Source organism: Zootoca vivipara, chromosome 1 (assembly GCF_963506605.1).
Source record: "Zootoca vivipara chromosome 1, rZooViv1.1, whole genome shotgun sequence".
NCBI classification, from domain to species: Eukaryota; Metazoa; Chordata; class Lepidosauria; order Squamata; family Lacertidae; genus Zootoca; species Zootoca vivipara.
Window position 1 is genome coordinate 44,625,469 of NC_083276.1, and position 129,719 is coordinate 44,755,187.

General features: G+C 42.5%; 2 protein-coding genes across 9 annotated transcripts; one reads left to right on the plus strand and one right to left on the minus strand.

The window, feature by feature from the left end:
* The first annotated feature begins 1,394 nt into the window (after window positions 1–1,394).
* NUMB (NUMB endocytic adaptor protein) lies at window positions 1,395–56,860 on the plus strand. Of its 7 annotated transcripts, none has more exons than XM_035112758.2 (11): window positions 1,395–1,523; window positions 32,375–32,517; window positions 34,012–34,086; window positions 38,864–38,896; window positions 42,926–43,000; window positions 45,951–46,091; window positions 46,613–46,814; window positions 49,010–49,309; window positions 50,206–50,355; window positions 51,332–51,487; window positions 55,104–56,860. In XM_035112758.2, exons 2-11 carry the CDS (start codon window positions 32,392–32,394, stop codon window positions 55,814–55,816), a joined length of 1,971 nt encoding a protein of 656 aa, XP_034968649.1. In that variant the 5' UTR covers window positions 1,395–1,523; window positions 32,375–32,391; the 3' UTR covers window positions 55,817–56,860. The 7 variants fall into 7 exon arrangements, with proteins under 7 accessions (XP_034968649.1, XP_034968669.1, XP_034968658.1 ...); XM_035112778.2 differs by having other exon boundaries at window positions 1,451–1,565; XM_035112767.2 differs by lacking the exon at window positions 1,395–1,523 and adding an exon at window positions 1,530–1,708.
* A 5,323-nt stretch (window positions 56,861–62,183) lies between these two features.
* On the minus strand, window positions 62,184–116,500 carry PAPLN (papilin, proteoglycan like sulfated glycoprotein). 2 transcript variants are annotated; one of them, XM_035112829.2, is made up of 28 exons: window positions 116,089–116,500; window positions 106,356–106,418; window positions 100,356–100,471; window positions 97,731–97,791; window positions 96,159–96,261; window positions 94,453–94,583; window positions 91,415–91,538; window positions 90,897–90,977; window positions 89,983–90,155; window positions 89,192–89,315; window positions 88,454–88,580; window positions 87,222–87,287; window positions 84,559–84,766; window positions 83,153–83,329; window positions 81,525–81,681; window positions 80,033–80,119; window positions 78,482–78,755; window positions 78,265–78,382; window positions 75,773–75,902; window positions 73,346–73,997; window positions 71,838–71,975; window positions 70,928–71,052; window positions 69,382–69,523; window positions 68,069–68,206; window positions 66,556–66,683; window positions 64,696–64,804; window positions 64,234–64,409; window positions 62,184–62,541 (listed from the first exon to the last, which is right to left on the minus strand). In XM_035112829.2, exons 2-28 carry the CDS (start codon window positions 106,413–106,415, stop codon window positions 62,393–62,395), a joined length of 4,074 nt encoding a protein of 1,357 aa, XP_034968720.1. In that variant the 5' UTR covers window positions 106,416–106,418; window positions 116,089–116,500; the 3' UTR covers window positions 62,184–62,392. The 2 variants fall into 2 exon arrangements, with proteins under 2 accessions (XP_034968720.1, XP_034968729.1); XM_035112838.2 differs by lacking the exon at window positions 87,222–87,287.
* Window positions 116,501–129,719: the final 13,219 nt, after the last annotated feature.

A 129,719-nucleotide genomic window follows, 5' to 3' on the forward strand; every position in this document is an offset into this window, starting at 1 on the left:
ACTTCAGCTAGTTGTCAGAAAGGCTTTAAAAAAAATAGAATGCTGTTCTCCTCAAAGCAGAAGAGATGATGATTATTTGTCAAATTTCTATGCTGCCCTTCATCCGAGGATCACAGGGTGCTTTACAATATAAAACACCCTGTGGAATGCCCTCCCACTAGAGGTCAAAGAGAACAATTACCAGACCTTTAGAAGGCATCTCAAGGCAGCCCTGTTTAGGGAAGCTTTTAATGTTTGATGGATTTCTGTATTTTAGAATTTCTGTTTTTTTGGAAGCCGCCCAGAGTGGCTGGGGGAACCCGGCCAGATGGGCGGGGTATAAATAATAAATTATTATTATTATTATTATTAAGGTCCAGAGTTTGGCATGCCACATATGTTGGGCTGATGACATGTTGGGACAGCCCCATGGTTCTCATGACCATCATGAAGTCCCAAGCCACACCAGAATCAGTCACTTCAACATGGATTTCCCCCGAAACCAACACTCTAGGAGTCCTCAACTGTGCCCCCGAGGCCAACTCTGCCAGCTCAGACAAGGAGACTGCTTGGCAGCAAGGCAATAAATTAGCAGAATCTCTAATCTGTCCTGATTGCTCAATGTCAGGAACACACACTCTAGATCGCCGCAACTGGACAGAGAGATGGAATCTCTATAGACTACAACAATTCTCCCTCTCCAACCCTCAATTCTGCTCTGCCTTGAGGACCCAGGTGGGCACAGCTGGGTGAGACCAATTCCACCCTGCTCACCCACCCAGGTCTCAGTAATGGGCGAGGCAGCTTCCTCATCCATAATCAGATCATGCCCAGCCCTACCATGTACCACTGTAATTGCCCCCCTCCTCCCAGGGACATCCTCCCTCTATCAAGAAAAATAACGAAAATCCACACAAATTAAAATCAGTTAAAAACATTGGCCCTGTCTCCTAGTTCTGAGAAAATATGGGAACCCAATATGGGATCTGGCATATTTTAAATATATAGTATAGTGCTTCTTAGAAGAGTGCGGATTGCCCCGGGAATATTAGCAACTCTTAGAGGAGAGCGACAAACCTGTTAACTGAATGACCCCAACCAGCAATGTTTCTGTCAACGAAGGGTTAATTCCAGGTCAGGTGTGTCCTGCCCCGCTCTTTTGAACTGTCTCCCTCCCTACTGTGCAACCAAACCAAGCAGGGCTAGGGACTTTGCATCGGGTACTTTATCAGGAAGGCGGAGACTGAATGATCGCATCTCTTCTGACCTATCGCAGCTGCCGCTTCTTGCGGTTTGGACCGACAAAAAAAAAGGAAAGAAGCTTCGGTGTGAATCAAATACAAAGGCGGAGCGAGGGCTTGACGGACTCAAATCCCCACCAATATCTACGAGCGACTCCGGCCGAAGCAGCCAATGCGCCCGCGAGGCTTGAAGTAGGGAAGGAGAGAGGGTAGCGAAGGAGGTGGGAGTTGTTGTCAGGGAGTAGGAGGCAGCTCTGCTTGGCGGCTGAGGAGGAGCTGAAGGGAGGCGGCCGCGGGTAGCAGGTGAGAGCGAGCAAGGCAGCGAAGGAGCGGCGGCCGGGCCCGGTAGGTGCTTGGCCGAGGGAAGGGGCTTCCGTGGACGAGGGGAGGTTCCTTCCTCCCTGCTCGGCGGGAAGAGCAGCGGGGCGACCTGTGGCGGAAGGCCCGAGCTCCCGGGTGCGGGGCTGCTCGACTCCGAAGCCGTGTGGGTGAGCCTCGAAAGGGGAAGGGAAGGAGGAAGGAAGGAGGTGCGGGGCTGCTGCGCTCAAGAGGAGTCGGCGGGGAATCCGGGGATGGGGAGAAGCAGGCTCGCTGAGTACGTGTGAATGAGCGCAGCAGCGTGCACGGGAAGGTGCGAGTGCGGGGTCTGCTCGGAGGGGAGCGAAAGGGGAGGTCGGGCGAGGTTGGGGTGCCGGAGGGAGGTAGGGCGCTCGAGGTGCCCGGGAAAGGAAGGGGCCGGGTGGGCGTCTCTCGGCTTCTTACATATATATGCAGGGTATATATCTATATATAATGGTCGGCTGGGCTGGAGGCTGAACCTGGGCGAGGATCTGCGGCGAGTGGCCCAGGAATGCGGGCGGATGAGGAGCCCTGCGGAAGGAAGGGAGGAAGGAAGGAGGGAGGAGAGAGGGAGAGGCGGATAGTGCAGGAAGCGGTGAGGAGGGAGGGAGAAGCAGAAGCGCCGTTCACGCATCCCCGGGAGCGGAGGGACCTCGGCGGGCGAAGCTACCCTGCCGCCCCTTCCCGGCTTCCGGGGTGCCTGCCTGGGACTGGCCTCCCTTCCAGGCCCCGCTTGGTCTGGGGAGTTAGGGATTCGTGAAGGAATGTGGCCAACCGGCTTCCTCTCCTCGGAGTATATCTGCCCTATATTTCATTCTGTCTTCATTCTTGTAAATGAACCCTTTTTGCAGAATCCTCCTGGCTTTGCAACCCCTGGAAAAGGGGGCGGCGGCGGGAAAGAGCTGATAAGCTAATTGAGCGAAGCGCCGTCCCACCTATTCTTACTTGGCTTTGTGCGAAGCAGAATTGATGTGTGATAGGATTAACATCAACGAGGTTAAACTTTGAAAGATTGGGTGTTGGCACTGGCAATATGATTACTTTGGTCTTTAAAGGATAGCTTCATTTCCTTTTTATAGCTTTCTGTCAGGATGTTGGGTGCAAAGTTAAGTGTATATCTTTTTTAGAAGGGGATTAATATTAATACAAAATGCAACAATTACTGAATTATGAAATACTAGATTTGTGTGTCATGTTTCCAAATAACAAAATACTTAAGATTTTTTATCCTTTCTATGAGTACTTATTGTGAAATGATGTTTATATTTGGCTTGTAATGGCTTGCAGCAGCTCATCTAGAACTCCTTCATCCACAAGATTTTTGTAACCTGCTCATTAATTTTTCATAAAGTTCTAAAAGTTTCTGGTAGAATTTATTCTGTTTAATGTGTTGGTTGTTGTGTCTTCCAAGACTCTTATAAAAGCACTTATAAGGATTTGTTACTTGGTTGTAATCAGCTATTTGTCTTAATAATAATTTTACTATTTATACCCCGCCCATCTGGCTGGGTTTCCCCAGCCACTCTTAAACATTTTGTGGTCCTCAAATTGTGTGTGTGGTGTCTTTAGCAAAGATGATGTTTAGGAATACAGTTTAACCATAATGGCATTTGTATCTGGTTATTCTCTGCTGCAAAAGTGTGCATGTTACGCATATTTCACTTCTCCAATCCTTGGACTTGTTCTGTAGTTAAAATCATGATAGGTCTCTTAAGGCCAACTGCTATTTAATGTTTGACATACCGGTAGTAAAAGAGTGCTGATCTGTACAGTTTTTCCGATGGATTGTTGCAATGTTTTTCCATTCTTTCCTTCTTGGCCATTCTTTATGGAAATACTAAATCAGTGACATCAGTCATGTGAGCAAAATAAAACCATAAATTGTCTGTTCCTCCTCAGTTCAGTCCTTGTCCTTTATCATATTAACTTCTTTAATCTACAGAGAGAGGGGAAAGTTGCTGTTACACAAGTTCTGTACAAAGAGTGGAAAAGCCAAGATGCATATTGAATACTTTGTCACTGAAGCCTCCTTGGCTCAGACATTTGCACTCTTTTAATAGAAAACACATAGAGACAAGGAGAATAATTTCCACAGTGAAGTGATGCATCTTCCAAAGTTTTATTTGCCTAATCAGATTAAGTTCTTAATTCAGTAGTGTGTATACAGTAATATATATTACCCTGTGTTGCCTGGAGCATCATTTGTGCAAACACTCTAGGTACTTTATTGCAACAATGTAATACCGGTTTAATTAAAATCAAGCTGTAGTCTAGCAAGGGTTTTGTTTTTGTTTTTTTGCATCCTTTTTAAAGACTTACTGTGTTCAACTTTGCAATAAGCTCACAAAAGTTACTACCCCACATAAATATTATCTAGCCTGTCAACTTGCCCACACATGGTTTTAAGATAAAAAGAGCCAAGCTTATTGGCTCTCTTCATCACGGAGTGAACAAAGAGACTGTATCAAGCCTTGGTTAGTCCATGAAGGGGATGGATGATGTAAGGGGAATATTTTGTAATCTCTAAATTTAGGAGATTTTTATGTTGTAGAAATATTGGTGGGAAGATATGACTTACTGGTATTATCTTGCACTCTGTTTAAAGCAGCACATTTGGGAACTGGTACATCAAACAATCCACTTGAAGTGCTCTGTCTAAAGTCTTGCTTGCAGAAGTTACAATATTAAATAACTTTACTACTCTGTTTTAGGAGAATGAATCTTATCAGATAACGTCTTTTAATCTTGAGCCATTTTTGAAGATTTTATAGGCGCTAGAGTACTCTGAAATAGGGTATTGTCAATACCCAGATCAATAAAACAGATATCAGCAATGCAAACATTTATTGGCTAATATATTTTATTGGAGAAATAAAATATTGGACAAAATATTACATTGGGAGAACAATTTCAAGACTCTAAATGAAAATATATCGCAAGCTTAGTCTGTCGATGACCTCTCTTGTTCCACACACTTGCAATGCTTAAAAAAGGGCCTTATATAGGAACAAGTGCTGTAACTTGCTGCACTATGGTAGTCTAAGTAGATTGCACGCTGTGCCCAAATTCCCTTATTGTCTGCTGTCTAAACATAGTGATGAATATAGGTAAACTGTCTTTCGGGACTTCAAATATTCTGTACTCTGTCGCTCTCTTCTGGCATTAACTGGCTTGAAGAGACAACATACCGGTGAATACCAGTTTCTGGAAACTCCAAGACAACAGAATGCTTTTGTTCTTAGGTCCTGTTTGCAGACTTCTCATTGGCATCTGGTTGGCACTGTGAGAACAGAACGCTGGACTAGATGGGCCTTTGTCCCAATCCAGAAGTCTCTTATGTTCTTTACTGTGAAGGTTCTTGTTTAGTTGCCTCTTCCCTCCCCTGACCATGCAGCTCTCCTAGTCTCTCTTATGATGAGGATAAAGTTCTTCACCATTTATTGCAACCCTTTCCGAAGGGTTCTTAGGCACAAACTGCTATACAGTAGTTCATGCATCAAATTAAAACATAATTAAAATTAGCTATGATTAAAGGAGAAAGTAGAGTGCTCACACAACTTAAAAATTCTCATTCTGCTGCTGGTAAACAAGTTGGAGTCCACCTTGTTGTGACTTCTTAATCTAGGCTTGTTTCTTTCCAAACGAACCATGCACAGGAAGCAAATAACAATCCTTGGTTATCACTTAAGGCCACTCTGGTTTGTTTCCCAGAAGTGCAGTAGCAGTGAGAGCAGAACGAGGACATTTCAGCAGTATGCACCTAGCACATTAACATTACACCACAGTTTGTTTTTAACTATGGTTTAATGTGATGCGCAAAGCAGACCAGAAAGCATTCTATTGTGGCCAAGATCACCCTCCTAAATACAGTAGATGCCATGTATGCTAGATCCTGCACTGTCAGGCATCAATGTGCTAAATTTGAGCCTTCTGCTTCCTTATAGTAGACATACAGAGTGAAATATTTGGGGGGAAGATCTATCACATATTTCTCAAAAAATGCATTGTTTAGAACGGGTCGGCAAGGTTTACCTCACATGGGCTGGTTCACTCCAGTGGAGATCCCTCCGTGGGCCAGATTGCGCCCGCGACTTCCGGCATCTGCGTCGACACGATTTCTGGCGTCCGCATCTGTGCAGACACAATTTTTGGTGTCTGCGTCTGTGCAATCACAATTTTCGGCATCTGCACGTGCGCAGACGTGATTTTCGGCACCACGGAAGCAAGTCCCCATGCCACGCTGCGCCAGTTTAGCACAGCGTGTGGGCAGCTCAGTTGGAGTGCAGCTCATGGGCCAGTTAAACAACCTCTGTGGGCTGCTTGTGGCCCATGGGCCTTAGGTTGCCTACCCCTGGTTTAGAAGATTTGCCACAATTGATTTTGTCGAATTGAGCAGTTTCAAACTTTTTTCAGGTGACTATCCCTAGGAACCATACCTGTATCTATTACGAACAGCTTTCTAGACTTGCTAAAGCTATATATTATGCAGACACTGTTCATGAATTTTATTTTGTATGACTATGTTACCGTGTTTCTCATATTATAAGACATGTCTTATATTTATTTTTTCCTCAAAAAAACACATTATGGCTTATTTTCAAGGGATGTCTTATTTTTTTCCTCCTCCTCCTGCCGCGGCCGGCATTGCTGCTGCGCCTATCACTATGTCTTATTTTCGGGGTATGGCTTATATTCCTTGAATGCTTAAAAATCCTGCTATGGCTTATTTTATGGGTATGTCTTAAAATATGAGAAACAGGGTAGTTTCATTATGGCTTATGGTTATGGTCAAACAAGATGTATTCCTACCATATTAACAGTTGAGAGTGCCCAAATTATTTTCTTAACATTTGAACAATGTTAAGTATATGCTACTGAGTTGTTTTGTTTTTGAGAAAAGTACAATACATTTCCAAGTACAGATGTGAATTTCTATGAACATTTAAACCACATTAAGTTTGCATTTTTTATTTGGTCTTTATAAAATATTTCAGCTAAACTACTTTTGTGTACTGAAAAGTGTGGGATAGTTAAGCAAAAAAAAAGTATTTACTTTTTTTGCTTTTAAGACAAATGCTAAATCAAATCCCAATTAATTAAAGGTACTGGAAAAGTTTCTGAAAACTCTGCACTGCCACTATCAATTGACTTTACGTAGTCTACCACTAGCTTCCCGCTTCTTCAGTGTCAGAAACCAAGAATGCACCTACAGGCAAAATATAAATCAAAGTTAAATGTACCTGACGCGTTATTTTCTTGGGTTAAACTTAAGATCTTCTACACTCCAAAAGCAAGGCTGCATTTCTATACACACTTACTTGGTAGTAAAGTCCCGTTTGTATGAATATATTATGTGTGTTATGGTCAAATGGTAGAATATATTTCTGAACAAATATGCACAGAATCAGGCTATAAGCCTCACCACATTTCAAGATTAACCAATTTCAGATATCAATCTATGTTTAGTAGCAGAACCGCCATAAAAGGCAGATAATTCATTTAAAAAATGCAAGATATTAAATATACAGATGTCTATCAATAAAGCTTCTCATCAGAGAACTCTGTAAAGGCAATAGTTCTAAGCTTTTCAAAACTAGCAAAACAAAGTACCCAGAACTATTCCTTCTGGGAATGTGGCAGTTTGCAGACGCAGAATTATAAAAAGTCAGTACAACTCAGAAGCATACCAGGTTTGCATGAGGGGGTAAATGTTGATTTAGTGATTTACCACAGAACTGTCTCAGCTCTTTCCAAGAAAAAAAGAGAGATGTAAGCCAGCAAAGGTTTCTCAGGAATTTTATAATTGGCAAACTAGATGGTTTTAAAATTCTAAATAAGAGTTTAAAGTTTTAAAACATAAGTACTGTGTAATGACTTACTATCCTCCATCCATAATTGTAATTTTCTATAATAGAGAACTATAGAAAATAACATTTCCAGCTTTTATAAATCAATATATATCACAAAAATTGTAATTATATTATTCTTGCATGAGAAGCAAAATATAATTTCAGAAGACAGCATTCAAAATCTTGAAACCTATTTGCTAAAACTTCAATATGTACTCAGCTTTACTCAAACAGGACAGTTAGAAGTAACACTATATTGGTAAGTGTACCTTTCAAGAAGGTTGACAATTCCCTGGACCTGCCTCAGTCGGGTTTTTAAAAATATTCATTGCAATTTCAACAGATCAAATATGAAACACTATTCACACAGAAAGAATCTGGGTGAACCATAAGACAACTAGGTATCTAGAAAGTATTAGTAATAGATACTGTATATCTATAGATTCCCTACTGGTCTAACACCACAGTTGGCAATTAATCATAGAATCATAGAGTTGGAAGAGACCACAAGGGCCATCCAGTCCAACCCCATGCCAAGCAGGAAACACCATCAAAGCATTCTTGACATATGCCTGTCAAGCCTCTGCTTAAAGACCTCCAAAGAAGGAGACTCCACCACACTCCTTGGCAGCAAATTCCACTGCCGAACAGCTCTTACTGTCAGGAAGTTCTTCCTAATGTTTAGGTGGAATCTTCTTTCTTGTAGTTTGAATCCATTGCTCCGTGTCCGCTTCTCTGGAGCAGCAGAAAACAACCTTTCTCCTCTATATGACATCCTTTTATATATTTCAACATGGTTATCATATCACCCCTTAACCTTCTCTTCTCCAGGCTAAACATACCCAGCTCCCTAAGTCGTTCCTCATAAGGCATCGTTTCCAGGCCTTTGACCATTTTGGTTGCCCTCTTCTGGACACGTTCCAGCTTGTCAGTATCCTTCTTGAACTGTGGTGCCCAGAACTGGACACAGTACTCCAGGTGAGGTCTGACCAGAGCAGAATACAGTGGTACTATTACTTCCCTTGATCTAGATGCTAAACTCCTATTGATGCAGCCCAGAAGTTACCGTATGTTGAAGAAAACAATGCCTCGTTAAGTGGCTTTCTCATTAAGTGGCTTTCTCAGTTACAACTGTTGAAGATTTGATGTTTAAAAAGAAAACAAAGGTTATCCCAAATATATGCCTTATTATGTACTTTGAATTTACACAAGGGTAATAGTTTTGAGAAGAAAAGGATCACCTTGCGGCTAGAGGATTTTTTGAGCAAGAATGGCATAAAATTGGCCGTCAGGGGCCAGCAAGACCTACATTTGTAAACATAAGCGAATACTATTACAAATTGCTTTTCCAGTGGTATCTGACACCTCACAGTTTGAGCAATACATATATCTGGCATGAAGATAAAGTTTTGGATGCATGACTCCTCAAATGCAGATATAGGTGGTAACCATTTTGCACTATTGATGCATGATTGCCAATGCTTGGGTTCTTTTGGACCCGGAAGAAGGTGGAACAGGGTGGTGGTGGAATGGAATGGGCTTATGTATGTTCCGCTGATGCACACGGGGGTCAGGAAAGGAACCCCTGTGCAAAATGGTCACTGCCTGTATGGTAGTCTTGTCTTTTAATAATGAAATATGGGGGATAAGTTTCAGTCAAACTAGTAATGCATTATGTTATAGTTTTGGATCCTTTAACAAATCTGTTGGGCTGCTTAGATGACCAAATTAAACATAAAATATCATAATTCACTTCCTGGGCCACTGTTGAAAAAAATAAGAGTTACTGCAGTTATATAGGTGGACACATTTTGCAAGAACATAAAAAGACTTGAAGATTATGGAACCTATACAAAATCTCTATTGTCTTGGCCCCAGAATGAAGCCTAGTTCATGCAGACAGAAGAACTTCCTAATTTGGGGGCAGATAATGAGGTATGTACATTGGAAGTGATGCCAGTGATTCATGCAAGGAAGCAAGTTAACCTGCAATGTTCCTGACATGGTTAACCATGGTATAGCAGTTGTTCAACACGCCAGGTAGATTAGGAAATCTGAAACTTTGGCTTGGATAAAATGAATTGTGGTGCTATGAGCTGATGACTACTTCAAGTACCATTTTAAAATGCAAGTAGGGCAATGTAATTTGAGTTCTAGAGAGATCTGTACTGAGCAGTAGAATTTGATGCCCTGTCTCTCTGCTGTCATACTGGAATGCTACAGTAGTCTTGATGCAGTAGCAGTGTTGAGGAGAAATGTGTTTTGGAACAATAGCTTGTGAAAAGAATGTACTAGTTAACGAATATAGTGCTGGTCCACAGAAAGTAAACTGAGATCATGAACTGTATTAAATATTTCATGATATGGGAACATTAGGGCAATTTAACCAAACAGATTTTTAAAATATAGGAATATGTAGATTACAGGGAGTTCAATGATGAGACCTATTGATTGCTTTAATCTTTTATCAAACCACAATTAGAAGTTACTGTAGTTTACTAATCAGGATCGTAAAGCATCATAGAATTGTCAAGTTTGAAGGGACCACAAGGGTCATCTAGTCTAACCACGAATCTTCTGTCCAATGTGGGGCTCAAACCTACAAACTTGCGATTAAGAGTTTCATGCTCTGCTGACTGAGCTATCCCAGCTGACCATTAAACCACTATTCCCTTTTGGGGCATTACAGCTAACTATATTTTAATTAAACCAGTATGTACTTATGGGGTGTGTGTGCGTGTGTGTGTGTGCGTGTGCGTGCAAGGAGTGAGGAATATTGCTCATTCCCAGCTACAATGCTGTTGTATAGCAAGCTGGTATTTGAGCATCTAAATTGTGCCTGTGTACTGTATACCAAATCTTTTGATCATGCCGCTTAGAAATACGGTAATTGACATAAAATTTGGCATCCTGATAATTTATGCGTAGCTGTTTAAGTTTATAAGATTTTCCTGCCTTTTAACTGTGTTTGGTTGCTGCATTAGCCACACAAATACATGGTTTTGGGGAAAGAGATAAGCACATGTTGCTGTAGATGAGGTGAATAGAAGATAGCCCAGGTGGGGGAGAGCTCTTGCAGAAAGGTAGGTAGAGTTGTTTACTTTATCTTTTGTCAGGGAAGTTTTTGATTTTCAAACTGTTCAGTCCCACAACACTTGTGCTTCTTTTCTTGGTAGTTCTATACATGCTTTTTGGGGGGCATGTATTACATTTTTTTAAAAAGTAGGAAACTACAGTTTCATCAATGTAGGGCATTATACTTGTTAAGTTCTGTTTTATATATGTGTGTGTGTATGTGTGAGAGAGAGACGGGAGAAGTTTTCTTTATTATAAGCCCCCCTGTGATCCTCAGATGAAGGGTGGTATATTCAATAAACAAATAAATGTGCTGTAAAAATACTACAGGATACTAAAAATCCAGGAATCTAAATGGCTAGTTTGGTATACTTTGTCTGATACTCTTCCTGGTAGAGATGGATCATAACATCATGCTGATAGCAGTTAACCAGAAATAGCTGGAACTTTTGCCCTTTGGACCTTTGGACTTTCACATTGTTCGTTCATTCTTTGACTAATCCTTAGCTTCCAAAGTTCACGCAAGTGGAGTGGGTGGAGTGGGGGAAGAGGAAAAAGGAATGGTGACATTCAAAACAGTGCAATAGTAAATTACTGCAGTTGCATGCTACTGATAGCCAGTGAATATAGTGTGTTTAAGAGAGAAATGTACAGATTAAATGAATATTGTGATTTTGGCTATCACAGATTCATTCCTTGGTTGAATTAAAAGGAAAATTGCTATCCTTTGAAATGCCTTGTGAAAAGGATAATTTCTTGACTTTCTTCTCCCTGGTTTAAGAACGATTTCCTGATTTATTTGAATACTATGCTGTACACCAGTCTTTCCCAACCTGGTGCTCTCCAGATGTTCTGGACTACAATTCCCATTATCCCTGAACAGTGGCCATGCTGTCTGGAGTTGATGGTTGCTGAGAGTCCCAACAGCATCTGGAAGGCTGCTGTATACTTTCTCTCCTTGCAGCAGTGCAGGCACACATCCAAAGTCTAAACAAGAGGCATATGCAGCAATATCCTGATGTCTGTAGCAACTAGGAGCAAATTTGGGAACTTCAGGGGTCTGAAGGCACGAAGTTACAGCCCTCAGTATCCTGCAGATGAGCCTAGCCTTTGCATACTACAACATAAGTTGAGATGTGTTTATAGATAATTTTAGAGAAAGCAAAAGTCTGTTGGTGAAGGTTACCTCCCACCCTTTACGTTCACTGTGGCACTAAGTTTAAAAGACCCCATTCCTTTTTAAACCAGTAGTTGCTGTGCTGTGCGCTGGATTATGGAGAAAGCTAGAGAGTTCCAGAAAAACGTCTACTTCTGCTTCATTGACTATGCAAAAGCCTTTGACTGTGTCGACCACAGCAAACTATGGCAAGCTCTTAAAGAAATGGGAGTGCCTGATCACCTCATCTGTCTCCTGAGAAATCTCTATGTGGGACAAGAAGCTACAGTTAGAACTGGATATGGAACAACTGATTGGTTCAAAATTGGGAAAGGAGTACGACAAGGTTGTATATTGTCTCCCTGCTTATTTGACTTATATGCAGAATTCATCATGCAAAAGGCTGGACTAGATGAATCCCAAGCCGGAATTAAGATTGCCGGAAGAAATATCAACAACCTCAGATATGCAGATGACACAACCTTGATGGCAGAAAGCGAGGAGGAATTAAAGAACCTTTTAATGAGGGTGAAAGAGGAGAGCGCAAAATATGGTCTGAATCTCAACATCAAAAAAACCAAGATCAGGGCCACTGGTCCCATCACCTCCTGGCAAATAGAAGGGGAAGAAATGGAGGCAGTGAGAGGTTTTACTTTCTTGTGCTCCTTAATCACTGCAGATGGTGACAGCAGTCACGAAATTAAAAGATGCCTGCTTCTTGGGAGAAAAGCAATGACAAACCTAGACAGCATCTTAAAAAGGAGAGACATCACCTTGCCGACAAAGGTATGTATAGTTAAAGCTATGGTTTTCCCAGTAGTGATGTATGGAAGTGAGAGCTGGACCATAAAGAAGGCTGATCGCCGAAGAATTGATGCTTTTGAATTATGGTGCTGGAGGAGACTCTTGAGAGTCCCATGGACTGCAAGAAGATCAAACCTATCCATTCTTAAGGAAATCAGCCCTGAGTGCTCCCTGGAAGGACAGATCGTGAAGCTGAGGCTCCAATACTTTGGCCACCTCATGAGAAGAGAACACTCCCTGGAAAAGACCCTGATGTTGGGAAAAATTGAGGGCACTAGGAGAAGGGGACGACAGAGGACAAGATGGTTGGACAGTGTTCTCGAAGCTACGAACATGAGTTTGACCAAACTACGGGAGGCAGTGGAAGACAGGAGTGCCTGGCGTGCTATGGTCCATGGGGTCACGAAGAGTCGGACACGACTAAACGACTAAACAACAACAAAATGGTTTTCCCAGTTGTGATGTATGGAAGTGAGAGCTGGACCATAAAGAAGGCTGATCGCCAAAGAATTGATGCTTTTGAATTATGGTGCTGGAGGAGACTCTTGAGAGTCCCATGGACTGCAAGAAGATCAAACCTATCCATTCTGAAGGAAACCAGCCCCGAGTGCTCACTGGAAGGACAGATCGTGAAGCTGAGGCTCCAATACTTTGGCCACCTCATGAGAAGAGAACACTCCCTGGAAAAGACCCTGATGTTGGGAAAAATTGAGGGCACTAGGAGAAGGGGACGACAGAGGACGAGATGGTTGGACAGTGTTCTCGAAGCTACGAACATGAGTTTGATCAAACTGCGGGAGGCAGTGCAAGACAGGAGTGCCTGGCGTGCTCTGGTCCATGGGGTCACGAAGAGTCGGACACGACTAAACAACAACAACAACAAGTTGCTGTGCAAAGAATATGAATAATGATGGCTTGAAAACGTCGCCCATGTTGAACCTGCTTATATCTATTTCATTGTTTCCTTTAGAGGAGGTGATATGTTTAAGAGCGAACATGTAGCATTTGAAACTTCATAATGTAGAGAAAATGTGAGTAACGGGGGATATGATAGGGCAGGCTTCCTCAACCTCAGCCTTCCAGATGTTTTGAGACTACAATTCCCACCATCCCTGACCACTGGCACTGCTAGCTAGGGATCATGGGAGTTGTAGGCCAAAAGATCTAGAGGGCCGAGGTTGAGGAAGCCTGTGATAGAGGGATTAAAAATTGTGGGTGGTGTAGAGAAAGTGAATAGGGAGAAGTTTTTCTCCCTATCATAATACTAGAACTTTGGGGCATCCAATGAAGCTGAATGTTGAAAGATTCAGGACAGACAATAGAAAATACTTCACATAATGTATAGTTAAACGATGGAATTTTCTCCCACAAAAAGGCAATGATAGCGATGAACTTGGATGGTTTTAAAAGAGGGTTAAACAAATTCTTGGCGGATCAAGCTATCAATGGTGATTCGCCACAATAGCTATCTCAGTATGCCTCTGAATAGTAGTTGCTGGGAATCGCAGGTGGGGAGACACTGTTCAGCTTGTGTCCTATTTGAGAGCTTCCCATAGGCATCTGGTTAGCCACTGAGAACAGATCAGGTTGGCCTGATCCAGAAGAACTCTTCTTACATTCTTACTCTTGAACAGTGTGTGTTTGTTCAGAATTTTTGTCTATTTATACTGATGGACTGTATTAAGTGGGTATACATTTTTTTCAAACTTAGACTGTCACTTTGGCAAAGGTGTGACATGCATTTGGATTCAGCTAGACACTTCAGCAGTTGTAGAGGCTAAATTGTAGACAATGATGCTGAAAAAACTTGCATTCTTACCAAATGGAAATGTGCAGTTCACAAAACCAATAAACTTTCTGAGGGCTTTCTTCTCTCTCATTTGAAGTAAATCCCATGTGTCTAATATAAATCCACAACATGTTCGTCTATTCCAAGCTGGGTTATGATTCCATAATGTTCAACTCTGCAAGGCAATCTGATGAAAAAAATTGAACCCTAACTATCAAAAGCTTCTATTGTGCATAGGAGCTTATTGTATGTCTATGTAAAAGCATTTAAACCTCCTCTCAGTTATATGTCATGTGCAGCTTTTCTGTGTTTTACTGCTAAACTGCAATGGCTGCCTGAGCAACCCCCTTGCAAAGGTGTGTTTATGCCAAGTTGGAAAACTAGCTTCTTTAGTTCCAGTATTTGCACTTGATTCTAGTTGTTGCAGGAATATATTCAATACTTTCATTGCAGTGCATTTCTTCAGTAAAGCCATGTCAACCACCAGGAGACTTCCTGGCAGGTGGGGGGCAGCTGGGTACAAGACAAGCTCTGCATGGGTCTGCTTTCTGATACTTACAGTTTGCTTGCTTAGTTTTCTGGGATGCAACATTTACCTGCCTTAAATAATGCTTTCAGTTGCATCGTGAGCAATGTTCATTTCACAACTACTGTACTATACTGCAACTTGTGATGACTCCAAGTCTCCAAAACCACACAGGAACAGAATTTGCGCATAGCCACCAAACTGCAAGAAAACTTCTGACCAAATCAGCTGTGTTTACTGAAGAACTTTATGCAATCAAGTCTTAAATTGCACATTTCCTGGAGTCGGGGTGGTGGTGGGAATTGTTGTTTTAGTAGGAGGGTTGGTGAACCTTTTCAACATCAGGACTGAATTCTTTTGTGGGGAATTTTCGGGAAGCCACCATGACAGTGGTGGTTATGGCAAGAAGCAAAAGTCAGCCAATCAGTGGATGTGCTCTTAACCTTTGTACAGTAGACTACATTCTAGCCACGCTAGCAGGTGTTTTCCACCAACCCACACAAGCATTGCTCACTTTAGGCAAGCCGGAGGCATTATTATAGTTCAAAGACACATCACTGACAGGAGAAAAACACTTGAGGACAGAGTGGAGCCAGAGGTGTTTGGAAGGTGGCCTGGGCAGGGGCATGGCTTACAGAGAGGCCTGGATAGCCACATTTGGCCCGTAGACCCGCAGTTCTCTAACCCTAGTTTACACCTTGGATTAATTTGAGTTCAGGTCATAGCTGTTGCTTTGGTGTCCATGTACACCTTCAGTTGAAAAACAGTGTCCCTAGGAATATACCTGGTGCCTTTTTTTACTTTGAGTAATTGTAGCAAATCTCAACACATCAATATATAAAGGCTTGGAACTTAACTTTCAAGCAGTTTGTAGACCTAAAACAATTTACTTGTAAACTGAGCTCTGCTGCAGTGTACATTTCCCTAATGGGTATTGGTGTCTAGTGGACAGGATTTTCTTGTCATCCTCCTAGATCAGCTTTTCAAACATAACCAGAGCAACAAAGACCAAAAAGACCATTAGATCTTAACAGCCCTGAACTTGATAAAAAGTATTTGAAGCTTAAATTGTTTTGTGCTTGTCAGTTAATTAATTCAATTACTTAGAAAGCATTTCCCCAGAACTTTAACTGAGGTGCTGGCAGGCTGTGCAGTGATTAGCATATAACATAACTAGAAAAATAAATTGCTGTCTTCGAAACTTTTAAGCATTCTGTTTGTCATGTAAGTTTTTATGGCTAAGCAATGTGCTAAGCATACTTGCACTCATTCTTAGAGGTTTTTGGTATGGATAGGGAAGATCAGGTGCCTGTAAGCTTTGCCTTGTTTCATGGAAATTGGCAAGCAATAGAAGAAACTAATAAGGATGTGCATGAACCACAAAATTTGGTTTAAACTTCAATATGACACTTTCACTATTGGGAAATGAAAAAACAGTGATACAGTACTTCTTCACTTTTCTGCAGAAACTTGCAGGCATAGTAAGTCCTCTATACTGGATTTAGTCTGGGGTCTTTTTTGCTGGACACCTTTAAAGATTAACTTTTATTTAGGGATAGAATTGGAAAGAATTTGGTGGCAAAGGTCACTCCTAAGGGGATGAATCCTGCCAAACTTCAGAAGTGATAGCTTCAGTGGTTTTCCTTCAAGACTGCCATTACAGTTTAGAGTATCTAAAAATGGAATCACTTACTCTCCTCTAGTACTTTGTGGGTAATAGGTCTGAAAACTGCCAACATGAAAGAGATGTTCCTGGGTAAGAAATCTGCCAAACTGCAGACAAATATGTCATGAGGCTTTTCCACTAGGCATCTTTTTAAAGTTGATTTTTCAATGGGAAGAACTAAAATAGATTTGCTTAAACTCTGATTTAAGGAGCCATTTGACACCTAGCTTATATATGAGTTTTTAACACTGATTACATATCTGGCAAAGGCTGTTACACATAAATGTCTGTTTCATGCATAATGTTAAAAAGTAACAGTTGGCTTTAACCATGGTTTACTGAGCTGGCTCACGTATGTTGATCCAAATTGTGGTTTGTTTGCCTCATTTTCGTGTAACTTCTGTGAATACCCTTCAAATGAAAATGCTGGGAGACACACACACACACAGCTCAACAACTCTGATCAATGCTGCTCAAAAAAGCTCAACAACTTTGGTCAATACAATGGGTAGATCACTGCCAGTTTAGTTTTAGTGGGAATAGATCAGTCTCTTGGAAGTTGGACACCCATGCTCTAAACTAATTAAGTTTGTTACTTATATAAGGTGGACAGGATAATTTTGAATGCTAAACTATTGCTTGCTGGGAAAATCTGGTTTGGTGAATTGGAAAGACTTGCACTGTGTGGGGTAATTTAATTGCTGGACTAGAGATACAGTCATACCTCTGGTTACGTTTGCTCCGGGTTGCGTATTTTCAGCTTATGTACATGGTGGACCCGGAAGTGTTTACTTCCGGGTTCCACCACATGCGCATGCGCAGAAGTGTTCTGCACGCTTCGCGCATGTGTGGAAGCATCACTCCGGATACATACTTTTCAGGGTGAGAACGGCACCCCAGAATGGATCAAGTACGTATCCAGAGGTACCACCATATTTGTGAAGGATGAGACAACTTTGTTTCTGGAAATGCAGAAGATCAGGACAGCAGTTCTCCTGAATGTAAAAATTATGCTAGTATCATGCTTTCTTGACAAAAGAACAGGTCAGTAATACAGTAGTGTTTCAGTGTCAAGACTGATGTGAATAAAAACGAGATCCCTTTCCTAATCATATTTCATATACTATATCTGGTCACCAATGTGCTTGAACCTCAGAAGATGATACCCAGAGAAAAGTCTCTGATGAGCCCAGTGACTAGGCAAATTGGTATGGGTGAAGGTGGTCACAGTTGAGCCAACCATTACTTGAAAATGTCTTCTGTTTGAGGGGAATTATCCTAATTACAAAATCTCACACTTTTAAGACATTAATCCTATTCTATTTTGCACTTTTTACCCTGTAGCTTATCATGAGTGAATGAGTCATTCTCCATTTGAAATTTAATTGCTTCTTGAGATATTTTTACAAATGAGTTAAAATAGCCATGTTGACATGTGAGTAGGATTATTCTTGAAGTCAGGCAAGCTCATATTTTTGTATTACCTGCTAAATTAGCTGGTAAATGTCAATACTGAAAATAACTGATACGGTTTTTGGAGAGCCTGATTGGATCTGATTTTCAGTTGGAGTTATAGCTATGTAACTCTCAGAGCAAGCACGCTCCTGATAACATTGACCTGTTTCATTAATTATTGTATTTTATCATGATGGAGAGGTGTCCTGATAGAGAATAGGCAGTGAAATAATGGAGACAAAAGAGGGGGGGTACGTCTGCTGCAGAAGACACAAGCTGTCTATTAAAGCATAGTGGAACCTCTGTGACAAAACACCCAGTGAAGCAGAAAACTGACCCACTTAACTGTTGGCATAGAACTTTGAATTTGTTAAGTGCTGGCATGATTCTATGATACTTGAGGTTTGGAAATAAGTCTTAATAGTTTTAAGTTCTAAGTGATCTTTGAAAACTGTGCTTGCAGCAGGACACTTAAAAAGTAGTTTATACAGTATGACATGTGAAAATTTGAGGTTAGGTATTTAAATTTTAAAAATTAAGATTCAATCTATTTGGATGTAGCTGGGCTAATTTTGCCCTCTACCTCGGTTTGTAATTTATACATCAGATTGTGTGCATGCATGACTACCACAGCCCTATCTATGCCTATCCTTTGGAATCCTTTGAAAGTGGGGGCAGATTCAAAGTGGGTGAAGACATTTCTTTACTACTTGCTACCTTGAGTGGAAAGGGGGGGGGAGGAAGGAGGAGCCACTGTTACACACTCATACATCCTTATCTTGGGGTGCTGCTATAGCACCTAGTTCCTTGAAAGCAACAAAGACTGATTTTCTGGGAGCAGATTAGAGTCTTTAGCAAAGCTCAGCTGTCTGATTGAGAAAAGGAAATGCTCTAAGCAAGACAGGCTACCCAAGAGATAGTTACCTAAAGGAAACTTGCCTTGGCTATATTCTCTGACCAGCAGGCAGCATTGGAGTTCTGGTGTTGAGTGGCATGGAACCTGCTTCATGGCAGGCTTGAATCTATGAAGTGGCCCCAATTTCCTAGAAGCCTAGGAGGAGAAAAGGGAACTGAGTATGAGACTTGCTGAATTTCTCAGTCATTATTACAGAGGTGATTATAGCTGACAGCCTCATTTCACTGCAGGCTATTTGTGGGAAGAATATATTTTCCCTTTCCAATCTGTGAAGCAAATTTTACATGTAATTGTTAGTTGTGCTCAGGGTTCTGTGGTAGTTAATGAGTGATCAGAAGAGTTAAATGCCATTTTGGCGAAGTCTCTCAGTGGTCAGGAAATGACAACATAGAATTCATTTGTTTTAAAATCTTAAATATTTATCTAGAGTAGGGCTTTCAAAATTTCTTGGCAAGGTCTTATTCCAGATATTCAGGCTTTGTGCGAGTTTCTTTTCATCTCCAAAACCCAATAGCTTTCATTCTACCTTGAACTTTAGTAAGGAAAATCTTTTCTCGAGTTTCTGCATTCAGAGGCATTGTACCAATACAAAGAAACATATCACATAGCATGCAAGCCTTTGATGGCAGATCAGGGGTACCCAAACTAAGGCCCGGGGGCCGGATGCGGCCCAATCGCCTTCTCAATCCGGCCTGCAGACAATCTGGGAATCAGCATGTTTTTACATGAGCAGAATGTGTGCTTTTATTTAAAATACATCTCTGGGTTATTTGTGGGGGCTGTCTGGTGTTTTTACATGAGTAGAATGTGTCCTTTTGTTTAAAATGCATCTCTGGGTTATTTGTGGGGATTTGATCATATTTTTTTCCAAAATATAGTCCGGCCCCCCCACAAGGTCTGAGGGACAGTGGACCGGCCCCCTGCTAAAAAAGTTTGCTGACCCCTGGCATACAGTGTAACATAATTGTATATACTCGCTTTGTAATGCAACTTTTAGCAACATTTTATTGGTGTAATCACTTGGACCCTATATTTCCATAAGTACCTATAGATCTTATTTATGCACCAAACAAAATCAAATTTGTTTTCCAGGCTTTTAAGAATTGCAAAGTAAGCTTCCCCCCTCAAAAAAACTTGTATAGTAAAATCAAACTACCCTATTTAAATTGTCTGCTACTTGATCACGTTATAAATTTTTTTGTTTTGTACTACTCTGCCCAGGGAATATAAAATTACGTTGAAGATGCAGGATATAAAATTATGTAAATATGACTTCCTGCACCACTAATTTCCTTGGTGTAATTTATTGCACAGGTAGCCAACATAGCACCCATTTACCCCAGCATAGTTAATGGTCTGTGATGATGGGAGCTTTAGTCCAACATTTAGAGGGGGCCACCTGTTCTCTGATCCTGGTGTATTTGGTAATGTTAGGCATAAAGACAGCATAAGGTTTATGAATGAATCATATATAAATGTATAAACTTCTAGGGAGCAGTCCAAACCCAAGATCCACTGTGCTTAGCAGAGTTTGAAATAGGCAGATATCTGGCTCAGGTGGTGCTCAGCTGTTTGAAGCCCTGATTATGGCTGATCCAGAGAGATGGCAACATAAGCCCTCCATCCGGGCTCAACTGGCTGAGCCAAAGTTAGCTGAGCCCAAGGTTGAGGTGGGGTAAGTCCCCCCACTGTAAAGGAATCTTCTGGGCTGGGGACAGGGCAGGGGGAGGCTTACCTCACTCCAAATGCTATTCAGCTCAGTCACATGACTTAGCAATCCAGCAGAAGCGGGTGGTGTATGTCAAACTGTATTCTAAAAGCTTGTTTCCCCTCTGCCAGGTTTAGGCTGACTAATCTAGCAGAATGGAGTTTGGAATTAGGGTAAATTACACTGGCATAATGCTGGCTCCTTGTAGTTTGGATTAAAACACTTTAACTTGGGCATCTGGGAAAGTGTAATAGCAAGTTGGCAGTAGCTATCATTGCCAAGAGGACTTGTATAGCAAAAGCTATCAATAATAAAATGTACCAAATGGATACTTCTTGCTGGATTTAATAGTTTTATCAAGTGATGGGTGAACTTGTCTCAGTCAGGCTCAAAACTGGGCTCGAAAATTGAACAGTTTTGGAAAATAGCTTGTTTTTCAATCTCTGCCTGGTGCTCATTTCAGATTATCACACACATACCCCCGGTGATATCACTGGAAAATGATCAGGTCCAGTCACTTGTCCGCAAGAGTCCAAATGTTGGGGTGTTGGAAAATGTAGTTACTGACATGGGTCAGTAGTGTGGCAAAAGTCTACTTTTCTCCATTCCTTGCAGCTCGCTAGCAGCATGCCAGACATTTGGGGAATGAGCTGGAGAGTAGTCTTGCTTCACTGCTGGAGCAACAAAAATGTAAGAGGGAGCTTAGAACTAGTGGAGGGTAGTTGAGTTGGAGGCAGGGACAAAGGGAGGACTTAGGTTCCTCTCCAGCTTAGAATTTAGACCAGAATGATTGCTTTGTACAGCTTTTTTGGGCTTATATACCAAACACTGTTTGGATAAGTCTGATAAATCATAAGTCTCACCGTAAAGTGCAGTTGCTTGGGCTAACCATTTGTCAGTTAACCATGTTGGAAGAGAATACTGCAGTGAGTTAATTTGGTGGATATAGTAAAGCAGCCCATTTTAAATCAAGATTTAAGTCCTGCATTCCATGTGTCCCCTTACAATCTACTTTCTCATTATACCATCTGTGAGTAAAACACTTTTAGTGTTGAGTAGTATATTTTACTACATTTCTGTAAAGTGTTTCATTTCGCTGACCCCATGCTAATACTAGTTTAACTTCTGAGGGCATACTTGTTTCATTGCCATTCTTTTCTGAAATGTTTGCCTTTGAGCAGAGACTTTATGACCTTTCTGATCTCTTCATTGAAATAGATATAGTGTCAATACTATGTTGTCAGGGGCAGTTCCTGAATACTTTTATAATGCCTTATCTGTTATTGAGCAGTATGTGGCTGCTAATATTCAGTAGAAATACATATTAACTACTTATTTCACCACCATTATTCATAGTTTTGACAGACATTGCAGTACAAATAATTTTTAAAGTGGGTGGTTTACCAATATCCCAGGAGATACATGGGAGGGAGATATTCCTAATATATACTGAGACAGATAATTTAGAGCTTTAAAGGTCAACGTAATATCTTGAATGGCATCTGGAAGCCAGTAACATTGCAGTTGCTGCAGGTACTGTTATGTGACCCTGCTATCCTGTATCAGGCAGGAGGCAAGTTATTGCATTTTGCCCAAGCTTAAATTTTCCAAATGCTTTAAGGCAGGGGTTGACAACCTTTTTCACTTGTGGGCCAGTCCACTGTCCTTCACACCATGTGGTGGGCAGGACTATATTTTGAAAATATATGAACGAATTCCTATGCCCCACAAATAACCTAGAGATGCATTCTACTCATGTAAAAACACCAGGCAGGCCCCACAAACAACCCAGAGATGCATTTTACGGTAAATAAAAGGACACATTCTACTCATGTGAAAACACGCTGATTCCTGGACTGTCCGTGGGCCAGATTGAGATGGCGATTGGGCCGCATCCAGCCCACGGGCCTTAGGTTGCCTCCCCTGCTTTAAGGCAATCAGATGTATGTTGTGTAAAGATTCCTCCTGTAGCAGACTGAATGCAGATAGTAAAATACTATATCTCTCATTCATTTAACTAATATCAGAGGCAGAGCCAAAATCTCTCCTGGACTGCAAACATAATTGACAAATGACAGCAGATTAATCTAATACAGCTCACTGTCCCCTGCAATCTGAGGACTAAAATGCATTTTATCTGTATTCAGCTTTAGCCAAAGTACAGCTATCAGACCTGAGATAAGAACTAAAACTGACACTCCTAGATTTGATAAAAATGGAATGATGATGATAACCCCATAACAGACCTAATGCCATTGAGCAATTTCATAGAGATGTTCAATGGGGCAAGGTAGATTTTTCAAAAAATATATAAATAATTTTTTGTATATATTTCCAAACACCACACATCTCTTCTTATCTTACACAATATTTTGGCTATAAGCCAAGGACTTCCATCAACCTGCAGATTAATCAGCAAAACTGAGTATTCCTAGTATCCCAGGTTGCTGGGGAGAGGTTTAATACAGTCAGGTTTTTCCTCCTGTTAATATTTCAGATGTATATTGGTCAGGTTACCTGAATGTAATCCAGTGCAGCACATGTGGGGTCAGTTGTGCCTGTAAAATTGGGAAGCAGATCAGGGTTTGCTTGGCAGATGTGAAGTTCTGTGCCATCTCCAAGGAAAGGAGTCCTGGCATGTGTATCAAAACTCCGCCAAAATGATCATTCCGACTGACTTAAATGCCATGCCTAAGCTCTAGTCTGTTGTCTTTGTCCATGAAGTTTTCTTGGCAGGGATACTGGAGTGGCTTGCCAGTTCCTTCTCCAGGTGGATCACGTTTAGTCAAAACTCTCCACTATGACCTGTCCATCTTGGGTGGCCCTGCATGGCATAGCTCATAGCTTCTCTGAGTTATTCAAGCCCCTTCGCCACGACAAGGCATTGATCCATGAAGGGGTAGACAGGAGTGCCTGGCGTGCCATGGTCCATGGGGTCACGAAGAGTCGGACACGACTAAACGACTAAACAACAACAACAACAAGCTCTAGTCAAATGCCAGGCACAAGACCATTTGTCAGCACAGTCCAGAAGTCTGATAGGCATTGAGTGGTAAAAGGTAAAGGACCCCTGGACAGTTCAATCAAACCTGACCATGGGATGTGGCGCTAACCTCATTTCAGGCCGAGGGAGCCGGCGTTCCTCGTCATGTGGTGGAGTGCTGGTGGCACATCTCTGCCCCCCAACGTTAGGTATAAAGATTCAAAGTTGACTGTATTCTGCAGTGGCTGCCTATACATAAAGAATATCAACTCTGGTGCTGCACCAAGTACATAGATATGAGGTAGGCAACCTCCTAGCATATGAGGTTACGAAGTTCTGCTGCTTTGTGCATTACTGATCTTGCATGAAGAAGCTAGAAAAGGATTAGTTCCAACCTTTTGGCTGAAAGGATGATTGAAGTGTTTCTTAGTACACATGTCTGAGATCAGTGCTTTTTTTCTGAGTACTCAAGGGTACACAGTACTGGCACACACGAACCCAAGCAATGTTAACTGTGTGGCATTTACTGTAGAAACTTCAAGGTGAGTAACGGCACCTTTCCCCCCTTTTCTTTTTTTAAAAGCACAGTTTGAGATGCTTTTTACTGAGTTTGCTGACTTGCTCCCGCTGGCGCTCATCGGGAGTTATGGCTGACCCGTACCATCCCTCCGACCTTCATGGGGAATTTTGGCGGCCGCTAGGGGAGTAAAGCAGTCCCCTTACCCTCCCAGGATGACGGGAGGGGCCGCTGGCCCGTGGATGCCCCCTAACCCACCCCGACTCTTTGAGGGGTGGGGGGGCCTGGGCCGAGCACCCATGGGGGCCGGAACTCCTGGAGGCCACCCTATACGAGTGCGATCTCCATGATGAAAGAGAATAATTGGATTTAAATTCATGGACATGCTTCAAAAGAAGGGGGAGAAGATACTGCCAGGACTTTATCAGCGTCTGAGCGAGAAGAGAATCGAGGGAGTATTTCATCAAGAAGAAAGAATGATTGGGACGGAACGAAAAGGGAAGTGAACTTTTTATTTTTATACTTTAAGATGTACTTACCACCTTCCCGGACAGACTGTCTGATTATTTGGGACAAATGAGAAATGGAAACGAACTGTGTGGCATCGGAATTCATATAAATAGAGGATTGTTATCTGGTATGATTTTAGAAGTTGCTTTGTTAAACTGTTAGAGTAAAAAAACTCCCCAGTCAGTATGCTTATTGGAGTGGCCTGGAAGCTGCCGGTGAGTTGGATTTACGAGCTGTGGCGTATTTGGAATTTGAGAGATAATAGCAGCCTAATTGGAGCCTCGGAAAGCAGAGGGCAGCTAAAAGGCGAGGAAAGCCATAAGTCAGCTATAAGAGATTGTGCATAATGTGAACGGGCTGTTCCTCGCCAAAAAGCTGTACTCTTGCGATCGACGGACAGTTTAGAAGAAGATGGAATACGATCTGAGGCATTCAAGATGGCGCTGGCTTGTGTCGGACTGTTGACGCGGCAAGATAGGCACTCCAGATCAAGAGAGATTTATGGGGAGGTTGGACTGGATAAAAAACCCACACAGGAAAAATGGATATGTGTTAAATCTTGTTTGATGCCTATCTCAGAAGCTGCGACAAAAGACAAAGAGAGAAGAAAACATCTAGAGGGACTGTTGGAAAAAATCGGGACTATTGTGGATTAAAGCAAGATTTTGATATCAGAATTAGGATGGCAGTGCGAACAGTTATGATTTGGCATAATATTTGGCTTAATTGATATGTATGTGTATAATTGGATATAATTGAAATAATTGAATTGTGTTTTAATTGGAAAATTTAATAAAAAGTACTTTTTAAAAAAATAAAAAAGAGATGCTTTTTACTCCTAATGCTCATGTGCCACTCACTTTTCCAATTGTGACCCTCTTGGTTCCCTTCTCATGCATATTGTTGGCTAATTCCTGGTTCTGTTAAACTCCCTGAAGTGATTTCTGTACTCGAGCGGTAATCCTCACCCTTAAGGGCTTTAAGTCCCCTTGCTACAAGAGAGATCTAAGAATAGAATGTTGGGCTTCACTTTTTAGGCTGTTTTACAGTAATGTGTTTTTATCCAATCCTATCTTAAGGTTCCTGCTAGCTGAGAAACCAAGAGTTCAGTTGTTCTGGAACCGAACTTCATGGCATAGATACTAGCTGAGCATTTTCTAGGATCCTGACTTCTGAATTCAAAGTTCTTAAATAACACTTAAAGTCCCTGCAAGGAAGCTGGAGGGGGCAGCCAGATGGAGATGTCAGACACCAACCTGGCATCCAGAGATCTCTGCATGGTCAGAGTTGGACACATGCCAGTCGCAAAATGCGCCTGGCACCTGACTAATTTCGAACATTGATTTGAGGCAAGTAGCAATTGTTCCAAGAATCTAAGTTGTCAAGTCCTCTGATCAAGCTACACCCATAGGTGGACTGGTTGCTAACGATTACCAGTCCACAATAGGACTTTGTACTTACTTGCCAAGCTGCCTGCAGCAGATAAAAACATGCATTCAAAGGGCAGGTAAAACTTTACACCAACCACACACACCGCTCCAGTTCCATTTCTCCTGGATAAATATGATTGACCTTTGTACCTTGAATATATAAAGATAAAACTTCTGCAAGGGCTGAACACTTGGTCTATTGGAATGATTTGATTTTACCACTTCTGTTTTTAAAACTGATGCATCTCTCACCTACAACTTTTTTCTTTTTCTTTTACTTATAAAAAATCATTGCACTGTGAGAAGCAGTATTCTAAAGTTCCAGTTCCAATTTTACTCACTTGGTAAAGTTTGAAACTCATGTGGTGGTAGTGAAATGCATTTTAAGATCTTTTTTTGTGGCAGAGGCTTTCATAGTAAAGTCATGGTTTAAGGGTCAGCATACACTTTAGAACACCCAGATATAATTTTTGAGTTTGTATCTGTTTTTAAAGGTTAATGTAAACACATGGCAGACTAAAGAAATCAAAGCCACAATTCATGCTAAAAATAGTTAGCTAAGCTGAAATAGACCTTAAACCTGCAGTTTTGTATATGTTGCACCCATTTCATTTGGAACAGATGCTCTTGCTATATGCCTGGGCAGACTGTGTACTGCGAACGCTCTTTTGTGCAGGGCTATTTTTCATGCCATCTGAACATGGACCTGTGGTGTGTTTGCCATCTAACAAATCACAAGCGGTAGTCAACTTTTGTTCTTGGCTTACTGCTTGTGGCTTGATAGTGGGCTATAGCGAGCAGAATGCACAGCTCCATACTTCATATTCATTAGGTGAGCCGAGCATTCTTCTTGTGCTTTTTGCTCTCCAGAAGCAAGTTCATGATGGCAGATTTATGTAATACTATTTTTCATTTCATTATTTGTTGTTGTTGTTTATGTTTATGTGCAACTCTTCGTGACCCCATGGACCAGAGCATGCCAGGCACTCCTGTCTTCTTTCATTTCATAATGAAGTGAAATGAACTCTAAGGATTAATACTTCTGCCCAGCTCCTTTCCGTTTACCTTCTTTGGCTGATTGGAGGGGTTTGTGAGGGCAGAGTTTGAGTGGAACAGGTAGGAGAAGCTTCAAGTGTGTAGAGCTGATGGAAAGTGTAGTGGGAGTGGCTTGGTAGAGGGTGCAGGACTTGTAGTATTCTGACTCCCTGGAGGCAGCAGTTACCCCTGTCCAAACCCTTCTGTTGACTTTGGCTGTGCAACAAGCCTGCAACTTACACACATTTAACTTCTGCATGTTTAGCTTTACACACTCAGAAATTTATTTATTTTAGAAAGGGGGCAGTTGTCTGGGGAACAAAGTCTTTGGCAATCCCGTCAGCTGTTGAACCTATTGTACATGGGTAGGCAACCTAAGGCCCAGGCGCCTGATCCAGCCCAATCGCCTTCTAAATCCGGCCCACGGGCGGTCCTGGAATCAGCGTGTTTTTACATGAGTAGAATATGTGCTTTTATTTAAAATGCATCTCTGGGTTATTTGTGGGGAATAGGAATTTGTTCATCCCCCCCCCAAAAAAAACCCATAGTCCAGCCCCCCACAAGGTCTGAGGGTCAGTGGACCGGCCCCCTGCTGAAAAGGTTTGCTGACCCCTGCTATTGTGCTTTGGCTATACACAATTTTGGCTTTAGCACGCTCCCCAGAACGTAACCCTTGCGCAAGTTGCGGGCACAATCCTTTTAAAATGTTTCTGAGCAAAAATTGCATGGTATGTTGATAACCTAAAGCAGAGGGAATGTCTAGTAACTACGTAGTGGTAAAAGCAATTGAGTTCTTACATGTATTGTTCCTGTTAAGTTCTTAACAGCATGCAGCTGTTTGGCTTTGGCAAGCGATAGAACTCAGGGTGTGGTTCTAAAATACACAGTGTTTAAGTTATTGGCACTACTACCGGTACAGCTTTTTCTTCTTTAGAATTCCAAACTGAGCATGCCTTTATGTTTAAGTCTCTAAAACTTCAAAAATGTGTGCCATCAAACGGCAGCAATCAGTATTGACTCTTGGATCATCTCAACCTGTAATGATAAGGAAGAATAGGGTTGTATTGTTACTACAGTTTTTTTTAAAAGAACTTTTATGCTATTATGTTTCTTACAGAAGATGCATAAAATGCTAAATAAAAGTGTGTGCCATAGAAGAGCTTTCTGTAAAACCTGGCAGACTGAAGGGTAACAGATTTTTGTCATATATAGCTTGGGCCAAAAATGAATAGCTTTTTTTTAAAAAGCTACTTGATGTAGAGATGTGAAAGTTTTGCTGCAACTTGTGGCTGGAAAGGAGATCAAGTTAGGCTTGTATATGTAAGCCTGAAAAAAACGAAGACAAAAAGCAATTAAAAGTTTTGTTTTCCTTTGTAAAATCTGGAGCTTGTAGCAAACCATCTGTTGCCCTGGAATAACCCCTTAATTCATTTAAATCATTTTTGTGTGCACATTCAAGAAGTGTCTCTGAGGCTGAAATAACTATAAAGGGGTTGGGGTAGAGAGGCTGGTAAAATAATGGAATTGGACTCCTCTCTGTGTGCCTGCTCTGAAGTTGTGAAGGATACAGCTGTAAGTGTCCCTAGTCTACTTTTCTCTAGGTTTAGTTGTCCGTTCTTTCCTCCTGCCTGCTGAGAGTCACTGAGTCCAAGTTAAAAGTTTGACCTTTTTTGTAACTATTAAATCATATGTCCTAGGCTAGTCTGCTGTTTTACTACTTGCCTAATTATTTGGACAATGAATGGCAATAAGTTTTGAAAGTAGTTTGGTAGCACTAGTATTATTTGGGAGGAAGACCAGTGTTCTGCTAGTGAAGGGGATGTGGTGTGCAAATAAAGGAAAAGTTGTAGAATACTTAAGAGTAGTTATGATTAAAAGTAAATCAAAGTTGGTTGAAATCCATAATCTTTGGTTTCTGTTGCAGTACATAATGTTTTCTAGTTCTGGAGTTCAGGGAATAGTTTCAACATAATTTGAAGAAGCAGCTCTGGAGTTACATGAGATGTGTCTTAAATTGTTGCATTTTGCTGGATGGATAATCAGATACAGTATGCATTTTTTTTAAGTGAGAGAGGAATAAGGTGAAGAGGTTGATGGTATTCCAGAGGTGGGAGTATTCTACTATGTAGCTGTTCACAAACTTAGCATCAGTACTGTAGTCCTAAGTAACTGGAAAATTTCAGCTTCCTATAGTGAGAGAACTTGGGAAAATATATGTGCTGCTTCTATGTTTCCTTTGTTTGTGATCTTGCTCTGATAGTTTCAGTTCTTACATTTCTAGTTGTGGCTGAAAATTTAACTTGGTCAAGCTCTCAAATCCTATTCTACAAATTGTGGTGGTAATAGATCAGCTGTTCTTGTGTTATGGAAGGATAGTTCACTGGACTTCAAACTCCAATAGTTCGCATCATTCATAGCCTTGACACCTCTATCTGAAAAGCCAGGTTGCAGAGATAGCTGAAATTCATTTTTATCAAATCCATTTGCTATAATCCTCTCGTTACCTGCCAATTCACTTTTTTTTAAAGCTTTAAAGCTTATTGATGAGCTCTACGTGTTCCTGCTGTTGAAGGCTGTGGCCGGTGGATATCAAAACTTCTCAGTTTAAATGTTAAATGTTGCACAGTTGTACTGTGTTGGTAATAACCTCAGATATTCTTACAAGGTATTGCTTCTAACAATGTCCTCGTTCTAACAGTGTCCTTTGTGCTGACACTGCCTCATTTATAGTTCTGTCCATGCAACACACATGAGTGGCAAGGGCATGTTGAATCCCACAGTTAAGAAGCTTCCTTTACCTTGTGATTCACTAACAGAGTAATCTTAACTGGCTGTGGGTGCAGAGTTAATTTTCCTCTTGGACTGGTGCAGCAGAGTGGCCCACATTGGGCAGCTCTAAGGAAGATGGACTGGTTTCAGATCCAGTGGATCCCTAGCTGGCTCTGCTCATCCTCAAAATGCCAATGGAAGTTTCACAACAGCCTGCAATTTCTGTCAAATCCCAGCCCCTACCAGCTAATGAAATTGTTCTTCCCATCCTCAGTAATAGTATCTTCTGGCCACCAGGCATTTCATGCTGACTGCAGAAGTCATAATATATGCACTGTCTTCTGAAGCTGGGTGACATACTGATTCAGGCCTGATGTACACATATCACTAAACCATGATTTGTTCAGCCACAGTGTTGCTTGTTTGGCTACTCCACCCCAGATGTTCAGCAAGATAAAAATCATGAAGAAAGAACAGCTGGACAACAAACTAAGCTTGGAAGAAACAAGCAGTGCCTTGTCTGATCGTCTGTAAGATGACTTGTGATTTGAACATGCCACAGTTGAAACAAACCATGGTTTAGCATTCTATACAGATGCAGCCATTGTGGGTGGAGAGAAACCATTTAGTATATGCTAGGCAGTCCTGTATCTTCGCTATGGAAGTTATCTGGGGTGTAGCCATTCATTTTGGATAACAAGGCATGACACAACATGTGCCTACTGATGAATTAGAAGCCAGTGGAAAAATCTGCCCATTCATCTTCCTTCTCTGAAGGCTTCAGTCTGAGCAGTTCGGCAGCCACGTTAATAGCTTTCATTGAAACAGTCTGGTCTCTGAGCAACAAGCAGTCTTTCGGCAGCTTTGACCAGGTGCCATGCTTCATAGTTTGTTCACCTTGGAATATACTTGAACTCAACAGATGAATTCATTGTGCCTTGACATGTTTAACATATTCCACTAAAATGTTAGGCTTTTGGGGGGGGGGGTTTCTGTTTATTAATTTGTTTACCAGCATGTTGTTAAAACAGAAAAGTTCAAACATATGTGCTGTTAAGATACTCTTCATAACCAGCACTTGTAATAGCTTAGCTTCCAGTCAATACATGATGCAACTGTTATAGTAACTGAGAGGGTACCCTATCATTTACTGTACAATTAATGATCATTTGTTGCCAATCATATTTTAGCCTTATTGGTTTGGATTGCAATGGCTGCAGAGCTATGGTACTGAAAGCACTTCCAGGGGCCGACCTTCATCTTTTATTAATAAGATAGGTTTTCATTTCTGGGGTTCAGACACTACCAAAGTTGCTTCCTGTGCTGTAAGCTTCCTGTCATCAGATCATGAAAGGCACCCCAGGTAATAACTAGGAATTCATACGTGGGTGGAAGTGTTTGCTTTGGCAGGCTGCCTTAGTAATACCAGCATAACCAGGATGCTGGCAGACTGCTTTCAATACTTGACATTGCTGGGATACTGAAGAGTAAATTACTGGCTTTCTAGAAGGTAAATGTACCATCTGAAAAAGTCAGTGCCAGGTTGTTTTGAAATTCATATTAGGTTTATGTTCACCTTAGTCCTTCAGTAATGTTGCATAACCCAAAAGGGTTATCAATTGCATCCATAAATCGTTTGTTCTAAAGAATTCACATGGGCTGAATGGCTAGGTAGTAATAGCCTATTTTATATTAAAATGCATTTATAGCTAAGTACTGAGGTAAACATTAATTTCCATAGATTGCAAAATATAAATTTCATTTGCTATAATGTTTGTTGCTTAATTCATTAAGGAGTCTAGCAGGTCAACTATGAAGCTATTTACAATGGTGACCTCTGTCAAGTTTCATATTTTGGTATTATGTTGGTCCATGCTTTCTTTTGAGGGAAATAGTGACTTTGAACGTACAGAACTGTATGGATCCCAAGCATTATAGTGATTTCCTGCTCCATAAGGTATTCTGAACATGTGTGGGTGATCTCCACAGAGGCATAATAGATCTTGTGTTGTATAGGCAAAGACTTAAGTATGAGGCTTGAATTGCATTTTAGAAATAATTCGCAATACAGTATTGGAGGCTTTAGGAAATGTAAGCCTTTCTCATGAACAGGAATGGCAGAAAACCTGTGTGCTTATGGAAGGGGCATCATCTTGTGTCAGGAGATGAAAATGGAAGTGGAAGAAGGATCAGTAATAACTTGAATATGTGAAACAATAGACAATTTGTTCCGAGCCACTTAAGCTGGCCCCTGAAGCACATGCCACAATGCTTTCCTTTGCTCCCCCCCCCAAGGTATCATCTTAACTACTGCACTGACATGAAAGGAGCACATTTCCATGGGTTCATCCAATTATATACAAGGTCAGCATCCTGGACTGCTGATTCTATGGAAAAGAGACATGCAATTGGCCTCTGTGCATGTGCTTGTGAGCCTTCCAAGGTTACATAAGCACCATGGGATGCACCAAGGGATGAACCCATGAAAAAGCCTTCCCCATGTTAGTGTAATATTAAAGGACTGCCTGAGCAAGCCTTTTACCACGTTGGAGAAATATGGTAGATTGGTTCATTATTTATATTGAGATCAGAGTTCAGTTTTCATTTAAACCAATTTTCATTTGTAGGGCACAAGAACTGAGCAATGAATAAATTACGACAGAGCTTCAGAAGAAAGAAAGATGTCTATGTCCCTGAAGCAAGTAGGCCACATCAGTGGCAGACAGATGAAGAAGGGGTTCGGACTGGCAAATGCAGCTTTCCTGTTAAGGTAAATATATTTACTCTTTTAAGAACTGCATCAAACTTCTAAATCCTGTTTGTGTTTGGATCATGCTAACAATAGTTACGTGAAAGAATGTTTGTATTCGTACAAATCCTGTTTCTTGTCTATGCACACATTTTCTTTATAGCTCTTCCTGTATGTAAAATATTGCTTCCTACAAGTTTTACTTGTTTAAATTAGCATACATTTGCACATGTATAAAGCTATAGTCCAAAGAATAAGCATATTTTGTTATTAGATTATACAATATGCATCTTAAATGCATTTGTTTTATAGGGAAGGAGGAATGTCTCTTTAAAGGTTAAATGGAGAACCTTTTAATCAAAAGGGTATTTGTTGATTGATCAAAGTAGTTAAACATTACATCATGCAGCCATATTTTTTTTTTAAAAAAACTTCCTAATGTCTTCCATGCTAGTCAGTTTTTTTTTTAAGTTCATTATAGAAAGTTGCTGGCTAAGGCAAGGGTGTGATTTACACTTTTGGAACAGTGTTGAAAATTACTGTTTCCTGTTTCTCACAGCAAGTCTCACCCTTTAGTGGATAACTATTTTTTTCATACTGCTTAGTAGTGTTAAGCACTCCTTAGCAAATAGGAATGGCTGTTTTAATGGTTCTCATAGATCTGTATTGTGTGTCCTTGAGTTGCTTCAGTGGAGGAGGTAGCAGATTAATGGAGTGAAAGAAAATAACTGTGCTTTTTGAATCTGTTTAAGTGGATATGAAATAAGGGAACTATTGCAAGCGATCTTAAGACAGGCTGGAGTATGAAAATAGTAGGCAACTCTGATGCTAAGAGGTCTATGTCTTGATATGATGCTTGTACTGATGCATATTCTACACTGGTGCAACAGAAATCTTACCAGCAGCTCATGCTCATGGCTTTTATATATTTTGTCCCAAACTACCACTTTCCACCTTATGTTGGTGTTCACAACCAACTGTATCAGAGCCATGTTTAAATAAATGACTTGTCAGTAGTTGGCATTCTATTAGTTTTATCTATGATATAGTACATCATAACAAGTAGAATTAGACTGATCACCCAGAGAAGATTCTTCAGTATTATAAATTCTAGGATTAATGGAAACCACAAAATCATTTGTTGTAAGGAAAGACTACCTTACCCATGACTCAAGACAGCACTTGGAAGGTTTACTATTTATGGACTTGGGTGGAAAGGTGATAAAATAGAAAGATTTCATTGGTCCGAGGACAGTGGCTGTGCCCAGTGATATAAGGATCTTTTAAATCCTTCTCAAAATCCTAGCTGCAATAAGGCCTGTTTAAAAATCACATGGCTGTGTTCTGAGTCATAGTTTTGTCCATAGACTTATATTTTGTCTGAATTATGTTGAGTATATATAGTATGTGTGAAAATACTGGACTACTTAATACACGAAGATAAATACAACTACAAAGTGCTGGTTTAGTCCAATTATTCTAATCGGTGCTTTTCCCCTCCACTCTCCCTTTCAGTATCTGGGACATGTGGAAGTAGATGAATCAAGAGGAATGCATATATGTGAAGATGCTGTGAAGAGACTGAAAGCTGTATGTATACTTATTAAAATATTACTTTAAGTATGCAATTTTTTCCATTTACAGAGGTTTTTTGTAGGGGAATTTAAATAGCTGCCTTAAAGCAGAGCTTATGATTACAGAGGCATACCAGTACAAATTTGAAGAAGAGCTAAAACCGTTGCTCTGTCCTGTTTAAAGTAGCTATTCTGTGTTCTTAAAACAGTTCTGAAAGACTTTGGATTATTGCTGTTGTTTTTTAAGGAGACCTCTCTCGGAAGTGGGCTCTTTGTGCTTCAAACAAATGCCGCTATCTGTATCTTAAGCTGGTTAGCTTTTTGGATAGTTATTCTCTGTGCTATATGGACTATGACTGCCATAGCATGCATGTGCTTAGAGGCCTTCACTTTACTGCTGCACTTAGGTGTCCAGATGGTTAACTGATACTAGCTGTATAGATTGTTTACTCCTCCTGATAACTGCTTCCACTCATGACTGAAGATGGCGGAGAACTGGAAAAACCTCTTTTGAATATTGGTAGTGATCAGATTCCTCACTAAGAAGAAAAACGTGCCATATAAGATTTTCCAAATTAGAAACTTCGGCATAGGGGCCTATTTATACTCCAGCCAAGCCATGCCCACCTGCCCTACACCTGATGCATACACCATCAGAAGTGGAGCAGGTAATGGGGGGAGGGGAGTTGGGTGAAAGGGACTTTCCAGGCACCCCCAAACACTATGCTTTCTAAGCCCTGATTAATAGCTGATTGCCATGGCTTAGAAAGCCTTTTGCATGCTTTGCAAAGGCAAAAAGGACCACCTGGTATCCAATCACTTGTGACATCAAGTGATTGACAGGAGATTGGTTCCGCCTACCTGAACCTGGCCTGGCTAAATTCTGTTCTGCATCCCTGTTTTAAACGGAGTAGCTGACTTTTGACACCCACTGATAACATTTTTTGTTTGTTTTTGTGTTCTTCATTGACTGCATCAATAAATTTTAAGCCTACTACAAAATACTAAAAGGGTTTTTAAAAGGTCCTCTTGCATGCGAACATAGTGACTTCAGACTCAAACCTGTTGTTTCCTTCTCTCAGTCACAGACAAGAGGATGAAAAAATGGGCTTTGAGCTTTTGAACAAACTCCAGTGATCTGATTGGATGGCACCCTAAATTTCTCATTGTTCTTTGCCTTGAATAATTTGGAAGCTATGAATACTGTACTCCACAGTGCATTTCAGGGCAGGAAGAAGTCTCAGACTTGTTAGTATAAATGATGCTCTCCATATTTTTTTTTGGGGGGGCAAGCACATTGTCAAATTAGTTAGATGAGTGTTTGGTGCAGCTAAATACAAAGTGATCAATGAAACTATCCCCCCCCCCCGGCCCAGTTTTCTAAGCCCAAAGAGACAGATGTTTAAAGTTGTGCATATAACACGTTTGGCACATTGCACACTACATTTCTGGAATCAAAGAACATAACTTCAGTCTTTGAATTCCCTGTTCATGGCCATAACTTAAACAAAATGGTTGTGTACTATATCCAATGAAGATCACTCTGAAATAACAGTCACTTGAAACAACCTATTGCATACAGATGGCACACAGAAATCACAAGACCATGGGCCAGGCACCCCCAAACTTCAGCCTTCCAGATGTTTTGGACTACAATCCCCATCATCCTTGACCACTGGTCCTGTTAGCTAGGAATCATGGGAGTTGTAGGCCAAAACATCTGGAGGGCCGCAGTTTGGGGATGCCTGGCCCATGGCATTCAACACAAGAGACTTCTATTTCTACTGAAATCTTAAGCTCATACAGCTTTCACTTATACTATTGCTATGCAGAATAACTGATTCTGTCAGACCATTTGTCAATAAAGCCAATTGATATTGACATATAGTGCTGCTTTTCTAAAATATTGATGTATTTCACTCCTCTCAAGCCACTTCCACTGATTACTGAGGAGCATTCTCATATTGAGACTTCAAATGACAACCAAACATCCAACTGTAGACATCATTCTTAAATTGCTGCTTTTTGTTTCTGTTCATAAATGTGGATTTTCTTTGTTAGCTTATACCCAGGATTTTGTTTTGTAGACTGAACTTCCATTTTCACAGGGCAACCGTGTCTCTTCCAATACAGTAGAACAATTTCCTCTCAGAACAAGTCATAAGTCATTCAAGGGCAGTTGAATCTTGATGTATCTATTTGGGTGTAGCAATCTGATGTTGTCAAAACAGACTGACTTGTGTGTGGTATACTCTTAAATGGCTAAACCCGGTTTCTCCTTTTCTGTGCTCTTCAATGGCTGCGGTAAATTGTCTTCACTGGAGCTGCTGCATGCCTCAGATTTGGATAATTATACCAAAAAGATTATGTGAGGCAGTGCTCCCCCAAAGATATAAAACGTTACTTTTTCTTTCTTTTTTTAGGACACACTGCCTTTTACTTTCTGTTATGGAGAAACACATATCCAAGCTCACTGCAGGAGGGGTGGGAATAATTGAGTTTATATACTTTGGTTGTCACAGCTGCTCGAACATGGCATAGTTTCATTAGTCCTATTCCTAACTCTACTTAGAATAGTATGACTTGACAGAATTAAATACCGATGTACAATTTTTACCACAGTGCTTTTAAAATGTAGTTTTCCTCTTGACAAACAGCATTTTACCTGCCCATCAGTAAACTGTGTTGGAAGCTGCCTGTGTCTTGTCTCCATCCTCTCTCATTTGGTTAAAATTGTCTTCAGTGTTAGTGTCTTTAACAAGTCTGTTTTGTTTTTGTTTTTTGCAAATATGATACATTTGTTAATGTATTTTCTTGTTTTAGCAGGTAAACGAAACTTAATAGTGTTTGAAAATACTAGTGTATCTGAATATTAACTTCCATAGTTACCCTATAATCCATTTTGCATGCTCTCTTATCATTAATACTTTTTCTAGAACATCTAAATTTTTCCAAGTTAACACCTTTTGAAAATTAAACCTAATTACAATTTCTTAAGGAAGGTAGCTTACGGACCTCCTGAACTCTGGCATATCTTCTGAAGGCTTATATTGATATTTAATGCTTAACTTGGCAGTGGTGGCATATATATGTATATGTGTGTGTGTGTGAGAGAGAGAGAGAGAGATAGAGAGAGAGAAAGAGAGAGAGAGAGAGAGAGAGAGAGAGAGAGAGAGAGAGAGAGAGAGAGAGAGAATGAGATTGATTATACATTTTCAAACTGGCAACTTAAAAAAAGGAATTCCATAACAAATCTTAAAGTATGTACTCCTATAGCATTTTTTTAACCTAGTGCAGTTGTTCCATTTTTCTTATCGAGATTTTTTTGTAATAAGCTATCTTGAAGACAGTTTTAATCATTTAAGGCAACAATATTAAGTTAGGTATTTCACCACCCAGTGCCATGTGTTGAAATAGCGGACAGATGGCAGAGAAGGGGCATAATGTCTGTAAAGCCTGCTGTTACTTCTAGACCCTTAAGTATCAGAGATGACCATAGATGTGGCCTTTTATCTCTCATACATACGAAGAAACTGCTGCCACCATGTAGGAAGACATTCATTATTAGCAGTTCACCATGCAGATTGACTAACTTTCTCCAAACCACCATAAACGTTTTGTACTGGAGGCCTGTGAAGCTTTGGGAAAAAGCACTTTATCCATGTAGCAAGCCAAAGCCCATAAATGGCTTGCTTCATGATAGCCATCACAGGAGTAATTTAAAACACTATTGATCCCACCCCTTAATTTTCAGTGAAGATTGTCAGGAAATATATATCTGGGCTTTAGTTTGTGTCTGAAATGGGTAAATAATTTTAAAATTGCCTGTAAAATATATATTAAAGTTGCTGCATTTGATTGCCATCCAAATGTGTAATGCTCCCACTTTGTTGATTGTGCTTGTCAAATCTACCACATTTTCTATATGTATACAGCAAGATGTGTATGAAGTGTTCCTGTTCAGTATATACATTCTTTATTTGGAAAGCTTCATAAGCTGCGTAATCACAAAACTCTAAGCACTATATACATAAAATAACAGTGAAGCAAGAACCCTTAGGTGATGCAGATAGTTTACTTGTAAGTTTCTGAATAGTGTGTGTGTGAGTGAGAGAGAGAGAGAGAGGGGGGGGGTAAGAAGCTAAAATCTAATATGGAGCCTCTTCAGTGAAAGAATCCGCATTCTTAAACAAAAGAAACCGCGGCATAAATATCCCCTACACTTTCTACTAAATCTGCTTTACAAAATACTATTGGAAAATCATGATGGAGGGTATATGAGCTTAAACACCTTTTCTAAGCAGGCTTTTGATAAGGACTGGAAATATGTTCCCCAAATTATTTTCCTTTTGCTGTCATGCTATTTGAGCTCTGTTAATTAACTCAAGCTTTTCAAAATTTATCTAATGTGCTAATTTCAAGTCATCACATTCCAATTTGGAACATCTCCATGTCTGCTGCCAAGTTTGGCTTGTAACCTACTAAAAGCTAAAGGGACAAACAAAAGGAAGTCTTAAAACATTTTGCATGAAATTGGGTCTGATTTTTCCTTTCCTTTCCACCAATTTCAGAGCTATATATGGCCTGTCCTAATAAAAGCCCATGTAATGCTTTCTGTGTGCATTTTCATGGGCCTTTCCACATCTGCCTGTCACATCCTCTATGGATAACCCTAAACATTCCCTACTTTCCTTCCAATCCCCAGTTTTTGTATGTATATGTTGGTTTAAAACCCTGGGACACTTTAGCTACCTACAGTAATAGCATTCGACTTGTCCCCCCTGTTCCTCCAGGAAAGGAAGTTCTTCAAAGGCTTCTTTGGAAAAGTAAGTTTAATGCCTCGTTGTGTTTGTGCTGTAAGGAGTTACATCCCCAGTATAGCATTGCCTTGTGTCAGAAGCCCTGTTCTAATGTCTGAACAGGAAATAGCAATGGGTGTTGAGTGCATAGGGCTGCACATGCTGGCAACAGACTAGCCCAAACACCCCTTTCACTGCCTGTTCAGAGAAGGTCTCTAAAGGGAGCTTCTACCTGTCTTAATCTGAATGTGAATGGAAGCTTTGAACAATCACACAACCTGGTTAATGTACTCATTCACGCTTCTATTTGCATTTAAGCAAACATGGGTAGGAGTCCCCTTTAAGGGAGGGGGCAGTATTCATTGATATGTTGGGAGGTGGGGCCAGCATGCATGCAAGGCAGGATTAAAAACTCCTACATTGACTAATAATGAAACATATGTTGTAGATATCTTTCCACATTTACTATTCTATTTTTGTGATATACAAATAACATTAGAAAACTTGGTATACTTATTTGTATAACATTATTATTGTCTATAAAACACAACAACAACAACAACAACAACAACAGGGTTTTGGGAGGATGGGGGGACAGAATGAGCTGAAACTATGAGAGAGAGAGAGTTTTAAGCTTAATTTTAAAAAATTAAATGTGCATTTATTTTGCTAGAAAATTGCTGTAATTAAAAAATGGCATTTACAATTGAACTAAAAACAAAGAACTCAAAAACATTTTCTTTACAAAATTCCGCTGAGTGTAAATCTCTGGAACATGCTGGCATTGTCTCCTGTCTCTGGTTGAAAGAGAGTGGACAAAAGCAGGCAGAGGATCGTAAAAGGCTGTACCACGCCCATTCAGAGCTGTGTTTCTCTGTACATTAACTGTCTGTGTTGCCATACTTATTTGTGTGTCATCTTCTATAAGATTATGCTGGGACACGATTCTTTCAATCTGCATTGAGAAATTGGTGAGAAAGTTGCAATTGCTGCCAGACTTTTTTGCAGCATGCCAGAAGTTCACACACTTCCTTGCTTGCTTAATTTTAAAGGTCCTAACAGACCTATGGGAAAGGGTTATTCCCCTCCCCCAACTTATTCCCTTCTATATTCACCTCCCCTCCCAGAATGTGGAATAAGGTGGAGGGATTGTACGTGGACAAGGACCTGGGAGACCAGGAATAAATTTCCCATGAAACTCACAAAGACCTTGGACCAGTCACTATCTCAACCTAACCTGCCTCACAGGGTTGTTGTTAGGATAACATTGGGAAATGGAGAGAGTTATTAAAGATTAACACATTTATTATGACATAAATCTTTTTGGGCTAGAGTCCATATCACTAGAAACCTCACTCTTGGTAATCCCTTAAGCATACACAATAATACTGTTATATTCTTGAAACCAGTTTCTCTTGTCATAGCTGCCTAGGTAGTAAACTTTAGACAACACACACTTCTTGACCAACTAAAACAGATCTTTAGAGGCTTGCTAGAGTCATTAACTGGTCTCATCACTTCTAATCACTACCTAGAATCCTAACATGCGGATAGAAAACCACAGGCTTCGAGACCTAAGCCAATCCTATAATCCTATAACAATACATTTTCCGTAGTCTTGAAAGTGCTACTGGGCTATTTATTTTTTCATTTTCTGCTGTGAGCGCTGACTAGTTGGCTACCTCCTTTGAAAATATAGCACAGCATTTAATGAGTTCATGGCAGTGTTGAATCTCAAAGTGAGAATCCCTAGCTCAGTATCTTAGTCATTGTATCAATCTAGGCTGTCTAATTGTCCAGTCTATGTTCTTTGCATGTCTCAAGTGAAGAAAGAAGTAGTGGCTTCGGTAGGCCACTACTAAACCATCAAAGAAAAATTCATAATACTATTATGTACTTTTGGAAAAAAACTCATTTTTAAAACTACGAATCAATAGCTACATCTTACTTCAAGTATTAAACATAGGCTTCTGTTAAGGCATCTAGGTGAGACAGGTACATATCTAGTATGACACTTCCAATTGTCTTAATGCCAACACTACCACCCCTGCCCTGAAACTAAGCGTATCCTTCTGTGAACTCAGGAATTGTAGGTGTGTAATGAATCTGAATAGCTGGCCCATTCCTGTACATCCCAGCAAACACTTTGTACTGAAATACCAAATAAACAGTATTTAAAATCATAAATATTGCTTAGATTATAATACCATACATGGAGAACACGACCAACTAAACTGCATTACATCAAAATATGGTTGCAATCATCTTAGCACTTGTTATTTAGTGAAACATTAAACAATCTAAGCTATATGTTATAGGATAAAAGGTTAAATCTCCCAGTGTCATAGAGTGGAGTTAGTCTCTAGGATTCTTCCAAACAATTAATAGGGTAGCTGTGAGGAACTTTATTAGCCCTAGGCCGGTATCAGTAGTGAGATCTTCTCTGTTGGGGAAATGGAAAAAGGAATAGTGATATGTATGCTGCCTTCTAAAATGTTAGAGGGGTTTTGCAACGCACTCCTAGATAGTGGGATTGCCGCATCTTCATGCAATAGCCCTGGGACATTTGGGAATGGGAATTGTAACAGGAATTTTGTTGGGGCTTGAAGTATTTGCCATCTTGCTTAGCCAATAAAAGATCCCATAAGTCACTCACATATTTATAGGCTAACTGTTAGAGCTGAGCCTACTCAGGGTGTCTTGCAAAGCATAAAAACACAATTGTTGGCATCCATCCATCTGGAGAGACGATGGAGTGCACCTCTATGAGTGAAGTCAAACTGCTGTGTTAGCAGCACCCAAGTGACCTCCCTGTGGCACAAGCCTGGGCAGTATGAAGGTCCTGGAGTGCCCAGACAACAAGACCCCCCTCTCAGCCTTGCTGATGTAGTCCAAAGGAAAGCAGAGCAACACATTGGGCACCAGCTTCGCTGCAGGAGTTGCCAGAGGGAGGAATACAAAGCGCTATCAAACTGTCCTGGGGTTTACTCTTTAGCCTTATCTTCTCCTGAAGATATCCTGCAGGCAGTGGAGGTTTAGGACCAGTGTTTCCCTTCTGCTAGATGGGCTACCTTTCCAGGTTGATAAGCCTCACCTGCCCCTCAACTCCCTCTATACTATGTGCAGAAACGGCCTTCTTAACAGTTGGACCACTCTTAGTTTTGTCTGCTCAATCCTCCAAAGCTTTCTTCACATGCAGGGGAAGTCCCTAACACATGAAGTGTTTGAAGACCCTTCAGCTACCCCCACCCTCCAGTTTAGCTGACCAGTCAAAGCCAGTACACATTATGGGTAATTTGAAAATTGCATAGAATAATAGAATTGTAGTGTTGGAAGGGATCCTGAGGGTTATAGTGTCCAACCTCCCGCAATGCAGGAATCTTTTTTTCTGAATTGTTTTTTATTAATTTTCCAAATTATTACAAATCAAACCAAATTAAATTAAATTGGAATGTTTTTGCCCAATATGGAAGAGCCCATGGAACAGATTTAGGGGGTATATGGGGGAAACACACATACAAAAGTTCCATTTCGCAAGGAGAAATGGAACTACTTTCCTAATCCTATGTCGACTACGATCCTGTAAAGTACTTCCACATTTGATGGTAGTGCTACCGCACGTGACACGGGACAGAACATTGGGGTGATGGGAAGACAGACTTAGAATGCTTGTTGCTAAAACTGGCAACAAAAAAAGCTACTTGTGGTGTAACTCCTTAAGCGTCAGTGTTCACTGACAATTTATTTGGTGTTTAAACAGGTAAAGAATTTAAGCTTGAATTCTTTGCCTTTATTTGAATGTATTAACATACTTGACTCATCCTGTTCTATTCTTTCCCCCCTTCCTTTTGCATTGTGTTCTTGAAAGGCTGGCTTCAGCTTGATTCTCTGGAGGTTTTGTTGTTTGGTCTGAATATCTGGCTTTGGGCACTCCTACTGAAGTTGGATATCATCTGCACACTGACTTTTGTGCTTCTTGGAAAGAGGAAGTCTGCATTCAGCCTTATTGACAGCACAGCAGTGATACTGTTTTTCTTTCTTTTTCTTCCCTGCAAGAGCGGAAAGAAGGCAGTTAAAGCCGTCCTGTGGGTTTCAGCGGATGGACTCAGAGTTGTTGATGAGAAAACAAAGGTTAGACACTGCTGGGTTTGGAATCACCATAAACAGTACAGATAATCACTGTAGTTCTCACTGCTTCTTCTATTGCAGGGTGTTAATAACTTCATACATGCCTACCGTAGTTCAACGAATGAAATATGCTAATTACATATGGCTCAAATTTAATTTGGCTTTTTCTGCCTTTGTGAACTTAGGTCCTTTGAATTCTTGTTTTGCTTTGTTTGCTTGAAAAGTGTTTTTGTTATAGCAATAAATAGGGAGAAGGCAACAGTTTCACCCTGTTCTTTCTGTCTCTGCAAAAAAGCTGAAAGAGATTAAACTGCATACGGATATGTGATTGATCTGAATTCATTCTTGCTGCATCCTAAGATTTTGAAAATCTGTGTGAGGATTGTTGTTTTTGTTTGCTTTTACGTTTGTTACAATGTGTATTTTTGTGTTTTTATATTGTAAACTGCCCTGTGATCCTTGGATGAAGGACAATATTAAAAAATAAGTTAAATAAAATAAAATATTGCAGTGAGAAATGAATAAAATATGTGAGGAAGGTATTATTTGAAGGCTCTAGAAGCCAGTGCAATTCAGATTAATTCCCAATCAAGGTTTTCAATCTTTAAAATATCTCTAAGGCATTACTGAAGGGAGAGCATTAAAATTAATGATTTGTATATCACTTTATATGCTAATTCCTATCCTGAAGGTGCATATTTTAAAATCTGCATATGGCTTTTTAGTTGAATACCCAAATGTGTCCAATCCTATTTTTAGTTTTAAATGATGTTTGTGTGATATTTGTGCCCTCCTATTTCGAAAGCACGTCAAAATGCAAGTAGATAAATAGGAACCGCTACAGCGGGAAGGTAAACGGCGTTTCCATGTGCTGCTCTGGTTTGCCAGAAGCAGCTTTGTCATGCTGGCTACATGACCTGGAAGCTATACGCCGTCTCCCTCGGCCAATAATGCGAGATGAGCGCGCAACCCCAGAGTCGGTCACGACTGGACCTAATGGTCAGGGGTCCCTTTACCTTTACCTTTATTTTATTGCAGGAGGTATCTGAAGAAGTGTGCATGCACACGAAAGCTCATACCAAAATATAAACTTAGTTGGTCTTTAAGGTGCTACTGAAGGAATTTTCTTATTTTGCTTCGACTCAGACCAACACGGCTACCTACCTGTGACTTATTGCAGGAGGGTTACAGTTATTCTTTTAAAATTTTAACATTGGCAGCCCCACTTGTCCCTTCCCCCAGTAAGCACACAGAGATCAGTGGGAGTTTCGCCAGTGACATCAGTAGGCTTGGGGTCACCTATGTTCTTTGCTCCCTGCTCCTCCCTTTTAAAAAAGTACCGTAGTAGTATATGGAGGTACCGTATCTGCAGAGGGGAATAATGCCAACTAAGGACAGGTTTGCTTCCGCTGCAGCTGCCATTTAATGTCAAATATAAGGAGGTTCTGTGATGGATCATACCCTGCACTGGCACTGTTTGGGATGCTACAGATGCTACAACTCTGTCTCTCTGCTGCCTCGATCCTCTGTGTCAGTGTGGAAGGCAGCTGCCTCCTAGGGACAGCTGTGGAAATGATGCACATTGAAGCGTAAGGAAACTGTTCCAGCAATGGTTATATTTATACATGTGACTAATACCCCACTGTGCAAGTCCAGAGCCCCATGCAGGTTCAGAGTCGATTTGATGTGTTGCATAGTGAAAAAGAATAAGATGCAGGTTGGCAAGCTAATGATTCAAATGTTGGGTGTGAGCCTGCTGTAGAGATGCCTCCATTCTCAGCTTCCCACTTACAATATAGAGCTGTTGTAAGGGCTACAGATTGTGCAGATTTGGTAAACATTAATTTGCCACTTTCAGATGAAGAATCTGTGTGTGTATTTTTTAATTTTTACAAAAAAGAGTGCAGAGAGGAAGCGACTGTTGGCTGCCTTCCCAGAATTCTGCTTGAAGACCCCCCCCTTCCCTTATTAACTTTCAGTATCTGAGACAGCCTGAGGGGCAGAGGGTTAAAAGCAGCAGAGCAGAGGTAAGGCAAGGGAAGCGGTGGGTTGCACTCCCACCCCCACTAAATTTAATGACAAAATAACCCGCCCCAGCACCCCCAGATTGGCAGCGGCATCTTTAGCAAACATGTGCATATCTGATTTTTGACCTGAAAATGTCTGTGAAATGCTTTGAATACACGCAAGTCCTTATACGAAAGTCAAGTGTTACTGTTAATATGTCTCTTACTATTGTAGTTTTGTCTAAGTCAGGAATCTGAAGCCTTTGGTCCTCCAGATTTTGTTAGACTCCAGCTGCCATCAGCTTGAGCTAGCAGGGCCATTTGGCAGGAGTGGTAAGGGCTGCACTACAGCAGCATGTGGAGGGCCAAAGTTCCCCCACACCTGATTTAGGTCCTGTGCTTCCAATGGTTCACTTGCCCTCTGTTTCCATAAACTAAACTCTCTCCAGAGCTGCTGGTGTTATATATTTAACTACGGTATTTTAAAATGTAGCTGAACTTTACCATGGATGCTTGAGAGCCAGGTGCTGCTTAATAAACAACTTAGCTTAAAGATGCCAATATTAAAGCTGTTATTTTAAACTCTGCTACTACACTATATAATGCTTGATATTTCAGCTCATGGAAAATTGATTGTAATATTGCCCCTTGGTGGTTGGATGAATTAGTACAGGTCTCCAAAGATTGAATCTCCAATCAGTGCAGTAATTTTGAGGATACACTTGCACAGACCTTTGAAGAGAAGCCAAAGTATTATTTTTTTTAAGTCGCCCCTTTAAATATGTGGAAATATATAAAGCAAATATATCAGGCAGACTGAAAGGTACAACTTTGGTATTAACCTGATAGAGGGAAGGAGGAAATCTAGAAATGTACTGTGTGGTATATTCCATGCTCCTGTAATGATTTGAATTTCTTATATCATCTTTCTTGGTTTTTTACTTTAGGACCTTATAGTTGATCAGACAATAGAGAAGGTTTCTTTCTGTGCTCCGGACAGGAATTTTGATAGGGCATTTTCTTACATCTGTCGAGATGGCACAACACGACGCTGGATATGTCACTGCTTTATGGCTGTAAAGGACACGGTAAGCTTCTTTTAGGATCACAAAAAAGCAAGAGGCCATTTCCAAATTATGTTACTTGTCTAGAGAAATTTAGCTTTCTTGTGGCAATCTTGTCATTTAAGAGCAGTGCATTCAACAGGCTCAGATATTTGAAACTGCAATGTTAAAACGCTGTAGCTAGTGTAAATCATGTATGTTTCTTAATACAAACAGGGAACCTAATGTGCTTACAGAGCATGAATTGCTATTTTTAAAAATCATATCTGCATTATGGATTTTATAGCACCAATATTTCAGTATATGAACTGACGGAGCAGCATTAACACCTGGCAGCTAAAATATATATTTAAAGTCTTAGTCCATGTGCATGTCTCATGTCTCTAATAACCTGTGCTTTAACTGGATGTAATAGATCTGAATTCTGCTGACCAGAATTTGTACAGAGAAGAGAAGCTTGCATGGAGTGCCAGCTATCATTTGGCAATGTTTGGAAGAAATGCGTAGTTCCATTTTGGTTTCTAAATGACGCAATGTCTTTTCAGGGAGAGAGGTTGAGTCATGCAGTTGGCTGTGCATTTGCAGCCTGCTTGGAGCGAAAGCAAAAGAGAGAGAAGGAGTGTGGGGTGACTGCCACCTTTGATGCCAGCAGAACCACATTCACAAGAGAGGGGTCTTTCAGGGTTACTACAGCAACTGAACAAGCAGAAAGAGAGGAAGGCATGAGGCAGATACAAGACACAAAAGGTAATGGGGTACAAGTCTGGCTATTTGGAAGCACTGCTGACTCAAACTACCATTTTACCTGGCCTGTCATTTTAAATACCAGTGAGATTATGAACCCTACTGCAAAATAACTTCATTATGCCTCTTGATAAGGTTTTAGACCTAAAATATCCTCAGCAGGCCCCTGAGAGCTTTGGATTTTGCAGAAACAGAGATATAGTGTGTGGTGTATTCTGTGCATTAGATTGAGGAGGAGGGATTAGTGTAACTCCTTAATTTCCCGTGTTTCTGAGCTTGATTTGTATAGGCATGGAGAACCTTTGACCCTCTAGAAAGGGCTGTGCTACAACTTCCATCATCCCTTGCCATTGGCCATTCTTGCTGGGACAGGTAGGAGTTGTAGTTCAGCAATCTCTGGAGGGCCAAAGTTTTGCCACTCCTAGTCTAATACTTTGGTTTCTTAAATACTAAAGGAGCGCCTGCAGATTTCATGGCCTGCAACACTTCAGAGCCAGTAATCTTGGAAAAAGTAATAATGGTTTCCCTAGTTGGTTAAGAATAGAAGCTGCCTTAACACATAGACTCGCAAACAATGGTTGCATCTTTATGACAAGATAGAGCAGATAATCTTTTAGTACACTTATAATTTCACTCTTGACTTCATAGACATGTATTTGCCCCCCACATATTAGGTCCCCCCCCAGCCCTTTAAATAATGACTGAGAATGTTAGTTTCCTTCAGAGGCATGTGGGGCAAAGGCACCAATACAGTTGGGAAGTGTGTAAATTAAGAAGTGGAAGAAGGCGACAGGTCTTGGAGCTATTATCGAACAAATCATTTAAATGAGCTTCTCTGTCCCATATCTTGGCTTACTGTTGCTTATTTCACCACATTTAATTCAAATATGCCTGGGAAATGCTTAATGTAGAACACAATATTCTGATAAGATGTTTGCATACTTTAGTTTCATTATCTGGAACGACACTCTGAAGACCAGATTCTACTAACTAGTCCTGCTAGTGGAAGCCTGCACAGGGACTTCCACTACTGCAATGGGGCTTTCCCATTCTCTCCTCTCCTTGCCCACCCACCCCAAATTGGCTTGTGGGGGAGGGGACTGGGGGAAATTGCAATACAGTGCGCAAGGGAAGATTATTCCATTGGGAAAGCAAGAATGCTTAAACTGATGGAATTTTTGAAACAGCGAAGCATTGAATTGCTCTCTATATATTTCTGTCAAATCTCTGGCAGACCGATGTGCAGCATATTCATGGCTCTTTGCTATGCAAAAGCATTCATGGATGGCTTATTCTTTTGTGTGGTGCCTATGAAATGTTCAAACAGATAAAGACTTAAATCCAGCTCTAGAGGGCCATTTGTAGTGAATTCAGACATAAACAATAGCAAACAACCAAAGCCACAGCAGAGTATCTCAGAGGGCTTAAAATCTTGATTAAAAGAAGCAGCTTTACCTGCCTCCCTAAACGCAAGCCATGAAACCAGTGCAGATCTCTCGAGAGGTGGGGGCAGCCACAGAAATGCCCCTGTCATGTGTTATGGATACCTGAAGGGACACTGAGAAGGGCCTCTGCGAAAGATATACGTTCTCAGGCAAGATTATATAGGAGGAGGAGAAGGAGGAGGCATTTCAGGTAATCTGGCCACAAGTCATTTGAGTCTTTATAGGTAAAAATTAGGACTTAGAATTGTATTTAGAAAGGAATAGGTATCCAGTGCATTTGCTACAAAAGGGGAGTAACATGAGTCCTACTTCCCTATACCCCCATAAGATGCCTAGCTGCAGCATTCTGAACCAAATGACATTTCTAAACAGTCTTCAAAGGCAGCCCCATTTAGGGTGTGTCAAGATGAGAGGCGATTTGCTACATCCTGATCTTGAAACAATAGAGCAGTAGCAGTGAAGACGGAAAATGGAATTCATAACAAGTCACTATGATCATTGAAGTGTTTGCTAAACTAACCTGGATAGATTAAGAGGCTAGTTAATTGCACTGAGCACTGTTTGCATTAGTCATGATAAAAATGCAAAAACCAATTACTGTAGAAAAATAGCATTTTGCATCTACCTATCTATCTGTCCAGGAAGTTACCATATTGTTTTAAATTAATTAAATCTCTGAAGAACCCAATGATAAAAAGGTCTCTTTAGCCAATATCCCTGTGTTAACTTTTTCCTGCTATTTTTTTCTCGCAGTTGAAACTGATGTGAAAGCGGCGGTGTCGAGTGTTGTACCTGGCAATACAGCCCCATCACCAAGTTCCCCAACCTCTCCTAGTGCTGAGGTTGCATCCTCTGCTGACAAAGAGTCAAATAACCCCCATGCTATCCCACGAAGACACGCTCCCATAGAGCAACTAGCCAGACAAGGCTCGTTCCGAGGTTTCCCTGCTCTTAGCCAGAAGATGTCCCCATTTAAACGACAGCTCTCTTTGCGAATAAATGAGCTCCCTTCAACGGTGCAGAGGAAGAGCGACTTCCCCATGAAAAACTCAGGTAGGGCAAAATTTATCCCCATGTCCTCAGTACACTTGGATGCAGTTTGAGCTCACTTGATCACCACATTTGAGAGAGATCTCTATAAAGAGATGTTATGATCCTCTACCCCTCGTACCTGCACTGTTTCTTTCTTGAAATGTCAGGGATTTTGTTGTTGGCTCTGCACCAAACTGTACTTACATTGTGACCTTAACTTCTATTAACTTTCCTCTAGAATATTTCTGTGTTTCTCCATTTTTTTTAAATGGATTTTGCCGACTGGCAATTATTCCTCGGTTGTCGAACGTTTCGGAAGTTGGAACGGTCTTCTGGAATGGATTACGTTTGACAACCAAGATTCCACTGTATTATACATAGCCCAATAATATTTACTATTGTTAAATAACTTTACAGTTTGAACTACATGGAACACATTCAGAGGTAGAAATGTATGGTTTGAATGTCTGGGTCATGAGCATCTTGGTTTAAGTTGGCATATTTTAATTCATGTGCTTGCGCAGAGGAATGAATTAAACACTTAGTTCTTGGGGGGGGGAATTAAGTACAGTGGTGCCTCGACTTACGAATGCTTTGACTTCTGAAGGTTTCGACTTACGAAGTCCGCAAACCCGGAAGTATTTCCGTCGTGCGTGTGTTCTGCGCATGCGCAGAAGCGGTGCATGCGGTTTGCGCATGCGCAAAATGGACCCTTCAACTTGCTAAGGATTCGACATCCAAAGAGCACCGCGGAACGGATCACCTTCGTAAGTCGAGGTACCACTGTATTGCTAAATTAGGGCCAATCCAATATTGCATAGCCATAGAAATATCATGTGAGTGGGGGGAGGAGAGAAGAATGTGCCCTGTCCATACAGTTGACTGCATTCCTGTGCAATCTTTATTCTTATTTTCAGTTCCAGAGGTTGAAGGAGAAGTGGATAGCATTAGTTCCCTGTGCTCCCAGATTACAAATGCATTTAGCACACCGTCGGAGGACCCTTTCACTTCTGCCCCTATGCCAAAACCAGTCACTGTAGTTGCACCACAGTCTCCTGCTTTTCAAGGTGTGTCCTCTCTAAGTTTGGGTTCATTCATGATGTTTGTTACATATGCAATGCTGCTTTCCTCCGCCACCATTGCTTGAATGTCTCTAAGTGTCTTGCAACTGCCTTGTTTGTCTCTGAAGTCATTATGCTTTGCTCATTTTATATGCTTTGTAGCCTTTTCCTCGAAAGATTAGGACCCATCCAAAACTATTCAACTAATTATATAAAATGCTTTCAAAGAGAAGATCAGATTTTTAGCCTTGAAAACAATTTGCGTGTTGATTTAAATGAGGTGCAACTTCAAAGTCTTGATACCTTTGCTCAAGTAACTTAAGACCAATAATAATCTTAATGAATTTTGGTGAAAGACAAAATGTGATTAGAATTTCGGGTTGTAGAGTAGAAATTGATTTCATTAGCCAGAATATCTTTACAGTTCAAATTGTTGCACACTTTCTCAATTCAAACCACCCCTTAGTGCTCAAGAAGTAGGAATGTCGCTCATGGTCAAGCAAGTAATAATAAAAATAGTAATAAATAGGGGGGGGGGGAAGAGGAACAAGTAAGAATGTGTGGAACGTGAAGTCCATGTCCTTTGGTTTTGCATGCACACTTTAAATTTAAACTTGTGGGTTTAAATTATAGAAGCCTGTAATTAATGGCTTTGAAGTGCAGATGAAGTCATTTAACTGTTTTGATTAGGTTATGAAAAAAACAGATCTGGTTACATTTGAGTATAAAATGTGGCGGTCATTTTATTTGCATTCTGCTGGGGAAAAGTAGTTAAAAATTACTTGGTTGTCTTAACAGTTGAGTCAACAGGAAATGTGATTTGCATCGTAGAAAATGTCAGTAGATTAACAGTGTGAAAGAGTGGCTGAGATGTTGATGTGTGTTGCATGTTGGCAGAAATCATGCATTTATTTTTAACATCCCAGTCACCTGCATGCCTTGCATGAATTAACATCATTGATGTTGTCTGCTCCCATTTTAGTTAATGGCACTGCCTCTGCCTTCAGTGTGCTTGCTGCTAAACCAGCTCAAACTACTGTAGCACCCACTGCAGTACCAGTTCGTGAAACCAATCCTTGGGCTCTTGCCCCTGCTGCTCCAGCTGCTGCTAAAACTAGAGCCGCAGCCACTCTTTCTGGTAAGACCGGGCACAGATCCTGTGTGTTGCTTTCAGAGGGTTGAAATATGCGGTGCTGGATTAGAGGGATCTTTCATCTAATGCATTGCTTGGGGATTTTTAATATCCAAAGCCATCTGGTTTGAGGCAAAGCAAAGGAATCCATTTATTTTATTTGCAGCCTTTCTGTTTCACTCTTCGCTTCAAAAAGCAATTCCAGAGAAGATAACAATAAAATATGCATAAAGCAAGGCAGAGGAATTGCAATTTTTTTTGGGGGGGGGGAGATCCAATCTGGCATTACATTCCTGCAAAGGCTTGGGCAAATAGCCAAGTCTTTACCTGGTGCAAGAAGCTCAACTGTGTCTGCATCAGTCTTAGAAGGGAGGGAGTTCCAAATCTGGGGTGCCACCACCAGCAAGGCTCTCCCTTGTATCATCACCAACCAGGGACAGTTGTAGGAATAATTAATAGGTGTTCAAGGATGTTTGAGGTGCAGCTTTGTACTTTTACTTCAGTATCTGGGGCAGGCACCCCCAAACTTCGGCCCTCCAGATGTTCTGGACTACAATTCCCATCTTCCCTGACCACTGGTCCTGTTAGCTAGGGATCATGGGAGTTGTAGGCCAAAACATCTGGAGGGCCACAGTTTGGGGATGCCTGATCTAGGGAAACATTTAGATGGCTTGAGAGAGGATAAGAATTTACTGCAGGAGCAAGACTACTTTAGTAGCCAGGATACATCTGCCACCATTTGTAAATTCAAAGCTGGCACTGTAGCAGGGCACATGGGACTCATCAACCTGGGAGGATAGCCTATCTAGGAGAAGGAAAACTCTGATCCTAAACATCCTCTGCCTTGTGGGATATCTTCGGGAGAAGAAAAGGCTAAGGCATAAATCCTACACAAATCCTGAATGGAGTTCCTCGGTTGGATGGCGCCTTGTACGCCTCCTTCCGGCAACTCCTGCAGCCAGGCTAGTGCCAAATTTATTGCTCTACTTTCATTTGGGCCATATCAGCGAGGTCGAGAGGGGGGCTTGTCGTCTGGGCAGCCCAGGACCTCCATCCACACTGACCATGCTTGCGCCCCGAAGAGGTCACTTTGGTGCTGCTAGCACAGTGGTTTGACTTCACCCCTGAAGTGCAGTTCATAGTTAAACTCTAGCAAAGGATGAATCTACTGATTTTGGGGCAGCTGTACATGTAATTTACCAGACATGATCACTGTTTGCATACCAGTGCTTCCCAAACATCCGTACACTCTTAAATGCATGTGTGCATGCATTTTAGCAAGGGTTGCCAGGTACATTTACCCAGTTGCATAAAAATGCATGTATGTTGTACCTTGCTGCAGTGGAAAGCCACAGGCTGTTTGTACCAGTTATGTCTTGCTGGACCTCCACATTTCTGCTTACCATGGGCAAGTAGCTCAGACCTTTAGCAAGGCATGATGCTCATGAGCACAAAGGTCCCTCCCTGAAGTTCTCCATGCACAGAACTTATGGGAAGTGTCTTTTTCACACTGTACTTTGGTTGGCTAAAACACCTGTTGCTCAGTGCAACATGAGATTCCTATTGCACAGATCAGTGTTGAAGCATTTTTGGAGCACGTAGAAGCAGCATAAGACTTGTGCTGCTCCTTCTCTAAACCACAGAGCAACATGTGACCTACCCAGAATCCTCTGGCATGCGTAGAGGACTTGGGCAAAGTGAAGAATCAGTGGTGAAGTCCAGTGATGGGCTGACTACTGAGCCAAGCCAAATTTGTACACCCTTTTTTTGGTCAATATATGTTCAGATATACTGCCTCCACTGTTGAAGGCAGTGTGCCTCTGAATAACACTTTCTGGGAATAACACATGGGGAGAGCACTGTTGCACTCAGAACCTGGTTGTAGGCTTTCCATAGGCATCTGGTTGGCCTCTGTGAGACTGGGGGGGGGGGTCCTTTGGTCTGATCCAGCAGGACTGGATTTGAAGCAGAGGCCATTCAGAACCCTACAATGCTATCTGAGGTTCTGTAAGCCAGAAGGCAGGGGCAGAACTTCATGCTTTATGGAACAAAGCATACAAGTTTTACCACTGAGCTATAGCTTCTCATCTGATGGCGCATGAGGCCACCACCTTGCCGAAGATAAGCAGGCCTGGGTCTGGTCAGTGCCTGGATGGATAACGGCCTAGGAACCAGATAAACACTGCCTTGGGCTCACGATGAAAGGAAGGCAGGATATAAATGTAACAAAATTAATGAAAATAAATACTGGTAGTTGGAAGAAAAGACCCAGAAGCAGCTCCAAGGTGAAGCATCAAAATCTGCTTAAGTTGGGGATTGTTGGACAGTAGTAACATGCCTTTTCAGATTTGAAACTCAATAGAGGAGGCGGCTGGGGTTTAGCCTTTGCAGAGAAGAGGGTGGGAATAAGGCATGATCCAGAAAAGAAGTATTAAGTTAAAAACAACTTAAAAGAAACTGAAATGTTAAGTATTGAATATTACAGAGCAATTAGACAGAGGTTAACAGACTGAATTGCGTAGAAAGCATAAGCAAGGAGTATAAGTGAAGGAAGGGAAAGAACGAAAGCAACAAGCTGTCAGTAAGTACAGTTTCAAACTATCACGCCAGTTTTGCAAATGGTGAATTCTGAGTCATAGAGTTTATTTATTTAGCAGTCAGTACAGATATCACACACACAGGCTTGTAATTGGTGATTGGGCCATTGCACATCATGTTTGGCCGTCTCCCTGATTCCAAAGTGGGGTGCATAGATTCCCCTGTGCCTGCTTGGGATGGCATGTACTATACTAGCCTTCCCTTATTAGCATTTCATTTGGCCTAGGGCAGGTGGGGAATCTACCATCTGCGGGCCAATCTTGGCCCTCTAGGTTTCCCCATTTGGTCCACAATGCTGTTTTGGGCAGGTCATACCCCACCCATAGTACCTGACAACTAGCTGTGGAGAGCCCGAGACCCAGTGTTGAGCATCAGTCATCTGATTATTCTGAGTCAAGCATATCAGAGAGCTGCCTGCAGGTGCACCCAAACTCAGTGGTAAGCATGTTCGCTCCTTCTATTGGAGGAAGGGGTGATCCCGATTAGTGCTGGACTCAGGAGAGCAATTGGGTGCTCTTTGCAGCAGTTTCTCCCACCTGTAATTTGACCGATGGAAGGGGCAATCCATCTGTCAATTGTGATGCCATGTGACTGACAGGAGGATAGCCCCCATCTACCTTCCAGAGTTGGCCTATTTCTAAGTTCTGGCTCCTGGAGCCAATAAATAAATAAATCACAACCCCTAGTTACCACGGCTTGCACTTTTCCTTTACTGAGCTTTAGAATGAGGAGCTATTCTACTGAAACTAAATGGGTGTAAATATTTTCTCTTACGTTGAAAGTGGGACTGGATGTTGTAAAGTTTGTCTTCAGGCATAACTCCAGTAGGAACAAGTGCAAGTTCACATTAGTTTTAGTGATCTCAACTGCTGTTATGAAACTGACCAGCCTGATCCAATTATAATTGGAAACTGGAACTTCTTCAAGGTCTCTGTTAGATCCTTTATCAAGCAGCAGTGATTAGAAACAGGATGAAGCATATCCCTTGCTGAGATCTTACCTTAACGTCTGTTTTCCTTCATAGGTTCCGAGTGGAGTACCAACTCAGGAGCTGCCTCACCGAATCTGTTCCAGGCAAACCACAGACGTACTCCCTCCGAGGCAGACCGCTGGTTGGAAGAGGTGTCCAAAACTGTCCGGTCCCAGCAGCCGCAGCCACCCCCAGCTCCCCAGCCACTCCTTCCTCCTCCTCCTCCTCCTGTGGCTTCTCAAGCAGCCTCAGCTTTTCCAGGCAGCACCTTCATTGCATCTCAGCCTGTGCCTGTCGGTGTGGTCCAGCCCATGCAACCAGCGTTTATCCCAGCTCAGCCATACGCTGTAGCAAACGGAATGCCCTATTCCGCCCCAAGCGTGCCAGTGGTTGGAATCACCCCTTCCCAGATGGTAGCAAACGTATTTGGTACGGCAAGCCACACTCAAGGATCCCACTCTCACCAGTCACCTAGTCTTATAAAGCAGCAGACATTGCCCCAGTACGAAACTAACAGTGCTACTGCCAGTCCTTTTTTCAAACCTCCTCCCCAGCAGCTCAACGGGTCGGCTGCTTTCAACGGTGTGGACGCTGCCAAATGGCCCGCAGAGGACAAGCATGTACTGCCGCCTGCAGCTGCCCAGCAGGTTGATCCATTTGAAGCGCAGTGGGCGGCGCTGGAAAGCAAATCGAAGCAGCGCACCAACCCATCTCCAACTAACCCTTTCTCGAGCGAATTGCAGAAAACCTTTGAGATTGAACTTTAAGCAGTCCTGTGGCTTTGTACTTAAGTCTGTCTGTATGTGTGTTGGAATTGGATTGGGTGGAAGGAAGGGGGATACAAGGGGGCAAGAGGGGACGAGTGAGCAGCATATGCGCCATTGCTGGTGTCCCCATGGAATCAGTGGGCATATAGAGAGGGAACAATTGGGGTGGGGGGAGACGCTCCAAGCCCCAACCACACAACTATTGGGAAATCTAGGAAATGTCCCTGGGCCTCTTGCATTCCTGCTTGGGAGCTTCAATGGCAAAGGAAACCTCAAAAGGGCTGAAGAAGGGAAATGAGCCCTGAAGCCCTTTCCTCGCACAGAACTTCAGAAGACCTCGTAAGATGAGAAGCAAATTAGCCGCCACTATCTTCAGGAGGTGTCTTGTCTACCTTCCTGTGAGTGAGCCATTCCTCTGAGCGGGGGGAAAGAGAGAGGAGTAGCCAGGCGGATACAAGCTCAGCTGGGGAATGGGAAGAAGTGAGAGCTGCTTAGCATATGCCGTCTGTGGAAAAGGATGAGCTTCCATTTTGAGTAACACAATAATTATTATATATAAAATAAAGCCAAAATCTTTATTTTTATGCATTTTAGATTATTTTAAATAGTTCTAGGTAATAAAAGCTGAATGAGTTGTAAGTAATCTTGCCAAAGGTATAAAAGGGGGTTGGATGTAAAATTGTACATAAGATTGATTTATCACTGATTCTTACAGTCAGTAATATGAGAGTAGAATGGGGAGCAGAGTTATTAGCTTGTTCTTGTCCTATCATTGTAAGTAGCATATTGCAACAACAATCATGAATCATGACCAATTCAAAAAAAAAATCACAGTAGAATAGTTTTAAGAGCAGTATTGTCTTGGTTTAAAAACAATGGGTAAATTCGATATCTTTTTTTAAAAGAATTCAAACTAGATCATATTGGAGTACATATAGGTTTTTTTCATATACTGCTGCAGTTTCCTTGTCTTGAATCTGTTTTAATACTACTGTGGTAAGTTGACTATAATCATATCTACAATCAGGTCTACTTAGGAACCCATTTTATGTGCATTGAATAGAGTTTAGATTTTATTTTTTATTTTTTTAAAAAAAGCTTTTTCTCACTGTTCTATGTAAAAGCTTGTGGCTAGACTGCAGCTATTCCATGTTCTTCCTTCAGCAAATCATGAAAATCCATCTCATTTTTAATTTTACTCGTAAAACTTGGCCTTACAAGCAAACGTAAGTTATATATTTGTACTGATTTATAATCTGCTTTAACAGAAATAAATGTTGGTAGTAGATAATGCAGCTTTTTGAGCAGGTTTCCTTGTCCTTTTCCTGCAGTGTCTGTACTTCCTTGAATTTGAATTCATCTGGTGCATGCCTGATGTAGCAGGCTGCCACTGCCATTTGCATTTCCGTATGAAACGGATTACTTGAAAACTAGAACTTAGACTTTTGAACACTTGGTTTGCTCTTGCTTTATTTGGAGTTCTTGAATGATGTGAGAGCTGTCACTAGGTTTCTGTGTGTTGCATTTGAGGAATATGGTTCTTTATGTACCTGCTTCTGATCCCACACTACTGTATATGGCAGTCTCTCTTCTGTTTAGTAGTTCTTCCTGCACACTACTCAGAGGTAACCCTGGAGAGCATTCTGTGCCTTCCTATGCAGATTTATCATTCATATTCCTGTCATTCCAGAACTGATCCATTTGCAGGGATAGAGCTGTTTGTTGCTGCAGCATGAAAATGATTTGGCATGGTCTGTGATAACTGGCATCATCCATAATTCAGGACTCTGCCCGACTACACAATTGTCACTGGAAAACAGTTGGTGATTATTAGGCTATTTTGACTTTCCAAGATTCAGTAAAAAAGAAATAAAAAGCATGAGTCCCTATACTCAAATAGAACTACATCAAGTGTAAATACATGCTTCATTATGTGAATTTGGAACATACTCTATTGCACCTATGTACAAATCCATCCCAACACTTTCTCTTATTCTAGTCATGAGTTCTGAAAGTATAAACACACTCTAACAAAGCTGCCACCAACTACACAATCTGTTGTTAACCATAGAACTTTTGCACAAAGCCTCAAGTAATTAGGCAAGGATTTCCATAAGGTGCTTTTGCAAGTTTGTACAGTAAATAGGCAGTTACTAAGTGTCCATGAATTTGGATGCAACTCCTCAGCATTTTAGGAACACAGTCCAAAAAGCAATTCCCTCAGCTATATATGCTACCCAGCTGTTAGAATCAAAACATTGGAGTACTCCTTCAGCATTTTTTAAAATCATAGCAAAACTACACGTTCTGCCATTTCAGGAACCTGTGCCATCATTTTATAAAGCATTAATACAGAGCTGACTCCATTTCCCTGCTGTGAGAAGCCAGACCTGGAATGCCCCCCAATGTTTTTAAAGCTGCAAATACAGGGTGCCTGTGCATCTGCATCAAGATTACCATCCATTGTGGTGCAGATGGAGCATTGCGCTGCTAAATCCCAGCGTGTCTTTCCTGAGAATTGTATTTTCATTGTTTCAGTTCTATAAAATTCCTGTGAATTGCATAGGATTCTTTTTTAAATTTTAGATTGGATAAATATATATTTCCTTGTCTGGTTTTTATATGGTAAATCTTTTGAGTGTGCCTTCCCTCTTCCACAGGAAACAAATTCTGAATACAAACCATTTCAAGGAAATCTAAACTATCATATCCTTGCTGCATTGAAAATATGTAAGCACTGAGTTTGCCTGCACCTGTGTTTTTCAGTTGGGGAAAAAAACTTGTGACATAATTGTTCCCATAGCACTCAGCTGTTCAGTGGCAGGCAATATGCATTGATCATATAGTTTCTGTCATCTAAACATTGCCTGCGTTGTAGATGCTGCTTTTTTAGAGGAGCAATGGACCCATGTTCTCAACAGTCTTAAGTGAAGCTGTTCCCATTGGGTAGTCAGATGATGCTGAGAACAAAGGCTGACTTATGAACACTAATCTCTGAGATAAAATGCCAATGCATTTTTCTTTCACTCTTCTACAGTGGCCGATTTTTAACTGTTCATAGCCCTGCAGCTCACAACAGTTTGGTTCCTCTATATCAGCCTTCAGCTATTTGAAATTGAAAAGTAGTGCGACCTGAAAAAACGAAAGTTGCTGTGTGGAGCACTCCTGCCCGGTACAGGCTTCAATTGTAAACCTATTTACCTGGGAGTAAGAACTCAATGGGATATGCTTCCTAGAGATGTATAGGATTGTGCTGTCAAGGTATGTTGTACTCTAGGTTACTGAAGTCTAGTATTCATTTTCTTGCACATGCCCACACATTCTGCTCCATTAGCATTCCACGATTGCAGAATATGCTCGGTCCACACTGGGCTGTCTGGGTGGGTTTTGCTTCCTTTAGGGTTTTTCTTAAAGACTTTTGTTCTTTTGCATAGTTCCCCTGAACAAGTTCCACCTCTTTTGCATTTGGCTACACAAATAAATGCACTTGCAGAATTGTGTGGTGATGATATCCCAACTGGTGCATCCTTTCACAGATGCTGCTCATTCCAGTATTTCTGAAATTAGATATCTGGGTGTTTTGGAAAGAGAAGCTACCCATAAAGTTAATCTGTCCCTAAGCCCAGGATGGTGTCAGTTGTCACACTAAATGCTTGTTGTGTTCAAATGCTGTTGCATTAAAAAAAAAAACACCTATCAGTAGATCTGGGGGCTGCTTCGTTAGTTTTCCTACAAATTGCTCCATTGAGTGACATACTGGAGTTATAGTTTCTGGCTAGACTTGGGTTTTCCTATAATCTTGGAAGAGTCTATTGACCCTTTTATGTGTGGGTAGTTTTGCGCAGAATTCTTTCCATCCTAGGGTCTTGAAAGAGCACAGCTCTAGTGCTTGGCTGTGTGGGATCTCCATGCAAGCAGGCTTTAAGGCAGATGTTATTGCAGTTGCAGTTATAATACAGTGATCCTGGAACTGTGATTTACTGTGTGCATTCATGTGCTTTGCAAATGGGAAAATGCAGGCCATTTCAAGAGCAAGTGGTGGTGGTGCGTTAAAACGTTTCTTCCATGAAAGCATTGGATGAAGGGAAGTTGACATTTTATCAACCAAGAGGCTGTTATGCTTTAAACTATAGTAGATAGAATGTGAAAGTTGTTCATGCCAAGTGTCCCCATAAACTGTGTTACAGTTTGCATGTGGATAACTCTTCAGTCGAAAACTTTACTGCAGGCTGCCCTCCGGGGTCAGCCTGAACAAGGAGGGATATGACAGCTGCACAAACCCAACAAGGCTGCCTTTTTCTCCTTTTAAATTCAGTACAGCTTTAGCAGAGCATAGGAGCAGTCTTAAGCTAGAAGCCATTCACGTAGCCTGCCATAGCCTAGTATAAAAAGGTAAAGGGACCCCTGACCATTAGGTCCAGTTGTGACCGACTCTGGGGTTGCGCGCTCATCTCGCATTATTGGCCAAGGGAGCCGGCATATAGCTTCCAGGTCATGTGGCCAGCATGACAAAGCCGCTTCTGGCAAACCAGAGCAGCACATGGAAACGCCGTTTACCTTCCCGCTGTAGCGGTTCCTATTTATCTACTTGCATTTTGACGTGCTTTCGAACTGCTAGGTTGGCAGGAGCTGGGACCGAGCAACGGGAGCTCACCTCATCACAGGGATTCGAACCGCTGACCTTCTGATCAGCAAGCCCTAGGCTCAGTGGTTTAACCCACAGCGTAATAGTGGCTCCTAAATTGTGGTCTGCATACCACTGGTGGTCCACAAGCTTCATTCAGGTGGCCTGCAGTGTGTCTGCCATTTAAGAGGGGAGGGGGCGCATCTACCACAGTAAATATTCATATTGATTTTTCATTGTGTTCTTTTTATTTTATATTATATTGCATTTTATTGTATGACAGAATTCAAATGGTAACACAATAAAATGCAATAAGCAGGAAATAAAATTTAAAAAATCAATACACAATGAAAAATCATACCACATCTAGCTTGGTGTATTACAATTGCTACAGCAGGCAGAAAAATCATTAAATGAGCCATCAAGAAACTCGGCAATTTTGAAGTGGTTCTTCGGCTTGGATAGTTTGGGAACCAAAGGCCTTGAAATTATTCCAGGACTGTTGCACTGTAGGCCACTATGCTTGTTTGCAGACTATTGAAATAAAACAAAATCAGACTAATGAAAAGGTGCCCCTAAAGGTTAGCAAAGAGGACTACTGGGTGGTAAATCATGGCTTTACTTTATAAGTACATCTGGTAGTAGTGGATTGAACCGAATGCCAATGTAGAAAAGTATACATGCGTTTTCTGTTAAAGGCTGTGAAAAGGAAATTTATGTATATTGTTATTATTAAAGTTTAACTTGTAGGCATAGTTTTTCCTCTGATTAAGAACCATGGTGCTTCCTCCCATTCCTTCCACATGACATGTAGACTTTTTACCTTTGGGTTCTCACAACTAAGTGACTTGCCCAGATTACTGGGATACAGAACGTAGAGGGTTTTTTTTTCCTTTTGCCTGTGGTTTGGGATCCCATCCCTGTTTGCATAATTTGTTTATACTGCAGTAGCAATTCCTAGAGATCAATAAATTTGACTGCTTTGTGGCCTTGATGTAAGAGCTTCCCTTACCCAACATGACCTTTCTTGGCATCAGTGGTCATCCTTAGATGTTACACGTTCAAGTTGTGATCTGAGAGTAATTTTTCTGAGAAGAAACAGAGCTATCCCATATACTCTGGCACTGGTATGCATGAAGAATCCCAGAACTTCACAACAGTCTCTTACGTTGTTCTTCAGGAGATTTGGAGTACAACCCTGTGCATATTTACTTGGAATTAAGTCCCCCCCCCCCGTGTTCAGAGGGGCTTAGTCCCAGGAAAATGGCTACAGAAGTGCAGCCTTATTTTCTCAGGGGTATCGGAAGTGCAAGACCCAATCCAAATTCCTATAGTTCTTCATTTCAGCAACTCCTTTGCAGCTCTAATACTAAGCATTGTTTGCATGCTGCCAGTACCTCTTCATTACAGCTGTCTGTATCTGTAGTGAAACAAATCCATTGGTCCAATTGCGACTCTTTAAAGTTGGAAAGGGTTGAGTGATTGTAGGACACTTGTGATAACCATATGGGAAAAACTGACTGTCAACCTGCCAACTTTCCACAGAAATGTGAGCTCAGTGGCTTTCTGTAATTTATTTTTTGTGTTTTAGTCTACTTTAAAGGTGAGTGCTGCTTGTTATCATTAATCAGCCCGAAGGAAGAAAACCTTTCTTCCTTGCTTTTTGACTCTTGTCCATGTTGCTTGTTAAACTATGTTAGAAAAACAGTCCTTTATTATTTCCTTGAATGGGTAGGTCAGCCAGCTGTTGGGCAATCCAGTGTTTGTGTTGCAAAACACCACAGAAAGCTGAAAAGATAGAAATTTGGCTACTGCTACCTATTCTCTCCACTTCCGTGTGTGTGTGTGTGTGTGTGCATGAGTAAACAAATATGGAATTTCTCAAGCAATCAGGACTGTAGATCATAAACTTTCTTCTTCTGGAGCAGGACCACATTAGGGGAAAATGAGGTTCAGCCCTGGTGGTGAGAACAGCTGGCACAGCAAAAGCTAGAGTAATACTCATTATTGCAGAGTTGAGCCTGTATAATCAGGTCACAGTTGGCAAGGTGTGGTTGGTCAACACATTCCCTGCTTGGGTCCAAAGGGAGGCGTGCAGGTACTGCAGGAGAAAGAAGAGAGAAAAGGACTTGAACACAGTTTCATGCAATCATCTAAGACTACAGAAGAATTTACTTCCTGTACTATAGGCTAGAGTACATTCTGTGTTCTGGACCTAGAACAAATGTGATAAGAATCCATAGCTTAGGAGATATTCAAAGGCAGAAATGAGCAATAAGGTCTGGTTGATCGCTCACGGTCTTAGCAGTTGTCATTTTTAGTAAGAAACTATCCCCTAGGCCAGAGCTTTCCAAACTTTTCATGTTGGTGACACACTTTGTAGGCATGCGTCATTTCATGACACAGTAATTCAGTTTTATATCGAACTGGAGGTTAAACTAATCCCTTTCCAGCCCTGGGAGGAGCACAGGGAGTGTTCGTGTGACACACTTACACACACACTGCAGCCGACACACTAATGTGTCATGACACACAGTTTGGAAAGCTGTGGTATGTAAGTGCTTCAGTCTGAGAATCACCAAGCAGTTGTTACCTAGTATAAGGGCAGGTTGAAATTAGTCCAGCCCTTAGCTTTTAATAACTGAAACTGAATGAACTTGACCTTGTATTTTTCCCCTTCTCCACTTCTATACATGCAACATTTTGTTTCATTTTCAAAATAAGGTTTAGCAATTTTAGTGGTATATGGTGGTAATCAACTAAGTTTTACTCAAGCCCATTGCACTATGTAAAACGTAAGTTGAATACCACCCCTGTAGCACTAAAATTGTTGAACCTAAGGAGATGGTTCCATTTGCTACTCTAGGTGTTCTCCCAACACCCCCTCTGGAGCCAAGTTTAGCGGTGCATTTGGGGGGGCGGCGGCATTGAGCTAGTGGAAGCCTTTGTGCAGCATTTCCACTGAGGGGGAAACTATGGGCATGATTCAACAAACAAGTCCCATTTAACACAGTGGTTTGGGATTAGGCAGGTCTATAGTTTGTAACGTACAAGCTCATTTGTTAATGTACAAATAACATTTTTCTCCAGCTACTAAACATGTTTACTGTCCTATTTGACCCAAACCCCAAGAAATATAGTTATACTTTATAAAGAAGTGGAACAAGGTAGTCATTACCTACTGGTCCTATCCCCCCCCCCAAATGGGAATGCAGCAGAATTCATTTCCTACTGGTGCCATTGTGTGCATTGTGAATGTTCATGCTGGCCTAAGGTCAAAAGCCTCAGGGCATTAAAGATAACAGTGTTATCTTGGTTATTTTGGCCTCCTAGCAAGTGGTATTGCACAGGACTACTGCTACTGAACATGAAAATTCAGTTTCATCCATACTAGTTATTGCTTAACTTAAAGCAGAAAAATAATGGTAAAACCGATCAGGGCAGTTGTGTTTAAAGGAGAAAATTAAACAGGACAGGCATCTGAAATGTAAATTAGGAACCCCACAAGTCTGCTCCAAGGGGAACCTGATCCTACTGGGAGATACATTTACCTGAGGCCTAAAAGCAGGCATCCCCAAACTTTGGCCCTCCAGATGTTTTTTACTACAATTATCATCTTCCCTGACCGCTGGTCCTGTTAGCTAGGGATCATGGGAGTTGTAGCCCAAAACATCTGGAGGGCCGCAGTTTGGGGATGCCTGCCTAAGAGAGTGGTTAGCATGTGCTCATAGTATTCAGAATGGAACTCTACAACTGTGGAGGCTTAGCTGGAAAGGCTGTAGAGCTAACATACCTTCTGGCCTCTTCTGGATAAGTTTCAGCTCTGTACTAGCACTGACAGAATTACTGCCACTGTAGGCATTGCAGGTGTAGGACCCCTCGTCACCTGCCTGCACATTATTTATGAATAGGCTTCCATCCTGGGACGTCTGGACATGATGGCCATCAGCTCTCACGGGAACTCCATTCCTGAACAGAAAGAAATGCCTTCGTTTTGCACTTTGAAAGAGAGAGGTCTCTCACCTACTGCAGACCCCAGTGGAAGGAAACGAAGGCAGGCACACAAATGTTTTAACAAGCTACATGAACAGAGACCACATTCTCAACAGCTGAGTTGGGCTTGAAGACTAACGTAAACCTGGATTCACCATTGCTGTGGTAATACAAGTTTTTGCTTGCCAATTCATGTCTCACTGGAATTGAAGGGGAAAGGGAGGGAAGGTAAATTCTGCAGCTCAGTTTTTCCTTTTTTTACCTTGACCATCTTATGTTCACATTGTTGCCTGTCACAACACATTGAAGCTGAGCAGTCTCCCCCTCTGACACAGAGAGGCTGGGCAGCAGGCCAGTGATTCTCAGCTCCCCTGAGGAGGAAAAGGGTATTGTCAATCCCAGGAAGAGTCCACGCAGGGGGCCAAGCCAATTCCTTCAGGAACGGTGCTGTGAATGCCGAGCTCTGAATACCCAGTGCTGACTAACTACCCAAAGCTCTGCTGCTTGCATGAACTTGGCCTCTTGAGCTGGACACTAGCCTACTGTAAAGTGTGGGAAAGGAATCTCAGCGCCATTTTCCACAACAGGATCCTTTGTCCAGAAACCTTATGATGTAACCATCAACCTATAGTTAAAATGCCTCTTTCTTCAAGGCTCTTTTTTAACAGCAAAATATGAACTCTGGTCTTAGCAAACAAAAAAACAAAAAGCCAACGACTTTGTTCAGTCACAGTATTACTTGTTCCCAGAGTTCCATAGAGTTGAAGATTTAAACTAGTTTGAAAGTTTAAACTGCCAAAGCTGCCCTAGTCTCCACCCCACACACAAAAAAAACTTATGAATTTTGTGTGGTCTTCTAGCCTCCCATCTAATTTGAGAGACCTTAACTCATTAAACCAGGAGGGCTGCTTTTGCTCTGCAGTCAAACTGCCTTATGTAGAGTCAGACCACTCTTGTCTACACCAGGAGATGCTAACTTCCTTTTGGCCCACGGGCACATTTGAAATATACTGTGGGCACCATCCCCTCTGGTTACACGTCAGGACATGCATAGAAGCAACTTCAGGTGCCGTCCTGCTGCTGATCCTGCATTTTTCAGCAGGAGACTTGGCAGCTATGAATGGTGGCAGTGGAAGAGAAAGGTAATCCCCTTCACCATCTCAATATGAAAGGGTTAGTGAGCGGGGGGGGGGGAATGCTCAAAGGCTTTGTGGGCACCAGGGGAAGTCTGGAAGAGGGCCACATTGGTGACCTTGGGTCTACACTGACCAGCAGCAGCTCTCCAGGGTTTCTGATGGAAATCTGTTCCAGCCTTAGATGCAGGGACAGAGCCTGGGACCTTTTTACATGCAAAAGCATGTGCTCTAACACCAAGTACTTGGTGCTACTAATGATGAAGCTAAATTTGGGCACCTCCAGCGCGTCAGTATTGTGTGGGAGTGATTCAATGGCACACCAGAACTTCAGGTTTGTTCACTTAAAGTGGTTTAAAGAGCTCTGTTGCCCTAGCAAAACAAATACGTTTTTTTAAAGTGTATCAAACCTTTTGCAGCTTGGAAAGTGATAGGGAAATGCCTTGGAAAGTGTGAGATGAATGAATTACTGATGGGAATGTGTGTACAACACTCCACAAGCAAAATAGAATGAATGTTTATTGTCATATAACCGCCCTGCAAACAAATCAGAACAAATGGTCCATAATGGCTGGATATAATCAAACCTGATTTGTGCAAGCAGATCAGGATGAATGCTCACCTGGAGGGGCCCACAAGTACTAATAAATATGTTGTTGGCTGCTTGAAGCAGAACTTTATAAGGCAGCTTTCTGTGAGTGGCTCAGTTTGGGGTTGGTTTTTTAAAAACACATCACTGCAACTCCCTCTTATTTTCAAACTATTTCAGATAACCCAAATACGAAGGAACCCGTTGTTTGAAACACACAAATATCTCCCACTCCAGATTGGTTGTAGGTGCGTATTGGCTCTCAGCATTGTTGGTTGGCCGGATGCTTGGTTTAACAGCAGCAGCACAAACTGAGCATTTCCATTTACCTCCTGTGCAAGTTCACCCTAGTCTCCCCTTAATATCAAAGCAAGATCTATCTTCCTTTGCTTTTTAGTACCTCTAGGTATGATCTGGACTCTTCGCTGATCCTGATCCCGGCCATTGGAAGCAATGCAGGTAAAGAAGCCAGCATCTTCAGAGGCAAGACGACTGATAACTAAGGCACCGTCAGACTGCTGTCTGTGCCTGGAAAGCAAGGGAAGAATAGTGACTTTGAGTCTTAATGAGAAGGAATTTATTTGCATCTGACTCAATGACTTTTTTGAGAGAGATTGCATTGCTCGAAGCATAGTCTGAATGCAGTTACCCTTATTGTGCCTCCACATCTCTCTCTCAAAACTTGTTTGCGACCTCTGAGGATCAGCTGTCAATCCTGTCTGACTGCTGCAAAGTGAACAACAACCAAAGAGCAGCAGTCTCTCTTCAAGTTCATCCTTTTGAACTCAAACTTGGAACCAGGCAGAGGGTCTTCTCAGTAGTGGCACCCTCCCTGTGGAACGCCCTCCCTTCAGACAGATGTCAAGGAGATAAAGAATTACACAACTTTTAGAAGACATCTGAAGGCAGCCCTCTATTGGGAAGTTTTTAATGTTTGCTGTTTTACTATGTTTTTATGTGTGCTGTAAGCCACACAGGGTGGCTGGGGAAACTCAGCCAGTTGGGTGGGGTATAATAATAAATACAGTAGTAATAATAATAATAATAATAATAATAATAATAATAATAATAATAACAACAACTACTACCACTACTACTACTTTTGCTGTCAATTACTGTGTAACGACTTTGAAGAATTTTAAGTCCTCGGTTGTCACAAGAACCAATTTTGGTTAAGTGGTCACAACAGTTTTGTCACATCATTTCAGTGAATTTGGCAATGAATTGGATGAACCGGAATAAGGACCGAGTAAGTCGCTAAACGTGGGGTAAGCGGAGCAGGTATGTACTCTGTAAGGGCAGCCTTCTTGATGGAGGTGACCTCTACTTCCCCAGCCTCCACCACAAGGCTATGCAAGGACCATCTTGCCCTGAAGGGAGGAGAACTCCCTGCCATCTAGTTCCCAGAGTTACAGCTGAGGTGGCCTCCCCCCAACACTGCCACCAGGCTACCTAAGGACCCATCTTGCCCTCAGGACAGGAGAGAACTAGCTTTCAGAAATTCTGAAAGGAGTCACAGGCTGAAGGGAAAATAGTAGGTAGCTACAAAATGGGAGTTGTAATTAAGACTTTGGGTGGGGAAACACAAAGAGAAGGGGGTTGCTCGGATAAGGTTGTGCTAAAATTAAAACTGAGGATGGAGAATGACCTGGGGGGTTGGCATCAGAGAAATGGGGTCTGGCCTCAGATGAATGTGAAAAGCTATAATGTCACAAAGAGTGCCTACAATAGGGCATTAAGTGAAAATGTAAGTTAGCAGAGGATGTGCCTTTAAAAACAGTAAAAATTGTAACAAATGCTTGTCCATAATTAACCTAACAATGTGGCCCTATTGCTCAGAGTGGTTTTTGCTGTGTACCCCTGGCATAGAAAGAAGAAGATGGGAAAGTAGAAACACATTAGTTGTAGCTTACCTTGGAGAGGAGATGGGCTGTCCGTCTTTCTGCCACTCAATGGTTACAGAAGGCAAAGCCTCTACACGGCAAGGCAATCTGACTCGCTCCCCGATATTGGCATTAACAATTGAGGGTTCATTCTTATACATTTTTAACCTGGAAAACAAATTTACAAGGTGTCCAAGAAATAGCAGTGTTCCAGCTCTGCATTTTGAATCTGTGTAATGTAATCAGAACCTTTCTCTTGTGAACGGCACCTGTGCAAACACACACACACACACACAATCCAGCAGCTCCTCATCTTGAGTTGAGCATGAATGGATTACTGCAGAGGCTGCACTTAGGACAGAAGCTGCAAACCAACTAGGCCAGTGCTTTACAAAATGTGGGCTTGTATAAACAAATCTTCCTTAAGTATTCTCTTGGCTGAAAGCCTACAGAAATGCCTTCAGCCACAAGAATCCACTGTAACAGAATGTTCTTTTCAGTGGCATCCCTGTAGCCTCAGCCTGCCTGGTTCTGTTTCTTGATTTCTACAAAGGGCTGGAGGAATTTCAGTGGAACATTACTGTTTCACCATGTAGCTATTTGAGGATCTTCACTAGCCACTCCTATCACTCCAAAGATAAAGAACCCCAAGGCTTACCAGAAAAGTACCAAGAGGCCATCTTATTCCCATTCCCCTCCCATGCTAGACACTCCCAACTGCTTGAACTATCAGCCGGCTAGAGAGAGAAAATAGGAACTGCATGAATTAGGACGGCAGCTTTATTTTGGTAAACTGCTTTGAGAAAGCAATGTGTCCTGAAGGGGAAGGTTAGAAATTCATCAAATAAATAATAGCCTGTCGAGAACCACTCCTTTTGTTCTGGAAGGTGCAGACAGCAGCAACTGGCAAGAACTGCCACCATCCATCCAGATGACTCAGGGTGGAGTGACTGCAGCTACGACTATGGCCATTACGGAAACAGTGGACTAAGGTTTCTTCAACCCCCACCACAACTGACAGGAGATTGGGAGTGGCAAAAGTTTTGGGCCAAGTCTTGCTTGTGGGGAAAGAGCAGGAGTCCTACTGGCCCCGATCCAGATTCTGGAATGTTAACACTTGTAAAAAAATTATGGGGTGGACTTCTAAACATGACAGCAACAAGCTGTCGTCATCCCACCCCCCCGCAAGGTGGTTGCTGTGAATATTCCTGAGATGAGTTGCAATATAGCTGTGATTTCATACCCCGCAGCTTCTCGAAATAGTTCTTTTGCCTGCCCACAGTGCTTAAGGGCCACAGCCTGGTTTGACACACTGTGGAGAACAGAGGTATAATAAGCTTTACCTGTATGTTGTCTGAGGAAGGTTGACAGGAGAGTCATGTGATTGCCCAGTACTAAGTCCTGAAACAAATGCTCTGTGCTGGTGATTTTGACCATGAATCAGCTGGTTCCCCGCTCTCTGTGAAACATCAGATCCAGGGATTTCTAGGGAGAGAGAATTCTGAATAAGATTGCCCTGTGTCATAAGATCCCACACAAAAATCAGCAGCTGACTTCACATATCCGAACCAACTACCGTATCTATCTGCTCACTTCCTTTATAACAGCCATCGGAAACCTGTTGTTTACCTGTTTGTTTCTCACCCCAGTGCTAATTGTAAAAGAATGCTTTCCCCTGCCAGCAGGAACAGTTTAAGAGGGGAGCCCACTATAAAATTGTAACCCAATCCGGAGTATGTGTATTGCTCGCACTCTCTAGCAGACAATCTTGCCTGGAGTGAAATGCCCATCACGCAAGGTCCAGTAACTCTGTATGCTCTATGCAAAACACTACCCAACTGGGCCCTTGAATGTACAAAGACCTCCCCTCATTTATGAGGCCAGAGTTTAAATGTGCCCTGGCTCAGGCAACAGCCCAATTCCTACTAGAAATTGAAAAGTGCAGCTCCTCCCAACATGGCTAAATTAGAGGTGAATGGAAAGGAAAATCAGAGACCTTGCTTACAAAATACATTGCAAAATTATGATGGAGCAGAAAACCACTTCTGCACTTGCGTCGGAGGTGGAGTTGTGGGCGTCCCGACCCGATCACGCACGCAGGGGCTGAGAGCTCAGCCCCTGAGCGATTGGGGGGTTCCCACCCACATCATTCGAGGGCCGACCAATCCTGTCCCCCGGGGGGCGTGTCCTGCTTCCTTTAAACAGGTGAAGGGTACACCCTCTTTCACCCCGCTCACTAGCTGCATTGGTTCACTTATTCCGGGGGCATGGCCTGGTCTGAAGCCTGGGGAGGTTATGGCCTTAAGGCACACCCCTAACGGTGATCACAAGAGGAGTTCCAGTTGATGTACATCACTGGGCTCCTTACTGGTGGTTAACTCTTCACGGACGTCCAACACACAGGTTGGAGTCGGACATAGACGGTTAGGGTCCAATACCTAAGCCAATACCGCTCAACATCAGTAACCAATAAAGTTGTGGCCTTTTCGCCCATTTAAATCTGTCTGATGTGTCGAGTGTCTTTATTCTCACGGGGAGGGAGGGACATTGCCACACAATTCCCTCAAAGACCTACCACCGCAGAGCAGACAGGGCTGGAATAGAAAGGAGGTTGCTCATTCAACCAACAGAGGCAAGTAGGAGGAATTACCAATGGATGGAAAAGACCTGACATCATAGGGTTTTATTAAACTAACTTTTACTCAGAGTAGATCCATTCAAAATTAATAGGCCTATGTTGCCCACGGCCATTCATTTCAGGAGATACAACATTTTTATTATACCAAACAGATGATTATTACAAAGTTGGCGTTTTCCTTATGCCGGGCTGTTTTGATTGACAAAATGGACAAAGGTAGCTCAAGTATTAAAACAGAAACAATGCATCACCTTTGATCCTCAGTACAATCTTCCTGTGCTCTATCCTCCCATTCGAAATTTTGCACATGTAGGTCCCAGCATCCTCGGCTCTGAGCTGGCTGATCACCAAGGAACTGTCAGACTGGTAGGTATGCCTGCAGGAGGAGAAATAAGAGCATTTGACATATATTGAAGACGAGCTATAAAGCAGCAGCAAATGCTGTTGGCACTCAATGCCTGTTAACAGTAACTTTTTATTTATTTCTCTACTGGGGCAGTGCCTGGTGAAATCTTAAATGATGGGTGGACTTCTGATCAGTATTTCTAGTAGTTGAGTAGGCGGGGCCCAGTGAATAGTGCAAGAAAAGACACACACGTGGGGGGGGGGAGGTGCTTCATTTTTATGACATGCACAAGAGCCACAGAAGTCCATTTTGCTCAGTACTTAATTTTTTGCACTGTGCTGTCTGATATCAGTCAATAATCTTTAATACCAACAGTAATCTCAGTTCTCCGAATGCTGCTGGTCCTTTTGTAATGAACTCGGCACCATTCACACACACAAGAGGGGAGTAGCAGCAGGCTTGAGGGAGCCCCAAAGTTTAAAGAAGTACAAAGGAATCTTTAGAAAAATCCTGTGTGGAGCAGGGCAGGGTGTGGAATATAAAACCAAGGCAGTGAGCAGTGGCTGGTGTGTACATAAGAATGGAGTGCAGTGGTTGGAATCCTTAGCAGCGCTCCACACTGCAATATTCTGTTGCAGGCTCCATATAATATATTGAGAGCTTCTACCACTACTCATCGAAATTGCTGTGTCTAGGAATTCTAAAATATAAGAATCATGTCAAAGTCCTCCACTCACCCAAAAGCCTCTGTGGTGTTAATAGGTTTCAGTAGGATGGGTTCCACCACAGGGGTGGGTGCCAGGGGTCAAGCTCACCTGTCAGAGGACACTGGCCGCCCATCCTTCTGCCATTCAACTCTGGAGAAGCGGGAACTGCCTGCCTTACAGAGAAGACGGATGCTTTGTCCCAAGCCTGCCTCCACTGCTGAAGACTCCGGTCCATCCAAGAAGACCCTGAAAGACATACTGTAGTTAGCCCAGAGTTGAAAGGCTGCCCTGAAAGGACAGGGTGGGAAATGCATAACGGCCGATAAAGAGAGAAAACGCCTGTTGCTTTTGCAAGGGCAATAAAGCAGGGCCATTTCTAGGCGCGGGTCCGGGGGCGCGGGGCGCCAGGCCACCAGGGGCGCTGCTGCGCCCGCTGAGAGGCACGGCGGAGGCCGCCCCAGGCGCACCTCTCAGCTGTTCAGCGGCTTCAGGCTGCTTTCCGGAGGCGCACGGGCCTGGGGCCGCCTCCGCCGCGTGCAGGGGCGTTGCAACAGGGGGCGGGCAGCGCCCCCTGGCCCAGGGCCGGCCCTACGGCCAGGCTGGGATGCGCAGGGCTCTGGCCCTCCAGGCGGCAGCCGCGCTGTGCTCTGCGCCCGCCCGCCGCACTGGGAAACAGGGCGGGGTGGAGGCGCCGGAGGGATCCGTCACACCACGGCCCCAGGGCACCGGGTATGCTTAAGACGGCCCTGCAATAGAGTCTAGAGTAACTAATGATAGCATTTTACCTGCCCCTGTGGATCCATGTTAGGCAGAGCTGGAAGCAGTCTGCATGTTGCTAAAGCATGGAAACAGTGGGAGAAGAGTCTTCTGCATACTGAAGAGACAATGCAAACCGACTGGGGGAGAAAGTTAAACCTACTGCATCACATGCAAACCAGACCCAAAATTCATAAACACACACTTCTCTGGAAGACCAGTTCTTGATGCAGAACAATCTTTATCTAGATGAAGGGCCGAACCATGTTGTCATATCCAAATGCCTATCTTTAGAACAGGGGTGGGAAGTCTTTGGCCCTCCAGATGTTGCTGTACTACAACTCCCAACAGCCACAGCAAGCCAATGGCCAAGGAAGGCGGGAGTTGAAGTTCAGCAACACTGGGAGGCAGCAAAGGTTCTCCATTCCTGCAGTAGTGTGTTCAAGAGCTGGGGCCTTTTAGCTAACTGTCTTTTGATACCCAAAGGCCCCAGTAAGAGTTTGAAGTTACTCGCAACAACAGATTTTAAAAGACCACAACTGCCAGGCATTAGAATCCAGCACGAGTCAGGAGAGATACAGCTGACTACAAGTCTGTTAGCAGACCCAACTCATTCACATCCCTTTGTGAAGTCAGTGGTTGTGGGTGTATAAAAAGGAATGCATGACTACTTTAAAATTTAAGAAGAAAATACTGGTACTGGGTAGCTCACATTTCCAGGGGGTGGAGGGGATTACTCCTGTGTCAGGCTTATATTGGAATCCTTTATGATAGGTTGTCTGTCCTCACCCTGCAGCAAAACAATCTCATGCTGCAGAAAACAACAACTAGCAGAGAAGCCTGCTATTGCAAAATGTTACCTGTTTAAAGAATGAGGGAAAGAAGAGCTTGCTGAGGCTTGGCGCTCAAATCCATTCACTACTGATCCATCTGCTGCAGATTCTCTCCTCCACCCTTCATGCTCACGGTGAACTGTCTGACCATTGACAGTCTGCCGCCTCTCAGAGTGTCCAGAGACCACGGTTTCCCCTAAACCATGAAGGTGGTTTGCTGGATCCTTCCTTCTTTCCCCCATCCCTTGCTGAGACTCAGGCAGGCTACCTATAGTCATGGTCCTTCCCCAGCCTCTTTCCCCATGATGTAGCAATGAGTGAGTTTCTGAGTCAGTGTGAGCATGGAAAGCCCCACGTCCTCCTCCTCCTCCATGGCTATGACTCATGGCTCCTCTTGCAGGCTGCTGTTGGTGCTGCTCCTCAGCAACTCCTCGCAGGTGAGAACTAGAGTGGATGTTAGGAACTGCAGCATGGTGGTGATGTCCCACATCACTGCTTCCCACTGATCTATGGCAAGTTTTCATGCACTCCTCTTCAGAAGCAAAGTTGTTGTTGTTGCCATGGCAGCCCCCATACCAGAACCGATTGCATTTCCCAACGTCATGTACAAAGTACCAGCGGGTAGTCCAATCTGTGCAGGGGCCATGGGCGCTGGGCAGCAGGCAACCGATAGGATAAGCTAATAGGAAATGTCAGGAGAGAAGCAGTTGTTATAGATTAAGCAGATACACTAATCTTCCTCTGACCACATCCCCACTCAGGGCTCATCCACACTTCTGTTTGTCCCATGCCTAGAAAGCATGGGTCTGAGTGATTCCCCCCCCCCGCCCCACTCCTTTCCCATGGAAAACCCGCTCTTTAGTGTTAAATCGGAACAAATGTCAATCTGGAGAAAACCCAAATTGCCATTTGCTCTGAATGAGCTTTAAAGAGCAGATGCCCCAGGGTGGGGGAAGCAGCAGGACAAGAGGAAGTGTGATAAGCACAAAGAGCGGGTTTTCCAGGGGCAAGTGGCAAAGTCATGTGGAGCCACACCTAGAAAGCACAGGGTAAGTTGAAAACTTCTCAGGCCCAAGCTTTCTTGGCACAGGACAAGCAGAAGTGTGGATGAGCCCCAAATCACTGTTCGTCTGTAAGATGTTCAGTAAATCAAGCCACATGACAAGAAGGTATCAGGAACTTGAAGCCTGCTATCAACCCTTGCTCATTCACTACATGTTGCTTAGGCACAGCAAAACTATTTTCTACTGTTTGATTTTGTCATAGCCTTTTTCAAGAACTGTGTGTACAGCTAGTACAAGTAAACAATAAAGTCAGATGTGCACTGCAGACCAGTCCAGGAAAGACTGTGCAAAGTGTGCTGCCCTATTCATGGTGCAAGGGCAACTGGAGAGTGTTTTCACTCTGGGTGGAGCCATCAGGTAAGAAGCAGTGGGATAAGCACACACTCTCTCAGACTTGCCTAGCCCTCACCTCAAGTGAGAGCACATGCCATTCCCATCCTGTCACCACTGCCCAGGTCTCAACTGTTGGAAAGTCATGCCAGCGTTCCTGGCATAAAGGATGCTATGGCAGTACAAAGCAGTCACTGGAAGCTTAGATAAACGAGTCTGGGGAATAAGGAGTATTCTGCCTCAGCACCTGAAAAAGCCTAGCAGGGGGTCAGGCATTATGAGAGCAGGTGTAAAAAAAGGCAGCAAGATCTGATCTTTTTTTTAAAAAAATCAGTACCGTTTTCTAGAATTCTTTCGAGAAAGCTGGGGCAATTCATTTAAAATAATTTGCACGTAAAGTTTGCATTATGGATTTGCCCTTAGATGGGAGTCAGGATTCACGTTATCAGAGGCTCAGTTCTGTCTCTGTATCAAATGGCGCTGCTCACAAAACCAGGCATTGTGCTTCAAGGGTATGTGGGTGAGCACTTCTAGGTTGGGCCTATGCCCATCACAGCTTGCAGAAGCCAACCAGAAGTAGCCGACTGTGTTAAACAATGCAGCTTTGAAAAAGACGGCAAGGTGCCAGGTGGCTTGAAGGCTGCAGTCGCTTGGTCCCTGCCACTGCCCATGCTGTTTTCCTTTCTGGGAAACTGTGCTCGGCAGTCATTCATTCTTCAGGGTAGCTGAACAAGAATAATTCGATAACAGAAATGTGTTAAGTGATTCCTTCCCGTCAGGAACACTGAATGTAGAAGCCCCATAAAACGGAACTGAAATGGTACTCTGCTTATTTAATAGGCATTTCTTACAAAGCCACCAGAATTCAGAGACTGGGATCTTAAGGGGGGAATTTCAGACTGATTCTAAATTCTGGCCAAGGGATTGCTATTATTATTATTATTTAGGATAATGGATTGTCTATAGCTCACAGTGCCATGAAGAAGGATGTAAAGTGATTCTGTTCATGTTGGCAGGAAGCAATGGGTAAACCACCTTTCAAAACCTAAGTATCACTTACGTTGGCTGGGTCTATTGAGGCATCCGTCCCCCTGAGGCCCAGAAGCAGAAGCAACGTTGTCGTAGCAGCAACCATACGTAGAAACACGACACTCCTCTGCTGGCCTCTCCTGGGACAGAACCCGGCTTGCCTTGGACAAAGCGGGAAGTTACTGAGATGGTCTCATTACTAAGATGGTGTAAAAGATCTCATACCACAAAACCAAACCAATAAACAAATCCACAGCAGGAGATAAGACCAACCATCCCTTTTTAAGCACCTGATGGGGCAACTTTGGCAGATAATGAAGACATGCACCAAAATGTTTCTCTTTGACTTGGAATAATTGCTACTAACAATTATAAGCAATATTGGGAGCAGGGGAATTGTTTCATAAGCTGTTCCAGTGACATGCTAAGGAAAAGAAAAATCTTTCTTCTTCTTCTTTTGCTTCAGGCTTGTAAAGTTGACCCCTTGCCTAGTGTGAACTAAATGGGGACCATCAGCTCAGACAATACAGGAAACCCAAGAGTCTGCCCACCTATGAATAAATTGGATGTTTCTCCAGATGGCCCGAGCAGCTGGGCAAAGCTCCCACCCACTTTGTTCTCAAAACACCCACCATCAGTATCCCTGGGAACTGAGCCCATGCACTTTGCTAAAAAATGCAGTAGATAATTAGGTGTTGCAAATGCAATCCTCAGCCACTGGAGAGGCTCCTACTACTACTTGTGCTTAGCAAAGCAGCTGGGACAGGATCCAAGCATGATTGCCAGAGGCAGCTGCAGGCCCAGAAGTGGTTGAAGGAAAATAAGGAAGAAAGGAGAGGGACCATGGCGTCAGAGCAAGGGCTAATGTCCAGGGTGCCCAAAAGCCAAAATACTGCTTGTGGGTCCAGAATGGACAATGGGATGCTACAACTCAGTGTCTGCTATCTGGACAATACTCTAGTCACATACCATTGATCTGAAAATTTATCACAATATACGCTGCGAGCAATCTGGTTCATCCAGTACTTCTGTTTGTTTCCTGTGAGATACAGATCCCCCTGAAGGTCTAAATGTTTATCATTAACTCCAGAGAAACATTTACAAAACGTACTTCGAATACTAACCCGACTTCAGTGATGTTTCTTGGGGCATTATGGACTGCACAATTACAGATTGGGCAATATGGTCCCTATATAATACTGAGCTGTGAACCAGGTGATCTCAAGTGACTTTAAGTAAGCTAGTCTTCCTCTCTCACACACACCCTACCTCAATGTGTAACTGACCCACTAGAACTGTGTGTGTGGGTGTGTTAGGTATTAGTATTATTACTCATTACACAATGTATGCAATACAATCACAATGTACCGGTAACTGTAATGCCTCAAAGTCATCACCTGAATGAAGGGACCTATTTAGATCCCTGAAAGGAGAAGATCACCATAGGTTTAACTGAAAACCGGAGCCAAGATCCAAAACTTCTAATCTAGCACACTGTTGGTATTATACAGTATAAGGTAAAGGTAAAAAAAGGTGAAGGACCCCTGGATGGTTAAGTCCAGTCAAAGGTGACTATGGGGTTGCAGCACTCATCTCACTTTTCAAGCCGAAGGAGCTGGCATTTTTCCAGACAGCTTTCCGGGTCATGTGGCCAGCATGACTAAACTGTTTCTGGTGTAACAGGACACTAACAAGTGCCAGAGCGCAAAGAGTTGCCATTTACCTTCCTGCCACAGTGGTACCTATTTAGCTACTTGCACTGGCATGCTTTAGAACTGCTAGGTTGGCAGGAGCTGGGACAGAGCAATGGGAGCTCATCCCGTCATGGGGATTCGAACCACCAACCTTCTGACCGGCAAGCCCAAGAGGCTCAGTGGTTTAGACCACAGTGCCACTCGCAGTATAAATATTTACTGACTACTGTTAAGCTATTTCACCTAGAACGTCTGGCATAAATCCTATCCTATGCTAGGTGTACAACATAATACCAGTAGTGCATTAGTGGTAGATTTATACTGGACTGACCACACATCATTTTGCTTTACTAGCTGTTCTGCGAGGCTTCTCACAGAACAGTGGAATTTGCTACCAAGTAGTGGAATTTGCTACCAAGGAGTGTGGTGGAGTCTCCTTCTTTGGAGGTCTTTAAGCAGAGGCTTGACAGGCATATGTCAAGAATGCTTTGATGGTGTTTCCTGCTTGGCACGGGGTTGGACTGGATGGCCCTTGTGGTCTCTTCCAACTCTATGATTCTATGATTCTCCAGCCTTATTGGATTATTGTGCTACAATGCAACAAAAGCAGGGGAGCACCCTCTCCCCCATCACTGGTAGAAAAAGTTATAGGATTTCATCAGGAAGATCCAGTACATACACTGATTGGAAATGAGGCTGTATGTCCGACACAAAGCATTTGCAGATGCAAACAGTATTAAAGCAGGATTGCGTGTAACCACCCTGGTACCATCATGAGCACAAATCTTTATGAATGCACAACAAGAAGGATGTCTGGAGTCACCCTTACTGTTGGAGCGGCAACAGCAGGTTCATTCCTGTTCACATAAACATCACTGTAGTATTGTGGGCACCCTTCCTTGTTTGGCCCCTGAGAAGGTGATATTCCATCAGGACAGCACCCATACCTATAGCAGGGGAAAAGAATGGAAACCAATATTGGTGTGATCTGTTCAAACAAATTACCTTTGCTGGCAGATTAAATGGATTTAACCAGCTTGTCTTACCTGCTCTGATGGCAAGTGTCAAATGGGCAGCCTTGCCCAAAAGGACCAGCGGCCACAGTCTGGCCATCTGAACAGCAACCATGAAGGCTCTGGTTGCAGTCTTGAACGTCAGTTGTTGAGGCAACATTTTGATGGGAATTGAAGTGGCGGGACACTGAGGATCCTAAGTAAGACTCCCGTTGAAGGGGCAAGAAATTGGACTCATGATCTCCATTGGGCTGGACTTGGTGATGAGTAGTAGAACCAACTTGGGTTATTCTTTCATTTGCAGAAGCTGAAAAACATAATATCTTATGGCATGTACCCACAGTTACTGGATCACGTCTAGAGTTAAGCCCTGGTCTATGGTTATATGTCAGGGCCTCTCGTTCTGTCCTAGCAGGACAGGCACTTCGGGTTGTATTCAACTCAAAGTTGACCTACTGAAATTAACAGTCACAGCTAACTTAGGTCCTTTGATTTCAATAGGTCTACTCAGAGTAAAAATTAGCTGAATGTGACCCTTTCTTAGAAATTCCACACAACTGCTTTTTGTTCCTGCATTATGTTAGAGTCTTAGATCGCCCCTGTCCATATGTGTTTGCGTGCCAAGTGTGTGTCTCGGTCAAGTGTTTGTGATTTTCTATGTGCTAAGGGTATGTGACTACTGTCTGGCCCTGTTCATTTTGGGGAGAAGCCCTGCACACATTTGAAACTGGCCTCAGTATGCAGGATCAGGCAACATCCCACCAGGATAATGAACCCCAAAAAGCTTTCCTAGCCCAGCGGCCCTCTCAGAATCTGCCCTAGAAATAACACTGAATAAAGCAGAATTCATAAAGCAGTTTCACGTTCCTTAAGGAGGGAGGGGCGTGAGGCAATATTTCAGCTGGACCCACTACCAGGCATTGGAGATTGGCAAGATGTGTGGTGGTAGACGAGTGGTTCTGGGCTCCTGGGTTAGGAAAGCTTTTTGGGGTTTGACTTCCCTACCTCCATATTTACGACTGCTTTCTTTTCAAAGTAGCATATCATCATTAAAGAGTCAGGAAAATGAAAGACAGACACTGGCTTGGGCCAGAGCCCACCTCATTTCCCATCTTTCCCTCAGAGAGCTCTACTCTACATACATATGGGCCATAAAGACTATTAACTTTTTGTAAAGCTATTCAAAGGTAAAGGTAAAGGGACCCCTGACCATTAGGTCCAGTCATGACCGACTCTGGGGTTGCGGCACTCATCTCACGTTGTTGGCCGAGGGAGCCGGCGTACAGCTTCCGGGTCATGTGGCCAGCATGACAAAGCTGCTTCTGGTGAACCAGAGCAGCACACGGAAACACCATTTACCTTCCCACTGTAGCGGTACCTATTTGTCTATTTGCACTTTGACGTGCTTTCGAACTGCTAGGTTGAAAGGAGCTGGGACCGAGCAATGGGAGCTCACCCCGTTGCGGGGATTCGAACCGCCGACCTTCTGATCGGCAAGCCCTAAGCTCTGTGGTTTAAAAGGAAGGTACAAAAACAACAACATAAACATTGGAGAAAGAAAGCAAAGTTCAGGTAGTTTCAAACCTATGGTGCCTTGGTCAGGATTGTATCGGGTCAGTAAGGTCTGGCGGTTGACATCGTAACCTGCAGAGTCTTGCATACTGGGAACCTCTGCAATGAGATCAGTATCCGTAGGTTAGAAACATTGAACTAAGATCAATATCAACAACTGGGAATACCTAAAATCATCTGTGTCTTCAGCAACTAGGTGAGCAGGGAGGGGGCAGAGCAGAGAGAATTGTTCTAAATTATCCTCTAACCCAAAAAAATCCTGCTCTCATGGAAATCAGTGAAAGGAAGCTTCAATTATATGTTTTTTTAATGTTGTGGTGGGGTGGGGGAATGGAACTTCAAAACATGTGAAAATGAAGCTGCAAAAAGTCACCTTTGCAGGCTTTCACACCCAGGGCTTGAGATGTGAGATGTTGTTATTATGAGGCAAAAATGCACCAAAACAGAAACAGAAAAGTAAGGAGAAAGGACCTACTTTTATTACACTTTTGAAACAGAGAAGCACCAACCGGATTGTTTCTGAGTCTGTATGACTTGACATTGGGGGCAGATTTTTAGGGCAGCTTCAATTGAACCAATCAGATGCTGTTCCGTACTGCTTTATGTGGAACTATAATATTAATTGATTTCAATAAGAAGCAGACTAATAAAGATGTTGAGCTTTTGGGGGGACACACACAAAGTTGTTGACATTTTTGAGCTATTTTTAAGGAGGATTGGCAAAAGCGACACTGCCGACATGGGTTGCCATACGTCCGGATTTCCCCCAAAAATTTTGCCAGGAGATTACGGACGTTTGCCAACCCTAACGGATACCCTAGCACATCCAGATAATAAACCTGTTGCTTTTCTCGTCATTGTTCTGACAGCTTCCAAAGTTTGATTAGGTATATGTAATATGTAGCCAAAAGAGCAGAGACAGTTCACATGCATTGAAGGAAGAAGTTTCCAGGTTCAATCTCTGGCATCTCCTTTTTCCTTTTCCTTTTTAAAGAGCAGTTAGCAGGAAAACAGAAAGGCCCGTCTCTTCATCAGTAGGTATGAAAAGGCCCAAGAAGCCTCTAGACCTTGTTGCTATCCTGATGACATCTCAGTGATTCCAACATTGAGCAAGGAAGACCCAATCTGCTTCAGCCAGCTTGGAGGCTTCTAGGCCCCTCTTGTGCCGCTAATGACATAATTTAATCCACGGTACTGTATATGTCACTGGAGAGGCACTTACACAATTTATTACTGGGTCCTCCCACTGTTGGCTGCAGCTCTGACCATCTTTGGCTCAGGCCCCCAACTGATTTCTCCCATGGGTCAACGGGCCTTTATTTAAAAAAGAGAAGATGTTGCCCACTCATGGTTTAGGAGCAGCAAAAGAAAACAACACCTAATGCTGAATCTGTTATGTAAAGGTGGTGGCACTATGCATTCTAACAGCCCAGGTGTCCCAAAATGGATACTGGGTAGGAATAGAACCAAGGAGGGTTGTGGACAGCTAATAGCTTTCACTTACGCTGTGGTAGATGACAAGGCTGGGTGTTGCATGTTCCAAGCATGGCTGGTATCTGCGGCTGGATGGCCCGGCACATCTCGTGGTTGTAGAACTTGGAATCCCCGTCTGCACACATGACCTGGCGCGTTCGGATGCCTGAGTCACAGCTCTTTGAGCACTAGATCACAAAGTGTAAACCAAGTTACTAGGGGGCTGTAACCCAAGAGAGTAACGCTACAAGAGTAACACTATCCTGAGAGGGTAACCCTATGAGTTTCAGGGAGCAGGTGTTAAAACCTGAATTTTCAGGTAGTGAGCAGGTAACCGCTAGTAGGTTGTAGGCCTTGGTGGGAGAATAAAATGATAAATGGAAAAATTATTTCCAGGTCAGTGGATAGGTTAGTCCCAGACAAACTTACAAATTATGTTGGCTCCAATTATATCTTCTCCATACTTTACAGTCAAGTGGTGTTTAAATTTTGTGAAATAAACAAATTCCCACAGAAAGTGATAATGTGAGCATGATTCATTCACCAGCACTTTCCACAGGCATGTATAGTCGAGCTGGGCTGTAAATTATAATGTCTGTTTTGTGTCTTAATACAACAATTCTACTTATCAACCATGCTTGAGGTGATCTCATTCTCACTTTAGCTTCCATTATTCCAGCGGTTCAACAAAGGCTACATTGATGCAAAGAGGTCTTGTAAAGGGGTTGTCCACATTGGAATTTAATGTGTGGATTTGAAGCTGCTTATGTCTCTGTTTTTCTTTCCATTGTCCACACAACATTCTCCTCACCCAAACGGCAGCCCACACTTCCCCCCTGCTAAATTTGGATTTTCGTAATCCACAGATAATCTGATAATGGAAGAAAATCCAATATAAAACTCCATGTTACCCAACTGAAGCTCATTGTGCAAGCAGGTGTTCTTTTCAAAGCATGTGTGATGTCATTTCACTGCCACACCCCCTACTTCCATTTTCTTTGCACAAAGGCAAAAAAAAAAAAAAAAAAAACCCAGCCCGCCTTTTTCCACTGGTTGTTTCTGAAGGCAGCTAAGTGGTCTTTTTATTTTTAAAGGGGTTCTTTTGTGCAGAGCTGATCTTCTACAAAACAGCTGCATTAAAAATAAACATAAGATTTATCCTTGCAGGTACAAAAGGTGGGAAAGGAAAGGGGCAGGAAAGGAAGTTGCAGCCTTTCATGCAACCAACTCAAAATCATTGCTTGGCTTGGAGCGACATTTTTGTCTTTAAAATGATTATTTATTGTATTTTGTGCCAATCTGGTATAAAAATGTAAGTGGGCAAGCACAGGTAAACAGATATCTGTGTGTATGCCCACAGCGGTCCTGTGGTAAGTGGAGAAGTACTCACTGTCGGGAAGGGACAACACACAGCATGAACATATTCCATCAAGAACCACCCACTACTGTAGACTGAAAACACTGAGACAGATTTCAAGTGCACAACATAGGAAACATTCATGTGTGAAGATCTACATATGGATTAATGCCCTAGTGTGGAAACGGCCTGAAAGAGGCAGCGGAGAGGCAGCAACGGACAGATAAACTGGGGGTATAGGAAAGTACAGGTACCTTTTTTTTACCTATAGCAAAGTAGGCAGAAATTGTTGCAATGCTTACCAGTCCCCAGTCTCCAATATGCCAGCCAATCTCTTGGATACAATTCTCACCAGTGCAGGACTGGGTGTGTGAAGGTTTTGGTTGTGTCAAGCAGGCAACTTCGAGAGTCCGAGAGCCCAGCTCTGACATGCAATTTACAGTCCTGGTCTGAATACCTTCCCCACAACTAGCTGTGCACTGTAAAAATAAAATAAATGACAGTCACTGCAAGAAATGTACCGTACCTCTTTATCTATTGCATGTATTTGGTCCGCTCACTCCACATTTTAAAAGTTTTCAGAAATCCTCTTGTCCCAGAAAGAGTAATTCAGTGTGTGAGATATTCTATGGTTAAGCTTCCTCTGGATGGGAAGAATAACTCAGAAGTGGAATTTTTGGTAATATTCATTTACATGATACCTGTCATATACATTTATGTCCCGTATTTGTTGTGTCTGCGTACATAAGTGTATGTATACATACATTACACATGCATACACACATGTGAGAGTTAGCACCAATTTTTAAAAACTTTTTCCTACTAGCCATTTTCATACCATCCAATTGTGCTACAGTGCTGTATAGAATACATAAATTGAAGGTATGCCTACTGAAAGAGCTTTTAATCTATCCAAGATATAAAAGGTAGGAATAATGCAAAAATTAGGAATAGGGATCAAGGAAATTGTTGTTTGGACCACCCAATTTCCTGCTTCCAGACTAACATACTGATTGAAACATAATTATACTTTGGTTTTGACATGTCTGCAAATATTGCAGTACATGGGCAGATCTCCTCCCCAATAATCACTACATTAAGTGAAGGGTCAGAATTTGAGTAAAAACATGAATTTAGCAATGGCTGGAAATAACAACAACTAGCTTCCTCATGAAGCCAGCCTGGTGATGGCTCATGGGGATGTTTCATGGAAAGCAATTCATAAAATACGCACTTCAATAAATGACAACCAATTATCAGAGATGGCGAAACAAGGATGACTAAAATAAAGCTTTGCCAAAGAAATACATTTTGGGAAGGAATTCAAAGAATTAAGTATTTATATTGGTTTTATACCAATTTAACTGTCATGGCTTGCTCCCCAAATCCTGATGAGCATCCTCATAATTATGTTACACAGCTCTAGCCTCTTTCACAAAATTACTATTCCCAAGTTTTTTGGTGAGGGGGAAGGGCTATTCAATCTGTGTAAGCCTGAATTGTTGATTTCTCTCAAGGCGGAGAGAGAGGGGGAACCCACCTCATGAGCAAAGAGGCACAGGCAAAGTGGTGATATATGAGGGGAGACTCAAGAGTGCAAAATGGGAGGAGTAGGTGAGCTTGTGTTTTCTTTTCCTCCTCAAACCACCGAGGTAACTGGGCTATACCATCTATCTATATGTTCACTGAACCTGTAGGACAAACTCACCTCAGACCAAGGCCCTGTGGTCCATGCTGCACACTGACGCATGTTGCAAGGCTGTATGCTACGTGGCCTCTCTGTCAAGGATGCGCACTCGGCATCATCCACAGCATTTTGAGAACCAGGTCCGTGGTGGGAGACGCAATAAACGGAACGAGTCTGGGTGCCTCCTCCACAGGTGGCAGAACAAGCTCCCCATTCCCCGATCTTCCAGCTGTAAATACAGAAGCAGCATCTCTCAAGGAACCAAGAAGCCAATGCCGGCAGCAAGAAAATCCATGGGACGAAAGGGAGGCTTGCCATTTTCAAGTAATTGAATAAATAAAAAAAAGCAATAACTTGGGCAACAGCGAAAAGTATCTAAAAGCATTTAAAATGGGTGTGACTGCAGATTAAAAGATTATGGTACTGGGAGGAATGGAATGGATTAAGAGGCTAGTTTCAGACTGAATGGCTAGAGGATGCCTCAGTGGTGGAAGCTATTAGGTACTGTGGAAGTCTCTCTCACAGAAAGAGCAGAAAGAAACTGAACTGGCTTTGATGAAGCAAAGGTGCACATACTGTTGAGAAAAAGCAAGGTCATATATATTCCAAAGAAGGATAACCTCCAAATTCTGAATTATGATAACCTTTCTTCTGTGACCTATCTGTATTTTTTGTTATTAGAGAAATGGTCCGGGGGAAAGAGTTAAGCATTCTACTGCTTCTTTGATCTGATTCGGCATATGGCAATGTCTGGACGAGGGGAACCCTCTGGAGACCGATTACATATTTTCCAGTGACCTGTCTAGTTTGAAACCAAGACTAACAAAGTTTCCTCTACCTAGACCTGACATTCCTGAAATAATATGCTTTTCTATCTGCATGCTTTGACATTAAACCCTCCCAACCTTCCAAAGAACTTCCATCACAAAGATGACAGTAGCAAGATCTATATTCAGAAGGAAAAGATTGTACTTGCAATCAATAGCCATTTGTCTATATTGAGCATTAATGGACAATTCAGTCCTCCAAGCTGCAGTAAAATAAACTGAACCCATCACAACAGGGAAGGAGACCCAAAGTGATACTATGCAAGAGTTTCCTTGAGACTGGAGCTCAGCTTCCCAAAGGAAGTTTATTGATAAAAATAAACTCAGTTGGCAGATGATCAATCTAGCCAGCTCTGTTATCATGGCCAGACAATACAAAAAAAGACTGCAAACTAGAAACACTATCTGAAAATTTTTCTTGGTCCTAGATGCCAGGAGGAATTTTGCCTGGTGCCACCCAGTGGCAAGTGCTTTTATGATGCAATGGCCTATGATCAGTGCAATGAGATAAAACTTCTTCCCCATCCTGTGAACGGCATAGGATAATTTTAATGCAACTTCTTCTTCTTCATTATATTATTATTATGTCACTTTACCTACAACTTACAAAAACAATATAAACACTAAAACCAATTACAACAAACACAGCCAATAGACTCCTAAAAACACATCTATACAGATAAGTCAGTTCTTACAGATCCTGCCCTATCATAAGAGGCCACAAATACCTGAAACCTTTCAAATTAAGGGCCCAAAGCCCAGGTAAAAAGGCTATTTGGTGTCTACACAAAATAGATAAAGATCCAAAAAGCCCCCTTAATGTGTTGCCACCCTCCGGGTCTCCTGTGAAGGGGGCACATAGAGAAAGGTCTCAGATGGCGATTACAGGGTCCAGGTTAATTCATGTCGGGAGAGGTGATCCTCAAGGTATTGGGGTCCTGAGCCACATAAGGCATTATAGGTCAAAACCACCACTCTGAATTCAGCCCAGAAACCAATCAGTAGCTACTGCAATCATGCCAGAACTGGTGTTATATGTATGGATCTTCCTGCTTCAGCCAACAATCTGGCTGCAGAATTCTGCACCAGCTGCAGTTTCTCAACCATCTTCAAAGGCAGCCTGAGTAATCACAATCTAAATAGGTTACCAGTGCATAGACATGAGAAGTTAGGCTGTCCCTATCCAGTTCCCATCAGCCCCAGCCAGCATGTCCAATGGGAAAGGATGGATGACAACAGGTCAGCCACTCCTAGGTAGGCAAAGCTCTGTTTCCCCAGCATCTACCACACTCTATCATGATTTACAGAGAAAAGCCAAAGCTATAAGCAGCCACTGAGACCATCACCAAGGAGGAAAGCTGCTCTAAGCAATCTAGAACAGTGGCTTTCAAACAATATCCTAAAGAACCCTGGCACGAGAGTAGCCAGGATTATTGTTTGGGGGGGGGGCAGAATCTCAGATTTGTATTGATTTGGGAGGCAGCTGGCCCCTGCCCGCCCCGCCGGCTATGCCTATGAACCCTGGCACTCCTCAGAAACTTGCCCTGGGTTCTTTGGTGTATGGCTGACCTTAAAGACAGCTTGTCCATTATTAGCAAATTGGTCCTGCGATGTGCAGCCAATGGATGCAGTCTGGGGGCATGCACTGGGCAATGGTGAAGCTCCACAGGAATGGCCAGGATACCACATCATCCACATGAACTGAATGTGCAACTCAGAACACAACCCAGAGTTCCTTGGCAATACGCACGGATTTGTTCTGCACAATTAAAAAGAAGTTTGAAGACCACTGTTGTAGGTGGGGGAAAGGGAAAGAGGAACTGAGCAGGGCCTCTGCAGTCACTTTCTCCTTGTTACCTCTTTGTTTGTAAGCTCCATGCTGTGTTGCGGCTCCATGCTCCCGGCAGATAGAGGTAAGATATCCTTTATATATATAGAACAAAGATTTTAAAGCCAAAAGTGAATATATAGACATCTGGGGTTGCCTGCTACAGCATGACTGCAAATGGTCTTTTAGGGCCAAACTAGACGAGATGTTGAAAATTTATTCATGCAGCCCTGGTGTGTGTTGTTGTTGTTGTTTTTAAATAAAAAAGCTGCTATGGAGTTGGGGTCCAATTTGGATCAAGGCCATATGGGGGAGTAGCAGCTGACCCTTTCTTCCTGTACCAGTTCCCTGAAGCATCCCCCCAAAGTATTAGCCATGGAAGATTTTCAGGTATCTTATTGCAAGTGTCTGGGAGCTACTTGAAGCTGCAAGAGTGGGAGATTACCGTGTGTGTGTGTGTGTGTGTGTGTGTGTGTGTGAAGTTAAACCCACCTACTTCTACACTATGACCTCAAATTGCCCCTCTTGCACTTGCATTTAGAGACAACACAAAGAGATACATCAGTGATACATGCACACAGCTCCCATGTTTGTCTGATGCACGTGTATTGAACTGCTTGTGCCAGTCTAGTTACAAGGACCCACAAAATGGCACACTGGAAGTTAGCTTTGGATCCTGAGAAGTTCTGAAAGTGGAAAAGCTCCACAGCCCATCTCTCTCCGCAAGGGAAGTGTCATATGGCAATTTGAAGGGAAACCTTAAAATCTGTACACTATCCTGAGCATAAATCTCATTCCTACATAAAAAATTCAGTGCCAGGACACAGAAAATCCATTCTATATCTCTGCAAATAATCACGTCCAAATAACCTCTGGATGAAATTAAAATTAGTTCCCCACATAGGGACTTGTCACTTACCACTAGGGTTCACCACAATGGCTGCTCTCCAGCATGACACCAGCCTCCAACTTAGCCTGGAGAAGTTCTATGGGCCTTCAGACTGAGTTTTTTGCCCTGTCCTTTTTAGCATTTTCAAAGATACTAAAACCACCCCATAATAGCTTGTCAGCACAAAGAATTGTCTTGAATAACAATCTGTTTTATCATCTTCATGCCCATTAGGAGCCACAATTTCTCCTTATCTACATTTCCAATGGCAGCATTAAGGGCAGAAGAGAGACACTGCCTAGGGATTTCAGAATTGCCAGGTTCATTGATCTAATGGTTCAAATCCGGCAGGGAAGCCAAATCAAGTCTCACCGTTTTGTCTGGGGACATGGCTGAAGACCACAAGTTCGGTTGTTTTCTGGCTGTGGTTTATCTCTGCACATATAATCTGGATATACTTCATTGTCAATAGTGCAAAAGACCAAACGTGTCTGATAACCTATAAAATAAAAACAGCAAAGGATGTTGGTTACCGCCACTCATCCACAGCAGCAGTTAAAACTACAGAGAGATTAGAAACACTATACATCTAAGAACAATATAGCATTCCATCATCTTCATCAAACCCAAGCAGCAAAATTTAAGTAGAAGGCTGTGTCCACACGAGGGCATTCACACATACATGGGTTGCTGTTTTTGTGTTGTCATCTTCAAGCATAGCTGTCAAGTTTTCCCTTTTCTCGCGAGGAAGCCTATTCAGCATAATGGAATTTCCTTTTTTAAAAAGGGAGAACTTGACAGCCTTCATCCACACATGACTGCTTTCAATTTTATGCCCGACAGGAGCAAAATGGAAATAGGGGGTGTGGCATCAAATGGCACCACAGAAACCAGTAGCTGCCCACATAATGCTCTTCGGTGTGTCCACAGCCAGATAGCGAATGCTTTTATAATAGATTATCTTCCCTTTTTGGATTTTCCCTGAATTGGAAAAAAATCGAGTTTCCTGCAGGCTGCCAGTTGGATGCTGAAAATGGCATGTGAATGAGAATGAAAAATTCAAGGCACATGCAGCTTCAAATCCACATTGAACTCCTGATAGGTTCTTACCTCCACCACACTCAGCACTGCATTCGCCCCAGGAACCATAGGCCCAGCTGTAGCCCAAGCTCTGCCTTTGTGTTGGCAGGTAGTATTCATAATGCACCCCTTGGTTTGGCTCCTGGTTGATAAGCTGAAAAGGGAAGAGGCAAATAAGGTGTAATGCAAATCACTGCTTTCCTCACTCTTGTAGCTGTGTTGTCTGTCGTTGGCCCAGTTCACCTCAAAAGGGCAGATGAGGTGGTAAAACCATTCCTGGAAATGGGCTTGTGTTCGCTGAGAGGCATTAATCCATGTGATCACCCATCTGCTGACTGGAAAGCTACAGCTCAGGAACTTTCCCCGCTTCATCTGCTCTATGTATGGACTACACCTAACACCCAGATCCTTGCCAAAGCACACTCCCTTTCTATCCACTGCTCATGTCCAGTTTGGGACTGTCCTCCCCACCCAGGGTCTACTTTATGCCTTTCCTATTTCACAAAGAACAGTCTTCCTGCAGTTAAAAGAAGGAACTGCTTTCTTGCTGGGGAATAGGGCGTACCCCGCACCTCTTTTCGGCAACAGGCAATAATCTAAATGGATCTTAATGCACAGTTGCGAAGGTAACATATATGCAAGTTCTCTTATCCACCCTCACTGTTGGTTTTTTGGCCAATAAATGGCTATTCTCCCTTCAATCTACATGCCATTGCATTTTTATTTAAGGTCCCTCAGTTCCCTCTGGGAATAATGCTGAGCATCTCCTCTGTGGTAGCTGGAAGAGGAGCAGAATGTACAAAACAGGAAACTGGGCTTACCTCAATGACCAACGGCTCAGTAGTTGGGCCCCTGGCGTGGAGAAGTTCGGGTGCCAGGTCCCCCTCAGAACCCCTGTCATAATGCACAACTGTGCTAGCAATATGCAAGGCACGGCTGAACTCAATCGTCCAGTGGCCATTCAGATAGTATGCCCCTTGCGCGTTCTTGATGGCTGAGGGGGAGGGGGGAAAAAACCCAGAGGGCACAAGGGGGGAAATGTAAAAGCTGTCTAGTTTGGAAACCAAAGACCCATTATTTCAGGCTCATTACAGAAGACTAATACCACATCCAGAATACACCTCTGTTGTTACATGGTTGTTATTACTTTGTATCCCATTAAAAAAAAACCACACGATGTCAACAGCTTCAGGGTTTATTGATGTATTACAAAATTTACTGAGAGCTGTGTGCAACATTGAACAAATGCTGTGAAATCAAATCGCCATGGGAAGCCAGTATCCTTAGACAGCTGACATCATTTGCTCTCTTGTCCAAGTATCTTGCTTTTGTAGCAGACAGAGGTCCACTGCCAGACTTTCTCTGCAAGGCCAACCTTGTTACTTATATCCCAATCTCATCCATGAACTGAGCAATCTTCCACTTGCATTCTGAGTGGTATAGTCCCAGGACAACTATACCATGTGAAATTTCTGAATATGCTAATAATAATAATAATAATAATAAATTATACCCCGCCCATCTGGCTGGGTTTCCTCCCCAACCACTCGGGGCAGCTTCCAACAGAAGTATTAAAATACAATAATTTATTAAATATTAAAAGCTTCCCTAAACAGGGCTGCCTTCAGAATTAAGTTAATTTAATATAGAATTAAGTTAAGTGAATGAATTGTGAATTATGTGATTTAAGCCCCCCCCCTTTAACACAGAGCAATAGAAAAACTGTTGTACATACCCAAGAAGTTCCTGGTAGGTGTCGCTTCCTTAATCCGGATGCTCGTGGCCCCCATGGGAATGATGAAGATTTGATTGTAGCCTAAAGAAAGTGCAGCAAGTCAGGCACAGAAAATTCTGCTTACTAAGGCAGATGGTAATAGACAAGGAAGGCAGGGTAAAGTCGCCCTTTCATGTGCAGAAGGTGTTTTTCAGAATGAATAAGCAGGCAAGTGGAAGAAGACATAAATCCACTTGTAACCACTCCGTCGCTTTTGGATTGGTTGTATCCAGATTCATATCGCCCATAAAGCAGCCCAGCCATGTAATTGATAAGTTACAGCCCAAAGCAGTGGTGCTAATGATCCATCAAGCTTCTGCACCGATACAGTCAAGGCCTTCCTGTGCTTCAGCTCCTTGGGCCCTGAAGATATATAAATGGATGAAGAAGCACGATGGAATCTCTCCCTGCCAGACCCAGCCCAAGCATTTTTTGCTATCTCACTATTCAGTTGTTGTGGAAGATCCACTATTCTGTACCTTTAGGCAGGTTGGGCACATCAAAGAAGCCCTTCACCTCGAAACAGGATCTGCCATCTCCGCCACATCGTAGGCACTTGTCTTCCTTCTTGGAAGAATCCAGAATGTTATCACAGCCAACAGCCTGTAAAACAGCAGAGTGTGAACCAAAATGCAAGTATGACTCTGAAGGCCAGGCAAGGAATGCCTTCATGAGAAAAGATAAAGGAAAGGCCTACATTTCATACCGAGACCAAGGAGTGGGAGAATCAGACTGGATACAGCTTTTAGAAATGTTTTGCGCACCTCCCCACTTCCCATGGTGAATGTCTATGTTTTCTTTTGACCTACATTTGCCTCTGGTCCAAACACGTTTTGCAGGTTTTCGAAACACAACAAATCTGCAAAACCTGTTATCACAAGAACAGTGGGATAAACACATGCACAGCAAGCATCAATTTCTCTTTCAACCCACCTTCAAATCTCTGGAAGAAAGAACTACTGTCTGACTCCAGGTTGAGAAAATACCTACGTGTGGTAGCATAGTGGGTAGAGCAATAGTCTTATAGTCACAACTATTAACCATATCCACTTGCAAAAAATAATAATCAAACTTTTAGTGTGGCAGCACCTATTCTCTAGAACTCCCTACCTATAGATATGAGGAAGGTGGCTTTGTTGTAATGGTTGATACTTACTAAAAACTTTTGTTTGTTTGCTTAGGTAAACCTACCCAGAGATTTAATTTTATATTGTACAGTTGGTTTTTTTTAAATCTGTTGATTTTATGCCTCTAGCTCTTATCTTATATAAACAACCAACCAACCAAACGTTTACTGTTTTAAAGTGTTGTTATTGCTATATATTGCACAATACATTTAATATTGCACTATACATTTAAAGCAATATCATACCACTTTAAACAGTTGTGGCTTTCCCCAAAGAGACCCGGGAACTGTAGTTTGTTTATGGTACTGAAGATTTTTAGAAGACCCCTGTTCCCCTCCTAGAAGTACAATTCCCAGAGTTCCCCAAGAAGAGGGATTGATTGTTAAATGACTCTGGAAACTCTAGCTCTGTGAGGGGAATAATGGGTCTCCTAAAAGCTCTCTGCAGTCATAACAAACTACAGTTTCCAGGATTCTTTGTGAAAAGTCATGACTGTTTTAAATGGTACAATACTCCTTTAAGTGTATTGTGCAAATGGGGCCTTGAGAGATTTTTTTATTAAGCAATCTTGTTCAATAAAATGAAATAACTTTCATCAGAGTATCCCCCTGAGGCATAAACATGTCCAGTTGAAAAATGAGTCTCTATTCTTTTAAAATTTAAGCAATATCATCCAAATGCCAGACACATTTCAGCCACTAGTCTTCCCTGGCAGCTCAAGTTTCAAATATACTATATTACATGATTGCTTTGCTTGGGAAAAGACAACTCTTAAACTTGGACAGCTAAGAAACACCAGAGATGAAAATACATCTGGCATTTGTATGGACTGGAGCTTCTTAAAAAAGATGACTGTGGTCTTTTTTTCTTTTGCCGACCATAAAAATGGCTATTTTAATGAAGTTTAGATATTAAAATCTATAATGAAATGGAGCACAGCCAAAACAGTGCCCCACGGTAGCTGCCTGCTTGCCTCACACTTCCCTAGAGAGCAGCCCCTCCATGAGCCAACACTCTCTCTCTCACTGGAGAAACCCACAGCTGTTGTAGCTATAACAGAAAGTAGGCAGTCAACCAAAGTATGAGGGAAGGTGAAAGGTCATTTTACACGCCCTGTCCCCTTCACCTAATCCTCCAACCTTTGTGGGAAATGCCAAACAGCAAAGACAGCCTTTAGCAGGTGAACAAGCAAGGGGGGAAGCCAAGAGCCCCAGAAAGTTGAAGACAGGGAAATTCCCTTATGCTGAATAGGCTTCCTCGCGAGAAAAGGGAAAACTTGACAGCTATGGGATGGAAGTGCATGTTTACCTCTCTTGGGAGGAAAGTCAGAGCACAATACAAGGAGGGGGAGCAGGAACCTCTATCCCACTTCACCTGCCCTCACCCCATTAAAGAGGGCTTGTTTCTTTTTTGTCTTTGTGTGTCCTCTAGCGGTCATTGATGGGGCTGCAGGAACTCAAAGCAGTCTTAACAGCCAAGGTGGCTTCTGACGTTTTGGATTACACAAGTCTTCCCTGCTGCTTCTCCCAGAGGAACTGGGAAACCCCCTCTGTTCCAGTCCCTTGCTTTTGCGAGGCACCACTGGTTTAAAGGCCCGACAAAGGCTTTCACCTCATGTACTTGGGGAGTCCAATAGAGTTCGGCTGAGTTTGCTGCCTCATAATAACTAGCATGTTCCTATTTCCATGCTCTGCCCCGTCCGGTGATCTGAGCCCAGAGAGCACATGCTGCAGGAGCAGATATGCCACACACACAAAAAGTTGTCTGCATGCTATTTATCTAAAGTACCCATTAATTAAAGTGAGCTTGCCAAGTCTTAAGAGTAACATCCTAGCAGGTAGTAGAAAAAAAGGTAAGGGATCCAGACCAGAGTTCAAATCCCTGCTTAAACATGAAGCTCACAGGTTAGCATTGGGGCAAGTCACTATCAGCCTAGCCTACCAAACGAAGTCAATAGTGGATGATGGGAAGGGGTGGGGTGCCACCGATCACCTGACCTGCTGCTTATCAAGAGGTAGACAGGTGAGCTGGCAGCAAGGTCAGTACAGTACCAATGCACTAGCAGAGCCAATAGGACACTCCCGCTGGTTTGCTTGCACTGTACTGACCTCGTCACTGCCTCAGCCCTCTCCTTCGCAGTAAAAACCCACCAGAAGTCAGATGAACGGCAGTGTCGTCCCGTCCCCCCCTCACACCGTCTGCTGCAGAACAAAACTGAGGGTAAAATAGGATAACCCCAGGTATACTACCGTGAGCAACTAAAAGGAAGGATAGGATCAAATCTGATCAATAAATAAGAGAACTAAGAGCAAAAGGGGGGGGAAGAAAGGAAATAAGGTGGGGGGAGGAAGACGGACACGGCTTTCGAGAGAGAGGTAACAAAGGCCTACTTGGCAGACTCCTTCCACACAGATATCATGCTTCCCTGGCTCACAGGGCGTCCCATCAGTCACGGTGTCTTTGTGCCTGTAGTAAAAGTTTTCTCCTTTTGGGATACAGTTTAGTTCACATTTATTGGGTGCTGTGAGGAGAGGAAAGCGAAAAAGCAATGTGTTACTCTGCATGTTCTGTCTTCCCCCAAAAGACACATACAATGTCCAGCTTGATTATATATATATATATATATATATATATATATATATATATATATATATACACTTCTATCCCATAGAACAGCAGTGGCCAACTCCCAAGAGACTGTGATCTACTCACAGAGTTAAAAACTGGCAATGATCTACCCCCTTTTTGGGGGTTCAGGTCAAAGTTGTTGATTTTTTTTAGGAAGGAGGAAGGCCCATTTTGGGGGGTTAGGGTGTCAAAGTTGTTGAGTTTTTTCAGGGAGTAGGTAAAATATTGAGCTTTTTTTTAGGGGAGTCACAGTTGTTTAGCTTCTTTGGGGGGGAGCCAATGATCTACCAGTGATCTACCGCAGACGTCCAGCGATCTTCCGGTAGATCACAATCTACCTGTTGGACATGCCTGCCATAGAATATCAGGGCACTGCACAGCAATGTGAAAACACAAGAAAACGGTTAAAAGTAGTATGGAACTACCGTCATTAAAACGATTGACTGCACAATAAAGATGCAAGCAACTGCATAGGGCATGTTCTTTGAGTCCCTGTATCAGGTTGAAGAAGGCTTTCATTGGGGTTCCTGTTTATTACAGCACACCTTCTATGAAGAAAACTTTTTTCAGTGCTGAGAGGGTGAAGCCTGATCATCAGTACCTGGCGAAAGGGTTTAAAGGCTGGGCTGTATATTATTACTTGTTTGAATCAGCCCACCCTTATCGAACTGCGACATGTTGAATGAAGCAGGATTTGCTGATCAAGGGATATGCTGAGGGCAGAGGTGGAGGTAGCGGGGACAGGTTGAGTGTCCCGGGGGAGCACCTCCCGGGGGAGCACCCGGGTGGGCTGCACCCACCACACACCCCTTCCTCCACCAACGGCTGAGGGCATATTTACATTTCAACATGGATGTCATTTTTATGCCAGCTCTCCTGAAGTGCATTACAGCTCCCCATAGAAAAGTATATTTTTGGACTAGACAAATGGACATGGAACGGAAAACGTTGCAACAGGTAAAGAACAGAGTTCACTTGTAACCACAGACAATGTAAATTAGCTATACTAACAACAGGGCTTTTTTTTCAGTCGTAACTTGCCAGAACTCAGTTCTGGCACCTGTCAGGTGGGCACCATTGCCATTCTAAGAGAATGAGGGATATGTTCATGGTGAGTTCAGGCACCTCTTTTTCCAGAAAAATAGCACTGACTAGCAACAACCAGGAGTTACCAACACTACACTTTAAATATAATTAAAATATATTCAAGTCACCTTATGAATACACCCCAATACCTCTCAAAAATTTGGAACAAAGCCACCTACATACCATTTGTGATCAAACTAGACTTCTCCATAAATCCTGCAAAATCTATTCCAATGGACTCTAACCAGTTTTTGCAGGATGTAGCACTGCAGTACTGTCCAAGCAGAGATTTGGTTCTAAAAGAAGCCATTTCACTTTCTCCCTAATTCACTATGTCAAACGAACTGCATAATCATGGAGTAAGAGTAAATCCATGGATTACCTCCATAATAAGGAAGCCACTTGTATCTCTTTCCCTGAAATTCTGTCCCATCAAACTCAGCACATTGCTCTGCTCGAAAATCTCTGGAGCCCTCAGGACAGTTCTAGGAAGGATGAGAAAGAAGTCTGTTATCTGGAACAAAGTCTAGAATAGAAGAAGATAAGCATCTCGCTTGGAAGAACTATCCTGTGTGTGGTTTTCTGTATTTTCTTCAAATCAGCCTAACTTTTGGAAGGTGGTTCGGGATCCACTTATTCTATGCTTCCTCGTTTTCAAAAGACTTTGGGTATGCAACTTGAACCAGTGTTGGTGCATGGATACCTGGGTTCAAATTGCCACTCAGCCATGAAGCTCACTGAGTGATCTTAGGCTAGTCAGTGGGCATAATAAGTGAGGGAAACTATTCAAACCTTCTATTTTTTCCCATTCAGAGCTCAGGCTTCTGCCTCTATTTTTTATGCCTTTCTTCTTAAAGGTAAAGGTAAAGGTACCCCTGACAGTTAGATCCAGTCATGGACAACTCTGGGGTTGCGGCGCTCATCTTGCTTTACTGGCCGAGGGAGCCGGCGTTTGTCCGCAGACAGCTTTCGGGTCACGTGGCCAGCATAACTAAGCCGCTTCTGGTGAACCAGAGCAGCGCACGGAAACGCCGTTTATCTTCCCGCCAGAGCGATACCTATTTATCTACTTGCACTTTGACGTGGTTTTGAACTGCTAGGTTGGCAGGAGCAGGGACCAAGCAACAGGATCTCACCCCGTCGCGGGGATTCGAACCACCAACCTTTTTATCGGCAAGCCCTAGGCTCTGTGGTTTAGACCACAGCGCTACCCGCGTCCCCCTTTCTTCTTACCTAGCATTATAAGAGTCTTTCAAATGCAATGTTGAATATCAAAGGGAAGGATCATGGTGATCAACAGAAAAGGGCATCTATTCAGTGGAGACTACATAGCACATTTCTGGGCTGGTTTATATAATCATGGGAACTACGTAGATACTACTGCTTCTTCTGCCTACTCAAAGTTTCCATGCGTAGCCATTTTTCAAAAGTTTATTGAGAGTCTTTCACCTCAGTTCAACCTCTACTTCATCCCCAAAATACATAAAAAAACTAAAGTCAAGGAAATACTATCCAGGGATAACAGAGTGCTTACATAATATGTTTATAAAAGAAATTACTCTATTCAGAAGCAGATGTAAATACATGTGCTGTACAGTTGTGCAATAGAAAGATTGTACAAAGGTTGTTCAATATAGTATAAAATCCCATTTGTCAGGAAACTAGGGGGGGGGGAACGAATTTTATATATCAATGATCACATTCTTGTACTCAATGTTTGCTAATGTTAATTAGTTCTGAATAGCTGTCATGCATTAAAGGGTGAGAATGGTGTCCTTTTACTCATCTGTTAGCCCATTTGTTTTTATGACAGAGTTGGTTCAAGGAAGTTCATTTGTAATCTTCCTTAAGACATCGAGTAGGTGTCAGATGTAACTGGCGGGGGGGGGGGATCTTGAGGCTCTTGAAGTAATAGGGAGAACAGCAGCATAAAAGAACTCACTGGTCAATTTACCTTAACATTACACGAGCGATAGTTTCGGGTCGGTCCTATGCAGCTGAACCCACCATCTGCCCTGAAAGAGAAATCAACAACCTGCAATTTGGCTTGGGAGAAAATTATGAATGACAAAAATCTAACATCAATTCATTCTTACATTTGCTGATAAAGTGCTAGTTGACAGTGAGTCTTCTGCACTTCCCCTCCCCCCAGGTGGTAGGAAATTTCAAGGTAGCCTTTTATGACATCTGCTTCCTTTTAAAGGAATGAGGCCCAGGTCAGATTACTTCTCCCAGCCCAGTTCAACTATGGTTTGTTGGAGCAAGAACAAGTGATAAGCGTGAGCACTCTCTGCCTTCCCCTTACATGCCCACCCTCAAAAGGTATGATAGCTGATTAAACCAGTGTCCCAGCCAGAATTGCAAGCCAGATCAGAGAAATAAACAGAAACAGTAGGTGGCGGCGTAGGAAGCCGCTCCGGCACCTGGAGTGGCAACCTGCTGCACGGCGTCGCACGTAGCGTGCATGCGTCACTACGTAGTGATGCTGTACATGCACGCTGGGTAGCAGGTTGCCGGTGGCGGTGCTCCAGCGCCATGATCCTCTGCTGGAGCAGCGGCGCCGGCAAACCGCAAGCAAGCCGTGGAGCAAGGTTTTTTTACCGGGCAGCTTGGGAGGTGCCGTTGCCCTGGCCCGCTAAAAAGCCTCGCTCTGCAGCTTGTTCACCCACCTGCTCGGCGCGCACGGAGGTGAGGGGTGGGCCAGGGAGGGGCACGCCGAGTGTCACCCCCCTCCAGGACATAGCTGTCAACTTTCGGATTTGAAAATAAGGGATCAGCAGCCTCACCTGTCCTGGGGACAGTCTACGGTATATCTAACAATCCAGGATAGCAGCGGGAAACGGCACTGGAATAAGGGATTTTCCAGCAAAAAAAGGGAAGGTTGACAGCTGTGGCTTGGAATAAGGGAGTTTCCCCGCAAAAAAAGGGAGGATTGACAACTATGCTCCAGGGTGTAACCCGGGGCGGACCACCCCCATTGCCCCCCCGCTACACCCTTGACAGTAGGAAGACTCCTGGATAGCTAGTACTAGCCTTGAAGTAGCATCAGTTCTCCAAAAAGCAACCACAGCTTCCCAGCCACCAACAGGCCAGTGACATGCAGACTCCTGTCTCTTTGTTTGGTGGCATACAAGGTGCTCATTTCCCCCTCTCTCACTACCCTTGCACCAGGCAGAGCACTACACTCAGCCACCACCTTGCCAGAAGATAGATGTGACCTGAAATCCACGCAAGCCTAGCTGCATGGGAACCATTCTACGAGCACTGGGAAAACCCAACTATATAGCCCCTAGGCCAATTACATGGATCCCACCAATGTATTTGCTGCACAGTTGCCCTTCCACCCATATGGCTTGGGAGAGCTGCCCATAGAAAAATAATGACCATACAGCTTGGATCGTGTTTTTAGAAAGTTCTCTAAATTGTAATTACCGGTAATCAGCACTGGATGCTAGTGAGCTAGTAACTAAAGGAGGACAGAACCCTGCTGCATATTAAACATTGGTGCATAGTGATCAGTTTCCAGCTGCTATAATTTCCCATCATGTGAATTCACTATACTTAGAAGTACTGTGCCTTAGGGAAGGGAGGGGCGTTGCCTTCTCTGATGCCAATCCATACTAAGAGCTACAATTCAATCAGTAGATGAAACCTTCAGGCAGATACGGTAAACACTCCGGAGAAAATGCAAAATTCACAGGGCAATCTTAGACATGTTTATTTCACAGTAAACTCACTGTGTTCAATGGAGCTCACTCTCCGATAAGTGCATTTAGGATCACAGTCTCAGAAAGTTGGTGGTATATCAAATCCATATTTAGAACAGCACTTCTAGTAATTCTGCTAAGTGAGACACGGCTGTAGAAAATGTGATGGTTTTTCAAAGCAACACCGAGGCACAGACTACGTATTTAATAGTATTCTCTGTCTGACCAGTTTCATCCATAACATACGTCTAAGGGTGTACAGCTCTGCCTGCCCTAACAGGCTCAGGCATTTTTACTGCCACATAGATATGGCATCTAGTTTTTCTCTAGCCTTCACAAAATGACATCATGCTAACCATGTCCCAGTTGATTCTACAGTTTTGTGAATGCAGCAACAACTGAAGGGAATTTCGGTTTTGGAAAAACAATAGAATCATAGAATCATAGAGTTGGAAGAGACCACAAGGGCCATCCAGTCCAACCCCCTGCCGAGCAGGAAACACCATCAAAGCCTTCTTGACATATGCCTGTCAAGCCTCTGCCCAGACCCAGTCTTCTCCTTAAAGAGATTTAGTCTGCAGTCTTAATCCAATGTACCTGAGAGTAAGGCCCAGTTAATTCAATAGATCTTACTTCTGAGTAGACATGATTAGAACTGTGTTGCTAGACAACTTCATGCATTTTGTGGTCTAGCTCACAAAACATATTTATCATGGCATATAAGTTTAATATTTAAGTTCCAACTAGACTGTTTATTACTTTCCCTACAGGAGAGCCTACCTAACAGCTGCTCTCCCCTGTATTGGCAAGGGCTTTGGCTTCAGGAGGAGAAAACTGTCAGGGAAAGGCTATTACCTTACTGAGGCTCTTACCTTACTGAGTAACAGCGTCGCTGCCGAAAACTAACGCCTCCACCGCAGCTCCGGCTGCAGTCGCCCCATTCTCCCCAGCTCCCCCAGAAGTCCGTTTGCCTCTTTGCTTTACGAGCCTGTAAGAATAATGCGGTTGCATGTATATTTTATTGAATGAAATATGTATACTGCTTCTTTGGGGTCCCTTCCCAACTCCACAATTCTATGATCATAAAAATCTCCTTAAGTGGTAAGAGGACCAGCATTTAGAAGCCTGAAAGCTACACATCAGAGTTGTAACACTGATGAGATGAATTTTGGGTTGTGTGTAGAATGTACAAAAATAACATTTAATTTGAGTAAACTTAATATGCAACCTAAATCAGAATATCCTTCAACAGTCAACAGACAGTAGAGCAGGAGTAGCCAGTGTGGTACCGCCAGATGTTGCTGGATCACAACTTCCAGCTTTCTTAATCCTGGGGCTGATAAAGTTTGTAATCCAAAAACATTGGGGGGGGGGTACCAAGTTGGCTGCTGATCCAGAAGGAGGAGGAGGTCTTATTACCTTTATTACATTTTATTATTTATTATTATTTATGTCATAAAATTTATATACTATTTTATTAAAGAAAACCTCAAAGCAGCTTACAAAAAAGAACAAAGCAATAGGATTATTAGTAAAAACAATTAATTTTTTTAAAAAAAAACAAAAATCAGCAATAAACGAAAACACACACCAGCATTCTAAATATACGGGTAGGCTTGTTTAAAAAAGTTAATATGTTTTCAGCTGGCACCGAAAAGACAGAGTCAATAAGCAGGGAGTTCCAAAGTGTACGTGGCACCACACCAAATGGTTGATCTCTTCCAAATGCAGAACACACATTATGTGGCAACTGTAACAATGCCAGTTCCGCAGATTGAAGCGAGCATTTATGGGGTAAGGCTATTTCAAGAGGCCTGCTCACTTTCTCTTTGGAGCTAACTTTTTATAAGGCTAAAAGGAGAAGAGGTGCCAACCGGAAATCACCAAGAACCTGCTGAATTAACTGCTAAAGTTTTATTCAAAGGTCTGTCTAGTGAACTGGAAGTTAACACCAATCACCTAATTTACTCCTAATTACTTCCAGAGTTCTGCCTGGTATTTTGCTTGTCCCCCTCAACGGAATGCACTACAGATACAAATGCATTAGAAGATGATCTTTTGAGTTTTATGGAGAAGGAAGTGTTTAATAGAATTTCATATGGCAGCCTTAAAAAACCCTTCTCAGAAAGCTAGTTATGCTACAATTAGTATCACTACAGCTTAACAAACCAAGTAATCCAATTACTAGGCTTGACTTTGCTCTGGTACAAGCTGTGCTGCTGGCAAATAATCCCAAGATTATGAGCAATAATGAAAATATTGTTACACCGACCCGCCTTTTTACCCTTCTTACCCTCACTGTGGTGACATGTTCCTGGGCACAGGATTTGTCCAGATTTGGTTCCCTTTGCAGGGAGATCACTGGAGGCTTATTGGTATTTTGTAATATACATTTGTGTGTGTGTGTGAAAGGAGTCCAGGGCGGCAAACAACAAGGGGAAAAACAATAAAAGCATATTTAAAACAATTCTAATACAGATGCAATGAGCAATGACAAACCTAGACAGCATCTTAAAAAGCAGAGACATCACCTTGCCGACAAAGGTCCGTATAGTGGTTTTCCCAGTAGTGATGTATGGAAGTGAGAGCTGGACCATAAAGAAGGCTGATCGCCGAAGAATTGATGCTTTTGAATTGTGGTGCTGGAGGAGACTCTTGAGAGTCCCATGGACTGCAAGAAGATCAAACCTATCCATTCTTAAGGAAATCAGCCCTGAGTGCTCCCTGGAAGGACAGATCGTGAAGCTGAGGCTTCAATACTTTGGCCACCTCATGAGAAGAGAAGAATCCTTGGAAAAGACCCTGATGTTGGGAAAGATTGAGGGCACTAGGAGAAGGGGACGACAGAGGCTACGAACATGAGTCTGACCAAACTGCGGGAGGCAGTGCAAGACAGGAGTGCCTGGCGTGCTCTGGTCCATGGGGTCACGAAGAGTCGGACACGACTAAACGACTAAACAACAACAATACAGATGCAGACTAGGAAAGATATAAACTTAAAAGGCTTGTTGAAAGAGGAAGGTCTTCAGCAGGCACCAAAACGTCAACAGAGACAGCACCTGTCTAATATTCAAGGGGAGGGAATTCCAATGCATGAGTGCCACAGCACTAAAGACCCAAATCATGCATTGTTTGGAACAGAATTTCTGATAAGATGGTACCTGCAAGAGGCTCTCTTGCCTGCAGAGTGAGGTGGTCAACTGGGTAAACAAGGCATGAGATGAACTTTCAGGTATCCTGGTCCCAAGCTGCAGAGGGCTTTATAAACCAAAACCAGCACCTTGAACTTAGACTGGTAGCCAAATGACAGCCAGTGCAATTCTTTCAAGGCTCAAGTAACAAGTTGGCGATGGATAAATGGACATAAGGATAAATGGACATAAATCTGACATCAGGAACCACAAGACAGAGAAACCAGTAGGAGAACACTTCAATCTCCCAGGACATTCTATACAAGATCTCAAAGCAGCTGTTTTATTACAGAAAATTTTCAGAAACAGACTGGAAAGAGAAATTGCTGAATTGGAAATCATTACCAAGCTTAAAACCACAGAGCCACCTGGGATGAATAAAGACATAGGATTCTTATCTCATTATGCATGATCAAGCTTTCTTTAGCCTCAGCCCTTGTTTTTTCCCCGCAGGACCTATTGCAGTAATCAGCAGTCGTTAACAGCCATCTACAGGTTTACCACTCTTACAGCCCATCACCCATTCCCATCACCACCACCCCACCCTCTGAATATATATAAGGGTCTGGTTGCTTCTGTTTCAAGTGTATCTGACGAAGTGTGCATCCACACGAAAGCTCATACCAAAATAAAAACTTAGTTGGTCTTTAAGGTGCTACTGAAGGAATTTTTTTAAGTTGGCGATGATCTAGCACCAGGGAGCAGCTGAGCCACCATATTTTGCATCAGCTGCAGCAGATGGAACATGGAACACAGTGCAGTAATTCAACCTGGAGGTTACTTACAAATATACCTAGGACCAGTGCTCCTGTATCAGATCAGATGCTTAAAGAGCCCAAACTCAGCTCTTTGTCTCTTTCAACAGTCTGTTTTCTACCGTATTTTATTCACAGATACCCAGATGACAACATCCCCATGGGTAGGGAAGGTATATGTTGTATACAGTCACTGACTCACACTTGCACCCACAGGTTGCCAGTGGGTGTGGCTTAGCATGGTCTGCCCCTTTTCCTTCTCTTCATGCTTCTTGGAACAAGCAAGGAGCCATGTGGCTATGGCTCCCAACTACTGTACAAGAAAAACTAAGTGGACTCAATTTTTCCCAAAGGGAGGTGTTAAAGCCTGGGTCTTTGCTAGTCTAAAGATTACATGTTCTTTTTTTTGTAAGGAAACAAAGTTATTTTCTTTATAAACAATTTGGAAACTTTTTTTCCATCTTTGTTTTATTGTCGATATGGATAGAAACTTGTCTGGTGTAACTTCTGGAAACTGTGAGTAAAAATAAACTTATTTGCAATGCTGAGTATCTGTGATTTATTCTAACCTAAGAATTTTTGTGAGGAACATTTATTCAAAGGTGGATGGTGGCAGATGTAAATCTAACCAAGTTTTAATGTGCTTGGAGATCACAATTATGTTTAGAAGAGAGAGTAAGAATACTCTCCAATATTTCCTAATCATTCAGTAGGAGAGCTAATGAGAACAAAAGGAAGGTGCTTGGCAACTTTGTCAGGACTACAAAAGCAGTCTTCGGTAGTGCCCTGACCTGACCATTTATCTTCTCCTGTCCAATTCCAGTCTTAAACAATATGAAAGGTTGTTTGGACCAGTGAAGACTTAGTACAGGAAAACAGTAGCAGGAAAATAAACAAATGCTAATAACCCTTGGAGAATATTTTTGAGACTGTGCAAAGAGGCATGCCAGATGCTCAGTAACACAACATATCCAATCTTTATATCAAGTGATATGCAGGTGGGATACAAGCTCATCTATTACAATATTAAAATAGAGTCAACATGTGTGTGCTGTGCAGGGAAGGCTCAAAGCACTTAGCCCATGAAGGAATAAATCATTTCTTGTAATCATTTCTGTAACTCCTGATTCATTGCCTCAGTGAGACAGCTTGTTTGTAAAAAGCTTTCAAGGTGAAATGGGATAAGTATCTTTAATATGCATAATAACTCCACAGTTATCAAGGAAATGCACTTGTACAAAACAGGAACCTCCTGGGCAAGGGAAGATAAATAAAATACTGGCAGCAGAAGATGAAACAGGAGTACAAAGTAGCATACTAAATAGCAGTGTATTAATCTTCAAATGTCAGACGCAGAATAGTCAATACCTAAAAAGTAAAGGTAATCTAAGCTGATAAATGTTGGTGCTGCAATGCACTCAAAATATAAATATACAATAAACATTTTTTTTAAAAAAATGTAATTCTTCTGCCAACAGCTATGGCAGAAATAACAGCCAGTACCACATCAGTTTTTGCCCTTGTTCCCATCCAGAAACCAGACAGTATAGATAATGCTAAACAGATGTCTTTGAAGGCAAACTCTGGTGCCATAATACAATACATGTACGGTGCATTGATGCAGAATTTGGTATGTATTCTGGGGCAAAGGTAAATAACAATTGGCATTTGGGTGGTGGTGGGGACAACTAATTCTTTCTGTGTGTGTTTTAAGAAAGATCATTCAATCATTTGAGTCCCCCACCAGCAGTCTGAAATTGCCCAACCCCAACAGCTCAGTTAGAACTAATCCATATCTGAGGCTGAAATGAGGCCAAAAAACAGTCAACAGCTCATCCCTCTTGGTGCGGTGACATTGTGGGATGGCCCTTCCTGATGGAGGGGGGGGGGGAAGACCCATCCCTGGCCCGCCTATCAGGAACCGGATCCTAGCCTGCACCCTGCTTTGGCAAATGGGGATGCAGGCTGGGACTTGGGCTGGGCCAGGGGGTGGAGCCAACGGTGGGCTTCCCTCGGATCCGCCCCTTGCCCATTATATGGGTTGGGGTATGGAGAGCCTGGAAGACAGGAGTGCCTGGCATGCTTTGGTCCATGGGGTCACAAAGAGTTGGACACGACTAAACAACAACATGGGAGCCTGACACCTGGTCCTGCAAGGCGATACATATAATTGGTCATGTTGCAGAGTTAAGTACTTTAGCATCACACGTATTCAAATTAGAGAGTTTTAAGACCACCATGCTTAACCTGGGCTGTATCACATCCAACATTTCTTAAATACCTAAAAACAGTAAGGCATGAAGAAGGAATGATTTTTGAAGCTATCAAAATACATTTTGTGTAAAGATGATAATATATCTATGGGACCACAGTCTCTTCTCAGAAATACATTACATTCTACTTTCTTTGACATTAGTGATGGACCTCCCACCAACTTCCAATGGGCAGGTTCCAGCACATTGCTGACTCTCTTAATTCCCACTCACTGATCTGAAACCACTACAATTTCTACAATTATTATGATTGTTTATAAATAAATAAGATTTAAATCAGCCCTGCTGGATCAGACCAAAAGTCTAAATAGGATTGCTTCCTGTTTTCCACAGTGCTCAACCAGATGCCTCTGGGAAACCCACAAGAAGTCCACACAGACAATAGCTGTCCCCCATTATTCTTCCCAAGCAACTTGTATTCAAAGAGGTATGCTCCTTCTGATTGTGGAGAGAGCATATAGCCATAATGACTAGTAGATGTTGGTAGCATTATTCTCTTTTAATCTGTAGGTAATTTGTAATTTTTCATCTACCAACAAAGTTGCATAAGTGGCATTCACGTGCTGAGCTTCCTAGCATGGTTTATTATTTTTGCTCCGCCATCTGACTCGGGCTCCAGAACCAGCCACTCACAAGAACATCTGAATACTTACCATCAACACGGAAGAAGGCATCACTGTTAGTATAAGCAGTAGGAACGCAAACGTCATCATGTCCTGTGGGGGTGAAAGCAGAGTTACTCATCACAGAAGACCAAATTTGTGTTAGCTAAATTGTTTTGTTTTAACCAGTGTCGGCTCTAAGTTACTGGAGGAGAAGGGGCAGAAAGTCCCTAGCAGGACCTCATCACTGTCCACATTGGTTCTTCATCTGCACACTTGCTCTGAGGTCAGTATGCATGGCTACCAAGGAGAGGGCAAGGCAAACTGAGGTTGTTGCTAGGAATGCCTCACCTGGGAGGGTAGAGCCACAGCAATAGCCTCCCGGCAGCAGAGTAACTGCCGCTTACCAGGAAGGGATGACAAGGGTGGCACTGTATATAGACATACCAGCAGAGCAAATGTAGTGCTCCCACTCCTGTTTCTGCTCACATGCTTGAAAAACTCAGATGAACAGCCAAGGACAGTAAGGAGGAGGAACAGCAGATAGACCAAGGGGCTCCAGTGAGGCCTTAACACATGTCCTGGTTTTTAACCTCACATTTCAATAAAATATTTTCAAAGCATCTTGCAACATGCGATTAAAACAGCAAAAACACTCTTCAAGTCAGCTCCTCGAGAACCACCTAAAAGTCAATGTAAAAATCATTAAAGGCATGAGGAGGAGGGAGGGAAAACCATTTTACCAAGCAGCCAAAGGTCATCAAGTGGACACCAGGCAAACTGATAAGGGGAGAATGTTCCATAGCTGAAACACCACCAAAAAGGCTCTTTTCTCATAAGAGACCATTTTTTAAAAAGAAAAACAGCATAATAATCATTTACTTTATTTAATACTTTGAGATCTCTCCTTTCCTCTAAAGAGCTCAAGTGTACATATTTCCTCTTCTTCTCCATTTTAACCCTGTGAGATCAGTTAGGCTGAGAATGAACAACTTAAACCCTGGTCTCCCTGGTCGTGGTATACCTGAAGGAGTGTCTCCACCCCCATCGTTCAACCTGGACACTGAGGTCCAGCTCCAAGGGCCTTCTGGTGGTTCCCATCACTGCGAGATGTGAGGTTACAGGGAACCAGGCAGAGGGCCTTCTCGGTAGTGGCACCCACCCAGATGTCAAGAAAATAAACAACTATCTGACTTTTAGAAGACATCTGAAGGTAGCCCTGTTTAGGGAAGTCTTTAATGTTTGATGTTTTATTCTGTTTTTAATCTGTTGAGAGCCATCCAGAGTGGCTGGGGAAACCCAGCCAGATGGGCAGGGTATAAATAATAAATTGTATTATTATTATTATTATTATTACAACACTCTAGCCACTACACCACACTGGCTCTTACAGAGTGGCATCTGTCCAAGTCCAAGTCATGCTCAGAACAAGCACATTGAAATCAATGGACGTGATTCACTTAGGTACGTTGATTTATGTGGGTCTGCTGTGAATATGACTTACTCGAATACAACTCAAAGAATAAGAACAGCAGTACGGAATGATCACACCACAAATAACAAATGGGGTCATTGCAATGCTTGGACTTCCCTTTCTGTGGAAAATGCAGCAAAATCAACAACATCATAAATAACAAATCCATTTAGTAAAGATGCCTCCATTTAGGAAATTTACATGTCTGAGAGGCGTAAAAAGATGACGTGAGGGGAAAAGATAGATTGGAACTGCCTGTTTGTTACCTCTTGGCAGACCAGGCCATTTAACTGATGAAAGAGATGTTAGAGATAAACAGATCACTGAGCAGAAGAGAGATCTGTATCTAAAATACACTGTGCTGGAACAGCAGGCCATGGTCCAGAGGTAAGGCCGTGCTCGGTGTGCAGAGGAGGTGAGGCAAGTGGCGGTGAAGTTCCTGTGTGAGTGTCTGGAGGTGGTTGGAGGATGGATGGCAGCTAACAGATTGAGGTTGAATCCTGACAAGACAGAAGTACCATATATACTCGAGTATAAGCCTACTTTTTCAGCACCAAAAATGTGCTGAAAAAGCCGCCCTCGGCTTATATTCAAGTGAGGCCGGGCAGCGGCAGAGAAAGGCACAGGACCGGGGGTTCGGAGAAGCGCTGCGCTGCAACTCTCTGAACCCCTGTCCTATGCCTGCTCTGTGCGAGGTGGCGGGGAGGGAGAAGAGGCGAAGAAGGGATCCTTCCTCACCGCTTCTCCCCCCACCCCACTGCCGACAGCTGGGAAAAGCATAGGATGGTATTTATTTTTATTTTTGAAATTTACCAGTAGCTGCTGCATTTCCCACCCTCGGCTTATACTCGAGTCAATAAGTTTTCCCAGTTTTTTGAGATAAAATTAGGTGCCTCAGATTATATCTAGGTCGTCTTATAATCAAGTATATATGGTACTGTTTGTGGGGGACAGGAGGCAGGCAGGTGTGGGGGGGGACTCCCTGGTCCTGAATGGTGTAACTGTGTTCCTGAAGGACCAGGTGTGCAGCCTGGGAGTCATTTTGGACTCACAGCTGTCCATGAAGGCGCAGGTCAATTCTGTGTCCAGGGCAGCTGTTTATCAGCTCCATCTGGTACGCAGGCTGAGACCCTACTTGCCCACGGACTGTCTCTCCAGAGTGGTGCATGTTCTAGTTATCTCCAGCTTGGACTACTGCAATGCGCTCTATGTGGGGCTACCTTTGAAGGTGACCCAGAAACTACAACTAATCCAGCATGCGGCAGCTAGACTGGTCACTGGGAGCTGCCGCCGAGACCACATAACACCGGTCTTGAAAGACCTACATTGGCTCCCAGTACGTTTCCGAGCACAATTCAAAGTGTTGGTGCTGACCTTTAAAGCCCTAAACAGCCTCGGTTCAGTATACCTGAAGGAGCGTCTCCACCCCCATCGTTCTGCCCAGACACTGAGGTCCAGCGCTGAGGGCCTTCTGGCGGTTCCCTCGCTGCGAGAAGCCAAGTTACAGGGAACCAGGCAGAGGGCCTTCTCGGTAGTGGCACCCGCCCTGTGGAATGCCCTCTCACCAGATGCCAAAGAGAAAGGCAACTACCATACTTTTAGAAGACATCTGAAGGCAGGCCTGTTTAGGGAAGCTTTTAATGTTTAATATTGTATTTTAATATTCTGTTGGAAGCCGCCCAGAGTGGCTGGGGAAGCCCAGCCAGATGGGCGAGGTATCATTATCATTAATATCCCAGAAGGAGCACAATGTGTCCTTCACCAGAGGTACTACCCCTTCTCTAGCACCCCACAACAATTGTAATAAAAATATATCCCCCTTATTCACATGGAGCTTCCCTGTACTAAGTTGGTCCATTTCCCCATCTAGCTCAGTATTGTCGACAGTGACTGACAGTGATTTCCCAGGGTTTCAGATGTGGGCCTGTCTCAGTCCTACCTGGAGATGAACTTTCATAGGGCAAAACATGTGGCTGTAGCATGGAATGACAACCCTTCTCCCTATGTCAACTCTGAACTGTGATTCATGAAGGTCCCAAGGTACGGTAGCAAGGATGTAGGTTGAAACATCCTGGATTTCCTTGTGAAGCCAGGTCCTTGTCTCTCAAGATAACGGGCCAGAGGAAATTCCATATCTTGGTTACAACACATTTTGGAAAACCCTGCCTTTTATTAATGAAGAGTAGAGTACCTCAACATGACTGTATGCTTTGAGTTTATAATCTATTTATGTTACTATCAGCCTCCTAAGCAAAGGTGCCTTAATGTTGAATGTTAAGGCTTCAAGTAAGCAGAGATGTCAGATAGTATTTAAAACATGTCATCAAGACTGCAACTCCTGGGGCAGGACATCTATCAAGCCAGGAATTAAAGTGTACAGAGAGCTGAAAACTAGGTCTTCCCTGATGTAGCATCTGTCTCTGGGATATTGTCAGAGTCACTCCCCAGTTGGGAGATTTCACAGCTGCTGCAAAAACGTCCTTGGTTATTTGGTGCTAAGTCACCTCTTGCATCTGGACAGAGGCGCATGTGAATAGGGTGGTGGTGGTGATAATAATAGAGGAAATAATCTTATTTTCTCATGCTGTACATCAGATCATTATATAACATTTTATAATCCACAAAGCATGAACTGTGGCAGTGGATCAATGCATAAATATTGGTCTCTGTCACTTAATTTTCACATGGTAAAGAAGGGCTATAATCCATTTCTGCTGAGCCCCTGCGGTTGTAAAATCCTTGGGTGAATAAGGACCTCTTTTTTGCTTATACAATTCTGGGAGGAATTATGTGCACTCATGGTGTTTATTATTTAATAATGAAAATTATGTATTGGACCCAAATATTTCTGGGCCTGCACAGAATAGCTCCTTCCTGTCCACCTTTCTACTGCAGCCCCTTGCGCGCGCGCACACACACACACACACATCTCTGAACAGCTGCTCCTAGAGGTCAGGTGATCTTCCAAAGCAGGATGCAAGACAGTGCCAAGGATGGAGGTCAGTAAGAACAACCATCTGACTCTGGAAGCTGAACCAATATCCACTCATGTACATGGTGCTTGGATCCTGGCTTCCTTTGGCACTTCTTCCATAATTCCATATTAGCTACTCAATGAGGCCCTGGAGGGATAAATATCTCCACACACACAACAGAAGGGTTGGCCCTGCTACTCAACTATTTTGGCTTTTCAGATATAGTAAGGAGATTCCAAGCAAAGCATATTTCTAATATGTGTGGTGGATTTCACACCAGTAGTTAGAGTAGGGGGAGAGAACCTTTTTGGCTTCCTGTAGGTAAATTTTGACACTCTCAAAAACCCTTGTTTGGGATTTCCCCTGGCTGTCAGGTGCTTGGGAACAACAGCACAAGGGGCATTCCTAGCCCTACGCTTCCGAAAGTGGCGAGCATAGAACTGGCAAAGCATTTCTTTCTCCACTCCACACCAGCTGATTGGGGAGCGAGGAGGAAGGCTGTATTTTGCAAGCATCAACTGCAAAAGGAACTTGAAGTGTCAGACCTAGGACCAGGGTCCAAATCTTCACTCAGTCGAGATGCTCAATGGATGATATTGAGCCACTCAATGTCTCTCATGCATAGCCTACTTCACAGGTAAAATTGGGGAAAGGGGAGAGAACCATGTTCACAGCATTTAGCTACGTGGAGCAAGGGTAGGATATATGTACACATAAGCAAGTGTTTTACAGAAGAACATCAGCCTATAAGATTATATGTTAGCTTTAACTCTACAGAGATAATGGTAATAGTGAGGAAAAGAACTACTTCAGTCTGTATACTTGCAAGTCCAGACACTATTCCCCCAGCCATTAACACATACAGTTTCAGGGGTGTGTGCATTTGTGAGATCTCTCTTGGCACTGCAGCACATGAAAGGAAGCACGTGAGGGACTGACTGTGCAACCAGAACAAAATAACTGTGTTGTTGAAAATAAAACCTGTTTTTCCCTGCAAGTAATAATTACTGTCTTTTCACCACAGCATTAACAAAACTGGGATTCATTTCTCTTTGGAATTCATGCAGAAAGAAACAAACAAGCAGTGGCAGTATTCTTCCATACAAGGTAATTTTTCTCTGCACGGAGAATGTGTTTTTTTGAACAAGTTAGCAGACATAAATGCAAATGGGTGTGTTCACATACAATAATAACTCTGAAGTTAAAGCTTCGGTGCATATCTTCCTATATACATAAAAAGTGAGGTTGTCATCACACAGCCCCCATTGGGAGGATTTGAAGTGCCTCATCACAATCCTGGATTTGCACAAAGTCAGGGTAGGGTAAGGGAGCAAAAAGTGAAGGCAGGTTACACAACAGTAGCCATGACATGCAAGCAAGAAGGGGAAGGGACAGGGGTGGTGAAGTGTGGTGATTTAAACAACGGAAGAAGTCTGAGTAAAGCAAGGATGGAGGGAACAGAGAGGGAAATGGCCATTTTTAAAAAATGAAAGAGGTTTGAGAAAAGTACCTTCATGCAACTGAATATCTTAGGGATCTGCATTCTTTAACTCTCTCACAAGGCAGCTGGTTAAAAAACAGCAACAACTATTACGTACTTTAGTCAAGTTTCTGCCATTCTTTAAAATCACAATATTCATCTCCAACTTTTGACATTTGAGCACAGCAAGAAGTGAGAAACACTGAAAGGGTGTGTGTGGCTGTTTTAAATTTATCCCTATTCCATTCCTCAGCTGCTTCATGTGACAGAGATTCAGGATGTGGAGCCCTCAAATATTCTACAGTTTCTTCTTACCATATCCATCAACTGAGTTGAAGCTTACAGACTTGTTCTTAAGACTCTATCCACCTTGATACAGTAATATATGCATCAGCATAGGATGTGTGCACAAAGGGGGCTACACAATAGTAGAGAGAGACTGGTATGGAAGTGGGGTGATCTGTGTGCAAGGCAGAGTTGAGAAAGGTGGGTGGAGGAAAAAATGGGAGGGAAGGTGAAAATGGGGTACAAAGGGGGAGTAGGAGGCATGGGCATGGCATTGCAAATGAAAGCAGGGGCATGAAAGGGTCTGAAGAAAATGAGGGAATGGTGGCTTTATAACTGAGCAGAAGCTGAAAAAAGTTTTCAGTACAGTAGTCGCAGTGTGTGGGAAGGAAAATGCAAGAGATTACCAGGGGGGTGGTCTGTGCAAGGGGGTGGCTTTCACAAAAGGAGGGGAAGCAAGAAGCATGGGTATGGGGGAGAAGGCTAAAACAAGGGTGCAAAGTGGGGCTGCGGAATAGAAGAGAGAAGCGGTATCAGAAATGGGATTCAGAAGGCAGTGGCAGAGGTGCCTGGGGGCTGATCTTTGCGCAGCGATCCTCCCTGGGGCTGGGGAGCACCGAATGTCACCCCCCTTCAGGCTGAAGGGGGGTGACATTTGGCACACACACACACCCCGCGACTCCCAAGCCTACAGCGAGCTGGGGGGGAGGCAGAGAGCTGCAACAGCTGCTTTTCGCTTTGCCACTCACTGGGCTTGGGGGAGTCGCGGGGGTGCGGGTGCGCTGAATGTCACCCCCATTCAGGATGACACCCGGGGTGGCCCGCACCTCCTGCACTGCACCTCCCTTCCTACACCCCTGTCAGAAGGTGAAAAGGGAGCTTAGAAGTTGCATGGGGTGGGAAGGGGAAGCGCTAGGGGGTTAATAAGGGGAGAATGGCAGGGGGATTGGGGCATGATTACCTTTCATGATATAGTGGTACCTCGGTTTAAGTACACAATTGGTTCTGGAAGTCTGTACTTAACCTGAAGCGTACTTAACCTGAAGCGTACTTAACCTGAAGCGTACTTAACCTGAAGCGAACTTTCCCATTGAAAGTATAGTGGAACCTTGGTTTACGAACACCTCAGTTTATGAATTTTCGGTTTACGAACGCCGCGGACCCATCTGGAACGGATTAATTCACTTTCCATTACTTTCAATGGGAAAGTTCACTTCAGTTTATGAACAGACTTCCGGAACTAATTACACCCATGCTTCGGGTTAAGTACGCTTCAGGTTGAGTACTCCGTGGACCCGTCTGGAACGGATTAATCCACTTTCCATTACTTTCAATGGGAAAGTTCTCTTCAGTTTATGAATGCTTCAGTTTATGAATGCTTCAGTTTATGAACAGACTTCCGGAACCAATTGTGTTCATAAACCAAGGTACCACTGTAATGGAAAGTGGATTAATCCCTTCTAAACGGGTCCATGGAGTACTTAAACTGAAAGTACTCAAACCGAAGCGTACTTAAACCGAGGTATGATTGTATTCCTTTAATGTAGAACTATTTGATGTTCAAACACTTGTAGCACAAGTGAATGATCAGGGTCATGGTAACTTGCTCCATCCCTAACATCCACATACTGTACCAGATGTTAGATTTCCCTGAGAGCCTGTGTATGCAGATCCCAACTGATTTATGCTCCAACCTCAGAATCTATTCACTCCATTTTGTGGTGTACAGATTGTACTGACTGGGACCTACAGGCATGTGCATGCATGCATGCACGCGCACACACGCGCACACACACGCACACACATGCAAGCCCCTATAGAAACTTGATGTGCAACACAGGGACATCAAGGGTGTGGTAAGTCAAGGCTGGGCTAACTTCGCCTCGGTACATATTGGAGTGAACATGAAGTTACCACTGTTCACTTGAAGAACGGCATATGTCTCCACAAATGTCAGGCACCTGGTTGACAAGGGTCTAGCTGCAAGGGGGTGCACTTTCCGGCCAATGCTCTTTCTGCATAACATGTGGCAAACGGTTTGTCAGCAGATAAGGGACTACATGAGAATAAGCGTCTGCTGATATGATGAGGCCAGTGTATGGAACTTAACTGTTGATGACATTAGTAGGGCACATGGACATGAGCATGAAGAGAAGGCCTGAAGAACATCGTCCATGAGGAAGTGGAACCAAGTAAAGGAGGTAGAAGTGGCTTAAGTTGTGGCTTAAGGTCTAAAAATATTTGTAGTCACAGGACATAGTTACTGAACATTGGAGAACTAATTGATTAGGATGCATACATTATTATTATTATTACTATATTGCTTTGTTTGATATCTGTTCCAGCATGAACTGGCATCAATCACAACCCCCTCCCCCAGCCACAAAAACATATATACAGTATTTTGAGTTGGAGATGCTACAGAATAAACAGGGGATCTTTCTCGTGTTGCGTGTTGTGTGCATGCTCTGAAAGCCTTAGGATTATCCCTCCCTGAAGAAGCTCTCACTAACACTAACCCAGCACTGTCTCTTCATGCTGGAGAAAAGCTACACCTGTTGAATTTCTACCTCTCTCTGGCAGCTGTTAAATAAACTGAACCACTTTCTAATAGTCAGATTTATCGCACCCTGGAATTTTCGATCTGCTCTTAAAAGGAGGCTGTCCCAACAAGTCTGTTGATTTTTAATGTGGAGAAAACCACATAAGAAATGCCTGATCCTGCAAACCTTTCCCCAAACAAAGTATTTTTTTAAAAAAGAAAGAAAAAGAAATTCCCAAGAAATCCTGCCTACAGGATCAAGCAAGTATTTGAAACAGCTCCAGAAAATCTGTGGAATTGTTCGCACAACCATTTTAGCATGTAGCAGCATGATCGTTTAATCAGCCCATGCCAGCCACCACGGTTTGTGCCAATTGTATAATGCCACCCACTGCTGTCCACCTTGTGCTGAGTTTAGCTTATTTCACCATTGGCACTGAAGCATAACTGCACATTTTCATGGGACTGCAGTCTGGCTCACAGACAGCTACTGTTGCTTCTCGAAGCAGCCAAGCATATACACAGAAGTGATAGTTAAACAGAGGCGTGTGTAGAAACCAATTGATTTTGTGGTACAATACTGTAGTTCCAAAACTTGGAACTTACTTTCTGACATATAAATAAAAGCACCCTTATCACCTTTCCTGCACATGCAGGCTCTGTTAAATGTAGACACTGCCTTCTCAGCTGGAAACTGAGAAGATTATCCAAAGGCAGACAATCCAAGTATATATGAAGCTCAAATTCTACCCGCCTCCCACATGGGAATGTCATCTTAGCTATTTGATAATATTTGAATTACTGAAGCTATGGGTGGATTAACATTAATTTAATACACGAGGCTGCTTTCTTACTGCCAGGAAATCTGGTGTTTATAATAACAAGGCTCGCATTAAGTCATTTCTTCCCTGTCACTTTTACAAAACTTTTTATCATTCCAATAAAAAAAGCCCCAAACCCAGATACTATGTGGACAACGAGAGGCACAAAGAGCCAAACAGCCAGTAATCCAAAAAACGAAGACTTACCTGTGGCTGTGTGTGTGTCTGTCTGCTCACGAATGACTGCAAGAGGCAGCAATGCTACCTTAGATCACCACCACTCAAGTCCTCAGTCTTCCAGCTCAATCAGTGGCTCTTTAACACCACCTCTCTCCTCTAGCTTCTGTTTGGTTACTAATCCTTTACTGCACAGGAAAAAGAGAGTTGGGTTTCATTTAACCCCTTCCGCTGCAAAAGTTCCTCCACAGCTTTCCTGTTTGGCTTTCAGAAGCTGAAGTTGTAACCATGCACACATGGAAGGGACAGACTTTGAATGATCTCCAGCCCTTTAACCTGAGTGTCTTTGAACAAAAAACAACAACACACAATCTGTTGTTGGCTGCACAAGGCATTTCCAGGGCGGGGCCTTTCTCAGCTAAGTTTTTATTTTAGCCACAGGCAGCACATCAAAAGACAAGAGAGAGAGATTATTGGAACAATCTATAATTGCAGCTGTTGTTTCTCATTTCCATTAAAGTCCTGGAGTTTAAACAGTGAGATTTTGCAAATCGCATTTCCTTTGCAACCTGAAAACAGGCCTACACCAAAGTCCACCTTTGAACTTTTCCCCTCCTGCCCTTTGAAGCCGGGAACATCAATCCCAAATCTTGTGCAGGGCTGGATCCATCTTTGCAATGCAGTGATTCACATTCTTAGAACTGTACATCTCAGAAGTCTGGAAAAAATGCAGAAGCACCAAGATATGAATCTGTGCTTGAGGAATTTGTTCCTACTTTAATCTTCATTTCACAGTAAGAATCCTCAGGAAAAGCCAACTGGAAAATAACTATGGCATTGAGCTGTTCACACACAAAAAAAGCAGGTGGGAGGAATGCTTGCTTTATCCTCCCCTTCTTTGCAGCCCTCTCTCTAAAGATCCCCTGGTTAACACCATTGGAATCAGGCAGGAGAAACAGTGCATTTTGCAGTACCCTAGACCTCACATCTTTTTGTGAATTTTTTTTAAAAAATAAATAAACGATTTGAGGGGCTATGTCCTATGGGCCCAACTTAAGCATAACCCTGATTGCACAGGTTTTTTGGGTTTTTTTACTATTTATTTTTTATTTCTGGAATTTCTGTGTTGCTTTTCCAAATAAAGTTCTCCTGAGGCAGCTCATAATAAATGAAAAAAGTAAAATAAAATAACCTGAATTTTTTTTAAAAAAAATTAAAGACTAAAAGAGCAACACAGTATCCTAACAAAGAAAAGATAATATCAAGCTTTTTCATCTCTCGGTATATTTACCAGCAATATACAAATCTGAGGTTGTCAGCCAACTACAAAATTATACAGCCCACCATGTTCTTGTGGCTTTAATACCAGCTTGATCTGCAAAATCAGCAGGTGAAGTTGTTCCTTGCATTGAGATGTTTGCAGATGATGAAGCTGCTGCTGTTCAAGGTACAGCAGGGGGCAGTAAAGAAGCTGACTTGTAATGCTTTAAAGTCATTCTGACTTTCACCAGTATTAAATAAATTGACACGCCTAGACCTCATAGGAGCTCAGGGGTCCTCTTTGTGTGTTCTAACCTAAATGTACAGCAGTGGTAGTGGCTACCTGGTGTGGACATGTAAAACCTTGTTTGCCTATAAGGAGCTTAAATTTCTGAACAAAATGCTAACCTACCTGTAACTAGTACTATGGAAGGCACCACATTGAGCCGCATGAAATGGAAGTCCATCAACCTCACTAAGAAACTTGCACAGGTACAGACTGACATCTTCTTTCTGACTAACAGTCATCAACAGGTCGACCACTCCTATCAGCCAATCACCCATTCCCACCACCCTTCTGAGTAATAACCCTCCCCACCCTCTGACTATACATGGTCTGGTGACTTCTGTTTCAGTGTATCTGAAGAAGTGTGCATGCACACGAAAGCTCATACCTATGACAAACTTAGTTGGTCTCCAAGGTGCTACTGGAAGGATTTTTAAATTATTTTGTTTTGACTACGTCAGACCAACACGGCTACCTTCCGGTACCGTGTTTTTCACGGATTGCCAAGAGCATTAAAGAGTGGCTTTTCACAGAGAAACCAGTGGGTGGGTGGGGATGAGCCCTAAAATTCTTGTTCTATTTCATTAAGAATAACCCTGACAAAACCTGTTCCCCTCCACCCATAAGTTTCCTTTTGATAGCAGCCTCTTCAGAGATGCTAGATTATTAAGCTATTTGGGAAGTTCGGGGCATCAGATATGTGACTATCCAAGCTGGAATCCAGCCAAGACGCATAGGGGGGGGGGGAAAACAGCTGTGCCTACTGCTCTGTTGACCACTGAAGGGCAACATCTTGCTCAGCTGAGGGGTAGTCCCTTGGGACGTAAGAAATGTCAGCCCCAAATGAAGACTTTGAACTTCTCAAAAAGATTTCAACAAAGGTTTTGTTACTATGTTTTATCCTGTATCCAGATGGGCTAGTATGATAGGAAAGGTTATTCTTGTGAGGTTTTGGCTTAGCATTGGATCATTCAGTACCAGGAAACAGTTTATCTGTGCTTCAAAAGACCACCAAACTGCAGCGCTAGAAGGTCAAAAAAATGCAAACAAACAATCAAGCACTACCTTCCTCTAAAAATAATTTGAGCCTCTTAAAAAAAATAACCACAAGGTTTAAAAATAAGTTAGGATGCTATTTTAAAAATGGGAGTAAGTACAACTGACACCAATGGGGCTTTCTTCTTCTGAGTGGACATGTATAGGATTGCACTGTTACACCTACTCAAAAGAAAGCCTCATTGAGTTCAATGGGCTCCTATTTAATTCCCCCCCCGCCCCCCAAATCGTATGCTTGGGATTGCACTACAATTTTACTTTCCTATAAATTAGTCAGTTATTAAGTTTAAAATTCCCTTATGGGTGGTGCTGAGTTTGGGGTAGGTGAGGAGAAAACTGAGTAATTCAGAGAAGAGGCACATTTAAAACATTTCAGAACAGCTCCCCTGGCTTTGTGTGTGGGGGTCAGTTTCATTTCACCTCTGCTCCCCACACGGCTGTGGCAAGAGCCCATGCTGTCTACCCTCATTATGCTGTTGATTGATCGAAAGCTGTCAGAGATCAAAAAGATTTCAGCTGAAGCAATCGTGAAACCCATTCAATCAGGTCATAAAAGGGTTCATTATGTGGTACCACTGCAGTCTACGCCGCTATGTTGCTGCTGACAGGGGAAGCACACACTGTTTGTGATGATCAGAGCACATCTTTCACCTAAGCACCTTGGTTCTTTTCTTTTCCCCAACCTCCTCCTGACCATCTGCTCTCCAGAAGCAAGAAACTCCATCATCTCTTTTGTCCATTTACGTTAAGAGAATGGACATTTTCCTCATGCTTTTCTCCATTACTAGACGCATTATATAATTGCCTGTCCCACAGTTAGGTCAGGTTCATTTTGAAGCAACTGAGAAGCAATTAAATGGCAATTAAATGGTATATGGTTCTCTTATCTAACAAGTATACATTTTGCTGTCCCTCCAGGGTCCTTTAAAGATTCTGATGCATAGGCTCATTACATTTGTTCATAGATCTTCTGTAGTCCCCAGTTAGCTTTAAAAGAGAATGGTGTCCTTTATCAACTCAGATCAGAAACAAAGAACGAGTCTTGCAGTATGGTTGAAGCAGGCATGCCTGTTCCTTACCTTGTATAGGAACACCTTTTTTAAATTATAAATGAAACTTAAACTCACTTTAATCACAAAACACTATCCTGAAATATAAGCTTTAAAAGCAGTACAGTACCTGGTTTTGGATACCAAAGCAGCCAAAAAGCAAAATTTACTCAAGGAAGTACTTATCCCAACTTCCTTTTGTTCTGAGCTTTCCAGGCACAGGTTTAATAATAATAATTTATTTATACCCCGCCCTCCCCAGTCAAAACCGGGTGCAGGGCGGCTCACACCAATAAAATTACAATAAAACATAAAAAGCAATTAATTAAAATACAGATTAAAATACAGTATTAAAATTTAAAATGCAGCCTGATTTTAAGTAGTCCATAAATCCAAGCCATGAGGGAGGAAAACGCAGGGGTCAGACTAAGTCCAACCCAAAGGCCAGGCGGAACAGCTCTGTCTTGCAGGCCCTGCGGAAAGATGCCAAATCCCGCAGGGCCCTGGTCTCCTGTGAAAGAGCGTTCCACCAAGTTGGGGCCAATACTGAAAAGGCCCTGGCCCTGATAGAGGCCAATCTAGCCACCTTATGGCTCGGGATCTCCAGAGTATTGTTGTTTGTGGACCTTAAGGTCCTCCGCGGGGCATACCAGGAGAGGCGGTCCCATAGGTACGAGGGTCCCAAGCGCTTTAAAACTCCATTGCTGAGGTGTGTGTTGTTGTTTTTAAACACTTAGGCACAGAGATTTAAAGTCCAGTATCATGCCCCTTGGGGTCACGAAGAGTCGGACACGACTAAACAACAACAACAACAACAACAAATCATGCCCCTTTAAACAGTTGTGGCTTTCCCTCCAAGCATGCTGAGAGCTGTTAGGATACCCCTATTCCTCTATTAGAAGTACAATTCCCAGAGAATCTGGGGGGGATGATTGACTGTTAAACCACTCTGGGAATTGTCATTAACCTGCCCAAGGCAGGTTATGTTGTTGTTGTTGTTTAGTCATTTAGTCATGTCCGACTCTTCGTGACCAGAGCAGCGCACAGAAACGCCGTTCATGACCCCATGGACCAGAGCACGCCAGGCATTCCTGTCTTCCACTGCCTCCCGCAGTTTGGTCAGACTCATGTTGGTAGCTTCGAGAACACTGTCCAACCATCTCGTCCTCTGTTGTCCCCTTCCCCTTGTGCCCTCAATCTTTCCCAACACCAGGGTCTTTCCCAGGGAGTCTTATCTTCTCATTTGCAGTCGTAATTGTCCTGAAATTCACAACAGAGACCTTACACATTTGCTTTTCTTTATTCAATGTTTATTGAAGCAGCAGTAGTAATAATGACAATAATATTTTAAAGTAGAAAAAAGATGATGAAAGCAGACTTGTGTTATAAGATTGCATTGAATTGAAAATACAGTATTCATAACATCTAAGCCTACAAACAATCCTGAGACTACTTGTTTGCCTTTCTTCTGGATCTCAAATATAAACTACATTTTAAGTACAACTATAGCCCAATTCAACAAATTTCAGTCAATTCGTTGCATAAATCTAAGTTGATTAAACTACTGAGTTAAATCTGCATATGGGTAAAAACTATATCTCCAAAGCAGGAAGCATATTCCCTTGGTTTTTAGATTATGCATACAGGTGTCTTAGCAGCAATTGCCTTAGAAGAGGCATTTCTCTTGTGCATAAGAGAAGCAAGAATGACTCTTAAGATGCTGCTTGGCATCTAAAAATTTTATAAGCACGTGGTTTTTTTATATAAAAAAGTAAGAGTGGTCACTGACAAAAGAAGTCAGGTCTTTTGTACCTTTAATAGTTGTACCCCTGGGCTGTTCCGTTCTTGGGGTTCTTTTCAGGTGACACCTCTTAGAGTGTATCTAGAACAAATGTATATTTGCTAACTGCCATGACGTTTCACAAAGGATCATGAGAAATATAATTTGGTGAGATGCTGAGCCTACCACAAGGGATGGACTACTGTATATTCCTGTGTATAAGACTACTTTTTAACCCAGGAAAATCTTCTCAAAAGTCGGGGGTCGTCTTATACGCTGGGTCATATTTCTTATATGGCGAGTATATCCCAAACTCTATATTTTAACTGGAAAAGTTGGGGGTCGTCTTATACGCCGGAATATACGGTACTTGAATTACAACCACTATTAAACCAGTTTAACTGTGCATTTGTATGCATGGTTAGTCAGATATAAATCCCACTAAAGTCAGTGTTGTTCGCTTATGAGGAAATTTAGGGAGTAAAAGCCTTTAGTGGTACTTACATCTGAACAAACGTGAAGGATTATACTCCAAGACTCCAATCTTAACCTCACTCACCTAGGAGTAAGCCTCATTGAATTATATTGGACTTACTTCTGAGTAGACATTTTCTCAGGCCTGTGCTGTAAGTCTCTGTAATGTAGATATGCACTTTAAGATTTTATTTTCAAAACTGTCCCCTCTATGTATTTTAAAAATAAAACTCATTATTGCTTCCTGTCAAGGTATATAATATTTGGCCCTCAAGATTCTAGTCACTATTTACACTATTTATATCACAACTAGACTCCTTGCAAAGATGGAAGAAAATAAAACCAGCACGGACAGTTTTATAGCCTGCTATGTATACCATACAAAGACAAGAGATAGGGAGGGTATACAGCTGTGCCCAGTAAGAGGGAGAAAAATAAGGAATAAATAAGACCGTATAGGAATAGAAACCCCTTTTCCCTCCCCACCTTTGGAGTTCTGGATTTATGTGCAACACAAAATGAATCTGGCAGCTACAGGCCCAATCTAATTTAGACTGATTAACACATCAACCTTTGTCGGTGTTGCATAAAAGGTATGTCGCAAGTACAAAGAAAAATATATTTGTTGAGATGCAGAATGAAAAGAGCACTAACTGGGGGTGCCCATGATGTAGACATATTTCTTTCTGTTTGCCCCCTGAGACTTCAGAATGGGAAGGTTTTGTACAGTTTCGAAAACCTGCAAAAACAGTTTTGCAAGAGATGAGAGCGGGACACGTGTCTGCAAAGGCAATTCCTGTTACCCTCTGAAAAACCTATCACCTGCTGTCTACAACCTTTGTCTCAGCTTAATGTTCTTCACAACTATGGACAGATTACCAAAGGCTCCCACACCTTTAGCAGGTGATGTGCAGAAGAGGGCATTTCAACCCTTCACCTCCTGTGGGACAAACGGCAACTGCTGAAATGCTCTTCGCTTCACAGCTCCTGAAGATAAGAGGAGGCCTCTGCTCTTCTCCTTTGCATCTCTTTTGCCTATTCTCAGTTGCCTCTATTCTCAGTTGAGAATAAATGGAAGACTGGAAAACACCAGATTTTGGGTGCAATAAATAGGAAGCAAAATGTTATTTAATTTAGTATTTTTAACGCCAGGGATGGGGAGAGGTGCTTCAGGGATGTTTTAACTCAGGTGCCAAAATAACTTTGCTGCCCTTGGATTCTAGTTATCATAACATTACTATTGTTGTTGTTATTTATTAAATCGATATACCACTCTTCATTTGAGGATCACAATAACAGTTTAAAGTATAAAAACACAAAAATGCATAACACGGGAGGGGGGGCACTATTTGATGCTCTGCCTCAGGCAATAAAGTACCTCAGGCCAGCCCAGAACAGCCCAAACCGAAGCCTGAAGCTGCTAATTATAATACTTACAATAACTTCAACAGTCACCTTCATCACCAGCAATGATGAAGCGATGAACTTATTTCCCCACACACTGCCCTAAGAGACAAAAGGTTCTTCCAATAACAGTACTGTTGTGGGTATTTCTTATTACAATTCTTAATAATATGTCTCGTTTAGGAGGACCAGCTCTGCTCCATTTAAAACTGGTGTCAAAACCTCCCATCAAATTCACTCAGTTTGGGTTCGTCCCTACGAGGAGGATTACATTTATCTGTTTACAAATGGGGTTTGGTCTTCAAGCAGGCAAGTTTAAACAGACACCTGAAGAACTCCACCTTTATAACCGCCTAACCAAACAATTATAATGTCTGTCTCATCCCCTCTCCTCTGCCTCTAGATACTTGTGCTGCAGATCAAGATATTTCCTCCCTCAATATCACGAATCCTATATATGGGTTGGATTCTATACATCTGTATGCAAACAAACAAACAAAAATATCCGCCAACGCTAAGAGGCAGAGGGGGGGGGTCTAACTTTCCCTTAGGTAAAAGCAATAACAACCCACATATCCAAAAGACCATTCTTAACCCTCAGCCTTTCTGTTACTACAAACTTTAGATTTTCCTTCTATTGCTATCACTATATGGTTTATTAATTAAAGTCTGGTTCAGATTACATAATCTCATGCTTACTATTTGGTTTTGTACTTTCCCCCCTTCACACTTTCAACTAATACACAGTTATATGGACAATGATGTAAAAATGCAGTTCAAAGACAAAATGCTCTGAAATATCAGAGAAGCACCTATACTAAGCACTTTGTATCACTATTATTGCAACAGATGGTTAGAGCAAAACACAATATAATTCCTGCCACTGCCTGACATGACCTTAAGAGTAAGTGGATACAATCTTGAGGCTGATGTGACAATCCTTCCTGCATGTCACTCTCAGGAGGGCAGTAACAATGTCAGAACAGCACAAAATGAGACTTGATGGTACCATAACTCGATAGCTCAGAAAGGATCTTCTCGGCAGAAGAAAGTAGGCTGTGAGAAAATGGTTCACTGTTTATCTTTGAAAATTGCAGGCGTATACAATCCTATTCCTCTCAGAAGCTCGGTGAAGGACCAGTTCCTTTCCCTGAGTTTTTTGGTACATACTCCACAGTGGATTTCAGTTTCTTTTCACCAGGTCATGACCTCCAACAGGAAAATCCAATCAAAGAGAAGAAAAGTGGTGAAATGCCCCTCTCAAGGTGGTGAAATTCAGAGACATCACTTGGCACAGACAAGCTTGTGATGTACACACACAGTTGCACTTTTCTTGCCTTAACTTTGTCTCCACAGATGGGTGTTAACCTTCAGCTTACCCGTGGATTTGGAGGGGAGCTGACAAATGCTGGTTTAGAGGTGCCAGTCCATGGTTTTGCATCCACAACCCTTAATTTGCTTTGGCTCCTATGTTTGCTGGGGAAATATCATGGTCTCTCAACCTACACATACACACCCTCCTCCTCCTCCTCCTGCTTCACAGCTGCCGATTCAGTTTCTGTGCTTGCCGTTCTTTGGCCTCAAAGGCGACTTTGGTGTCCTGTAGCTGGACTATGGCCTCTTTGGCTTCCTTCAGGTCCTGACAGATTTGCTCATACTTCTGAGTCAGTTCCTTGTTTTCCCGGCGGAGTTCCAGAACCACCTGGTTGACTTCCTCCGTCTGTTTGGTACAGTGGATTTTCAGCTGCTCCACTTCAGAGAGCATAATCTCCATGTTTTTCACAAGCGCTTCCAGTTTCTCCCGAGACATGTTGGTGTCTGGTCCGTTCCCGTTGACTCGCCCAAGTCCAAACCCAAACCCAAAGGGGATAAAAAAAGCCACCGTGTGATATTAAAGCAAGAAGCCTGGATACTGACACTTTTGATGTCTCTTTTATTCACCCTCTCGCTCTCTTCTGTCCTCCTCCCTTCTCTTCTCCAAACTACCCCTAATCTTCTTTGCTGGGGATAATCTGCTTATTTATACTGCAATGCAAAAAAAAACCTATGGAAGGGCTGAATGTTCTGAAGTAACATACATGCTGGCTGCATGGCAAAGCCTACAGAAAGCAACCACTCATCAGATGTAACGATCTGTTAACTGAAGATGTTGAGAATGCACAATCCAGCTAACATTAAGTGCTCACTGAGGTATGTGTAAGCATTATCACAGCTTAAAACACAGAAAGGTCTCTCCCCCCCCCCCGCTTCATGTCATGGTACACATCAGTATGGTTAGGTGTGTTTTCAACTTGTCAACAGTCTGTCCACATCAGTAGGCAGAGCAGGGCCTGGATGTCTTCATATAGCTTATGTTTTCAAATCGGATCAAAGCTGGTTTGGAGGGAAATGCAGCAAAATGCAGCATTTCTCAATAGATGTGGATGGTGGATAATGTCCTGTCTAAACCACTTCACAAACCAGTAGTGGGAATAACTACATCTTTATGTGTGTATGTCCCCCTCCCCAAACCAGTTTTAATCCAAATTGGGGGAAGAAACAAGGTAGCTGCATTTTTAAGCTGTTAATGCATGCACACACATATACCAGATTGTAAGTCCCTCTGAACTCAGTGGAATTTACTTCTGAGTAGAACTGCACAGGATTGTGCTGCAAGTCAGAGGAATGGGAAGAGTTGAGTCCCACTGAAATCAATGATATTCAAAAGATGTTGACTTTGGCTGGATTGTGTGCACGGTTAGGGGTGTGTCTTCCGCTCCCCAACACACAATAGTCAGAAATGATCTATTTCTCACAGGAATTAAATTACATAATGCATAGCAAAAGATAACAGATCACTCTAATAAGTGTATGTTGCTTATTTAATGGCATAATATTGACATTAAGTGTAAAATAGTACAAGGGACGAGGCCATGGACCGGGCACGGTCCACCACAGCCCGCCTCTCTATGTGGTTTCCTAAAGTGAAAGTGGTAAAATCACTTGCCAACTACTTGATAGACCTGACGGAGCCCAATTTGAGAAGAGCGTTTACTATGGCCCGTTTCCATTCTATACCCACAGCCTTCCTGCAGGGGATTTACTCTAAGACCCCTATTACTCAGCAACTATGCCCATGCACAATGAATGAAATAGAGGACTTCCTACATTTCTTCCACCATTACATCTAAGGAAGACTGTTTGAAATCGCTTCTTGTGGACGCAAATCCCCAAATTTCATGTGGGGTGGCAATCTTCATAGTGCAGGCTCTGAAACTCAGGGCTACCCTGACAGGGTAGTGTGTCCTAGACCTGGACCTGTTTTAATTCTCTCTATTTCATTTTTAACTGAATGTGCCAAGCCTATTTTGGGCTATTTTATGCTTTACATATATCTGCATATTAGATTTTTGGCGCTGGCACCTAAATCTTTGCATTATTGTCTTAAAGGTAAAAAGGTAAAGGGACCCCTGACCATTAGGTCCAGTCGTGACCGACTCTGGGGTTGCGCGCTCATCTCGCATTATTGGCCGAGGGAGCCGGCGTATAGCTTCCAGGTCATGTGGCCAGCATGACTAAGCCGCTTCTGGCAAACCAGAGCAGCATATGGAAACGCCGTTTACCTTCCCGCTAAAGCGGTTCCTATTTATCTACTTGCACTTTGAGGTGCTTTTGAACTGCTAGGTTGGCAGGAGCTGGGACCAAGCAACGGGAGCTCACCCCGTCACAGGGATTCGAACCGCCGACCTTCTGATCAGCAAGCCCTAGGCTCAGTGGTTTAGCCCACAGCGCCACCTGGGTCCCTATTATTGTCTTAGGGTAATTTAAATATTATTACGCCAGCAATATCGCCTTGAATTATGCTTTGTTGCTTGTCTCTGGCATTTTTGTATTGTTTTATTTTGCTATGGCTGTATGCTAACGCAATAAAGGTTTGAATCTAGTATTAAATGTATATTATTTACTTGGCAGGCTGTTGTATCCTGCAGAGTCAGGTAATGAAAGACTGATTATCTTTGAGAAATTGTTATTCTTTGGGTATTAAGCTTGTATATAAAATAAATTAATTCCCTGAGTAACTTGCACAGTATACTGTATTTTTTCTTGTATCCCAGAACTTTCCTGTACAGGCTTCATGGTTTAGTGTGAAAGAATTTTTTCACTGACAGGGTGTTCCATGTTTTCATTCATCATAGTTGTTGGTGTGGTTTTAAATTCCAACCTTATTTCCCAGCTAATATTCTCTGGATGCCTGCCTGCAGACATTTTGCTTGTTTGTTTGTTGAATTTATATCCCACCTTTCCACCCCAAGGAGCCCGGAGTGGCAAACAGATATACCATTTAAAAACAATAATAAAACGAAAACATTCAAGAAAAGATCAAAACCTTTAAAAAACAAATACAATTAAAAACATACAGTTTTAAAAAATATATTCTAAAAGCAATTAGAATTGAAAGCATACTTCCATCTAAACATCTTGAGCTTGCAAGGAACAGTATTCTTCTGTCACCAAATGCCTGGGTAAACTGGAATGTTTTCAAATTCCTCTTGACAATTAATAATGGAGATTGGCGCACTTCTCTCTTTAATTTTTTTTTAAAATAGACTTTATTGAAATTAAAATTAAAATAAGTACACACATAAATACATACACACACTTGAAATAATAATAATAACATACAAAATCATATATAATAAAAAATAATGAAATAATAACAATACTGATAGTAAAAATATAACTTGAAAATTTAATTTATACATTCAACTTAAATCCAACTTAAATTGTAATACCCATATCCCTAAAAGAATTACGAGTAAAAACAAAAGAAAAAAGAAAAAAAGAAAAGAAAAATGAAAAAGAAAATACAGACAAAAAATCCTCCACTCATTCAAACCCAAAATTATTATAATCATAGTACTCCAAGTACATCCCACCTATAAACCCCTTTAATTATTTCCCTTTATCTCCTCCTCTCCTATTTGACTTCCACTCATCTCTCTCTCAGGTTCATCAAATGCTATATTACAATACTGCTTCCCCATATTTGGAGATTGGCGCACTTCTCTAGGGGCACCACTACTGAAAAGCCCCTGTAGCAGCACAGCTCCACCCATAAACTGAGCTAATAAGTAGACCTGAGCCAACACCCAGCAGCACTACCTCCATAAAGTATCCAGATAATTTGGCACTGTGTCATAGTAACACCAGCTGTAACTAGAAACCTTTGGCTCTGTGATTGGCTGCCCTCTGTGGTGAGCCACTGAACTGCAGGTTGCAGTGTATCCCCAGCCCATGGACTGACTCCCATCCACTCAAGCTGGTCACTGGCTTCTTCTAGGCAGGGAGTATTATAAGAGGCCTTCCTGCTGGAGTTAAGCCTTGCTTCAGCAACAATGCGGAGAGCATGTCTAATATAAATGCGCCGTTGTCAGTTTTTTCTCCCGTGCTGAGCGCTGGCCTTTATACAGTACTTCTTTGCCATTAATGTATAGATATAAAATGAGGCAAAACCATAGCTGCCAAGTTTTCCCTTTTCTCGCGAGGAAGCCTATTCAGCATAAGGGAAAATCCCTTAAAATAAGGGATAACTTGGCAAAACTGGGTTTAATGAGAGCACCAGGTTTCATCCTTGGTGCTTTGAAGTTTGCAACTCCTTCTCCATCATCCAGATAATTAAATCTAAACTTTTACTGCTGACATTAACATTCTTGCCAGTTTCCTGCTGAGTTTGCATCTCAAACCCCTTCTCCTATTACCTCTCCTGCAGTTTTTCCAGTGATACCAGCCAGAACCACCTGCTTTTGTCCCATCTACATTCCTCTCTTCCTATGTGTTTGAGATGACGAATAACAAACTGGATTGTACTAGCTTTCCTATCATAAAAACGAAATTTCCCAGGCTCTCTCTAAAATTTTAGGATTACTTCTGCTATGAGTTGGAATATGAGGAAACTCTTCACATACATTATTACCTCAGACTTTGTTCCAGCCCTTGTGCTTGCAGGGGCACGTTTGGAAAATGTGACGGCAGAGCGCAAACACTACACCCTCTATTATTTGAGCTTTCTGTCTGAATTCAGTGCTCTTGAAGTAAAACTTTGTCTTTTTCTTTTCTACTTCTTTGCCGGTTCAGGAGGCATCCTTGCTCCTAATCTAGCTTGCTCAAAGGCAGCAAGCAAAGTCACTTAAATAAAACAGAGAGAGCCCAGAGAGAAAAGAAATACAGATAACACTCTATGGAGGAAACTGAACAAAAAATAGTGTATAAATTGAGGAGAAAGGAACAGAGGGGTTTTGCCTTTCTTTACTTCAGGCCTTGCATTCAACTAAACATACAGAGGAAAACTTCCTCAGAATTACACAGCCAATCA

What these genes read in the sequence shown, in the direction of transcription:
- NUMB (XM_035112758.2), top strand. Translation starts at nt 32,392, where the DNA reads ATGAATAAATTACGACAGAGCTTCAGAAGAAAGAAAGATGTCTATGTC. An exon ending in CTGTGAAGAGACTGAAAGCT is followed by an intron (nt 34,087 to 38,863) that starts GTATGTATACTT and finishes CTGTTCCTCCAG; the next exon opens with GAAAGGAAGTTCTTCAAAGG. An exon ending in GCAGATACAAGACACAAAAG is followed by an intron (nt 46,815 to 49,009) that starts GTAATGGGGTAC and finishes TTTTTCTCGCAG; the next exon opens with TTGAAACTGATGTGAAAGCG.
- PAPLN (XM_035112829.2), bottom strand. Translation starts at nt 106,415, where the DNA reads ATGATGACGTTTGCGTTCCTACTGCTTATACTAACAGTGATGCCTTCT. An exon ending in CCACAGGGCCTTGGTCTGAG is followed by an intron (nt 83,330 to 84,558) that starts GTGAGTTTGTCC and finishes TTATTTTTACAG; the next exon opens with TGCACAGCTAGTTGTGGGGA. An exon ending in TTCCCTCATTCTTTAAACAG is followed by an intron (nt 71,976 to 73,345) that starts GTAACATTTTGC and finishes TATGTCTTTCAG; the next exon opens with GGTCTTCTTGGATGGACCGG.